This window comes from Delphinus delphis, chromosome 3 (assembly GCF_949987515.2).
Source record: "Delphinus delphis chromosome 3, mDelDel1.2, whole genome shotgun sequence".
NCBI classification, from domain to species: domain Eukaryota; kingdom Metazoa; phylum Chordata; class Mammalia; order Artiodactyla; family Delphinidae; genus Delphinus; species Delphinus delphis.
The window spans coordinates 160,185,453-160,329,631 of record NC_082685.1 but is presented as its reverse complement, the minus strand read 5'-3'; positions in this window follow the sequence as shown (position 1 = coordinate 160,329,631).

Below are 144,179 nucleotides of genomic sequence, written 5' to 3'. Positions count from 1 at the left end.
TTTGGAATTAAAAGAGATAAAAGTGGTAGATATTTCTTTCCTTGATTGCAGTGATCTCTTGAGCTGAATATTTGGCGTCAGGGGAAAATTAATTCCTCAGAGAGCGCATTTTGGCTTGAAGGTACAAAGAAGCGAAGCACCTGGTGTAATATCCTGACACAGGGACCCTAATGCTCAGCTTTTCCCAGCATCTCAGTGGATAGTTGAAGGGATTTCGTCTAGCTGAAAATCCTACCTCCTATGGTTACAGACCTAGGGGACCTAGAGCCATGGAGTGTGTTTCCTTCATTTTTCATGGAAAACTAACCTATCAAATCAAATCAAATCAAGTGTACTTTTCATCTTAGACATATTTCTGGGTTATCTTTTCACTTCTCAGCGTATAGGATGGCTCTGCAGGTTTGAAACTGTGACCTTAGCTTGGTTCAAATGTAACTCTCTGAATTCATTATCCCGCTTTTATTTAACAAGTAGGATTTGAGAAGAATGTCACTTGATGTATTTTTGTTCTATGTTTTTAAGTCTATTAAGCACCAAACAAAAATAAAAATAAACGGAAGACAAAAAACCCTGAGGTCTATTTGATAGTACACATCAAAATCCTTGTATTCATAGAATGCTTTCCTCCAAATTTCATTGTCTCAGGAGAACTGCTTGATCTCCAGATATTCACAGAGACAGGAGTTAAAGGATTACCCGACTTCCAATCCCAAACCTGACAGCTACTTACATATGTCACGTTAAATATAGTTTGATTTCTTTACCTTACTCACCGCTGTGACATTTATCAAAGCCTCACACAAAGGTGTAGGTGGTGGAGAATGACAAGATCATATTATTTAATAGACTTCTAAATTCAACTAAAAATAATGAAGTTTCACTTTAGATATCATTCTTTTTTTTCTGTTTAGGGTTCAAATGAGTGTTGGCCAATATGCATATAAGCCACTTGGGCTGGGCCTACATTTCAGGAAAGGGGCTAATTATCTGAAGTGACTTGTACTTTGAAATATTGGTACGAGAGGGAATTGTGTAGATGCTCAACTTTTTCATAGAGATGACAAGATATCCTGTTTAATCAACTGTAAATGATATACCTGAAGAGAAACATTATAGCCTTAAAAACACATGCATTAGACCCTACAGTTATAGCGTATAATGCATTGTTCAGAATTCTCATTTTCACCAGTCCTGTCTTATTTTACGGTGTCATGCATCAAATGAATAAAAAGCTATATCAGGATCCTGGAACCAAGAAGGGACTTCTTCGGGAAAATGTCTCAGGTGTCTTTGATTATTCTTGCTGCCCCTACTGTTAGCTTTCATCTGATGTCATACAAAGCATATCTGCTATTTCCAGAGTTGTTTAACTTTTCATCTCTCCTTCGGTAGTTTTTTCTTCCAAAAGTCAAAACTTCCCTTTTACTTAAACGCTGGCTGACTTTAAGGTACACAGGCTTGAACGTGATCTTACATCTCCAAAGCAAGGCTTTCTGTCCCACTCAAAGGCAAGGATTGTACCTTTGTAAAAGCACAGCTGTCATTAGAGCTGTTTTTTTTCTATTGTTGTTTATGATTAGAGATATATGACTTAAGTCGTGGGATTGGTTTTAAACAGTCATAACAATAAATGCATCCATCCTCAAAGTGGGCGAAATTGTATTTGCTCAAATAATGGAACATTTTTAGAATTCCCTTGAGAGGGTTTATCGCCCACATAAGGGAATGAGTCATTACTTCACATTGAAGGTTCAGTCTCTGGTTGTCTCACCCTCTTTCCCGTGTCACTCACCTGACCTTCACCCAGGCTTACCCTGCTTTCTCAGCCACATTAGTTGACTGTTCATGAGTCTGTGAGCAAACCTAGCCTCTCTCTGGACCCCGCTAGAATCTACAAACAAAAACTGCCTGAGAACTAAAGCAAACTTTCCCTACAACTCAGCCCAAATCAAAGATCCAACAGAATGATTCTTCTCCATCAGTCAAATTATCTTCTGAACTCAGTTTGTCTAAATGTCTCCCGGTTTCCTAAATATCACAGGTTTCTTTCCAGCAGCTTCCTTTCCCATGGTTCACCCACCCAGAGAGGTGATATAGAGTCATGCCTCTATTTACACCTCTTCTTGTCTTCTTCAGGAAAATAGGAGAGTTTCTAAATCTCAATTATCATTACTTGATTAACAGCCAAACTAAGAGTACTTACACTTTATACTGGACTGCTTTTCTGCTGTAGGTTGAGTTTTCATTGCCATCCTTAAATATTATATAGTAGTTACCATTAATATATAGTAACGTTAAATAATAATAATAATTGCGATTCTTGGAGTGATCCTTCCCCATCCCAAATCCCTTATATACAGAGTTAATGAGTTTTTTTTAAAACTAAAAGTATTTGAAGGGCTTTGACATAGTTAAACTTCAGGGGGAACTTCTGCTTAGCTTGCACGTTTAAAGATTGTCCTAGAGTGTCATTTCGTTGAAGTTGACAGCTGTGTCTACTTTTGTACACCATTGCATTTCCCATGCTTAGAACAGTGTTCGGCACACAGTTTCTCAAGGACTGTGCAGTCTGCCCTTTAGCTACTTTGAGAAGTTTGAAGACCAGCAGCGCTGGTTTGTGAATCCAAGCAGGGGACAGTAGGCGTTCCATACCTGGTCCTGAGTAACTTGGAACTTAGAATTATGTCAGCTACATCACGCTCCAGATGATGAAGATTGGAAGCTGTCTAACACGTTCATACAGTGAGAAGTAAACAGGGAGATTTTGATTTCTAGAACACGTTAATTGGATGCAGGTTTAAAATTTTGCCCAGAACAACTTTAAATGCCTCTGATTGGCAATCACATCCTGGCCAAACATTTGGGAAAATAGAAGTAAAATTTTTCTTCCTGTTTATGACCATCTAGCTGGTTAGAGTAAAAGCATTTGGGAAAATAGAAGTAAAATTTTTCTTCCTGTTTATGACCATCTAGCTGGTTAGAGTAAAAGAATGATGCTGGGTTTTGGCTCCATTTTAAGAATTATTTTTGTTACAGTGCAACTGTTGTAGTCCCTGATATGTGAAAAGCAAGGGCTTAAACAGCAAAATCGCCAGGTTGAGGCTCAGCACAGGGAGTGTAACCTTAGGTTCTCAGGATGCAAGTTCCTGGCTGGGAATGGATGAAAAATGGCTGCCTTACAAAATGCCCAGTGAATATTCCAGTATGTGTAATAAAGCACTGGCATATGTGCCACATCTTCTTTATCCATTCATCTGTTGATGGACTTAGGTTGCTTCCATGTCCTGGCTATTGTAAACAGAGCTGCAACGAACATTGTGGTACATATCTCTTTTTGAATTATGGTTTTCTCAGGGTATATGCTCAGTAGTGAGATTGCTTAGTCATATGGTAGTTCTGTTTTTAGTTTTTTAAGGAACCTCCATACTGTTCTCCATAGTGGCTGTATCAATTTACATTCCCACCAGCAGTGCAAGAGGGTTCCCTTTTCTCCACACCCTCTCCAGCATTTATCGTTTCTAGATTTTTTAATATTACTCAGCCATAAAAATGAACGAAATTGAGTTATTCATAATGAGGTGGATGGACCTAGAATCTGTCGTACAGAGTGAAGTAAGTCAGACAGAGAAAAACGAATACCGTATGCTAACGCATATATATGGAATTTTAAAAAGCTGTACTGATGAACCTAGTGGCAGGGTAGGAATAAAGATGCAGACGTAGAGAACGGACTTGAGGGCACGGGGAGAGGAAGGGGAAGCTGGGACGAAGTGAGAAAGTAGCACTGATCTATATACACTAGCAAATGTAAAATGGGTGGCTAGTGGGAAGCTGCTGCATAGCACAGGGAGATCAGCTCGGTGCTTTGTGAGGACCTAGAGCGGTGGGATAGGGAGGGTGCGAGGGAGGCTCTAGAGGGAGGGGATATGGGAATATATGTATACGTATAGCTGATTCACTTTGTTGTACAGCAGAAACCAACACAACATTGTAAAGCATTTGTACTCCAATAAAGATGTTTAATAAAAAAAAAAAGCACTAGCCTATGCCAACCAGTGGAGGGCACCAGGACTGAGTTGAGCAGTAGAGCCACAGTACCAAGACAGGCTCTGTTTTGCTTTTTAACCACTTTAAAAGGTTCATCAGAGTATCAGTGTTCACACTTTGAAGGGGCGTAGTAACCATCCATTCATATACAGTATCCATTTTGCAAAGACATTAAATGCTGATAAGTTCCATGAGCTGGCTAGCACCAAACAGCTCATTAGAAACAGAGCCAGAGTTTAAATTCAGCAGCGTTTTCCCACTTTACTATTACCTATTTCTTTCTTTACTCTCTCCTCTGTGAACATTATTCATCCAGACTCTAACAGGAAGAACTTATTGCTGCAGTGCAATCGACATAAGTTCTGTTGGAACAACCAGGGTGAGGCAAAATTCTTCCTGTTGAGGGATTCTGCCCTGGAAGCCTTGCCCTTTACAATGCCACAATGAGCCTTTGTGGCATTCCTCAGGGAAATGGTCAGGATGCTCGTTTCCATTTCTGGGCTGTTGTGGTGCTTTGGGCGGCACTGATACAGTGAGGGAGAGATTTGGGTTTAAGAGTTTAATTTTTTTTCTCAAGCCTTGACGTGGTATCAATAGTCCAGGAACAAACAGGCACAATTTGTTGACTGTATTATGAAGATTTCTTTAGGGCATTCAGAAAATGGATAGGAAAAAAATGGAATGAGACATAAAGCAACAAAAGGTCATTTCAATGTGCAAGGAAATTGTATAATGCTTTTGGAAGTAATTTTTTTGAGCTTCTGTGTGGTCCTCTAGCCTTGTAAAGCTTCCAATTCAAATTCCAGGCAGAATCAATCCCTTACACAATGCTACACCTATATATTTTTTAAGAAATAAATGTCCCCCAATCCAAAAACAACGGTCGTGTTGTTTACATACAATAGTAAATGTATATTTTTTGTACCTTATAAAATAAACTTTTTTTATTGAAGTATAGTTGATTTACAGTGTTTCAGCTGTACAGCAAAGTGATTCAGTTATATATATATATATATACACATATATATATGCACACACACACATATATATTCAGTTATATATATATATATTCTTTTTCAGATTCTTTCCCATTATAGGTTATTACAAGATATTGAATATAGTTCCCTGCACTATACAGTAGGTCCCTCTTGTTTATCTACTTTGTATATAGTAGTGTGTACCTGTTAATCCCAACTTTCCAATTTATCCCTCCCACCTTTCCAAAACATAAACTTTTAGGTAAAGAATTACAAAAATAGAAAAAGATATTAATTTTCATAAAGGGAACAGAAGTTATAAATGCCATCCGAGCCAAGATACAGAACATTACTGATAACTCAGAAGCCCTCCTCAAGACTCACCCCAAAAGGTAACCAATATCCTTATTTTAATCACTGATTGTTGGTTTTGCAAGTTTTTGAACTTTCTGTAAATGAAATCGTATGGTAGGTATAACTTACCTTTAGTGTCATTTCTTTCACTCAACATTTGCCTGTGAGATTCATTTTTTGTTACCTGTAGCCAGTTTGTTCATTCTCATTGCCAAGAGTACTCCACTACTGAATATATCGCCATCCATTCACTGTTGATGGACTTTTGAGTCGTTTCCGGTTTCCGGTTACTAAGCCGAGTCCTCTATGAGCATGTGTGCGTCTTTCAGTACACAAATGTCCTCATTTTCTTTGGGGGGATAAACTTAGGAGTAGAATCGCCTGGTCATAGGGGAAGCCTATGTTCAGCTTTAGTGGGTATGGCCAAACTGCTTTCAATTGGTTGTGCTAATTTACATTAGCAATAAGCCTTCTGTTGGCGAATCCTTTTTTTTTTTTTTTTTTTTTGGCAGTACGCGGGCCTCTCACTGCTGTGGCCCCTCCCATCCCATTGCGGAGCACAGGCTCCGGACGCGCAGGCTCAGCGGCCATGGCTCAGGGGCCCAGCTGCTGCGCGGCATGTGGGATCTTCCTGGACCGGGGCACGAACCCATGTCCCCTGCATCGGCAGGCAGACTCTGAACCACTGCGCCACCAGGCAGGGAAGCTGCCGTTGGTGAATCCTTTTGCTTCATATCCGCACCTGAAGCTGTGTTCTGGTGGATGCATACTGGCATTTCATTGTGGTTTTGATTTGCATTTTCCTGATGCCTAAAAATGAGCGCCTTTTCTTTGTTTCATGGCCATTTGGATGTTCTTTCTGCAAAGTACCTGTCCAAATCTATTGCTTGTTTTCCTACTGGATGGCCTTTTGGTTTTTTTCATTGACTTGAGAGAACTTACGTATTCTGGATGTGAGTCCTTCATTGGCTATTTGTATTGCAAATAGTTTCTCCCAGTTTGTTGTTTGCCTTTTCACTTTCTTAATGGTGTCTTTAGATGAACTGAAATACTTTTAAATTTAGTCAAATTTATCTGTCATTTTATTTATGGTTATTGCTGTTGTGTCTTCTTAAAAATTATATATTTTTTACCTACCCTACAGTCATAAAGATATTCTCCTTTCCCCCCCCCCCCCGAATCTTTATTTTATTTCCACCTCCTTTTACAGCTGCAATCCACCTGGAATTCATTATTATGTATGGTGTGAGGTAGGAGTTTAAGATTTTTTCTTTTTATATAAGTTTCCAGTTGCTTCAACGCAATTGATTAAAAAGTCCATTCTTTCCTCCTGGACTGAAGTGTCGCCTTTATTAAAAATCAAGTGACAGTATTTTCACTCTCTGTTCTGTGACATAGGTCTATTGGTTTATCCTTGAACCTTCTAGATTGTCTTGGCTGTTCTTGGACCTTTGCATTTCCACATAAATTTTAAGTCAGATTATAATTTTCATAAAAATTCCTGCTGGGATATAGATTTGTTTGGGAATCACTGACACCTTTACAACATTGAGCTGAGTTTTTCAATCCATGGTCATGGTATAGTTTTCCACTAAATTAGATTTTAAAAGATTTCTCTCAATTTTTGTAATTTTTGGAGTAGAAATCTTATAAATCTTTTTCAGATTTATTCCTTTTTTTCCCTTTAGTATTCTAGCTGAAACTTCCTGTTGTTTGAATAGAAGTGATCATAGTGGCATAGTTATTTTATTCTCTACCTCAGAGGAAGATCTTTTCATATTTCACCATTAAATATGCTGTTTGCTGTATAGTTTTTGTAGATACACCACATCAGGATAAAGAAAACTTTTTTCTGTGTTTGCTGAAAGTTTTCATTTTTGTTAACATAAGTGTTGAATTTTACCAAATGCATTTTGTGCATTTATTGATGTGATTATATGACATTTCTTTCTTTTTTCCTGTTACAGGATGAATTACATCAATTGATTTTTTTAAATGTTAAACTAATATTGCATTCCATTCCTGGAATCAAGCCAATTGGTTGTGTGTATTGTTATTTTTAATATAGTGTTGGATTTGATATGTGAACGTTTGATGAGTGATTTCCATCTGTCAATACCCTCCAGCCAAAGACCACCAGGAACACACATGAAGTTGAACAATTTGGGTTTATTGCTCACTGGAACAAGGGAAACTGCACACGGTGGGAATCATGGTATCCCAGTAAGGGGGAGTTAAGAAGAATTTATTATAAGATTTGGTGTTTTTAGGGAGGGTTTTAGGAAGTAGAACTTTGCTCCAATCATGCTGTCAAGAAGCTGGGGCTATTCTATAATTGCAGGGGGGGTCTTTATAAATCTTATCTATTAGGCAGGAGGAATGTGTGGAGGCTATAAGCCAGGACAGAGGTGGGGTAGTATTTAGTCATTTTTATGGTTTGAACAATGAACTTGGTTTAGTTGCGTTCAGACACGATAATCTCAGTTTGTCTTGATGCATTCATGATTGGAGAGGGAGCTTAGCTGATGCTGGTGTTTTGTGGAATGGTTTATATTCAACAGGATAACACAAGGCCTGGCTGATAGTAGCAGTCAGCTCCCAGCCAGATGTCAGGGTCTGCTTTTCTCTTTCTCACATCTATGCTTATAAGGGAGATTGGTGTAAGGTTTTTCTTGTCTGTAATATTCTTTTCAGATTTTGGTATCAAGTGTATGCTAGCTTCATAATAGGAGTCAGGAAATGTGATCTCTTTTGCTATTCTGTAGAAAAGTATGTTTAATATTGGTATTAATTATTCTGTAAACATCTGGAGAAACTCCACTGGTGAAGTTGCCTGAGCCTTGACAAATACCCTCTCCTTGAGCAAACTGTCGTCAGGCTCCACTGAGCCCTTTCTCAACCAGGCCTTCACTTTGGTGACCAGCTTTGCTTTCCTGCATGGCCCAGTTATAGCAAGAATCCTGCTAAGTTAGAGGGACTCTCCCCCCCCATTGATATCTGCTCACTCTGGCGTGATGTCAGCAAGAATCTTGTTAAGCTGGTTTAGCAGGAATCTCTGCCTTCCCCCCACTTTCCATCCACTGAATCCTACATGCTATTTGTTGGCTAAAATCCCCTGCTGTCTTTACTGTATTAGGAATTGAGCCCAGTTCTAAACTGAGGTGTCTAAACTGCTGTGTGACTCTTATTTTCTCCAACAGCCTGGAGATATCTTCATAGAGTTAATATCATGATTACACTTTCAATTTCTTTATTAGGTATCTCACTATTCAGATTTTCTATTTATTTTAGTGTCACTTTCAGGGATTTTAAAAAAGGAATCTGTCCTTTCATCTGCATTTTCAAAATATAGTTTTGGAATACATTTTATAAGATCTCCTTAACATCTTTTATATACCTGTAGGATTGGCGATGATATCCCCCTTTCTACTCCTTATCTTTATATTTTGCAGAATTTCTTTTTCTTTTAATCAGTCTTGTTAGATGTTTGACTCTGCTGATAGTATAATGTTTAAATCTCCACAAGACATTAATATTTTATTACTGTTTTGTATAATGAATACTTATTTAGATTTACATAAATATACATTGCTCATTATTCCTACATATTGTTGTGCTGTAGTCTTCTGCCTGCCCTACTGGGGAAAACCACTGCAGAGTGTTGTATTCATTCTTGGTGTTCTCCTCCTTTTTGCTACCTTGGGCTCTCAAGGCCTCTTCTGCAGCCTCAAAGCCCACTGTGTCTTCCTGGCTCTTTGTAAAACTGCTTAAAGCTCAGTTCACTTGTCTGCCTCACCAAGCCCAGCCTGCTGTGGATGCCAGAAATCCCTCAATAAGGAACAGATTCTGTAGGTAGAGGCCGTTTAAACTTTTCAAAACTCTGAGAGCATGGGATAACATGCTGACTCTGGTGAATGACAGACAGCAGATTCTCCCTTCAGAGCAGGACTCAGGCATGGGAGAGACACGTTATGACAGAGAGAAAGAGGCAGAAGAGAGGAAGACAGTGTGCCAACATTTTGATCATGTGTCCGACAGTGTCTGGACAGAGGCAAGTGGTCCTTGCATTGTCATAATAACCAGAGGGGCCCGGAGGCTTGATCGTCTTAGTCTCCCACTGGGACGCATAGCTCTTTGGTAGATGGGTAACAGAGGGTTTACCTTTACCCCTGTGCCGCTGCCTCCCAGGTTGCAGTTGTGGCCCAGGAGAACTCAGGTGGCAGGAAAAATGACCCCATTGTATGTTCTTCCGCTCTCTGGGATTTTATTTTGTTCATAATCTGTTGGGGGTACAGCCCTTCTGAGAAATTGATTATCGCGGAAGTGTGGTGTGCTTCTCGTGTATAAATATTCTCTCCTCATCTGTTGTCTGTTTGCACATGGGGTTCTATAAATACATTAGTTGGTGCCACTTTTCATTTAACTGTCACTGCTGTCTCTTTCTTTGACAAGCTTATATTAAACTCTCTTATGATGGAACAAAATAAAACCACCCAGCCGTAGGGGTCTATTTTGGCAGAAGAGGAATGTAATGGGAAGAAAATTTGTAGTCTTTTGTGGTGGGGAAAGGACTGTTAAACTCATCAGTGATAGTTGGCATGAAAAATTCAGAATACAATTCTTTCTTAGATGTGGATTAAAGAAAAAAAAAACCAAAAACAAACAAAAAAAACAAAGCTGCAGGAAACTACTGAAATAAGGCAGGTATAGTGGAATTATCAGAACAGCTGCAACTTAGAAAATGGGCTGAAACCAATTTCAACTTCATTTTGACATTCATCAAGTCATACTTATTTTAGATGACTTTGGTTGTGGTAGTGTTTCCGAAACATATTCCATATATGTTCCTTTCTGCCTTGAAATGCTGTAGCTATTTAACAATGAAAACCCAACTAGCATAAATGTCAATTTCTTTTTTTAATATGTGTTTTTAATTTATTATTATTATTTTTGGGCGCGCCATGCAGCATGCGGGATCTTAGTTCCCCAGCCAGGGATCGAACCAGTGTCCCCTGCAGTGGAGGCATAGAGTCCTAACCACTGGACCACCAGGGAATTCCACAAACATCAATTTTTTAAATTTTTTTATTTTTTACATCTTTATTGGAGTATAATTGCTTTACAATGGTGTATTTCTGCTTTATAACAAAGTGAATCAGTTATACATATACATATGTTCCCATATCTCTTCCCTCTTGCGTCTCCCTCCCTCCCACCTTCCCTATCCCACCCTTCTAGGTGAATTTTTTTTTTTAACATCTTTATTGGAGTATAATTGCTTTGCAGTGGTGTGTTAGTTTCTGCTGTATAACAAAATGAATCAGCTATACGTATACATATATCCCCATATCCCCTCCATCTTGCGTCTCCCTCCCACCCTCCCTATCCCACCCCTCTAGGTGAATTTTTTCTTTTAACATCTTTATTGGAGTATAATTGCTTCACAATGGTGTGTTAGTTTCTGCTGTATAACAAAGTGAATCAGCTATACATATACATACATCCCCATATCCCCTCCCTCTTGCGTCTCCCTCCCACCCTCCCTATCCCACCCCTCGAGGTGGTCACAAAGCACTGAGCTGATCTCCCTGTGCTATGCGGCTGCTTCCCACTAGCTATCTATTTTACATTTGATAGTGTATATATGTCCATGCCACTCTCTCACTTCATCCCAGCTTATACTTCCCCCTCCCTGTGTCCTCAAGTCCATTCTCTACGTCTGCATCTTTATTCCTGTCCTGCCCCTATGTTCTTCAGAACCTCTTTTTTTTTTTTAGATTCCATATATATGTGTTGGCATACATATATATGTGTTGGCATGTGTTGGTATTTGTTTTTCTCTTTCTGACTTACTTCACTCTGTATGACAGTCTCTAGGTCCATCCACCTCATTACAAATAACTCAATTTCATTTCTTTTTATGGCTGAGTAATATTCCATTGTATATATGTGCCACATCTTCTTTATCCATTCATCTGTCGATGGACACTTATGTTGCTTCCATGTCCTGGCAATTGTAAATAGTGCTGCAGTGAACATTGTGGTACATGACTCTTTTAGAATTATGGTTTTCTCAGGGTATATGCCCAGTAGTGGGATTGTGGGGTCATACGGTAACTCTATCTTTAGTTTTTTAAGAAACCTCCATAGTGTTCTCCATAGTGGCGCTATCAGTTTACATTCCCACTAACAGTGGAGGAGGGTTCCCTTTTCTCCACACCTTCTCCAGCATTTACTGTTTGTAGATTTTTTTGATGATGGCTATTCTGACTGGTGTGAGGTAATACCTCATTGTGGTTTTGATTTGCATTTCTCTAATGATTAGTGAAGTTGAGCATCCTTTCATGTGTTTGTTGGCAATCTGTATATCTTCTCTGGAGATATGTCTATTTAGGTCTTCTGCCCATTTTGGAATTGGGTTGTTTGTTGTTTTGATATTGAGCTGCATGAGCTGCTTGTATATTTTGGAGATTAACCCTTTGTCCGTTGATTCATTTGCAAATATCTTCTCCCATTCTGAGCGTTGTCTTTTGGTCTTATTTATGTTTCCTTTGCTGTGCAAAAGCTTTTAAGTTTCATTAGGCCCCACTGGTTTATTTTTGTTTTTATTTCCATTTCTGTAGGAGGTGGGTCAAAAAGGATCTTGCTGTGTTTTATGTCACAGAGTGTTCTGCCTATGTTTTCCCCTAAGAACAAACATCAGTTTCAAGTGTCTTTTCAGCTTGATGGAAATTGGGATTGTACAATAGAGTATATTCTTACTAACTCCCATCTACACAACATTTAAGGACACAGTAGCAAATCATTTTAAAGGTCTGCTACTCTGTGTTCTAAAGATTACAAAACCAGTGTTTTGGGATTTGTCAACTGACTAAAATTTAGGATATAACGGGGGCCTTTATTTCCCGATGAACTTAGATTGATGCCATCCCAGACCAGTTGACTGGTATATCAGTCAGGGTTCTACCAGACAAACAGAACCAGTAACTAGGGGAGCTGGCAAGTCTGGCATCACTAGGGCAGGCATCAGGAAGAACTGTCTGGAAACTCTCAGGCAGGAACTAATGTTTCAATCTGCAGGTGAAATTTCTTTTTCCACCAAGAAACCTCAGTTTTCCACTTAAGGCCTTCAATGGATTGAATGAGGTCCAATCACATGATCAAGGATAATCTCCTTTCTTTAAACTTAATTGATTATAGATGTTAATCACATCTACAAAATACTTTCACTTAGACTAGTGTTTGAGCAGCTGGGTACCGTAGCCTTGCCATGTTGACATGTGAGACTAACCATCACAACTGGTCATGAAAAACTCTCCTCTGTTTTGAAAGGAATTATCTGGAACTGCCATGCAGTGTAGTCATTAGAAGCAGCATCAACTGTGAGAGGCCTGCTCTGCGTGGTCTGCTTTCCAGCTCCTAAGGGAGTCCTTCTTGTGGTGTGAGAGAAAGCCCAGATCATGCTGTCCTGCTCTCAGGGTTCCTAATATTTTGACAGGGGATGTGTGCTCAGGACACTAGACTTGAAGGCAAAACTTTCTTATTTTTCATGACATAGGCACAGAATGAATAGCCACACTCAGTCACCATCTCTTTGCCTCTTCCCCTTTGCTTCTGGAGAATGGCGTAAAGGGAAAGGCCTTTGAGAATTTGTAATCAGTGTTTAGTTCTGAAGGATGCTTCACTGGAAAGATATAAAAATGAATACATTTCTGTAGGTATGGATTCTGTACATATGGATAATGTTTCCTTTTGGGAAAAAACATGCGCTTGGGGCTTCCCTGGTGGCGCAGTGGTTGAGAGTCCGCCTGCCGATGCAGGGGACGTGGGGACGTGGGTTCGTGCCCCGGTCCGGGAAGATCCCACGTGCCACGGAGCGGCTGGGCCCGTGAGCCATGGCCGCTGAGCCTGCGCATCCGGAGCCTGTGTGAGAGGCCCGCATACCGCAAAAACAACAACAACCAAAAAAAAAACCCCAAAAAACAAAAAAAAAAACCATGCACTTGGTCAATCAGTATTCATTCATAGTAACTTTCATTGTGGCTTCATATTTTTAGTAGCTGGAGTAATGTTTATTGTGGCTTATATAATTTCTTTAGTTTGTTCAGTCTTTTATACTTTTCAGTACGTGTTGCGCTGGATCGTACAAAATGAATGCTCTGAGAATGAATGTAACACGCATCCAATGAGAAAGAAAAATGACTTTGAACTTAGGTCTAGATTCTATTCATTGGTCACTAACTACTGACCCAGCAAAAGTGGTGTACAAAGGGGAATAATTCCTCAACTTATTTGTTAAGTGTAGTTTGTCATGGGATTGTAGAAATTCTCCTTCCACCGAAAGCTCTTTTGATCCTCTTATTTCTTGGGTAGCCTGCATTTCATCAAATGTAACTTTAAAATTCAAGTTCTGTTGATAAGAATATATTAAACACATACTAAGATGCTTTGATGTTTCTGGAGCATGACAGATATTCCTTATGAAAACTTGGCTTTTTAGTTTTTAAGACCTCCAAATTCTATTACTATACATGAAGAGGAAAAGGGAAGTTTAGATATTTTGATTTTGATTTTCACAATTATCTCAAGAATTCTAAGGGGAACAAAAACCCCAAGCAACACTGCACTATTATTTATTGCCTGAATAAAAAGCAACATTGTCCTCATTTTGTGCAAATGGGAGGTGACTCCAGGTGTCCCCAGCAGACAGCCAGCCAGCCAACAAGAGCAGGACCCACAGGGAAGCCATCTGGGCTCAGTGAGGGCGGTCAAGCTGGTGGCCCAGGGCATCCTTTCAACTTGTGGTGGTGAAACTCAGGGGTTGAAACCTGCTGCATGGAAAGGAAAATTTTTATCACAATCCTTTTCATCTAGATTGAAGCAAAAATATAAATGGGAGTGTTCGTGTTAGAGGCTCTTGCAACAGATTTCTTGGAAAGTGTTTCTTCTTAAGTGTTTTCTTAAATCTTTGAAATTGAAAATGCAGACTGTGGGATTCACTGGTTTGTCCATGGATGGTCTTCAAAGTCTGGACCAAGACTCGGTGTTTGCCCATGTGGGGTGAGTGAGGTGTGGGTAGGCCTGGGCACATTATTTCTGAGAAATCTTGAGAATAAGCCACATGAGTTTTCTGCTTTCCCCATCCTGCAGCCCCAGAACACTGGTCCCACGGTATCCCAGCGAGGCCATGCTTCAGAGATTCACAGAGCTGGAAGGACCCTGTTCAGTTTGGAGGGGCCTCCTCTCGCCTCTGAACACTGCTTGGGAAAATGTTTTGCTGATGTGCTAAGCCCATAAGAGCAGTTCTTTATTTATAGGTGAAAACCCAGCAATCACTGGGATTTAGGTAGAGAAGTCCCATTTCTATTATACTAGTGCACAAACTTTTTGATTATGAAAGATACATCTTACATTGTGACTTAGAACACAACTGCATTTGTGTATGTGCACACACACGTACATACAAAACTTAAACAGAAGTTTCACAGACCAGTTCCCAACCTTGTTACCTATGATTGGTTCTGATATTTTCTATGCTAACCTATCTATCCTATCTTATCCATCCTATTCTATCCTATCCCATCCATCTTATCTTATCCCATCCCATCCCATCCTATCCCATCCCATCCCATCCACTCCATTCCACCCCATCCTATCCTGTCTATATCCAAAATGCTAGTCATGACTCATTAAATTGATTTTATGACACGTTAATGCCAGGTAGAAAACACTGGATCTACTCCTAGAAAATAAAATCAGTGGTGGTGCAGTTTTGTGAGCAATGAGAATGAAAGAAGCTCTTTTGGACTGGACAGTCTGGGTCCCACAGATACACTGATTCCTGCCCAGCCCTGTTCTTCCTCAAGGTGAGAAGGAAAAAGAGGAGAAAAGGTAAAGGTGTGCTCTTTCAGTGTGATACAGATACACACCGGGATGTGCTACTCTTTACCATTCACAGTCCCCAAACTTGACTTTCCTTTCCCTGAAGTGGCATGGGGAAGAAGAAAATCAGTGTCGGTTGAAACTGAACTGGGCATGGTTTAGTGCTTAGAACGGGAACTCTCTTTTCAACTCTCAAACCTCATCCAAGCTAGTAGTAAACAGAAGTTACTACCAGACAGGATTTCAAGTAGACCAGTTGGTAATCTGGATTAATGTCTTGATGTGGCATTGGTTTGCTCTCTGTGGTCAATTCTGGCAGACATTCTCAAAGCCCCTGAAAGGGGAAATTAATTACCTACATTTTCTGTGATGTTAATGGTGCTGCCTTTGGTTTTCAAAAGCAAATATCAAAGGAGAATGCGACTTGGCCCATAGTTGTGTTTATGTTTTGGTTTTTCCAGTGTCTGGACTTCTTTATTAAAGGCTGTCAACCTAGGGTTTTAACCACAAAGATTTAGCACCATGTTTTTAAGAAAAAGGGGTTAATGAAAGTTAAAAATCTTTGAATCTCTTGTTAGGTCTCCTTTACCGACACTTGTTTTGCCACCGTCTCTTGTCTGGGTACGCCAGGTCACTGCAGACCAGCAGGACCAGAGGAATAACAAAGCAAACATTACCAATGGTAGCTGTCAGCCTCCTTTTCATTTCCCTACCAGACAAACCTCTTTTTTTGTTTTCCCTTTAAAATTTTGTCTGTATTTGACATTTTGAATCACCTCAGAAGGTGGAATATTGTGTTTTCTCGTTTTTTGTGGGTTTTTTTGGAAGCCACTGAGTGAGCAGCTCCTACCTACTTTGTCTGGAAAAAGCCCCAGACATCCCTTTTCATTTGCCTCTGGCCTAGGAAAATACTCCTCCTCCCGGCCTCGCTGGATCTGACTCTCAGACTGTGGCTCATGTGGCTTCAAGCATGGAGGAGATCCAGTGTGGAGACAAATACCAGAGCCAGGGTGCCTGAGCACCACGGAATTCAGCTCCCACGTTACACGTGGCCCTGAGCCCTAGTCTAGGAGGATCATTAACCCGCAGTGGGCCTGCCGCTCAGATGGAGTGAAATGCTTCCACCCCTCAACATGCTGGTGACACAGGGAGTGAAAATACTGAGGTTCTTAGAGGAGGCATTGGTTGAAGCAATAGAAGCAGGATTATCATAGCAAAAATATCTGTCGTCACTTTGCCTAATGGACAGATGGGTCCTGACACTGGGATATAATTTCTCAGGCTTAGTCTCTGTCTCTGTATCTCAAAATAGTCACCATCTACTTTCTTGTTCTCCCAAGAGCCAGCTCCAACCCAGATCTTCTATTTCCCTATCTAGCCAGTCCCTTCTTTTAAAATGTGAGTTCTTTTTCCCATAGCAGGCAAATACGTTAAAAATCTCTCCCATTTTGAAAAACAAAGTCCTCCCTTGACCGTCCTCCTCTACCTTCCACCAATGGTTTCTTCTCCTTCTCTCCAGGTGTAAGCTTCTCTAGGTCTGGCATCTCAAACGTTGGCATGCACCAGGATTGTCTAGAGAGCTTATTAAAGCATCAGTGACTGGGCTTCATCCCCAGGGTTTCTGATTCAGTAGGTTTGAGGTAGGGTCCCAAATATGCATTTCTAACAAGTTCCCAGGTGATGCTGACACCTGGGGACCCAGTGTGGGACCCGCCCCTCCAAAGAACACTCTACATTTGCTGGCTGCATATGAGCTTTTTTCATTCGCTCCCCAACATGCTGCAACCTGACCTCTGCTCCAACACCTCTGACATCCACATGCTGCATTCCATGGACACTTTGTGTCTTATTGAGCCCCCTGTGACATCAGTCACCCAACCATGTCTCTCTCTTTCCTCATTTGGCTTCCATGACATCACTCTCTCCCCAGTCATCTCCTTCCTTTCCACTTGCGCTGTCTGAGATGCTCTTTCTGAGATGCCTTTTCAGGAGGCTCTTCCGCTCACGGTGTTTCACTCTTCTCAGAGCACTGTCCTTGGCCGCGGCTCTTCTCACTTCATATTCTTCCTGAGATGCCTCACCCATGCCTGGAGCTTCGAGTGGCATGTCAGTAATCCCAATAGACTCATCTATCACAGGCCTCTCTTCCAGCACCACATCTGTATATCCAGATTCTTGACGTTTAGCGTATTCCCAAACAGGCTTACGGTATCTACCCCAAGTCTTCTCCTCTTGTTTTTCTTTTCTCCTTAACTGAAACCCATTTTTCCTGAACCAGAAATCTGCGTGCCATTCTTTTTTTTTTTCTCCCTCATTCTTAATCCTGAAGTCCAATTCATCATCAAGATCTCTCTTAAGTTTGCCCTTCTTTCATTTCCCATCGCTAATGCTTTAGTTTACTACTGTTTGCCGATATTACTGAAGCAGCCTCTTAACTGTTGCCTCTGTTTCCAGGCTGGGAGGAATATAGGGGTAGCTCATGGGATCAAAGGAGCAAAGGCAAGGATATTAGCTTTATGGTGTCTCTGGGAGCATTTTTTTTTAAGTCTTTATTGAATTTGTTACAATACTGCTTTTGCTTTTTTTAATGTTGTTTTTGGGGTTTGGTCTGCGAGGCACGTGGGATCTTAGTTCCCTGACCAGGGATCGAACCCGCAGCCCCTGCCTTGGGAGCGCAGAGTCTTAACCACTGGACTGCCAGGGAAGTCCCTGTCATTCTTGATCTGGCTGTTGCCATCTTTTCTTTTTCTCTTCATGAAAGACCACGGCTGAGGCCTCCCTCGATTTGGATTCAGTGCTAGGAAAGAACTCTAAATACAACAATGCAGGTGGTCTGTATTCTCAGCTCCATTTCACAGATGACACAGAGGCTCTGAGAGGGTAACAGCGTTAGAAACCAGTGGAGCTAGAGACACAAACCGGGTCTACAACCAAGCGCACTGTAGCAAATGAGAAACGCCTAGCTCTTTCTGGGCAGAATCTGTAGCATATAGATTCATCCTTTTGTTGAAGTGCTGTAAATTTTAATAAACTCAGGCATCCTTATAAAAAAGCACAAGTGAGAAAAGTACTAAAGCCAAATATAATCTGGTGACCGTTTTCTATATATAATTTTGTTCTTTTGTGTGTGTGTGTGTGTGTGTGTGTGTGTGTAGTTCTATGACAATTTAAAACTTTTTATTTGGAAATACTTATAGATCCTCAGGAACTTGCAAAGATTGTACAGAGATTCTGGGCACCTTTCATCCGGTTTCCCCCAGCATCTTACATAACTATACATCTTACATAACAATAATGTGATATCAAAAAGCCAGCAAATTGACCTTGGTACAATGTGTGTGTGTATATATATATTTTTGGCATTTTGTCTCATGTGCAGATCCACATTAGCACCTCTGCAATAAAGTTACTGAACTATCCCATCACCAAGGAGATGGCCCTCGTGCTCCCTTTATAATCACCTCGCCTTCCCACACCATTGCTAACCCCTGGCAACCACCAGTGTTCTCCATCTTTATAAATTTGTCATATTGGGAGTGAGCAAGTGTGGAAATCCTGACTGCTGCTTGGCCTTTGGTGATGGAAGGGAGGGTGGAGCCATGTGTTTTTCCATGGTGTTTGGCTGGGGTAGGGTGGTTATTGTTGAAAGTGTTTCTGTCTTGCTAGGTTCTCTCTTTCCTGGTCCTGCAGATGGAGGGAGCCGCCTTTTCTTGGGGCTTTTTGTCTGTTCCTGTTGTGGTTTTTGCATTGCTGGACTCTCTGGCCCCCTGTATGGGATTCATGAGGCAAAAGGAAAACCAGGGAACTTAGCAGAGCGCTGTCCTGGGGTCTCGAGGCCCCTAGTAGGTTGGCCTTTCCTCTCCACCTTCCAGACTCTTCTTGTGTTTGTTTTGTACACAATGTCCAGGGTTTTTAGCTGTACTTCAACTTCATTTCTTTAAATAAGCTGTGGTTGTGCTTTCTTAGGAATGTTTCCCAAACGCGTACTAATGATCAGTGCGTGCTAAAATTGATGACCTCTTCTCCAGGCTTGCGACCTTCCTAAGCATCGATTCCTGAATGTCCTCCAGGCACTTAATCTCCACAGGTTGCCCTCAAATTCCTTCTTCTGTTTTCACTATTTCAAATGGTGATACTACCATCAGCTCAGTCATCTGAGGCCAAAATTTGGAAGTCCGTTTAGACCCCTTCTTTACATAGGCAATCATTCATCATGTCTGACTGATTCTACTTCTTAAATATCTTCTGAACTTAACGGCTGCTGTCCATTCCCTTGTCTTTATACAAGACTTCATCATCTCTTGCCTGGACTGTTGTTGCTATAAATTTCTAACCTATCTATCTCTTTGCCTCCACTTTGTTCCCTCTGACCCATTCCCCCACTCTTCTGAAATGCAACTTTCCAAAATGAGCATTTGGTTCCTACTTCCCGTTCAAGTCCTTCCGCGGATTACCCAAGCCTGTTAGCCGGTGGGCTGGGCTCTTGTGATTGGGTCTCGATCTCCAGTCTCACCCTATTCATGCCCTTGTGGGATGTTCCATCGCTGTACCACTTGACCCTCCTCTAACCTGCCAAGCTACCTCATGTCTCTGTACTTTCCCCTGGGTCGTTGCACACCCTTTTTCTTCTTTTGGGAATGGTTCTCCCACACTTTCCTCCCTTGTCTATCAATCAGATCCTCAAAATTTAGCAAATGAATCACTGTCTTCGTGAAGCTCTCCTGGATACTTAATTCTATAACTGTACTTAGTACAAGGTATTGCAGTTATTCTAGTTTATACCTCTGCCTCTCCTAGAGACTATAAATACCTTTCTGGGATAGGATCTTATCTGACCACATGGCAGCATAAGAGAGTGCTTAAAAACAAGGACTCTGGAATCCTGAGTTTCAATCCAGACCTCTGTGAATTAGTTCTGGGATCTCAGGTATGTTTCTTTACATCTTTGATAAGACGTTTGTCATATGTAAAAATTTGTCGAATGTGAAGTAAGGATTATTAGGGAAGATTGGCCAAGATAACCTGACTTGAACAACATAGTGCCAGGAGCAAAGTAAGCTCTCAAAGTTGTTAGTTATTATGATTATTCTTACTGTAATTTACTAAACCATCCTCCTCATTGTTGAATACTTGAGTTGCTTCCATTTTTTCCCTCTTATTGCAAATCAGCCCCAAAGCCTCAAAATCAGCATGAATAGGCACTTTCCAACTGTATGTACATCCTGGGTGGGTTATCTTTCCTTGTCCATGAATTACACTGGGAAAAGTTCTAGCTGTTTCCCAGAGCAAAGACCCCGAGATAAGAGCATTCATCTGGGGTTCAGGAACAGTGAGTGGGGAGGTAGTGCACCTGGGGCAGACAAGGATCACCTTGATAAAAGCAGTCAATATGGTTAGTATATAAGTGTAAGTCACCAAACTCCAAAATGTGGGGTATATTTGATATCATTTACACGTGGACTGTGTTTTTACTCCTTGTTAATTCTTTTTTTTTTTTTTTTTTTTTTTTTTTTTTTGCGGTACGCGGGCCTCTCACTGTTGTGGCCTCTCCCGTCGCGGAGCACAGGCTCTGGAGGCGCAGGCTCAGCGGCCATGGCTCACGGGCCCAGCCGCTCCGCGGAATGTGGGATCTTCCCGGACTGGAGCACGAACCCGCGTCCCCTGCATCGGCAGGCAGACTCTCAACCACTGCGCCACCAGGGAAGCCCCACTCCTTGTTAATTCTTAATTACGGTTTAGCTCATCTATCGAAAACCCAAAATCTTTATTCACTTTTGTTTTTGGCAAATGGTTAACTCAGCCTATAATTCTCCCCTTGACTGTGGTCTTCGTTATATAACATCTATTGCCTCACTTAAAAACAAACATGGGAAATGATTCCTGATGACTTCATGTTTAGATCATATGCTAATGCTTTTCAGAATTCCATACCTTAGTATGAGGAGAAATGGATAAAAATCCATTGATTTAAACAACGTGAGTGAAGTGCTAATTTGTTTCTATAAAACCTCTCAACACTTCAAGCAGATTTCACAGCTCTATGACAGAGTGACTTTCCTTGCTAAGTGCCTATGGCCAAGGCACTCCCAGACTCCTTTGCAGTTAAATATAGTCATGTGACTGAGTTCTAATCAATAGAACATGAGTGGAGGTGAAGGGTGCCATTTCCAAGCCTGAGCCGTAAAATCTCCGAGCTGTTTCCCTTTCAAAGTCAACCTTGGAGGGAAAATGTGGAATATAGTGGAACCACAAGAGAGAAGGAGCATGGATCCCTGAATAATTGCTTGAAGGAGAATCTTGATTAGAAACATCCATTTCAGAATTTTCATGAGCAAAAATAAAGCTCAGCTATATTAATCTGCTGAGGTTTGGGTGTTTATCCATTTTATTTTGAAAACTTCTTAATTTTTCTACAATTTTTAGAGATTACTTTCCACTTACAGTTACTACAAAATACTGGCCATGTTCCCCATGCTTTACAATACATCCTTGAGCTTACATTACACCCAATAGTTTATATCTCCCACTCCCTTACCCCTGTATTCCCCCTCACTCTCCCTACTGGTAACCACTGCTTTGTGCTCTATATCTGTGAGTCTGCTTCTTTTATGTTATATTCACTAGTTTGTTGTATGTTTTAGATTCCACATATAAGATTTCATACATTATTTGTCTTTCTCTGTCTTATTTCACTTAGCATAATGCCTTCCAAGTCCATCCACATTGCTTCAAATGTCAAAATTTCATTCTTTTTTATGGCTGAGTAGTATTCCAATGCATATGTATACCATAGCTTTTTATTTTTTTTTTTTTTTGCGGTACGCGGGCCTCTCACTGCTGTGGCCTCTCCCGTTGCAGAGCACAGGCTCCGGACGCGCAGGCTCAGCGGCCATGGCTCAGGGGCCCAGCCGCTCGGCGGCATGTGGGATCTTCCCGGACCGGGGCACGAACTCGTGTCCCCTGCATCAGCAGGCGGACTCTCAACCACTACGCCACCAGGGAAGCCCAGCTTTTTTTTTTTTTAACATCTTTATTGGAGTATAATTGCTTTACAGTGGTGTGTTAGTTTCTGCTTTATAACGAAGTGAATCAGTTATACATATACATATATCTCCATATCTCTTCCCTCTTGCATCTCCCTCCCTCCCACCCTCTACCACAGCTTCTTTATCCATTCATATGTTGGTGGACACAGGTTGTATCAATGTCTTGGCTCTAGTGAATAATGCTGCTATGAACATTGGGGTGTGCATATCTTTCCACATTAGTGTTATTGTTTTTTTCAGATATATACCTAGGAGTTGTTTATCTGTTTATCAGCTGGCAATTCCTTAACCAATATGATAAGCCTAGGTTTTGGGTTCAAATCTAGTTCTCATTTTTCAGTTTTTAGAATAATACTGTTGTTAAGACCGTGAGATCTGGAATCATGGATGGAATGATTCCATCCAGCTGGGATGGAATTCCCTTACTAGCTCTGCAGATATTTTAACTTTTCAGAACTTCACTGTTTCCCCATCAGGTCGTGGACAGGATTTTGTGGTTGTGTCAATGAACAGAATGTGGCAAAGTTGATGCTGTGTGACTTCTGAGGCTAGGTCATAGGTCATGTGGCTCCCGCTGACTAGCTCTCTCCCTTTTCCAGGAAATTCACCCTTCCAACCAGCCACCATGTTGTAAGGGAGCCCAGGTAACATGGAGTTGCTGCATATAGGTGTTCTAGCGCATAGGACCAGGTAAGGCCCCAGGGAAGAGTCAGCATCCGTCTCCAGAAATGTGAATGAATGAGCTTTCAAGCAGCCTCAGCTGACCCTGAGTGAAGCAGAGATGCGCTGTCCCCACTGAGTCCTGAGCAAATCGCAGATTCAAAAGGAAAATAAATGTCATCGTTGTTTTAAGCTTCTAAATTCCGGGATAGTTTGTTAAACAACAATAAATAGCAGAAGCGCCTCCTCTGTGAAGCCACCCTTACAACCTCTTGGTTTTCTCTCTTGCCCGGAACTAATTGCTTTTTTCTGTGTTTCCTTAGTATTTAATTTATCTTACTAACACTTAACAGTTTGCTAAAATTTATAAAATCTTTGAGGGCAAGGATCAAAGCTTATCCTTTTTTTTTTTTTGTACTCCTTGTAACATCTAATACAGTACATAGTATAGTGTAGGTACAGAGCAAGTGTTTATTAAATGACGGTTGAGTTTATGTTGCCTTGCTTTGTCAGAGCTATTATGCCCCATATAGGAATTTCCACTCTATATTAACTTCTGGGGTCAAATGCATCAAGCAAGTTGCATGAAGTTCAAGGATGGTGATGACTATCCCAGATTTGGTAATGAGAGTAGATGGGAAAAACCACCAGAATGACATGAGAGGATGTCCAGTAGTTATTAAGCAATACTTGCTATCTTCTCTGGTACTCTGTATAGCAATTTTAGCATGTGCTGTCAGGTGATTTAAACATTATGGAACCTTGATTACTCTTACCAGAATATCTTTTGTATAAAGAAATATTAAAAATGTTACAAGTTCACTGTGACTCTCAGTGATGCTCTCTTCAACTAGATCGCAAAACTGTGTCACAAAACGTTCTGATGTACTTAGGAAGCACAATTCTCACTTTCTATATCCATTTTCCACATTCTATCATTAGCAACTTTGGTACAAGGAGATACATGTTAATTCCAAGAGCTTCAAGGTCACTTATTTCTCAGAAATGGAAAGAGCTTTCAGCTGAAAATCTAGGGACCTGATTTTTCATCCTTGCTCTGCAATCGGCTGGGTGTGTGATCCTTGGGAAAATCCTTTCTTTTCTTCAGGTTTCCATTTCCTCACTTATGAGATGGGATGAAGATTGATGGTCTCTGGGGCCATGTCAAAGTCTAGCTCTAACCATTCAATGAGCAAAGAGATAGCACAACGTTTTTACAGAGATACGGATGGAAACTCCGTGTCCTTAGAACTTCCTGACCCATAAAAAAAATTGAGGGTGTAGGGAGCATTAGGATTTTGAAATTATGACTAGCTTCTCAGTGGCTGCACAAAACTAGCCTGTTCATCAGCTCTTCTTTTTTGCAGATTGGAGCAATACATTTTAACCACTAAGCAATGATTATAGAGAGACACTGTTCTGAAGATAGAATCACAACAGTGCTAGTGGAGGCAAGTCTTTGCTCTGCCCTATCAGATTCCTCTAACTGTGTACATTCACTGTGCTGTAAGATTAAAGAAGTTTCTATGACCCCTTTAAAGCTAAATCCATTTGAGGTTTGCCCTGAGGAGAGACTGAGCAAAGGTTAAAAAAAATCACCCTAGGGTTGCATTTTGAGACAATCAGAATATCCACCAATATGATATAGATAACAACTGGCAAGCAGGGCTACATATTTTCCCCTGGTCTGTTCTTTGAAGGTATTCTCTAATAAAACAGAATGGAACTTGTCTCTCTACAGCATTTTCCAATTTTTCTGGGTAGTCAATAAAAGATAACATCACCACCATCATTTTTTCTCACCTGATCTAGGAGATTTTTCTTTTTGTTATTTTTAATGCTTTATCCTAAATTATAAAAGTGTTTCCAGCTCTTGCATTGTGCCATAACTACTAATAGGAAATGAAAAGACAATTTGTTTACAAGCCTTATAATAACAGGAAACTAAGTGATTAAATAGATGGCAGGTTGCATGGCATCTATTTTGTGACGTGAGAGCATTTCAGGTTTCATCTCATACCTTCAAAATCAGGTCATCTTTGCCCCATTTGTATTTCCTCATTGCTCCATGCTCATATATGTTTACGGAACGTTTGTGGGTATTGTAGCAGTGACAAAGATTCAAATAGTTCAGGCTCCAAGAGCAAAGTTGAAACGATGTTTCCCAGGGGGCAGAACACACACCTAGTGTGACAATAGCTCTGCAACCACAATGGGCTTTTGGTGCTGGGAATCAGGGCCAGGCTTATTCTGCTACTTCTCCCCATTTTATGATCTTGTTGAGGTTGGCCTCTACCTATCTGGTGGTATTTTTTCTACAAAAATAAAATTCTTAGTTGGGCTCATTTTCATGAGTGACTGTAAAATTTTTACTTTCAACCCCACCTGTTAACAGAAGGAAACAGCCCTTCCTTCTCGTCTATACTTGGAACAAATGGAATAAAAACAACAAACAGAATAGCTACTAGAAATATTGGACTAACTGAAAAAACGGTATTGAGTTTAGACTTAAATGGTGTAAGATTCTCTAATAGTCCTCAAATGTAGTCTTTCATTTAATTTAAAAATGCCGTGTTACTCTAAAACACGTCTCCCTCTTCCTCGCCCCCTCTACCACTACTCCAGAAATTCTTTTACAACGGAGAGCTTTCCATGGTAGAATTGTCACAGTATTCATTTTAGATATGGGTTATTTCTGGGACGATGGCAGATTAATTGACAGGAAGCCGGGGCAATCTTTATTATCGAGTATTGCTGTCCTTAAATACTTAATAGATAATTTTCTTGATTAAATTTGTTAAACACAGTGGCTTTGATAAACATTGCATGAGGATACAGTAATGCAACCTTTCTTATAGTACTATAATATTTTATTTGAGTGGGTTTTTTAATCAATAGAGATTTATTTGGTCCTCAGAGATGCATGGGCAATTCCCATTTTGTGTGTGTGTGTGTGTGTGTGTGTGTGTGTGTGTGTGTGTGTGTGTGTGAGAGAGAGAGAGAGAGAGAGAGAGAGAGAGAAAGAGAGAGGTGGGGGGAGAGGCAATGTGGACCCCTGGATCCAGCTGTACCTAAAGCCATATATACCTCCAAGGTTTTCAATTTCAGGAACGAATACCTTCCTTTTTTAACCTGAACTAGTTTGAATTGGGTTTCTGTTACTACTATGAAAAAAGAAAAGAATATAAGCTTAAAAGAATTATACTTAGAGGGCTGAAGAAAAGTTAAAGAGTAGGTAATAAAAGCCTACAGAGACAGATCCAAGAAGGGGGGAGACTAACAAAGAGGAGGGGGGCATAACATGTCATGTGGTCACACGTCAGGGAGCAAGGGCTGTGTCAGGAAAGACCCCGAGGGAGCGCTCTCGGCAGCAGAGGGGCAGAGAGGAAGGGGCGCTGCCGGGTGCTGGGGAAAGAGTGGGCGGTCTCCTTTGTCCATAAGGGGGCTCCCTGTCACTTGGGCTTGAAGCCTCGGCATCAGCTCTGCCACCTCTCCTGCTACAGCCCGCACTTCCAAACAGTCATCTTGTCCTGTAAACTCTCCCTCCGCAATTCCTCTTGGACTCATACCTTCCTTTGCCTTCCTACTGCCAGCAGCTGGGTCCAGGTGCCCAGTAGTCCTTTCCTGGAACCTGTAAAGGCCTCTGTGCAGCTCTCATGCCCACAGTCTTCACCCCTGTCATCTGTTTTTTATTTTGCTGCCAGATTATTAGCCCTAAGTCTCGGTTGTGATTATAAAACGGCCACACATGGTGAGGGGGCCTTGGATCGGGAGCCCTGAGCCAGCTCTGACTTGCTATGGGACCTTGGGAAAGACTTGGAACCTCTCTAGGTAATGGGGCTCTAATCTTTGAGGAGAGGGGTGAGACCAGGTGCTCTGACATCCATTGCCTCCACCTTGTCTGTAAAAAAAATCCTAGGGCTTCCCTGGTGGCGCAGTGGTTGAGAGTCCGCTTGCCGATGCAGGGGACACGGGTTCGTGCCCCGGTCCGGGAAGATCCCACGTGCCACGGAGCGGCTGGGCCCGTGAGCCATGGCCGCTGAGCCTGCGCGTCCGGAGCCTGTGCTCCGCAACGGGAGAGGCCACAACAGTGAGAGGCCCGCGTACCGAAAAAAAAGTATCCTAGCCCTAATCTAACTCTTTCAGCTGTTAACTCCTTTAACATACGTATACCTTTGCCATCAATGAAATACTTGTTGTCCCTTACTGGCCTCCACCCCCCCCCCCCCCCCCCCCCCCCCGCAACTTGTACATTCCTGCCCTTGTTCATTTCACCTGCAAACCTTTGTCTGTCCATATGGAAATCCTATCCACCCTCCCAGGCCAAGTTCAAGTGTTGTCTGTGAAGCTCTCCTGACCCAGCTGAGAGCCAAGTCACCGCATCTTGTCTGTCAGGATGCTTTGCCATGTCCTATTGTTGTCTGAGCACACATCACACTTCCTGCCAAATTATTAACAACTTGAGGATAGAGCCTTGGGGCTATTCATCATTTTAGCTGTCAAGGCATCCAGTGCAGCAATTAATTCTCAGTAAATGGTCGAGTGAATGAAAACGCATCCTTTACTCCTGCGTGGCCAACTCAGTCACCTTGCAAAGCCCCCAGGAACAGTCTGATGTTATAGGTCTGCTTAATAGGATTGTGGAATAATGAGAAAAGGGCCTTTGAATTTCTTGGTGAGTGTCACTGGAGCAAGCGCTGACCTCATTCCAACCTGGGCTAGGCAGGTGTCAGGCCTGCTGAGTGTTGGATGAAAGTCTCATCCAGAATCCTTCTATAGCTCCACGTTGAGACCAGTTTAGCCAACCTTCTCCTTACTCTTTGCAAGATAAGGGTAAGCCTGTTCTGGGCAGAAAAGAGTGGTCTCCTTCTGGTACAACTCTTGACAATGGAGAGGAAGGTGGAAAGTCTAGTCCAGAAGAATAAAGAAGAGATAAAGGGAAGGAAGAAAAGTCCAGGGGAAAAGGGCAGGTAAAGAGTACTATGGAGTATGGAGATGACAACGGTCCCATAATCCTTTTCCTAGCAAGATGACCGACTCCAGATCTGTCCACTTGTTGACATGCTGTGGTGAGACTGAGGATTGACAAAACCAGTACCCAGAGCCAGGAGCTAGAATTATGTGGCTCTCTCCCACCTTACGCAATGAACCTGGAGACCTTCCTCTGGAATGCCGGCTTTTCTGCAGGGCTGAGGGGAAACGGGCAGCTGGAATTGCGTCAACCTTTGCTCCTTCCTTATTGGCTTCCCCTCTCTACCCACAACAACTTAAATCATTAAAGTCCTGTATAATTAAGATTTCATCCAAGTTCCAGCAGTTATGTTTGCTGGTCACAGTGAAGCATATAAATATCTTAGAAAGACATAAAGACAGAGGCTGCTTCCTGCCCGCGGTTTGCCCCTCACACAGGATGCTGTCTGCTACTGTCTGCTATCGACAGCCCGGGGAAGCCTGAACTCCCTGCTCCCACTAGCCCTGCTCTCACCCGGCCTTTGTTCCCTAGGTTTATTTACAAAGCCCGGGTCTAAGGGCCCTTGTCTGGGGTGGCTGGCTTTACAGGACGTGGGCTCTCGTTCTCTCTCTCTCTCTCTCTCTATCAATTTCTCTCTCTCCATCTCTTTCTCTCTCCTCTCCTCTCTCTCTCCATTTAGATTTTGATCTCTTGCTTTTGCATATATTTACATTAAAATATCTAAATAAATGCTTCTTTCTTTCATTTAACTGGAAAACTGGAGTTTATCTCCTTTCTTCCCCATCCTCTATATCAATATCAGATTACTTTCTCTGGTATTGGTGTTTCATTGCTCAAAACCCCACAGTGGTTTTGCATTACTTACAAGATGATGTTGAAAGTTTACTGCGTGTTCATTCACTGAATAACTAGTTATGAGCACACATCTCATGCCAGACACTGTCACGGGCTCTCTTGTCATAGATTTCCCAGCAGCTCCAGAAGGTTGTGAAAGGATTAGCCTGCAGATTGGTCCCTAGTGTGGGGTTCTGGAGACCTTGCGTTGTGGGCAATGTGTGTATCTCTAAGTCCGTGGTGTGGGGTATCATTGAACTGGTGATGACTCTGCTGTGCCATCACCTTAACTGAGATGCCTGTGACACCTCTGTAATCAGAGTGTGTCTTGGTTTGGGTTCCCACGCAGCTGACCTTGAGATAGGGATTTGAGTGCAAGTAGTTTATCTGAGAGATGGTCCCACGCACGTGAGACAAGAAGGGGACGAAGCCACTAAATACGGCATAATTAGATCAGTGACCTGTAGGCACCTGGAGCCCAGCTCCTCCGGGGAAATCTGGGAAGCAGTGCAGAGCAGGCCTTGGACTTATCCCAGCTGAGGCTCCAGGAGGCTGGGTGTCATCTGACCCGTGTCCCCAGACATAATCGTTGATATGACAGCAGTTCCAGGGTCCTGGATGTGATTGAACGTCTTGCTTACCTGCACGTCCTGTGGTCAGTAAGACGGGGTTGGGGTCGCCAGCCTTGCTCTAGACAGAGGGACAAGGGCTGTGGGGATACAGCAGATTGGCGGATGGATTCGCTGTAGCAGGGAAACCCCTGTTTCTGCTTGTAGAGCTCCTTGTACCGTTGATTCTCATTATTTGCAGTAATGTTTGATAAAGTCACTGTGGATACCAAAGGATAGAACACAACCATTGCTCCAGGAAGAAAACACAGGGTTACGTACCTGCCAGCCATTAGTCAACAGATCAACACATAACCTTGTTTTATGTTTCTGTTTAAAGACACCTTATTTAATATACACAGTTCACTAACATTGGACTCAAGACCAACTGCACTTTGGTTCACACCTGATGAAGCTTGTCTAACACACGTTTTCTCACATAAGGCCCATCACAGCCTTTTTGCTCTGTGGCACTAGACACTAGACAGCACTATGCTTGGGGGCAATTTTAAACAACAAAATCACCAAAAATAAGCACAAAAAAATGTGAAAACTGTGGCACTAAATAGACCACAGAAAGGATGCTTGTGTACAGCGTGAGAGCTAAAACAAGAAGGCAGCGTGTTGCCTTGTTAGACCTCGTGGGGAATGTGTACATTGAGCAGCTCGAATTTTTTGCTGTTCTGCCTGTGTCCGTGAAAGATCATGAAAGTGCCTGGAGTTTCACTGATTTGGGGGTTACAAATTAATTTTATAGAGTAGGTGAATTCACAAATACGGAATCCGTGAATAATGAGGATTGACTGTCTTTCACCTTAAGATAAATATGGTAAAAGCCTACCATAAGATATGAGTATATATGTATATGTATAGCTGATCCACTTTGTTATACAGCAGAAACTAACACACCATTGTAAAGCAATTATACTCCAATAAAGATATTAAAAAAAAAAAAGGCTTAGTGGGGGTCTATCCAGCTCCATCCTGGTGTTATTGGGAGGCTAGAGAAGTGACTAGGGCAGGCCTGTGCAACCGGTCGAAGTCTGTTAAATAGCTATCTGCCCTTAAACAGTCATTTAAAAACACCAGGAGGTTATGCTCCTTAATAAAGAAATCTCTTTGAATCAGAACAATATGTCTCTGGCAAATTTGGATTTTCTTGGAGACACCAGTATCTTTATTTGTAGTGATACAGAGAGGTCAGTACCTGAATTAGATGAATATCCCTAGAATTATTACATGAGTACGTTTCAGGTCACCTTTTAAATGTATTGTACATGAAGGAAGGGGCTTAGAAGTATGAACTGGTTTGGGAATAAGAAAGGGAAGCAAGGCATATTAATTTGTATAAGTAAGAGAGGAAATAAGATAACATTTGCGTGTGTGTGTGCATATATTATATATAAAAATACAATTTTTATATAAAATATATATTAGAAAATATATATTTTAAATGAAAGACAAACCAGTTAGGGCTGATGCTATATTTTCTGGAAGCAATGGAAAGCGCTGGGCAAAAGGAATTAGATTTTGTGACTGATCTTGGCCATTTCTAAATGGCATATAGTTGGGTAAAGTTGGTTAGAAAATTAGAGAAATGAAAGTGCTAAAAATGTTTCCGTTTTCTTCTGAAGGATTTTTGTGTTGCTTTTGTCTGCTGTCTCTGGGTTTAATTATGGCCAGTGCTTGGTTATGGCATGGAAAAAATTTGAAGAATTATTTCTGGATAAATTTTGAGGATAGCATGATAATGTGTGATAATGAACATCGTCTGTGAGTTTCTGTTCATTAAATCCCACTAAGATGCAGTCTTTCACAGTATTTCAAAATGAATGCTTGCCTTCATTCATTCGTTCATTCACTTGTAGGTCATACACTGAGTGTTCACTCTGCCAGACACCCTTCCGGGTATGGTGGATACAGTAGTGAACTAAACTTAATTCCTTCCCTCATGGAGCTTCCTCAGTAGCTGGGAGAGACAATCACTGAATAAATATATACGTGAAACAGAACTTCAGATGCCGGTAAGAGCAACGAAGGAACACAGAGCAGGGAAGGGAATGGGGCTCCTCTTGTGGGCTGCTTCATGGTCCTCCCTTTGACCCCAACTTCTGCCACCAAGACCAGTCTTGGCAGACTTTGGCCACCTGTGCCGGAGCTGCACAGAGCTCTGGGGCTTCCCTGCTGCTGAGCCTGGGACACTCCATGGAAACCAGCTTTACATTCAGATGTGCGTGACCCCAAAGTGCAGGCAGGAGGGGGTCAATAAATGCTTCTTGTTTTTGTCCCCCAGAGGCGTAGTTCTGATGTGCATTTCCTAAGCTTCCTTCCAAGGCACCAGAAGGATCAGTCGCCACAGGGAGACTGCCAGCTGGATTGCACATCCTTGGGAGCCCTTCCCTCCTTGCCTCTTTCACTCACCTGGCCCTGCCCTTCTGCTCCCTGGGGATTGAATTCTCAAATAAGTCCCTGCATGTAAGCCTTGGTCTGGGCTCTGTTTTGGGGGATCCCAGGTCGAGATGGAGAACACAGCGATTGGGATGGTGTTGCAAGTATAAATGGGGTTTCCAGGGAAGGTATCACTGAGACAGTGTATTTAAGAAAAGAGCTGAAGAAGAGAGGTAGTAATCACGCAGATAATTGGGGTGAGAGTCTTCCAGATACAGGAGATGATAGCAGAGACAGAGGCCCTTTACCAGTGTGGTTGCAGTGGAGAGAGAGGGGAGGAGTGAAAGGAGATGCAGACAGAGAGATGAGGGAGACCCAGACCCCATCCCGTGGCGCCATTATTAGGACCTGGGTTTCATTTCAAGTGAATTAATCAATTTATTCTCAGAAATTCTGCCTGCCCACTTTATATTTTACTTCATTATTTTATGTTTACATGACATACTTGGATCCCCACTTAATAAGCGGGTAAGTTCAGTCTTTAATAAATATTGTTTACTTGGTGAGAGCTGTGTATTCTTATTCTCAGCTTTCTTGGGTTGCTAACTAAGTGGTCACTTCTTTGAGGAATGCACTACAGATATGATTGTACTATATTGGTGCATGTTGATCCTGGAGTCCCATTTCTAACTTCATTTATTGAGCAAATATTGACTGAGTGCTACTATGTGCAGAACACTGTGAAGCAACAGAAAGACACAAGACCCCAAGTGCCTGAGAATGTGGTAATGCACGATGGCTTCTAAACCAGCCAGAACACAATTCCTGGAAGTTTTCTAATTAAACGTGCCGTATTCAATTTGTCTCTTATACACTATTTTCTTTCCTTTGGCTTCTATTTCTCCCCATTTGCGTTTATGGGAAGAAATTTCATACATCAAACCACATTCCTGCTTACTTCAAATTTCATAAATCCTATCGCTGTTTTTAGCTGCCTTATACCTCTTCTCTAATTTGTCCCTACTAACTGCAAATGTAACTCTTCTTGGGAATATTTTGAGAGAGAAAGAGAGAGGACTAACTACATAGGGTGCATATATATTTATAATTGTTATTTTTTTTTCTTTGATTGACAGAGAGGACTAACCACAGAGTGGGAATTCTTCAGTGGAAATAAATGAATGACCTGAGATAGCTTGAAGAATTTGGAAGTTAAAGGAATAATGTAGATTAATGCTCAACTCTTCTACTTCCTGTGTTCCTTCAACGTGATGGGAGTTCTCTAAGGGGTGGACATGTCCCATGAATGTCTCCTTCTTGCTCCAAAGAGAGTTTCCTTCGTAGCTTTAGATGTTTTCTTTGGCTTCACCTTGTCTTGGCTTTGGCACCTCTGGCTCTATGTTTACAGGTCTTTTTAGTATCGTGCCCTTTATTGTGCAGAGATCGTTTGTGACTGTTGCATGATTTTCTTATTCATGGGCTTCCCTTCCTTCTTGAACCATCTCAGTGTGCGGGATCCTACCTCTATTTCCCTGGAAACTGTTAGGATCGGCAGCAGGACTCCTAAGCATGCGTTGGATTTCACATCTCCTGGAAGTTCCTCATAATTAAGGAGAATCACATGCAAAGTAGTAGTTCCTTTGTCACTTCCTTTACTTTCTGAGAAGTGAAATTGTAAGTGAGGCAGGTTAAATCCAGACATTTATCAGATGACCTGATTTTCAGATGGAAAGTTCCAAAATTTCTAGGTCACTGAAGTCTCTCCTTACTTCCATAACTTGCCAATATGCCAATTTTTTGATCAGTGTCAAGATTAACCAATTTCTTCAGCATACTTCCATTACAGTACCTCCTTGGTTCTTCTCTCTCTCTATTATACACAACTATATGTGTATCTACGTGTGTATATATTCTACCATTACCTAGATTTCTCTACTAAAATTTTATTCTTGTATTTATAGATTTCCCCAAAGGTTAGAGTGACCATATGTCCCAGTCTGCCTGAGACAGTCCTAGTTTACCTGTTCTTCCTGGGGGAACTAATAATTAGTACCTCCCCTTTTGTTTTCAAAAGTGTGCTAGTTTGCACTCTAAATTAGATGAGTACTCTGTCAAGGTTTGGTTTTTTTTTCTCCTCTCACATTCTGTATCCTCTCTCAAAGGCTGAATCCTAAGCTGGAAATAAAGATAAAAAGCAACACCTGTGCTTCCTGGACCTTTAATTTCCTGACCAGAACTTCTAGCCTTTGGGCATTTTTCCAGTCACATGCTCCTGGCTATGTCAAGTCCACATCTGGCTGGACTGTGCCACCCACCCTGATGGGTTATTTTCCTCTTGGGTCTCTGACCCTTTAGTTTCAATGTGCCGTTTCCTCTGATTCTTTCCTGCAGGATGTGTCGTTTTGACCAATCCTCATCAGGTCATCGTTCAGAGTCTGTGGGAAGATGGGCTCCCCCTTTTGTACAGGTGAACAGGTTCTGAGTCTCTTCTTTTCCTCTTCCTCTTCTTTTGCACCAACCCATAGCCTGAGAATCTTTGATATCTGGAATTGTTATTTTCCTCCGGGACCACTTTGCTGTGTGTAACCAGCAGGCACGTAGATGGGAGTTGGTTCCACCTTCTCTACCTGTTCTTCAAGCAGGGAGACCAGCTTGGACAAAGGTGGTCTCCAGCAGAAAAAAAAAACCCTAGCAAGTTCCCACAGGCCATAGAAGCAATCTACTCTGTTTCTCTACTTCTTGGAAAATAAGGTTTATGGAGTGTCAATCCCTTTGCTTCTCCCCTAACGCCTCCTGGAGACAGCTCCTCTTTGACCTGTTCCAGTTGGAGGGAAGCATCCTGTCTCAGCGGTCAAGATCATAACCTTGGAGTCAGACAGCTTTGGGTTTCGTCCTTCACGCTGTGACCTCAGGCAAGTTACTTTATTTCTAAGTTTCCTCATTTGTAAAATGAGAATATCAATTCTTACGTTATTGGATTTAGGAGAGAGTTAAAGGAGGTCATGTACAGAGCATGCTGACCATTGTGCCTGCCAATTAGGACACACTTAGTAAAGAGTTGTTATTCTTATAATCTCAGCTATTAGTATTAGTTTTAGTGTCAGAATTATACTGAATGATCAATTCATCAGATTCCATCTTACGAAGGTGACAGCAACCCCTAACACAATGACAACAATCACTGAGCCAACAGTGAGGTTCTGAAGGCAGCCCTGTCCTGTTCTCTAGGGTGGCTATTGATGGCTAAGAATGCCAGAGCCAATGAACCAGGCTGGAGATCATGTGATGGAATAAAAATGATTCTCTCTGTGTGAGTAATTGGGTGACTCTGATTTTTCGTTTTGCAGATTCCTCCCTTTTTAACTCAATATGGGATAACATCCGCTGTAGCTTTTCTTCTTGGAGAAGGATAATGTGGTGTGAATGAAGGGTAGAGAGAAACCAAGATCTCAAGTAGATCTTGAATTTATAGCCTGACCAGATGGGAGTTCCGGAGAAGAGTCATTAGTGTGTCAAAGAGTGTGACCCTCAAGTGAAATTTGAGTGCCTCTGTTGAGTTACTTTTTCCTTCTGGAGGCCAGGGGTAAATTCCTGACACCCTCTCCTATAGGTTCTTGGTTCTTTGATTATTTTTGTCCTTCATAAATTGCTTTCCAGATACTATCTCAGTTGATACTAATACCCAGCTGAACCAACGCTTCCCGGAGAGTTTTTGATAACTCCTTTCAGCTGGTAGAGTTAATTAGAGGATCCTGTTTTTCTTCTAGAGCCAATATTACCCATTTCACGAAGCCTTGTATTCAGACGGTATTATTTCTTTTTAGAGCCAAACTTATTTCTTATTTCACATTGTCAGATGATCTGATTATTTCTGAGCACCATCTTTAGGTGGGAAAAGAGTGGATAAACTGAAGCTCATGATGTTTAAGTGACTCTCCTAAGATCTTATGATGAGTCAGGGGATAAGACAAGAATAGAAACCACGACTCTAGTCTCCTAAACTGTTTTTCTGACCACTAGACCACACTTCCTCCCCAGACTATGAAACACTGGAAAATGGGAGTCAGGCAGAGAGTAAATATGGAGGCGAACCCACAGAAACACAATTTTCCTTGTACCCAAATCACGTCATTTAGCAAAGGAAAACAGAAAAACACCCTAGTCTCTTTGCTGTCATCAAAATTATAACCTAAACCCATAAGGGATATAGAATAGGAAATGAGTCTGCCCTGAATTGACATACTTTTTTCATTTAAAATGAACTTGAAAAAAGTGTCCACTTTTCAGTCCTGATATCTTTTTCCCTTATACAAAAGGAGAACATAACCATTCAGTTTTATTTAGATTTAAGGGTATTGTGTTACTCTCATCCTTCACACAATAAAGACCAACTAATAATTATTTATTGTGCGTTTAAGGCTTTGTGGGAACAATAGGTTTATTAGACATAGTCTCTGTCGTTAAACTTAACATTTAGCTGGGCAGAGACTACATACACCCATGAAGAACTGAAGGCAATTGATGATGAATATCAGATGAGCAGGAGTGATTAAGAAACAGTGTCTGATGTATAAAGACTTGGGTTTGAGTCCCAGCTGTACCACTAGCTAACTTTCAATCTTGGACAAATCAGATTCTATGCGTCAACAGGAGGCAATAGCAATTGCTTACTTATCTTCCAACAGCCTTGGTGCAGAGACCAACGTGAGAAAATGCATGTAAAATGGGCTATGAGCTGGAAGATAAAATGTGGGAGGGATTCAAATCCTGGAAGGTATCAGAATCAGGCTAGGGTTGCACAGGCAAGCCTTTCTCCTTTGTATCTAGAATCCCCCATGATCCAGCTTTCGAGAGTTATTCAGCATGCCCAGATGGAAACTAAAACAAGAAATTAAAAGCAGGCTCCCTTTGAAATTATTTTTGGTCGTGAGAACAGAAAATAGCATGATATTTTCCATTTGGCAAATAGCTCCTTGCCTTATCCTTTGGAATAAGGGTGAGCGAGAGAGAGCTGAACACCTTGTGTGAAATCTGCTGATAAGGGGTGTGAAGGGAAGACTTTTCCATTGGTGCTCAGAAATAATCAGGCATGCAACTCAGGGAAGCCGGGTTCTCTGTTGACTGGGACACAGAACACCCAAAGCCCTGCCCACCTGTGGTTCCCAGGAAGCAACAGCAGGAGCATTTCATCACCCAGGCGATGTGGCAACCAACGGGAATCCTTGAATGACCCTTTCATGGAAACAAGCCTGAAACTGTGTTCAGGGTTTCCATCTGTGGGTGAAACTGGGTACTGTTGATACGGGAAACCTGAGAAAAGGCAGGAATTTACTTTTAAAATTAGGCAGGGAAAATTTACCATAATTACTGTTCAGTTAGAGTCTGTGAGGGACATTTTAATTCCAGGAGGTCATGTGATTTTTCTTAGTCGAGGAAACAACTAACTGGAACACTTTTGTCCAAGATGCTTTCATTCATCTCTGTATCAAGTCACTCTTTCACTGCAATAATTCATTACATTTAGCAAAAAGTGTAGATTCTTGCATTGACTGGGTGACCCTGATTGTGATATCAAAAGGAAACTATTTAAAGTTGTCCTCTATCTAAAGTAAAGCAATTGGAATACAATCCCTGTCTTTTTCTCGGGGTAGTGCATGGCCTAATGTAAGTAGCACTGTGGAGTCTTTGTGCCGGACATAGAATAATAGGTCACATTTAGAAAATAGTACTCTGGCGCCTGCCAGCCCTCAAGCATTTTTTTTTTTTTTTTTTTTTTTTTTTGCGGTACGCGGGCCTCTCACTGTTGTGGCCTCTCCCGTTGCGGAGCACAGGCTCCGGACACGCAGGCTCAGTGGCCATGGCCCACGGGCCCAGCCGCTCCACGGCACGTGGGATCCTCCCGGACCGGGGCACGAACCCGCGTCCCCCGCATCAGCAGGCGGACTCCCAACCACTGCGCCACCAGGGAAGCCCTCAAGCGTATTTTTGATTGTGAAACGTATATGAAAAGCATTGTGGGTGGTTGTCACATATTAGCACCACCTAGTGGTGCTGGGCAAAGCTGCCTTTCTTCACTCCCACGACCCTAATCCAACAAATTACCGCCAAAGCACAGCTGATTGAACTCTATTTATAGTCTTTTATCTAAATTTGTTGCCACTTTCCACTTTGAAAGTTAAAGGTACTGCGCAATTGGGGTAAAAAGATGGAGAAGCGTGCAAACCATTGTAATAAGAGCAATACTAATCATCGCTAATATTTCTTGAGCACTAACATGATAGACTTTGCACTAACTGCTTTTTATCATCTGAGATTGATATTATTCTTATTTTTCCTATTTTGCAGGTGAGGAAACTGAGGCCCAGAGTGCTCAGATAACTGGCCTGGGTTACACATGTGGTATTTAGAGGACAAAAACCTTCCTTGTCTTACTGACATTAAATCTTCAGGCCTTTTCATGTTGGTACCATCAGGAGCACCTCTGCTAGGATATTATGAGTGGGTGGGGCTAAGGATTTGTCCCAAACTGATAAAGGACCTGCAGCTAGGGAAGCAGTGGGGAGTACTGATTGAGAATGGAAACTCCAGGGTCAGACTAGAACTGGATTCAAGTCACAGCCAGTCAGGTATTCCCCCTGTATCCTTGGACAAATTATGGTATCTACTTAGAACCTCTTTTTCTTCTGTAAAATGGAAATAATACTACCCTACTCATGGAGGAGTTGGCAGTCTTGGGTGAGATAGGTGTGCTTAGATTCTGCCTCATAGGGAATATTGAAGGGCTATTACTAGATTACGATTTAAAAATCTTTTTAAACATTCTGTGGATTTCTATTTTAATTTCTTTGAATGCTGAAATCATACAATGCTTGGAGTTCTCTACCTCTGCCCAAGCTATCAAAAGACTCATTTTGTAGATGGAAAATAATGAGACAAGAAGCCTTTGTTTTAGGGTTCAACAACAAATCTGGAGTAGAACAGAAAGTAGTGTAACCCCGTTTCTAATTTGTCACCTATCGTGGAAGGAAGGAGTGGCTCGTTCACATCGCAGCGTTGCTGTTGTTGGCAAGTTTGCTCACACGAGGCGTCCAGAGAAGGTCCACACGGTGGCCCATGGCTCTTCCTGCCTGGATAGCGCTGTGGGGGGTGGAGATTTGGGAACAGGCCTCTGCCCTCTCAAGGGCACACCCTCCAGCCCTGGCAGAAGGCACTTGGCTTTCTTTCTCGATTCTCAGGGCACTGTGGGGATCACCATGGGTGAGCAGAGAAAACTCCTGCCTCAGGGCTCTTTCTTCTCTATGACTTTGTCTCCGCTCATGCAGCACGGTCTGGGGTGGCTGCCGGAGGGGTTGAGAGTATGGAATGAGTGAAGAATTTAAGTCTAGAGGATGGAAGACAGAGGACAGTGTATGGGAGGGAGTTGGACCCGATGTGGCTTATATAAAAGAAAATCAGACACTTCCCGTTGCCCAGGATCAGCTCAGAGAACACGACTCTTTTCTCCTTTGCTTTGACACGACCATGACCCCGTTCCTCCTCTCTCTACAGCTCTGATCTACTTGAACATAGAGAGAGTCTTGGTTCATATCATGATGTCATATCACCTCTAATACACTCTCTGCCCAGCAGCCAGAGATGCCTTTTATAAACACAAGCCTGATGATTTCACTTCCTTGTCTACAGCCGTACAGTGGATTCTATTGTTCTTACTAAAAAGTGTGAAACTGTAGCTTAACTTATCAAGGCCATATGTGATCTAGCTCCTGCCAGCTTCTGCATACTCATCCTCAGAATCATCTCCTGACCCTCTAGGCCTCCTCCTAACACTCCAGATGCTGTTTCCAGATGTGCTGAGCTCCTTCAGACTGCAGGGCCTTTGTACATGCTGTTCCCTCCACTAGGACCATCTTCACTGGACTCACTCTTACTTATCCTTAGACTTGTGGTCCCAAACTTTGCTGCACATTAGAATTGCTTAGGGAGTTTTAAAAATTCTGATGCCCAGACTTCACCCCATACCAGTTTAATCAGAATCTCTGGAGGTGAGACCCACGATAAAGTGTTTTTTCAAAACGACAATGAGATATCATCTCACACCAGTCAGAATGGCCATCATCAAAAAATCTAGAAACAACAAATGCTGGAGAGGGTGTGGAGAAAAGGGAACCCTCTTACACTGTTGGTGGGAATGTAAATTGATACAGCCACTGTGGAGAACAGTATGGAGGTTCCTTAAAAAGCTACAAATAGAACTACCATATGACCCAGCAATCCCACTACTGGGCACATACCCTGAGAAAACCATAATTCAAAAAGAGTCATGTACCAAAATGTTCATTGCAGCTCTATTTACAATAGCCCAGAGATGGAAACAACCTAAGTGTCCATCATCGGATGAATGGATAAAGAAGATGTGGCACATATATACAATGGAATATTACTCAGCCATAAAAATGAACGAAATTGAGTTATTCATAATGAGGTGGATGGACCTAGAGTCTGTCATACAGAGTGAAGTAAGTCAGAAAGAGAGAGACAAATACCGTATGCTAACACATATATATGGAATTTAAGAAAAAAAATGTCATGAAAAACCTAGGGGTGAAACAGGAATAAAGACACAGACTTACTAGAGAATGGACTTGAGGCTATGGGGAGGGGGAAGGGTAAACGGTGACAAAGCGATAAAGAGGCATGGACATATATACACTACTAAACGTAAGGTAGATAGCTAGTGGGAAGCAGCCGCATAGCACAGGGAGATCAGCTCGGTGCTTTGTGACCGCCTGGAGGGGTGGGATAGGGAGGGTGGGAGGGAGGGAGACGCAAGCGGGGAAAAAAAAAAAAAAAAAAAAGCTCCCCAGGTGATTACAGTCTGCAGCCAAGTTTGAGAAAAATTACTTAGATTAAATATTTTCTCCACAAAGATGCCTAATTTCCTAATTTCCCAGTCTACTTTGATTCTTTCATTACCTGTTCTTATAGCTCTCTGTACATTTCAGCATTGGTTGATCACCTCTCCCGCTAGACTGTGTCTGTTATATCCACCTCTCTACTCCAAGAGTGTAGCACAGAGCCTGACACTTAGGAGGGAAGAATGAAAGCCAGAATGTGGATTTGTTAGTTTTCCCGCCACCTGGAGCTGGCACTCTCCAAAGGAGGGGCTGCTGCAGCTTGATGTGGCTTAGATAACTGCACCTACATGGTGAGTCAATGGAACAACTGCTAAGAAGAGGACGACTCCCTGCTGGGATACAGACACAAGTCCATCATCTGGGGAGAAGTGTTTCCCTGCCCTTGGGAATGCATCGATTGCTGGGTCTTGGCAAGAACCAGAATTACCAAGGATTACATTTGATCACTGGGCAGCCCTCCCACAAAGCATTGGCCTATTAACTTATTTTTAATTAATTGTCTTCAGCAGTGAACATTTACCAAGAAAAACTGTCTCAATACTCGATAGACAGAGGATATTTCCACTTGACTGTTACTCATTTTTATTTTAATTGAGGTGTAGTTGATTTACAATATTATATTAGTTTCAGGTGTACAACATGGTGATACAAAATTTTCATAGATTATGCTCCATTTATAGTTGTTATAAAATATTGGCTATATTCCCCAGGCTGTATAATATATTCTTATTTAGCATATTTATTTTATTAATAGTAGTTTGTACCTCTTAATCCCCTACCCCTGTCTTGCCCCTCTCCCTTCCATCTCCCCACTGGCAACCGCTAGTTTGTTCTCTATATCTGTGAGTCTGTTTCTTTTGTTTTATATTCATTAGTTTGTTTTATTTTTTAGATTCCACATATAAGTGATAACATACAGTAGTTGTCTTCCTCTGTCTGACTTATTTCACTAAGCATGATGTCCTCCAGGTCAATTCATGTTGTTGCAGATGGCAAAATTTCATTCTTTTCTATTGCTGAGCAGTATTTCATTATATGTGTGTGTGTGTGTGTGTGTGTGTGTGTGCGCGCGTGTGTGTGTGTGTGTATATATATATATGTTGCTTAGGCTGCAACTTACTTGGCTTTTGTAAATAACGCTGCTATGAACATCAGGGTGCAAACTGCTTTATTGACAGTGTATTTCTCAGTAAATATTCACTGGTATGGACTATTAATTAAAAATAAGTTAATAGAGCAATAGATTTACATGAAAGCAGCCTAACACTATCAAGATAGCTTTAGAATGTACTTTATGGAGACCAGAAATAGGCTTGTTTATGGCCCCCAATATGCTATCTTGAGGGGTAGCATAAATATGATATCAGAAGGATAAAAAAATTAAAGGCATGCTGTTCATGTATCATGCACTGTATAATCAAAGCTCAGTAACAGGAAAATCCTGGCATCAGTCTCAATAGTTTGCCTTTTTTTTTTCCCCTGCATTCACTTCTACAGATTTGTTGTATTATACCACAAACATGGAAAAATATCTTATGGAAGGGAAATGTAAGAAGTAGTTACAGCTAATGAATAGATATCTGAACTAGTATCTACCAATAGATTTTGCATCTAACTCTTTCTGCAACTGAGGATGATTCATTTTAGTCTTTCTGTTTCTCCACCCTTAGAATGAGTGTAATAAAATTTGCCTTTAATTAAAGTCTCTATTTTTTAAAAAAACTCTTGGAAAGTTGGGGCCAATGTAAAAACGAAATACTCAAGGATATGACTTAGCCTGTACTAGAAATTTTATAGGCAGTTTACCAAGGATTTTGTTTTTTCAAGTGATTTGCACAATATGCAAAATGTATTTTAAGCTGAATGTCTTGGACTGAGAGCCGCGCACAATAACCTGTCCCAAAAGGAATGATCACATCAGGACACACCCGTTGGGATTCAATGCTCCTATTTAAAGTCTGTCCAAACACCACAGCCCACGTGTATAATGGCTTTGGCAGGAGGGTGAGAACCAGCATCTGCGAGAGCCTTATTTAACTGAGCAGGAAATGGATGTTTTCCGAACCAAAGTTTTGAAAGTCGAGAAATACCTATTTTGTGAACAGCATTTATGGTTTCATTCCTCCAAGAAGGAGAAGTAAAAGCAAATGGACAAAATTTAATTCTATAAGGAAATCACAGCCCTGGAGCCCATTTTGCAAGGGGAATTGAGGGTGTTTGTGGAACAAGTTGGCTTGAGAGTTAATCTCCTTGAAACACAGGGACTTTCCTGAGCGTGAAAAAATATTTTGATCTCTGTAGATCTTTGACGTTTCAAGTATAGCATTCAGTGCAGACATTGCCTTTTCCAGGAGGTCTTTGCTTCCTCCACCTGTTCTCTGAGTTAGAAGCTCCTTTCATTTATTTATTTTTTTATGCTGCATGTCCCTCACTGGATTTCCATATTGTTTTGGAATTGTCCTCTTCTCCGTTAGATTGTGAGTTATTGATGGATGACCATGGTTGCCGCTTCATTCAACTTTGTTCCTGCTGTAACTAGCATGGTTTGAACAAGAATCAATCTTGGGAGATTGGGATTGACATATATACACTATTGACACTATGTATAAAATAGATAACTAATGAGAACCTACTGTATAGCACAAGGAACTCTACTCAGTGCTCTGTGGTGACCTAAATGGGAAGGAAATCCAAAAAAAGAGGGGATATATGCATATGTATAGCTGATTCACTTTGCTGTATGGTAGAAACTAACACAGCACTGTAAAGCAACTATACTCTGATAAAAATTTTAAAAAGATATTTACTAAGAGATAAACCAAAAAAAAAAAAAGAATCAATCTTGTTGAAGAGATGATTGCTGTATCAATGGAGAAAGGAATTAGTACTATCGTTACTGTTATAGGCTTGCTACAGTGTAGGTGGTGATACTTGGAATCCAAGCCACTAAAGCTAGTCAAGGGCTACTCTTGTTTGCACATGACGAACGGTACCAGTATCTTGCATCATCCAAAGGCTGAGGGACCAGCATGTCAGGAAGCACTGTGGTTCCATTCAGCCAGTGTATTTTGGCAGTACTGGGTTCTTGGAGTTGCCTGCCACAGTGATACAGGGAGCAGGGAGGAAGGCGGTGGGAAGCCAAAAGTAATCTCTCAACAGTAAAAGCCTGTCTTCTTCAAGGGCCTCTCTTTCCTTAACTCTAAGAGAAAGTACTACCTTAACACATCATTCCTTAAATCACCTTCGAAGAGGAGAGAGACATAGAAAATCACTTAACAAAGAGGGTCAAGAATTATTCTGCTTCATGGTACTTGGTGACCACCTAGAGGGGTTGGATAGGGAGGGTGGGAGGGAGATGCAAGAGGGAGGGGATATGGGGATATATGTATACATATAACTAATGCACTTTGTTATACAGCAGAAACTAACACACCATTGGAAGGCAATTATACTCCAATAAAGATGTTAAAAAAATTATTATTCTACTTCAGTGTGATTCCAGGGGAAAAGCTGCTTTGGCTCAAGGCCCAGGTGGCCTTTGGTTTTCTGTGGAAGATGCTTTTAGGAAGTCTCAGAACTATGGGTGGAATGTTTAGACCAACCAGGCATATTGGCAGGTAGGTCAGGGGATTCTGGGTCAGAGCTAGGCACTTGATGTGATAATTAAAGGTGTTTGCTGAGGGGCAGAAGAAAGGGGCGGAATCCTGCACAACCATGGTGTGAACTTGAGAAAAGATATCCAAGTTAAAATAAAAAAGCAACAAAGATGACTTGGTTTTTTGAGCAAAGGACGTGTGATATGTAGTTTTTTTCCTCAAGGAAAGCTCAAATTAACTAAGAAGTATGGCTGATTTACACTGCAGTGGTGCATAAAATTCTTCCAATTCTTTAAATACTAAGGTAAAATTTTGTGAGAGAAAAGTGCCTGTATTTAAAACTGTCCCCCCCCCCCAATTATACAGAAATAAGTGACTTTACATACTTGTGGTAAGAATGCCCACTCTGGGGGACTGAACCAAGATGGTGGAAAAGAAGGTCGTGCTCTCACTCCCACTTGTGAGAACACTACAATCACAACTAGCTGCTGGACAATCATCAACAGGAAGACACTGGAACTCACCGAAAAAGATACCCCACATCCAAAGACAAAGGTGAAGCCACAATGAGACAGTAGGAGGGGCGCAATCACAGCAAAATCAAATCCCATAACTGCTGGGAGGGTGACTCACAGACTGGAGAACACTTATACCACAGAAGTCCACCCACTGAAGTGAAGGTTCTGAGCCCCACAGCAGGCTTCCCAACCTGGGGTTCTGGCAACGGGAGGAGGAAATCCTAGAGAATCAGACTTTGAAGGCTAGTGGGATTTGATTGCAGGACTTCGACAGGACTGAGGGAAACAGAGACTCCACTCATGGAGGGCCCACATAAAGTAGTGTGTGCATCAGGACCCAGGGGAAGGAGCAGTGACCACAGGGGAGACTGAACCAGACCTACCTGCTAGTGTTGGAGGGTCTCCTGCAGAGGCAGGGTGTGGCTGTGGCCCACCGTGAGGACAAGGACACTGGCAGCAGAAGTTCTGGGAAGTACTGCTTGGCGTGAGCCCTCCCAGAGTCTGCCATTAGCCCCACCAAAGAGCCTAGGTAGGCTCCAGTGTTGGGTTGCCTCAGGCCAAACAACCAACAGGGAGGGAACCCAGGCCCACCCATCAGCAGTCAAACAGATTAAAGTTTTACTGAGCTCTGCCCACCAGAGCAACAGCCAGCTCTACCCACCACCAATCTCTCCCATCAGGAAACTTGCACAAGCCTCTTAGATAGCCTCATCCACCAGAGGGCAGACAGCAGAAGCAAGAAGAACTACAATCCTGCAGCCTGTAGAACAAAACCACATTCACAGAAAGACAGACAAGATGAAAAGTCAGAGGGCTATGTACCAGATGAAGGAACAAGATAAAACCCCAGAAAAACAACTAAATGAAGTGGAGATAGGCAACTTTCCAGGAAAAGAATTCAGAATAATGATAGTGAAGATGATCCAGGACCTTGGAAAAAGAATGGAGGCAAAGATCAAGAAGATGCAAGAAATGTTTAACAAAGAAAGACCTAGAAGATTTAAAGAACAAACAAACAGAGATGAACAATACAATAACTGAAATGAAAAATACACTAGAAAGAATCAATAGCAGAATAACTGAGGCAGAAGAATGGATAAGTGAACTGGAAAACAGAATGGTGGAAATCACAGCTGCAGAACAGACTAAAGAAAAAAGAATGAAAAGAAATGAAGACAGCCTAAGAGACCTCTGGGACAACATTAAATGCACCAGCATTCACATTATAGGGGTCCCAGAAGGTGAAGAGAGAGAGAGGACAGGAGAAAATATTTGAAGAGATTATAGTCGAAAACTTCCCTAACATGGGAAAGGAAATAGCCACCCAAGTACAGGAAGCGCAGCGAGTCCTATACAGGATAAACCCAAGGAGAAACATGCTGAGACACCTAGTAATCAAATTGGCCAAAATTAAAGACAAAGAAAAATTATTGAAAGTAGCAAGGGAAAAATGACAAATAACATAGAAGAGAACCCCCATAGGGTTACGAGCTGATTTCTCAGCAGAAACTCTACAAGCCAGAAGGTAGTGGCATGATATACTTAAAGTGATGAAAGGGAAGAACCTACAACCAAAATTACTCTACCCAGAAAGGATCTCATTCAGATTCAATGGAGAAATCAAAAGTTTTACAGACAAGCAAAAGCTAAGAGAATTCAGCACCACCAAACCAGTTCTACAACAAATGCTAAAGGAACTTCTCTAAGTGGGAAACAGAAGAAAAGAAAAGAACCTACAAAAACAAACTGAAAACAATTAAGAAAATGGTCATAGGAACATACATATCAATAATTACCTTAAACGTGAATGGATTAAAAGCTCCAACCAAAAGACACAGGATTGCTGAATGGATACAAAAACAAGACCCATATATATGCTGTCTACAAGAGACCCACTTCAGACCTAGGAAACATACAGACTGAAAGTGAGGGGATGGAAAAAGATATTCCATGCAAATGGAAATCAAAAGAAAGCTGGAGTAGCAATACTCATATCAGATAAAACAGACTTTAAAATAAAAAATGTTACAAGAGACAAGGAAGAACACTACATAATGATCAAGGGATCAATCCAAGAAGAAGATATAACAATTATAAATATATATGCACCCAACATAGGAGCACCTCAATACATAAGGCAACTACTAACAGCTGTAAAAGAGGAAATTGACAGTAACACAATAATAGTGGGGGACTTTAACACCTCACTTACACCAATGGACAGATCATCCAAAATGAAAATAAATAAGGAAACAGAAGCTTTAAATGACACAATAGACCAGATAGATTTAATTGATATTTATAGGATATTCCATCCAAAAACTGCAGATTACACTTTCTTTTCAAGTGTGCAAGGAACATTCTCCAGGATAGATCACATCTTTGGCCACAAATCAAACCTCAGTAAATTTACGAAAATTGAAATCACATCAAGCATCTTTTCTGACCACAATGCTATGAGATTAGAAATCAATTACAGGGAAAAAAACACAAACACATGGAGGCTAAACAATACGTTACTAAATAACCAAGATACCACTGAAGAAATCAAAGAGGAAATCAAAAAATACCTAGAGACAAATGACAATGAATACACAACAATCCAAAACCTATGGGATACAGCAAAAGCAGTTCTAAGAGGGAGTTTATAGCCATATGAGCCTACCTCAAGAAACAAGAAAAATCTCTAATAAATAATCTAACCTTACACCTAAAGGAACTAGAGAGAGAAGTACAAACAAAACCCAAAGTTAGCAGAGGGAAAGAAATCATAAAGATCAGAGCAGAAGTAAATGAAATAGAAACAAAGAAAACAGTAGCAAAGATCAATAACACTAAAAGCTGGTTCTTTCAGAAGATAAACAAAATTGATAAACTATTAGCCAGACTCATCAAGAAAAAGAGGGAAGAAAACAAGGGAGAAGACTCAAATTAATAGAATTAGAAATGAAAAAGGAGAAGTAACAACTGACACTGCAGAAATACAAAGGATCATGAGAGATTACTACAAGCAACTCTATGCCAATAAAATGGACAACCTGGAAGAAATGGACAAATTCTTAGAAATGCACAACGTTCCAAGACTGAACCAGGAAGAAATAGAAAATATGAACAGACCAATCACAAGCACTGAAATTGAAACTGTGATTAAAAATCTTCCAACAAACAAAAGCCCAGGACCAGATGGCTTCACAGGTGAATTCTATCAAACATTTAGAGAAGAGCCAACACCCATTCTTCTCAAACTCTTCCAAAATATAACAGAGGGAGGAACACTCCCAAACTCATTCTACGAGGCCACCATCACCCTGATACCAAAACAGGAGGAATGAGGGAAAGGGAGGAGACTAGAATGTATTCAGTGACATTTATCTAATCAAGATTTATTAAACTCCCACTGCATGACAGATATGGTGCCAGACTGTTGAGTACATGATGGTGGGGACAATAAAGCAGGTTCCTGCTCTTCCTAAACTCAAGTCAGGTGAAGATGGAAAACAACTAAACACATATTTAGAGTGAAGTGAGATAAGCATGAGTATGGGGGAATGTCTTTCAGATTGCTATCTTGGTGTTTGCTAGTACTTCCTACCGACCAAGTCTGAAAGTCCAGAAGACAGAAAAGATAATGAATCTGGTTTTGGACATGTTGAGTTTAAGGTGGAATATACAAAAAATAAGACATTATTTCCTAGTGCCATCGAAAAATAGGAATATTTTTTCTAAAAGTGCGTCTCCTTCATATATATATATATATATATATGTACACACATACATATATACACATGAATATTATATATATACACATATATACACATATATATTATATGGTAGTCACTATTCTAATCCTGGTTTAGTAAAAGAGTGAATTTTCCTAGTTTAGTATGAAGTGAATGAAGCAGACAAAGTTACTGGCATGCGTGGAGCATATTTCCTACCAGAAAAAAATAGTTTATAAGAAAAGCAAGAAGATAGGCAAAAACAATATAATGTATGGAGGAGAAATATGGATTGTGGATGTAATTTTTACCAGAGTGACGAGGGAAGGTCTTTAAAAAAAAAAAAGGTGATTTTCATAAAGAGCTGAAGGAATGTCTGAACACACGAGAGGATGTGGGAAGTGAGAGATGACTAGAGGGTTTGGCCATTGCTAGGAACTGAGGCTGGAAAAAGTGACTGTAGAAAACAATATGGAGTTTCCTCAAAAAATTAAACATTGAATCATATGATCCAGTGATTCCCCCTTCTGGGTACCTTCCCAAAAGAATTAAAATCAGAATCTCAAAGAGATATCTGTATTCCCATGTTCACTGCTGCATTATTCACCATAGACAAGGCGTGGAAACAGTCTAAATGTCCAATGATGGATGAATGGATAAAGAAAATGTGGTGTATACATACAGGGAAATATTTCTCAGGCTTAAAAAAAGAGAAATTCTGCCATTTGAGACGACATGGATGCACCTGGAGGACATTATACTAGTAAAAGAAGCCCATCACAGCAAATGTTGCCTGATTCCACTTACAGGAGGTATGGAGAACAGTCAACTCATAGAAACAGAGAGTAAAACGGTGACTGAGGTTGAGGGGCTGGTAGGGGAGGGAAATGGGAGTTTTGTTCAACAGATATAAAGTTTCAGTTGCACAGGGTGAGCAGGTTCTAGAGATCTGCTGTACAACATAGACTGTACAGCTAGCAAAACTGTATCGTACACTTGGAAACTTGTTTAGAGCGTAGACCTCGTGCTAAGTGTTCTTGACACAGAAAATGAGGGGGCTGTGAGGGGGAGGGCAGGAGGGAGCTTTTGGAGGTGATAGTCTCATGGGTATATGCATACCTCCGAAGTCATCAAATTGAATATATTGAAAGGGAGTCTTCTTAAAGGGAAGACAAAAATATTAAGGAATTTTATACATCCCTAGTTTTTCCTTTGTGTATATATTTGAGGAACAATGTTGCCCTCTAGTGTTCAAGCTCGTTTCTTTTTATTTCATGCTGGGAGGGGTGGCGGACGGTCCAAGCGTGACTGCAAAGACAAAGCCATCTTGTTATTTCAGGTCTCTGTGGCATTTGGGGTTAAGGTTTTCAATTTGAACAAAGCTGAAAATGTCACTCGTGCTTTCTTTTGCTTACTAGAAATAGTCCATTAAAAAAGACCAGTTTGAATAGTGGTGTAAAGGTTGTGAAGTACGTAGCAGACCCTGATATGGAGTCTTAATGCATCTAAGATTCAATGGCAGCCAAACAGTTTACATTGTTTTCAGGTGTTTGTAAAATGTTCAGGGTTTCCCTTAGCGTGACATGGTAGGTATACGATACATACACGTGTGTGCACGTAGGTACACATACACATACACGTGGCAAAATTTTATACTCGGTGTGTATAGTTTGGATTTTTATTAAAACCATTTTTTCAAAACAAATCTCTTGAAATAAAATAAATTTTAACCTTCCCCCCCCAACTTGCTCTGAGTATAATCAAATAAATTTTTATTTTGAACTCACCGGGATGCTGTCTTTTGAGAAACCAAAGTCAAGAGAATGATCAGGATAGTGATGTTATTTTCCATTTATCAATGGAGAAAAAAAAAAGCATGTGAATTAAAAAATGACAACGTGCAGGTAAGCTTGGTCTGCAGTGTGTAGCTCCCGTCCCCTCTTAAAATTTTTCTCTAGAAGCTGTGAACATCCAGGGCCTCTCTAGCTTGTGAGAAACTGTAACACAACATTGACACCACGGGCAGGCAGACACACCTGAGTGAGTCCAGACTTGCTAGATTTCCCTGAGATGCAAATGACCTTTGAATAGCAATTTCTGTAAAATGGGAAGAGTAATCTAATTTATCTCTTAGAGACATAAAATTAAATGGACTAAAGCATGTGAAGGCATGTAGCACAGTGCCAAGGACAGTATACATTAGCAGTAACAAAGGAGACCATGACATAAAAAACACATCACAGATTCTTTGCAATAGTGAGTTTTGCTATCAAATAAAAAAGGTACTCTGGAACCAAATAAGAATAGATTTTTGCCTTTGGAATTATTTTCAGCGATGATGTATCAATATACAGTCTAAATACCAAAGCAAATGTTATAACCCAAACTGTAAAGCCCTCTCTCAAACTCTTGCAGGAAAAGCAGTCATAATTTTTGTTCTCTGGACTGAGCAACTTACTCTTTTCTGTTGTTTCCAAAATTGCCTTGACACTATTGCCAACAATTGTGAATCATTTATAAAATTCAAAGAAAGAGTGAACCCTTTCATAAGAGTAGATCTCCTCTTCTCATAAATATTATCACTAAAAGGACGATTTAGAAACTCCTTTTGCCTCTAATTTCTGGTTAATCAATTGTTTAAGATTATCTTCCTTTCAGAATTGGCCTCCTGTCTTGTCTATTTTTATTATTCTTAATGGACTTTGGAACAAACTTTCCGTTAACTTAAAGTTTTCTTTGAGGATGGTCTTCAGTCAATGTGGGACAGGATTCCAGGGTATCAGCGTGATCTGATGTGATGGGCATATCCCGTACCAAGCCCCATTCCAGCATGTGAGGAATGAGATTGGAAATCACCCTTCCCAGCAACCACCAACCTCAGAACTCTGTACAGCTCAGGACTCTTTCAATTGAAAGTTACAGGAGCCCGACTCAAATTTGTTTAAGCAACAAAGAGAATTTATTGGTTTGAGAGACTTAAGCATCTAGAGTAGATATCCTCTTGGGGAGACCTCAGAAATACTATCAGGATTTTATCTTGGGCTTGGCAGTTTGTTTTACGAGTGTTGTATGGAGGACAAAGTCAGAATTTTGTCTTAATTAGGATGTTTCAAGATTCAGTCTCAGGGAGAGCAGTGAATCTACTATTGGGTCCCTTCCAGCTTTGTGCATGGACAGTTCATCTCCCAGAAATACCTTGAACACTGATCACTGTCTATGGGGGACCTTTAGCTTTCGAATATTCTAGGCAAGGCTGGCTACATAATCGGCTGGGCTCAGCGCTAAATGAAAATGCAGAATCCCCTTTACAAAAAGAAGGAAAAAGTGCCATTAAAATACTAAAATATAAACCTCTTCATTTCTTCTGTGGTCTCTCTCCACTGTTCACAGTGTTTTTTATTTTCTGTTTAACAGCATGCTCCATTGGGCATGGGGATACTGGCCAGGGGAGGCTGGACATTCAAAGACACTGGCACCCCTAGTGCATTCTGTAAGGCAAGTGGGAAATGAAATACATTTATCAACCATTTTGACATTCTCTTTTTATTGGCATTCCATTTTGTTTCTTAACAGGGGTTTCGTGCATGTTTTCTAAGCCATGTTGATGAGTCATTTGATTTGTATTTTCTAAGTCATACCGGTAAGTTTTTGAAAATGTCATGTCTTGTTTCCCTCGCTTCTCCTTTGACCTTATTTGACCTGACCTGTTGAAAGGCATTTTTATTACTGTTTAGTTCAACATCTTCCTACTCATCGTTCTTGAGTCAGGACTTTGGGAATGAAGGGCATGAGAGGGAAATTATTTCTGTGTTTTGTGCCAATGTTGCCATCTCTTGGCAACACTGAGCTCAAGACAAATGATGTGGTGACCCAGTAACATTCCCATTTTTGAGCCCGGTGCCTTGTGTTTGATGTCTTACTATATCTAACTTTTGAGATTTCAAGCGTGAGTATTTGTGGCTCTGCTCTGAGTTCCCAACCTGTGAAGAGAGCAATAAATATAGTAAAAACTCAAAGCATCTTTTCTTCCACTCACTTGAAAGGCAATGTGATAATTTGAGCATTTTTTCTTTATGGGTGGAATCATTCCCAGACCTATACGGTGGAGCTGAAGGGATCAGGCAAGTTAGATCTCTATCTACTATGCGCCTGGTGTCAGAATGACTCAAATAGCCCATATTCTTACTCAGAAAGAATTCCACTCCCTCTTGAGCCTTTGTGTAGATTCCTACTATTCAGTTCACTGCTGATTGCATGCACACATTTATATCTCTGTAGGTTCCTCGTGTACCAATAAATGCTCTCACAAAAGCCAGACCTATCTGATGGGCTATAAAGTAGGACAGTTTTAACCCACTTTTGTCCTAAGCTCCCAAATAATCTTCCACTGAAGACCAATTTTCCTTAGATAGATTTTACAAGGGCTTCACGGAAAAATTACATTTATATTTCACCACTTTTCCCTCTTGTAATCACATATTTTAACTTAACGGTCATCTATTTATTTAACTTATTGGATAGCAGACAAGGTCATTTGTAGTTTTAGTTTTTATCTATTAAACCTTTTATATTTCTTTTAGATAAAGATTTACAACGATGAACGTTTTTTATCTTTGTCAAAGAATAATCCTTGAAGTCTTGTTTCCAGTGTATGCCCTTCATTTTGAAAATACAGCCATTCAGAAAACACATGTGATGGTTAATAATGGTGTTATCACAACATTGAGAGTGACAGATTGTATGAATCACATGAGGAGAACCCTGGGCGAAGAAGTTTGGAGAACTGAGATACAGTTAGACTTACACCCTCGATAGAGACCTTTAAAAAGTTTCCTTTCTTGTAAAACAGAAAAATTAACAGCAATGTCAACTTCCCCACATTGGACCATGCTATAGAAAGGGCACAGAAAAGAAAGGTAAACATGAGTTTGATTTTTAAAAAGCCATAGCAGCAGAGTAATCTTCAGATGAGTTTAATGGAATGAGCTCAGTAGCTTTTTTAGCAAAAGGTCTTGAAAAATATATCTAATACATGTATTGTTGCTTTATTTTCTAGATTACTAGGTACAAGCCATTTTCGTGGGAAAAAGCCTGATGAATGTGAAGATGTACAGGAAGGTCCCTTTAGTGGAGTGAGGCTCTGACACTTCTTCTGCCATACGCTATCCCTCAGTTTTTCCTTTCATATTCATTAGGCAGATTCCTTCGTTTCCCCAAGGAAAAGTGGGCTTCCTCAAGGTTGAAGCAGAAGCAAAACTTAAAAACAGAAGCAGAATGTAAAGGAACCCAGGGACCAAGTGCACCATGCCAGAGCTGCACACATTCTTGGCAATGAAAAAGATATATGCAGATTTTCTAGGTGGAAGTAATTTCCATGGAGTGGGCAGAGGTTCTTTGGCAGCTGTCCTCACAAATGGATTTTAGTTTTACTTTTGGACTTTTGGGTCACAGATATTTTCAACAATAGATCCAGTTGGAATTAAATTTAATAAACTCTTGATACACAAAGAGGTCAGCCCTTGAAGTTCAGGTGAACAATTAGCATTCCCTTAGGTCAGCTCTCGTCTCGCTAAAGAGGAGTTTCAGATGCCACCTAAGATGCCAAGCATGTCAGCACTTCCAGCCAATGTTGTGAAAGCCAGGAAAATGATTCTCAACTCAGAGATGACTGCAGATAAGGCTGCTGTTTGAGGCATTTTGAAAGTAATAGTGTGAAAAAGGCCTTATCTACTATAATTTCTGGCATGTGGGGAAGAAAAATGGAAGCGCTCTTCCAAGTGCCTTAAGGAATGGAATTTAGATTCAAATCCAAGAATATTAAGAGGCTCCAGAAAAAGCAGATTTTCCCACACCTTTGCTTCGTTTCAGTTAAAAACAACTCTTGCAACGTTGAGGATGGGTTCCATTTTATTGCTGGCAATCGCTCTACAGCAGAATTTATTCTCTTTTTGAAATGACAGAAGGGTCAAACTAGAATATTTATCTACTTTTAAAAGACATTAGCTTCTGGGTCTCCTGTCTTCTGTGTTCTATTGTCTCTACTATGATGGTTTTATCCCCCAGGGGACATTTGGCCATGTCTGGAGACACTTTTGGCTGTGTCGGGGTAGGAGGTACTGCTGGCATCTAGTGGGTAGAGGCCAGGGAGGCTGCTAGATATCCTATGTTGCACAGGACAGTCTCCACCACAAAGAATCCACCCCAAATGTCAGTAGTGCTGCTGTTGAGAAACCCTGGTCTCTTGGACACATCTTCTTCCATCCCCTACATTCTCCTCCAGCAGCCAACTCTGTACCCATGTATGGAAATGGATGATGCCAACTGTGTTTTGTCACTGCTAGTGGGCTTACTACTTATTATCAGTTTGCCTAAAATTAATGTTAGGCAATAATATATGTTTTAACAGCTTATCCTTTCTTTTTGAATAGTCTTTAAAAAACATAATCAGAAATAACAAAACATAATTTCAGATCTTGTTTAAAATCCAAATGATCCTCACAAACATATGTACCAAAGCCTAATTAAAATAAGATCTGAGATGCTATCCAGAATTCTAGAGAGCACTAGAGATGATTATGTCGTGTTGATCATTATTGCAGATAATGACACGGAGAGTAATTTGGCGGCCAGTGGCATCCCTGGTTGTGTATGGTTGCCTTGTTTGTGGGTGAAGGGCAGGGCTGGAGCATGGGGGTGGGATGAAACATAGCCATAGTGGGACATTTTATTTCTGGTCTCATGTTACTTAAAATATTCAGGTGACTGTTGCATTTTATTTCCCAATGTAAAGATAACACTTTAAATTGCTTATCGTTGGAAAAAAATGATGCTCAAGGAAGGTGAATCCTGTTTGTGTCAGGGTTTAGAGTACCCGAGCATATTCACATGTACTCCTGAGGGTAAACTCATCTCAGTTTGAGAAGCACAATTATAAGGGGTGGGGGGAACGATACAAGAAAAGACAGAAGACTTGGATTCCAGTCTCAGCTTCCACATTTACTCGCTCTAGGACTGTAAGGAAGATTCATCCATTCATTTATCTATTCATTCAACAAATACTTGTTGCCTGTCTATGAGGCACCAGGTACTGTGAATCAGAGGTGAACAGGGTCCCCACTTTTTGTGGTGATCTCCCAGGGAGGACAAAGCAGTAACAACAATGGAAACACCAATGATTGAGCATTTGCTGTGATTTGATTGTTATAAGGGCTTTATGTATATTATTAGTTCACTTAATTTTTACACCAACTTTTTACCATTGTTGGTACAATTTACCAGAGGTCACAAAGCTGGTAAAAGGCAGAGCTGAGATTCAAATCCAGGCTGGCAGACTCAGAACCCAGACTCTTAAAACTCTATACTTCACTACCTCTCAATAAATAATTAAGTGAGGAATTGCAGGAAAGGATGGTAATAGTGATAATATGAAAAACAGAGGGCGCTATGGGGCCATTACAATGAGGGAAGGTTTAGGAAAGGTCTTCTGGAAAAAGTGAAATCCGTTCTGAGACTTGAGGACAAAGAGAAGCGAGCTAAAGGGGTTAGGTGGAGAGAGGGTTCCAGTCTGGGGGGAAATGCGTGGCGAGGCCTCCAGGGTGGAGTGCGGTGTGGTCTGAGGAACAGAAGGAAGTTTAGTATGCCTGGAGTCTGGAGGTGCTCTAAATTGAGGAGGGGAGGGAATCAGTGGGGGTGGGATGTATCACAAAGTGCATATGAAGCTTTTTCCATGAAGGGTAAAGGGGAGTTAGGGGAGCCTTTATAAAGAAGAGTGACACATTCAGGTTTTATTCAAGGAACGTCATTTCTGTTGCAATGTGGAGAATAAGTGGGAGAATAAACATGAGATCAGTTAGTAGTGGTTGCTGTGTCCATGTGGGATTTGATGGTGACCTGCATAGGGTAGTGCGAACAGAGAGAAGTAAACTTCATGTGCAAGTGACTGTGATAAATGTGAAGAAGAAAGGAAATCATTCAGGATAAGGAATCAGAGGATGAAGGGATAAGGCTGAGAAGGTGACATGTGAACAGAAATATGAATGACTGTGCATCTGAGGAAGGGGACTGACTGACCCCCACAGAGCAAGTCATTTTGTCCACCTGCTTATTGAGTCTCCTCTGCAGTGGATGCCCTTTGGTGGACATTGACCTGAGGCAAAAATATCTCAGTCCGAGAGGTTCACACACATACCTTTCCCCCAGATTTCCTTGCCACCCATCTTCCAAACTTGGAAGTTCCCAGAACTTTCAACTTCCAAGTCCCAGACCATCCAGCCAAACCATTTGTGACACCCGTGAATCAGTGTAGAGCCACGCCTCCGGCCATCTTTCACTCAGCACAGTGGACATGTGCTGCTCAGTCAGCTGCCCACTGGAGGATTTTCGTTCACCTTGAACTTCAGTGTTGTCCCTGGGTGGCGCTGTAGCGCTGCAGCTTTCCACTTCCTGGTGGCACCAGCACGTCATCCTGAAGTTCTTCTTCCTCAGTCAGTTGGCCATAGGAACATCCCAGGAGGCCACTGGCATAGGTCGAGGGACAGGAGACAATTCCGAGAGTCAGCTGCTCATCGTCGGCAAGTAACTTATTTGTACCCTCTGGATTTCCTTGAGCTCTTCTGATGCTTATGCAATGTGGGGCTGGCTAAGCAATCTGTGTAAGGCTGTTGTCCCTGCAGATCCACAGAGCGTGTAGTCAGGAAGGGCAGATCGTAAGTAGACTGAAACCTGGTGAGCATGAGCTGGGGCCCCATGAGGACAAACCAAAACCTCTGACTTTGATGACCCCTTATCGTGGAAGGAAAACACACACATACCTGGCCCAGAACTCAGGAAATCTAAAGGAAGATATAGTATAAGAGAGTATTTGCAGGCCTAGATGCTGCTTCATGTTAACAAGGTGGGTCAACAGAGGAGCAACAACTGTAAGTGCATGACACACAGCTGCTGCTTCTTTCCAGCCTTCTAAATGTCTCAAGAATCTCCCTTGGGACCCATCATAACCGGAAACATATGAGAAAGGGAATTCTGGGAAGTGTTCAGCCTAGTCCAGTTGACACATTATAAAGCTATCATAATACCATTTATATTTGACGATAGATCACTGCACACCCAATCTAATGGCTGGGTGGGTCAGACCACACTTGGTTCATGATGGGAAACCCAGGATCCATGGTCACGTGATGACGCAAGATTAGGTAGGTCTTCAGTCTTTTCCAAGGTGCACTATCAAGCCAGAAGCTGTTTCTCAAAAGAAGAGTTTGCATCTCTGATTTATCACATTAACATTTCGAATGAAGTCTATCTCAATGTAGGCTTTCTATTTTTTTAATATTTATCCATGTTTGTTCATGTATTAAGACCAATACAACATCACCATATTGTATTAGCTGATAGAACTTTATAGCTTTTTTCAGCATTTGGTAGGTCAAGTTCCTATCATTGTTCTTTTTTATTCAACATTTTCTCTCTCATTTTATAATTAACTTGTCAGTTTCGATAAAAGGTCTGTTGGAATTTTCATTTACATCTCACTGAATTTTTCTAATTGGATTTAAAATTTTTTCTAACTGGACTTTTGAACTCTCACAAGTAGGCTTCATATTTTAGACTTTATTTCATGCCTTCTTTTCATCCTCCTGTACAGAATTTTGAAAGAATTTTTCGGGTCCATCCTCCCACTTAGTAATTTATTCCTCAGGGGTGCCTATTTTGATATTGGTATATTTGAGACTTTTATTTTAATAATCATATTCTTTTATTTCCAAGATATCTCATTGGCTGTTTGTCAAAATAACTCATTTTAATTTCATAAATGGGATAGCCTCTCTTGTAACTCTGAGGTTATTAATTATACATCGATTAAAGTCCCCTCTTTTTTGTTCTATTGTGCATGTTTTTCTACTTGTGGCCTTTGTGCCTCTCTGTCAAAGTATTAGTTTTCCTTAAATATTTTCTGCTTCTTGCTCACATACTCATTTAAAAAATCTGAGATTCCCTGTTGACTCACGTGACCATGTTTCTGTTTGCAGCAGCCCGCCTCGAGTGATTTTGGAGGAGATTGGAAGTTCTCCCTGGTGGAGCATTTGATTACTCTGTCTTTTGGGCTTGGGGGCTTCCTTTTTCTCCTATTTGTCAGAAGTTACTGTTGGTGCCAACTGTACCACCTTGAGCATTCAAACTAACTGGCACAGTCTAGGAGAAACTGCTCTCTTCTGATTGAAGTGGAGGTGGAGAGTGAAGGGTCAGTGTAGGCAGGAAGGACCTGCCAGGATGCTCTATACGCTCCAGATGTGATCCCATAACCTGAAGGCTCGCCAGCTCCCTGTAAGAGCCAGTCCACACTTAGAGCACACCCAGCTCTGCTTTGATTTTTCATGGCTTCCCTCTTGTGGGCTGAGTTTTGGGCTCCTGTTTACTCCATCAAACCAACCTCATTTGCCTTCTATCTTTTGGGAATCAGCCACATTTCTGGCATACTGATAGATCTTTCTTTCTAATGGTTCCCTTGTACACACACATGCACACACACCTTTTTCCCAGTTTCCCATATTTACGGGGATTTGGAATCGAGAGGAGGTAGTCTATCTTGATCTTATTTGATCTGATGTTCTTCATGTGATCTAGGTTGTTGCCTTTTGTGATTCTATAATGCCTCAAACCCCCAGTTATCCCAGGCCTGTTCATGTCAGGTGAAATATTCAGTCTTGCAGCTTGAAAGCACTAGAGATAAAGCTACTGGAACATAATGACTCATAGTAATGAGGTTTCATTTGAGGGTAATATGAACAACTGGGGACTCTGGTCTCTGCTGTCTGAATTTTGGAATGCTTTCACATTGGGAAACAGGAGGCAATGGCTATTTCCTTGGCTTTTGTTCACAGCCTCTCTAGCACACTGTCTGCTTGATGGATGTATTTTTTCATTGCTGGTGATAATTCTATAGGGGGTGATTCGCTAGCAAACGGAGGCTAAAGCAGTGCATTTCCCTCCTTCTACACACTCAGGCTCATTGACTTTGCTATTGGTTCCCAATGTCCATTTCCTCTACTCAATAAATCACCTTTTGATGAGAAAAAAGTACAAAATATTATACACACGAGGATTTGGATCATGTTTAATTTAGCACCAATGAAAGTTTTTTCCTTAATCCAGTAGCTGTCTGGAGCCAGCGCCTGCGATTGCCAATGGTTCTGTGCATGCCCCATCTGAAGCCCAGACAGCTAGTGCCCAGACCAGCCCGGGGCTCAAGGGATTCGTGCAAAATTCCTGTTATGGTCTGAGACACTAAGCCCGGGGGTTAAACTGTAAATTAGGAATGACTCTAAGTGACAACTTTGCTAAATCCAATCTTACTCTTCTTTCTATGGAGATTTCTATTCTTTCCCTTTTCTATTCTTCTATTACTGTGCCGGCCACCTTGGGTTCCACTTTACCCTCATACCTCAGATTAAGAGGCACAGGGGAACTGCGAGAGTACCCAGCTGCACCACCATCTCCATGGAGAAGAGATGGACGGACACTGCTCTGGGTATAAATTCGATCCTTGCATATCAGTAACCAAGTAGCAGACTATGGGCTCATCTCTGTCTTAGGTCTGACCTACATACACAATTAGAGAGCAGGTTGATCACAATGGTTCGATTGGTGTGTGTGTGCGTGTGTGTGTGTGTATGTGTGTTTACTCCCAGACTTAAGTTAAGGATGTGAGAAGTGAAGCTGTGAACTGAGACTGTATCCATACTTATGTTGACCAGTCTGTCATCTGTAGGGAAAACACCCTGGGGCCAATAGGCAGACTCTGAGATTCAGTCACATTCTCCAGAAGCGGTAGCTGACACGCAGCTTGGGGTGCAAGATTTTATTAGGAATCAGCAGCTGCAAAAGTAAGGGGGAAAACTGTGCAGAGGAAAGAGTGAGATAGTACTGTCAGCCTGAGAAATCTTGGCCAAACTTGTGGGGACCTCTAAGGGGAGCACCCCCATCAATGTTGTCCTCATGGGCCAAAATGGCGGCATCTTCATACCCCTGCTTTGCTCAGTTGCGGGGCAAGGGCTGACCCCAAAAGGGTAGGACCTGGGGTATGGAGGCTCTGAGCAGCTGAGTCAGAACCCGAAAGAGCTGACAGCGGAGGCTGTCTGCTGACTGTACTTCCTTGAAGGGCCATCTGGCCAGCACATCTCTGTGTCTGCCTCAAGTACAGTAGCTAAAGAGAAGAACATTTACCTTGGAAAGAGAGAAAGTATAGGTCCCCAAACTTCTTCTGGGGGCAGTGGAAGGGGGTCACAGGGGTGGGACAACTATGAGTTCTTGATATTTATTTCTTAGTCCTCTTTTCTGATAAGGTTACAAGAAAGAAAAAAGTTATACTAGGAAGCAAGTCACAGGAAAGAATTGCATTGTTCTAAGCCTCATTAAAAAAACAGATAAGAGGCAGCTCTGATTTTGGCCTAAGAGCAGAATTCAGAAGAGGGGTAAGAGACTGAATATACAAATGGACTATGGCCATATTATACATACATGTAAAAATAGAACTCTGACCCGACCAACCCAGGAAACCAACCCATTATCGATGGGTACCCAGTCCAGGAAGCCAGCGTGCTATCTATGTCAGACTTGTAGCGAGTCAAACCACTATCTTTAGCACCAGCTCAGGAAGCCAAACAATAACTCCTGTAACAATCAACCCTAAATGGCCAGGACTTGATTAATAAGTGATAGCTTTCCTAATTTTGGTCCCTGCTTCCAACTTAGGACTAACCAGAGAAAGTCAAATGTGTACCCCTAAGCAGTCACATAGGGTGTCCTGCTTTTCCCTAGACCTCTTCCAGCTTCTCCAGGACAACAGCCTCCAATCAGGACACCCCTGAAGTCTGTTTTCCACTAGGAAGCTTTCCCACTCCTCTATCTGCCTTTGAGTCTCTGCCAATGTGCTAACAGAGTGTCAGGGGATGAGGGGAGGTCTGAGAAGCAGTGGGACCAGCATCTACCTGTAGGAGTCAGGGTTCGGAGGGAGGGTCCTTGGGAACCATGTGGGAAGCACCTTTGAACCAGAGCAGAGGGCTTAGGGACGGTCAGTCTAGCAATTATTGTATAGGAACTGAGTCCAAGAATCTACTCTTATTTTAAATCTCCTGTTGACCCCCAAAAGGCTTCCATCTGGGAAAAAGTGGACATACCTAGCAACTAATTGAACACTGAATACATGCCAGGCTCAGTGCTAAGTACAGGGGACAAAATAATGAATGAAAGAGAAATCTCACAGGCTTTATGTTCTCCACATACAGCACTCAGCACTAGTAAGCATTTAATACTATTTTTATAATGTAAAAAATCGAATTAATAGGAATGTGCATTAGTGTGGCTTTGAGAAGAAGTTTCCTGACTGACAATCCTAAATAATATGAGTAGATGCCCAAGGGAAGGAATACTTTCAGAATCTAGTCCTAACTCTGTTGCGTGTGTGTGTGTGTGTGTGTGTGTGTGTGTGTGTGTGTGAAGACACACTTGGATGTTGCCTTGGGCTATTTAGCGTCTCTAAACCTCAATGTCTTCATATAAAAATGTGATTGATAATAGGTCTCTTTTCCCTCAAAGATTTGAATAAAATGATAAAATAAATATAGATGTGCAAAAGAATTTGCAGGTACTGTTACTTCCCTCCCTCCCATCACCAACCGTAGAGCTTGGAAAGAGTGTATACACATAAATCTTTCCAGGGTGGTCAATTCTCCTCAGATTTCAGTGGATGACATTCATCACCCTATGATGGGGTCCAGTTCAGGTCTATCTCTGCCATGAAGGTTTCTCACCTTATTGGCCTCTTTCTTTGCTGAATTCTTATTACTCTTAGGTTCAATGCCCAGTGGTCAGGAGGGTGATATGATTGAGACAGGATCACTGGACTGGTGTGGTTGGCTGGCTGGGTTCTGCTTCCCCTCTAATTCCATGTGTCTCCCTCCACAGATTGGCCCTGAGTGGAGAAAGGCAGAGATTCCCAGGGAGGAGGGTTATTCTTGGGTCAAGGGTAGAGAAGTTGATGCAACCAACCCCCAGCTTGAATCACAAAGCAATCTCTTGCCCGCAAGACTGCAAGGGCTTTGAACTCTGAATCCCCTCTGCATTCTTCTAACTCATTTTGCCCAGAGTTGCCAGAGTAATACTTTGAAAATATAAAACTGTTCATATCACAGCCCTGCTCAAAGTTGTTTAATGACTTCTTGCTGCTCTTGTCAGACAAAGACATGAGGACATTCCAAAATTCAATCTGATGTTATTTTAATATCAGTTAAAAATTGTGGTTCTAAAAAACAGGAAGAATAGGACAAGAATTGAGGACAGACTGAAGCAGTATATAGATTTGTTAAATGCGATCAAGGGGAGAAAGCCACTTGGATGGGGATTAGAGATTAAACTGACATGCAAATTCAATGACAATTCCTAGCTATAGAAAGGACTACTAACCAGGACTTGGCTTGGTAGTCAGAGTGGGAAGTAGAATTGCCCTGGATGTCTGCAGCGCTGGATATCCTAATGTCCAAGATTTGGTCTGGTTATTAAGCAGTCTCCTAACTATTCCCTGGGGAAAACGAGCTCAAAATTATTTGTAGTGGCAGGATTTCCTTCTTCTTTATGGCTGAATACATTTGTGACAACATGGATGAAGCTGGAGGACATTGTGCTAAGTGAAATAAGCCAGAAGAGAAAGGTAAGTACTGTACGATCTCACTCAGACGTGGAATCTAAACAAAAAAAATTCAAACTCATGGAATCAGAGAGTAGAATGGTGGTCACCAGGGGCTTGGGGATGGGGGAAATAGGAAGATGTACCCAAACTTCCAGTTGTAAGATGAATGAGTTCTGGGGATCAAATGTTCAGACTGGTGACTATAGTTAACAACCGTGTAATGTATTGAACTTTGCTAAGAGAGTAGATCTCAAGCATTCTCACCACACATACAAAAAGCTAACTATATAAGATGATGGATAGGTATACTATCTTGTTTGTGGTGATCATTCCACAACGTATACCAAATCATTACATACATTTTAAGTATATACAGTTTTATTTGCCAATAATATCTCAGTCAAGCTGGCAAAAAATTGTTTGAAGTGACATAGTTTTCCTTTAGTGGATAAGCCCCTTTAACTCCAGGAAGGCTTAGAATGAAGTATAGATATGAAGAAAATAAAAGTTCATAGTAGGGCTTCCCTGGTGGCACAGTGGTTGAGAGTCTGCCTGCTAATGCAGGGGACACGGGTTTGAGCCCTGGTCTGGGCAGATCCCACATGCCGCGGAGCAACTGGGCCCGTGAGCCACAACTACTGAGCCTGCGCATCTGGAGCCTGTGCTCCGCAACGGGAGAGGCCGCGATAGTGAGAGGCCCGTGCACGGCGATGAAGAGTGGCCCCCGCTCGCCGCAACCAGAGAAAGCCCTCGCACAGAAACAAAGACCCAACACAGCCAAAAATAAATAAATAAACAAATGTGGGTTTAAAAAAAAAAAGTTCATAGTAGTTAGTACATTTGTTAGACTAAGTATCTGTAATATTTAAGAATAGTTGACATATTAGAGGGTCAATAGTTTAACCCTGTGATTTCAGTTTAAAGATATAAAAATGAATAGTTATTTTAGATTTGTGATTAATTTGAAATCATACTAAGCTTATACATATTATAGGGACATTTAAGAGAGTTTAAGAATCATTGTATTTCAATGTACCTATACTAATTACTTAATTGCTTAAGTACTTAGGAAAATTTGTCAGACAAATGTAAAATTAGAAAAAAATCAAATATTAAATTTGCTTTTATAATTCTCCCTGAGTAGAATGTACTCACCGTGAGAGTGGGAGGTTTATCTTTTTTACAGCTGACTTTGGCAGTTAGTAGGTGCTAAATAAAATTTTTTTCAATAAATGATTGAAGTGTATATTTATGCTTAAAGCAAATATGGGGTCACACTACCCTGTCTCTTCAGGAACTACTTTTTTTTCGTCTAACAATGACTGAATAATTTTTTCCAAGTTAAATATATCTCTGTTCCTCATAATTACTAAAGACATAATATACCATCATAAATGGCTACACTGTAGTTGGAAGAACGAAGAGCACAAGATTTAAATTTTAATGTTTTACCATTTAAAAAATAGAGAAATAGAGGGAAAAAATCATATATTTAAAATAATTGATCCTCAAGAAGAAATACCTGAAAATTACTTATTTTAAGAATCAGAAAAAAATTGTTAGAAAATCCTTTAACAATAGAGGAACTCATTGTTATGTAACAGAGACAGTAATTGTAAGGGAAAAAAACAGGTTAAGTTTAAGACACAAACAGGATAATATGAAAGCAGATATAAAAGAGATATGGAAATTTTAATGAAAAATTAAATTAAATCTATAATACCAGAGTTAAAATTCAAATTGACATAAACTAGGCACTACAGAAGATAAACTTCAGAAACCCTTAAGGAAAAAGATCAAGCTGAGAAAATAATGACATAGAAAATTACAAATAGAGACATCCAACATAAAATCTGTAGATGTAAATCAAAATAACTGGAGCATAGCTTCCATATAAGAGAGAGAACACAGAATTGATTATTTCCCTTAAATGTTTTCACACTATTTCAGATTAAATAACCAAAGAGAAACACATACCCAGAGAAATCCTAGTTAAAATTTTGAACTGGGATGACAGAGAAGAAAATTACCCAAAATTCCAACAGAAATGTAATACTCTTCTGCAGAATCTAAAGACCATGAACCATGGAGAGAAATCTAAAGAGGTTATAGGGAAAACTGTGTGATCAAATGATCTTATGTATGGAGAAGTTGTCTTTTATAGGAAAAGTATCAGAAATAACTATCAGGTATGCAAATTTTCAAAATATAAATGAAGAACTCAAGAATGTGGATGTTGTATATTCTTTTTTTTCAATTGAAATATAATCGATGTATAATATTATGTTAGCTTCAGGTGTACTACACAGTGATTGAACATTTGCATACATTATGAAATGATCACCACGGTAAGTCTAGTAACCATCTGTCCCCATACAAAGTCATTACAGTATTACTGACTATATTCCTTATGCTGTATGTCACATCCCTGTGGCTTATTTATTTTATAAGTGGAGGTTTTTACCTCTTAACCCCCTTCACCTATTTCGTATATTCTTGTGTTGAAAGTTGGAATGTTAAATCACGAACCCTTTGTATCACTTGCTGTCCTTTTAATTCAGGAGCTCACTGTGAAACTTGATACTTCCTTGCTTTCCTCTTAGCTCTTCTTTGCCTTCTTTTTCTACATCAGGAAACGTGTTTTATGTACCTCTCTTTCAACACAGTGTTCAGATTGACTTCTTGACATATTTGATAACCATGTAAAAAAAATTACTGTGCTTTTCAATTTCCAGCACTTGCTAAGAATACCCCAACTAATAATACAGCAGGACATAGTGTAAGGAGAATTGTTAAACAAAAAACCTTTTTTTTTGCTCTCACAAAAGCAGAATTGCAGAGAATTCCACAATGGCCATTTAGTTTCCAAGGAATTTAACCATTTTGAACATATTATAGTAAATGAACTGAGCCATTTTCTTAAACTATTCAAATAGCAGATATTTTTAGTCCCTAAACTCTTGTTCAAATGATACTCAATCCTGCATCTGTGTGTATTACTGAGTTAACTATCTTTAAATATCTCTGTATATATTCCTTGAGCTATAATCTCAACCATGTAAAAACGGCATAGAAAGCACTTTAAGGCAATTCACTGAACAAGTTATCTTGGCAGAAGGAGGTATAAAAAATTAACAAAAAATTTTTGTACACCATTCCAGCAATTTTCCCTCTCTCTTAATATATTTCTTGGTGCTGTCTTGATCATTCCCATCAACATCTAAGGATGCTGCTGGAGTTCCTCCTGTCTGAAAAGCCTTGTCCTGACCTTACTTCCTACCTAGCTGTCACCTCATTTCTCTGCTTCCTTTTGCAGCAAAACCTTGAGAGAGTTGTCTAGATACTTGTAGTCTCTGATTTCTTCAGTTCGGCCTTAAATCCACCCTAATCAGGTTTTGCTTCACTGAATTTTTCTTGTCGAGGTCTCCCACAACCTCCAGGTCGCCAAGTCCACCAATCAGCTCTCCTCATCCTACTTGACCATAGAGCAGCATTTGACACATTAGCCAACACTCCTTCTTCACATACTTCCAGAACCACCCTCCATAGCTTCCTCCTGCATCACTGTCCTTTTCTAGATTCTCCTTCTCCTCAGCCTTTTGCAGTAAAAGAGCCTTCAAGCTTAGTCCTACATCCTCTTCTCTATCAATATCTACTCTCTTGGTGGTTGCATACAGTATCCATGTTTTAAAAGATACTGTGTTCTTAAATTCCATATATATGTGTTAGCATATGGTATTTGTCTTTCTCTTTCTGACTTACTTCACTCTGTATGACAGACTCTAGGTCTATCCACCTCATTACAAATAGCTCAATTTCGTTTCTTTTTATGGCTGAGTAATATTCCATTGTATATATGGGCCACATCTTCTTTATCCATTCATCTGATGATGGACACTTAGGTTGTTTCCATCTCCGGGTTATTGTAAATAGAGCTGCAATGAACATTTTGGTGCATGACTCTTTTTGAATTTTGATTTTCTCAGGGTATATGCCCAGTAGTGGGATTGCTGGGTCATATGGTAGTTCTATTTGTAGTTTTTTAAGGAACCTCCATACTGTTCTCCATAGTGGCTGTACCAATTCACATTCCCACCAGCAGTGCAAAAAGGGTAAGCTGTGACAAAGCGAGAGAGAGGCATGGACATATATACACTACCAAACCTAAGGTAGGTAGCTAGTGAGAAGGAGCCGCATAGCACAGGGAGATCAGCTTGGTGCTTTGTGACCACCTGGAGGGGTGGGATAGGGAGGGTGGGAGGGAGGGAGACGCAAGAGGGAAGAGATATGGGAACATATGTATATGTATAACTGATTCACTTTGTTATAAAGCAGAAACTAACACACCATTGTAAAGCAATTATACTCCAATAAAGATGTAAAAATAAAAAAAGATACTGTGTTACTTGTAGCAAATTATCACAAACTTAAAACCATTATTTTCTCTCAGTTCCGGAGGCTAGAAGTCCAAAATCCAGCAGAACTGGAGATAATAACTCTCTAGAGGAAAACACTTTTAGCTAATGATCAGGAAGAAATAAAATCCTCTTCTGAGGAACCCTCCCACTGTTGGTAGGAATGTAAATTGATGTAGCCATTATGGAAAACAGTATGGAGGTTCCTTAAAAAACTATAAATAGAGCTACCATATGATCCAGCAATCCCACCCCTTGGCATAAATCCAGAAAGGATAAAAATTCTAATTCTAAAAGATACATGCACTCCAATGTTCACAGGGCCCTACATGCAATAGCTGAGACATGGAAGCAACCTAAGTGCCCATCAACAGACGATTGCTTTAAGATGTGGTGTGTGTATAGAATGGAATATTAGCCACAAAGAATGAATATTGCCATTTGCAGCAACACAGATGGACCTAGAGAATATCTCAGTGAAGTAAGTCGGACAGAGAAAGACAAATATTATATGTTATCACTCACATGTGGAATCTAAAAAATAATACAGATGAGTCCATATATAAAATGGAAACAGATTTACAGACATGGAAACAAACTTATGGTTACCAAAGGGGAAAGGGGGTCAGCAGAGGGAGAAATTAGGAGTTTGAGATTCATAGGTACAAAATACTGTACATACAATAGGTAAACAACAGGATTTGCTATGTAGCACAGGGAACTATATTCAATATCTTGTAATAACCTATAATGGAAAAGAATCTGAGGGAGAAAAAAATATATAACAGAATCACTTTGCTGTACACCTGACACTAACACAATATTGTAAATCAACTCTACTTCAAAAAAAGATCCCCCTTTGAGAGCAACTCTAAACTCTGATTCCAAGGGTCTTCCGAAAAGTACACGTCATCAAGAGCAATTGGCTCCCATTTTTTCCCCCTTGCTTTGGCAAGAACAGAAGAAACCGGAGTGTGAGCTATGCAGTCAGGACGAGTTTATCTGCTGGGAGAGATTCTTAGACTCTGTTGCCCCCAGCACCTAATTCTCTCAGAGGTTTCCCACCAGATAATCCATTAGTATTTTCACTATGTTTACTGTTTAAAACTTTCATTTGCATTATTTTCTTTGAGTCTTATGACAGCTTTACCTTGCAGTTGGTAAGACTGAGGACTTCTATGGCATTTTCCAGATGGAAAATCTGAACTTCAGAGAGGTTAAGACCTGTCCAGTACGATGCTAACAGGTAGAGCAGGGCCTCAAGTCCTGACACAAGCCTTCTGATCTGCCCTCTCGTACGATGCTTATTTGTTTTATGTTGAACCTGAACTCCGTGAGTACTATTTCTGTGTTTGAATTGAGTTTATAGTAAATGTTTGCAAAAGGTTGGGGGAATTTTCTTCTTTCTTCACCCGTCAATATTTAAAGTTGGCAAAAATGCATCGATGACACATTTTACTCTTTATTTTCTGCTTAAATCAAAATAAGAGTTCATCAAGTGGGTCTACAATAAGCATGTGGTAAATAAACAGTTGTAAAATGAAGATGTATTGAGTTGAGAACAATGGGGAATTTGTCTATTTTTTATGAATTCTATTAAAATTTTCAGCGTGGATCACAGAAGTGATTTGCAATTTCTTACACATCGGTATAGAATAAGTCATTGAAGCAGGTTATTTCCTTGGATTTGCAAAAGGGTAATATTTCACTCCCTCGAGGGCTCAGAAACTAGGGACATCATGATTAAATTTTCTAGTGGTGAACGGCATGGACTTTGGAGTAAGACAACTGAACTTGAAGCTCAGCTGTACGATGAACAAACTATGACTCTTAAATACTTTACTTAATCCTCAGTTTCTCCATCTGTAAGAGGAGGATAATACCAGTACTTATAGGATTTTGTTAGTATATACAAAGAGAGTTTTTGGTGCAGTTAAATGGTATTGTGGCCATGGACCTAGGATGCTGAATTCTGTCCTGGTTGGGATCCTTCCTTGCCCACATGTTCCCAAGAGGTTTGTAAACACCTAGAACAGCAGCAGACTGGTGATTTTTTTATGTTTGGCCAATTTTTGTTTTGTTTTCATTAAGGTAATTAGTCCAAATAACTTAGCCTGCAATTAGCTGAACTGTGCCTTAGTTGTGGTAGTTGCTTTGTTGTTGTTTTTAATTATACTACCTTTTTCTGAAGATGGAGAGTAAAGCCAGTGAGGCCCACGTGTATCAGCCTGCAGCTTTATTTTTTTGGGGGGCTGCGTTGGGTCTTCGTTGCTGTTCGAGGGCTTTCTCTAGTTGTGGCGAGCAGGGGCTACTCTTCGTTGCAGTGTGCAGGCTTCTCATTGTGGTATCTTCTCTTGTTGTGGAGCACGGGCTCTAGGTGTGTGAGCTTCGGTAGTTGCAGCACGTGGGCTCAGTAGTTGTGGCACGCGGGCTTAGTTGCTCCGTGGGATGTGAGATCTTCCCGGACCAGGGATCGAACCCGTGTCCTCTGCATTGGCGGGTGCATTCTTAACCACTGTGTCACTAGGGAAGTCCCCAGCCTGCAGCTTTATTTCCTTAGCTTTGAGATGAATTCCTTGGCCAGAGACAACGTTGTGTGGAATACCACATGATGGACGAAGCCTCAGTAAGCCCTCAGAGGATGATACCAAGACATAGGAGATAAGAAAGGCCAATCCAAGTGGTTCTCCCCTCCATGGCCTTCCATTATTTGATCTGCCACAAGGACTTGACACTTTGAGGTATAGTGCCTTATTCCAGGACTGAGTAGGTCAGTGGTGCTGGAAAATCAGGAACTTAATAGTCATTGTAGCCAGGTTGGCATTTGAGAGGAGTCTTTGTTATTATCAAGGCCATGCAAAGTCCACTCTGCCATCATAGTTGCTTTGTTCATAAGTCCGTTGAGGAAGGAAAATGACCAACATTTATGGAGTTGTTCACCTTGGCAAATGATGGCAGGTCTCTTTGCAGTAGACTAATGGGGTAAAGGGTTATCACAGCCTTGCTCAAAGATTTCTTAAACCTTCCTATTTAAGAGGTTCCAGTTAATAATATGACTCACTGTGAAAAATATCAACTCTTCAGTTTTGGAAACTGGGAAGAATATCTCTCTTTGGTTTGAGTCCAGCTTCTGTCCTTCAGGCCTGGGGTTCTGTTGACATAAATTATGGCAGGTTTCACTATGGGTTCCTGTGGTTCATCCTTCCCTGCATCCCTCGTTCGTCATGGTGGGGTGTATCTCCTTCCCTCTTGGCTTTCAGCCTGCCCACATCATTTTCTCTGGCCAATGGTATATGGGTGGAAATGAAAGTGTGCCAGTCTGAGCCTAGGCTTCAAGAGGCCTCATGCCTTTCCACTTTCCCTCCTGCACCTCCGCCATGTTTTGGGGAGAGCATGCTCTGGCTAGTCTGCTGGTGTGGAGAGCAGAGCCATTCTAGCCGTGGGATCCTGACACAGAGCCACCCGACCGAGCCCAGCTTCTGTCAGTAGACCCCCAACCGGCAGGGCGATGGTTGAGTGATACTACGTGATTGTTTTAAGTTGCTGACTTTTGCAGAAATAGCAAAGTAATAAAAAATTAAGCAGACTTTTAGTGGGCTGCCTGTATTTCATTCTCACAAACCTCATGTGCTTGGGTGGGGTTCCTTTAGGCATCATAGGGATTCCCGTCCCACCTGACTGCCTTCACAAAGGAGCACATGTATGTATGTATGTGTTTCCTTTTGACCGAAGTCTTATTTTCAACTCTCTTTTGCTTTTAATCATTGGGATTAGTCAGCTCTGGCACCATCTCCATTGCTATTAATAATCTCATTTTGATTACTTTCTGTTGTTGTCATGTCCAAGTCGTGTCCAGAGGGGGTGCCCACGACCCACAGTCGCTTAACAACTGGGAAGATGAATGGGTGGCAGGGTTGGGTGGCATCCTGTCTTCCACAGGCTTTGCTTTCTGTCTTCCACATGGCATCAGTGTCAGCCACCATCAACCAGGGTTTGATTCAGCCCCCAGTTGCTAAATAGGTAAGCTCGCCCCACTGCAATGAATTTGGCTTGGTCTAAAATTGTACTTGGTTCTTTTTGGATGAGCTCCTGTAAATTGCTTAGTAACATGTTCTCTCTCTGGTCTTCAACAATCTTCCCTATGCAATGCCTGTGATTTCTTTTGAGTATAATTCTTCTCTGTTCAATTTTTTAGAATGGCTAAGCCTCATGCTGTGTTCCTATCCTCTTGAGCATGTAGGAGCCACAATAAAGCAGACTGATCCACTTGCTGATTCATTGGAAATGTCTGGGCAATCCCATGATTTGGGGTTCTCCCATTCTGAGACTATAGGTTTTGCAAGTTTCGTTTCAAGTGAAACACTGGCCGTGTGCGAATCCAAAAGGCCGTGATCTTCAGTAGCGCTTGACGATTGTCATCAGTCTTCGGCCCTGGTTTGCTTCCCAACTGAAGCAACCTTTTCCTGCAGAAACCTTTTCCTGCAGCAGAGTTCCTCAGTGGCCAGCTCTGGGTCCTTTTATGCCTCTGCTGGGCAACCTGGGACCAGTTTTCTTTTTTGCAAACAGTCTGATGCTGTGGGAAGGTGTGTTCTAGCTCTTTTGGCTTGTGTTTCTTATTCCTTTTGAGTTGCCCCTTAATACAAGGGATCGGAGGCAACAGCCGTGAATTGCTTTGTGTAGTAAGGCATGGACTGTCTGCTTTGCAAGTAGCTGCGGGGAGAACCTCACAGCCCTCTCCCATTTCAGGTGCTAATTTTCATTCTATATCCTCTTTGAAAAGTTGTTTAGAGTCTGCATCTCATCAGTTTCTTCTGTGTCTCAAGGAACTGAAAATGACATACATAAGCTACTTTCAGAAAAAGCTGTTTACTTTAAGGATCTAAGCAGCATAAAGCTGGAATAGGAAATTCATCGGGAACCGTAACCCTCTTGGGCCCCTGCCGGTCTTCTTCATCTCTCTTGTGGTCCACACGATCTCTTTTTCTTGTGGCATCTCTATTTTATGCTGTGAATTTGCTATGTTTTCCATCTGCTACCAGCTAACCAATCTTCTCCTTAATCTCTAATGAAAGTACAGTTGACTTGGTTAATTACTGTTGTAATTGTTCCCTTATACGACGCCTTGGTCTCTGGCCTGCCTTGTGTCAGATGCTCATACCTGCTCCAAGCAGTGTCTCCCAAGCAGGGGCCAATGTAACCTGGAATAGGACAGGAGGAGTGGGGAAGCTTGGTGGGCATCACAGGGACATGACCAGGACCTCTATGTCCCAACATGTTCCCAGGGCCCTTATATTCCCCAAATGAAGAATACGAGTGAAGAATACTTTTCACATGTGTGCGTGGCCTGAACAGTCTCCTCTGAGCATGTCTACTGAGGCAGTTGGGTCCATCCTTCACTGGCCTAGTGGTCAGCAGGGCACTCTGACCACTTTTCCTGGGCACTTCAAGGCCATCACTTCTGACGTTGCCCTGCTTTTTCTGACTTGATCGGACCATTGATTCTAGCATCCTTAATCCTCTTAGCTAGTGATCTGACAACACTTATCAATCTGAGACTTTTTCTTATCTACCTTTATTGCCCAAGGCTGAGAGTCAAATCTGTCATCAGGGTGGATCCTGTGAGTAATCAAAGTAGACGGTTCATTCATTCCCTTTCACTCAGTGCATATTTAAAGAACACTTTGAAAGGCATTGAGGGTTTACAGCAGTGAATGGAAGCCACCGTAATCTATCAGAGAATAAAAATGCTAAGTAATTAGAAGGGCTATGAGTGTTGTAAAGGGAAAATACTGGGTCCTCTTATGAGAGGGAGAAGCGTTTGAATGCTGGAGCTCATTCATTCACTCATTTGTGCATTTATGAAAACCTATTCACTGAACAACTACTCTGTGCTGGGCACTGATCTGGCTACTGGCCTATAGCAATGAACAAGATAAAATCTTTGTCTCAGTGGATTTATATTAAAACATGAAAAACAATAACATTTTAAGGTTTGGATAAGTCCCACTAGGAAAGCAAGGTGAAGGGCAGGAAAGTGATGGAAGGGAGGTGCTACTTTTCACATGTGCTTACAACAGGCTTCTCTGAAGAGGGGACAATCGACCTGAGCCCTGGTTGAAGTGAGGAAGGAAACCCTGTGAATATCTGGGGGGAAGTATTCCAGCCAGAGGGACCAGCAAGTACACAATCCTGAGTCAGGAGTGTGCTCAGCACATTCAAAGAACAGCAAGGAGTCAGGTGCAGACAGGGGGAGGATCAGAGGCAAGGTGTTCACCTGGAGACATCGTCTGGGACCAGGTCCTGCAGGGCTTCCGAAGCATGGAAAGGATGCGATTCTAGTGAGGTGGCTTTGAGCTAGGGAGTGGGGAGTGACATGATCTGAGGTCTGTTTAAAAAGATAATCACAGCTACCCTGTGGACAACAAGATTATATTCTTGAGCCAACTTATGGCTGTTTGCTTGAAGAAACTCTATGAATGTTCTGGTTGGCTTGCAAATACTAATTATGATCTGTGGAGTGTAGAGTAGGCTTAGTTCCACTTTTCTCTTAACCAGAAATTTTCTGAATTGCTATGCCGAGGTGAAGGCAGATTTATTAGTGTGAAATAACGAAATCATGATAATTCCATTAGGAGGACATGATAGTATTTTTATAATGGCTGGGACTTTCTAAACATAGAAGAACAATATGCTATTACCCTCCTTTTTATAATATCTCATATCTGTTTGGCTCCCACTATTAACAATTTATTGGTTCCCTTGCTTATGAGGGTATCAAAGCAAGTCAAGTTCAGTCCTCATTGTTCGTCATAGCCATATTCCATCCAGCAGGTCATGAAAAAATGAGACAATGGACCCGGAGAAAGGAAAACTTCTACTGCCTCTGCCCAAAGAGCTTATGATCTAGTGCAATGTGAAAAGTGGCTGGGGTTAAGGGTCAAGAGTCTAGAGTGGGTCTTGACCACGTACTAGGTGAAGAATTAGCAAAATAAAAAGAGCATTTTGTTCACTGAGCAAATATTTTGTCAAAACAAAAGTGCCTTATGAAAAGCAGCTATGTTTTTTGAAAGAGCTGCAAATGATGTTTTGGGCAGAAGCCTAAACTTCTTTTTAATAAGTCACTAAGGGAAGAGTCTTACTGCCCTCAGCAGAGTGGCAAGTTAATGAAATTACGAGCAGCAAAGCCATGAACAACTAAGACCTATGGTTCTATAATTGTTGTTGATTTAACAGCTCCTTAGGTTTGGTACTTTCTTTGGGTTCGGTAGTATCCTGGAGGCATGGTTAAGTTCTAATGACGTTTTCTAGCATGGGCTAGCCTGCATTTTGGTAGAGTTCTTGAAGGGACAATGGCAAACATGGGAAGGATGATTGGATCAGATGACTTCTGAGGTCGATTTCAACCCTGAGATTCAATGATTATAGGATAGAATCTTTGAAGTCCAGAGGTCTTGAGCTCTGCTTTCTATAATCTAATCTCCTGTGGTTCAGAATTGATCTGTGGACACGTAGGTGTCCATCATCGGATGAATGGATAAAGAAGATGTGGCACATATATACAATGGAATATTACTCAGCCATAAAAAGAAACGAAATTGAGCTATTTGTAATGAGGTGGATAGACCTAGAGTCTGTCATACAGAGTGAAGTAAGTCAGAAAGAGAGAGACAAATACCATATGCTAACACATATATATGGAATTTAAGAAAAAAAAATGTCATGAAAAACCTAGGGGTGAAACAGAAGTAAAGACACAGACTTACTAGAGAATGGACTTGAGGCTATGGGGAGGGGGAAGGGTAAACGGTGACAAAGCGAGAGAGAGGCATGGACATATATACACTACCAAACGTAAGGTAGATAGCTAGTGGGAAGCAGCCGCATAGCACAGAGAGATCAGCTCGGTGCTTTGTGACCACCTGGAGGGGTGGAATAGGGAGGCTGGGAGGGAGGGAGACGCAAGCGGGAAGAGATATGGGAACATATGTATATATATAACTGATTCATTTTGTTGTGAAGCTGAAACTAACATACCATTGTAAAGCAATTATACTCCAATAAAGATGTTAAAAAAAAAATTGATCTGTGGAACATCTTTTGAGTTTCTGCCTGAGTTTGAGAAAAGCAATTTTCCTTCTGAGAAAAGAACGCTTCAGCCCTTGAACGTCCATTTAAACCTTTTTTTTTAATGATAGAAAAATATGTGTGTGAAAAAATTGCAAGACAGCCGCTGTCCAAGAGAACTGCAGCGACAAATGTTCTATATGTCTGCTGTCGCATTCAGTTGCCACTAGACTCCTAGAGATATTGAGCATTTGAAATGTAGCTTGTGCAACTGAGAAGCTGAATTTTAATTTTATATAATTTAGTTCATTTAAATGTACATAGGCACATGTAGTTGGTGGCCAACCTATTGGCCAGTAGAATTCCAAGATAACCTGATGAATTATTCAATACTAAATAACAAGGAAGATTGAATATTCAAATATTTCTATTTTACCCTAAGTCAAGTAAGCATGGTTATTTACCCGCATTTTATCTCCAGTCCTGGTATATATGTGTGCATGTACATATACATTACTCTCTGTCTCTCTCATCTCTCTCTTTCTCTGTCTCAATCATCTATCTATCTATCTATCTATCTATCTATCTATCTATCTATCTATCTATCTATCATCTCTCTATCTATGTATCTATCTATTCCTCTGTCTCTCTATCTATCTAATGTCTTCAATAGCACACTTTTCAACATGTGGAGGGAAATATGAGGGACTGGAGAACAGAAAGAATATGATGAAGTTTCTCTGCATGCATTCCAAAGATAAAATTAACATTTTTTAAAAGGAGAATAGAAAAACAAACAAACAAACAAAATGGGCACAGAGAAGTGTAAGCAACCTATCTGTTTAGTTTTTAACACTTCATTAGGGCAAGTCAGTTTCAATGGTGCCTGGAAATTCATTTGGGGGATTAAAATCTTATACTTCCTGGAAGGAATTCAAGATTTCAAAAGAATACTTTCTAAGTCGTTTGAACTTTGTAACACTTTGTGCTTTACAACATATAGACAAAGGTCAGGAAAAAAAGGGTTAGGACCACTGAGTCCTGTGTTTACTTTTCATAACTTTGATGCTTTTTTGTAATGACTTTGAAGAATGAGAACTTTTAAATAGAGGGTAGTAGGAAAGGGTGGAGTGGAGTTTGATAAGAGCTTGTACGAAAGTATTAGCTTAGTGGGCATAGAGTAGAAATAAGATGATTAGAAATTTTAATAACCTATAATGGAAAAGAATCTAAAAAAGGTTATATGTAAATGTATAACTGAAGCAGTTTGTTGTACACCTGAAACTAACACAACATTGTAAATCAACTAGACATCAATAAAAATGATAAAAAATAAATTTTAATAAATAAGTTCTTCCTTTATCTCTGCTGAACATGCAGTTATGCAAGGAATATTAATCTTAAAGCCCAATCATTGCAGATCCAGTATTTTTCGTCTCCAGTTGATTCTCCTCTTAGTTGATAAAATTCATCTACTTTGAACTTGAAATGGCTTCTCGTTGCTTGCAGAATCAGGACACATTCTATAAATATCTGCTTCTCTCAATTTTTCACTGACGTATATCTAATGGGAAGGACCAGAACTTGAACCCTGGGAAATCTGGGGAGTGGCTTGAAGCCACTGCAAATGGAACACTCTTTAGAAGTTTCATGTTTAACCTTAAAAATTCATGTGTGTTTGTCACATCCAAACAGTTCTGTATTTCTCTGGTTATAAAAATAATATTTTAAAATACTTATCTCAGGAAAAAAAAATATGGACAAAAAGGTGAACTTCCTGAAACCCTATTTCACTGGGTGGTTGGTTTACGAGTAAAATATTATTGTATTGAATTTATCAGTTGTAGAAACTTGAAGAGCAATGAACTAATACCTTAGATTTGAATTTCTTCTTGGTGTCACAATATTTCAATAACTCAGACTAAAAGAAATATGTAAATATATGTAAATATATATTGTATTTTTTCCCCTTCATTCTTATAGGAATTTTGTCTGTAATCTCTGGAGAGAGAGGTCCAAAAGTTGCCAGAAAGGTGAAGAGTGACAATTTCAGGCTGCTGAAACTGGTGGACCTTTTGATGAGTCCCTCTTCAAGAGGCAAGAGAGTTGAATAACATGCACACTGGAAGCATTTCTGATTCATGGGTCGTATCTCTTCTATTGCCTCAAGAAAACACTCCTCAGAAGAGATTTTTTCAGAAGAAATTCGATGTTTTGATTTTTTTTATCACTGATCATTTTAATCAGATTAAAATGAACCAACAGTTGGTTTTTTTATTATTAATTTATTTATCTTTGGCTGTGTTGTGTCTTCGTTTCTGTGCGAGGACTTTCTCTAGTTGCGGCGAGCCGGGGCCACTCTTCATCGCGGTGTGCGGGTCTCTCACTGTCGTGGCCTCTCTTGTTGCGGACCACAAGTTCCAGACGCGCAGGCTCAGTAGTTGTGGCTCACAGGCCCAGTTGCTCTGCGGCATGTGGGATCCTCCCAGACCAGGGCTCAAACCCGTGTCCACTGCATTGGCAGGAAGATTCTCAACCACTGCCCCACCAGGGAAGCCCCAGAACCAACAGTTTTAATTCTTATTCCCATGACCTACTTTTTTATCTCTCACATTTAATTTTTTTTACATTTAAAATTTTTATATTAAATTTTATAACATTTATTGGAACAATACATGCACATGGTTAAAACATCCATGCCACGTACAGTCATTGGCTGGGAGCAGCCCATGGGAAAAGTGACTTGATGTGAATGTGTGGGTGAATTTCAGAGTGCTGGGGCTGTACCGTCAGTCAAATGCTCTTCCTCTCCTCGACAGAAACACTGCTATTTGTTTGCCCTGCCTTGAGGACTTGCTCCTTTGAAGTGTAGTCTCATACTTCAGGCCTGGGTAGGTCACTGTTGCTGGAATATCAGGAACTTGCTGTGGTCATAGTCACGTTGGCCTTAAAGAGGAGATACTCGCTATCAAGACCATGCAAAGTCCACTGGGCCATCATAGCTGCTTTGTTCATGAGTCCCTTGGACAGAAAGAGGCTAAACGTGGAAGGAAGGTGACTGATATTCACAGGGCAGTCATCCTGATCTCTTAGTGGTGCGCTAAGAGGAGGGTGTTCCTTAAAGGTCTCTCAAAGATTTCTCAAACCTCTTAATATAAGGGCTCCCAGTTGGTGAAATGAATCACATCTGGAAACTGTAAAGAATAGCTGATACTGATAGTATCAAGTATTTCAAATGTCTGGAATATCCCCTTTCCCTGGATACTATCTTCTGGAGCTCTCCATCCTTTGGCTCCCTTCTAGACTAGATGCAGGGAGGGAAGAGAGGGAATGCTTATCCCGTGTAATTACGTCAGTGAAACTCCTTGATTTCAGGCCCTCTTTTTACTCCTGTCCTCCATCATTCTTCCCCCTCCAAGACTGGAGTCTTAAATCACCTCCTTTCTCTCTTTCCTGCCACCTGCTTTATATGTTTTCTTGGCTTCGACTTCCTCAGCCCCTATGAATCAGTTGACACTTCTTAATCCATTTTCTGTCTTGCAGAGTAAGTTTTCAAAATATCTTCCCGTTTCATCGAAGATGTCTCTACACACTCATTTTTTAGTCTTGTTTGTTTTACCCAATTGCCTGTTTTTACCACGCCATTGAACACAATGAGAAAATCAAGAGGCAAGCACTTTATTCTTAGTGAATGATGAAGTGAATGCTAGTGCATTTGCTGTTCTTAATGGCCTGGGGCCTGACACCAGCCACCCCAGCAGTTTCATTTTGTCTGCATTGATTTGGCTCCACATTTGCTTTTCTTCTCAATTTTTCCAGTTGACCCAATAGCCACTAAAACATTCACATCTTTTTTTTTTCCTCACTGGCTATTTTCCATCAAGTATTTGCAAACTGACATGTTTTCACAGAAGACTGCCATTAAAATGACAAAGTATTGAATATTTATTCTTTCAGGCAGCTGTACAGAGAGAACCTCCGTTTCTCAATGAGCTTTTCCATATATCTTATGAGCATATTCAATTATGCCTTATGGAGATTTACTTTGATAAGGACACGGCTTACATTTGTTCTTTCTTTTTGACCTAAAAGAGATCTATATCAAAGGGCTTTATCAGATCTCTCCTATTATTGAGTTTCACCTTGATTATTATTATTGTTAATTTTTATTGAAGTATAATTGATTTACATATTGTGTTATTTTAGGTGTACAGCATAGTGCTTCTTTTCTGTTTTCAGAATATATTCCTTTATAGGTTATTACAAGATATTAGGTATAATCCCTTGTGTTATACAGGAATTCCTGTTGCCTATCTATTTTATGTATAGTAGTTTGTATCCCATACTCCTAATTTGTTCCTCTTCCCCTCCCTGTCCCCTTTGGTAACCATAACTTTGTTCTCTATGTCTATGAGTCTGTTTGTTTTGTACATAGATTCATTTGTATTATTTTTTAGATTCCACATATGATAACATATAGTATTTGTCTTTCTCTGTCTGACTTATTTCACTAAGCATAATATTCTCTAAGTCCATCCATGTTGCTGCAAATGGCAAGATTTCATTCTTTTTTTATGGATGAGTGATATTTCATTATATATATATAAATAATGGAATATCATATATATTATATGATTATATATGTGTGTGTGTGTGTGTATATATATATATATATATATATATATATATATACCACATCTTTTGAAACCAATTGTCAGTTGATGAGCATTTGGGTTGCTTCCCTGTCTCGGCTATTGTAAATAGTGCTGCTATGACAACATATAACTTGGGGTACATATAACTTTTCCAGTTATAGTTTTTATTTTTTATGGGTATATACCCAGGAGTGGGATTGCCGGGTGATATAGCAATTTACTTTTTAGTTTTTTTTTTTTTTTTTTTTTTGGCGGTATGCAGGCCTCTCACTGCCGTGGCCGCCTCCGTTGCGGAGCACAGGCTCCGGACGCGCAGGCTCAGCGGCCATGGCTCACGGGCCCAGCCACTCTGCGGCATGTGGGATCTTCCCGGGCCGGGGCACGAACCCGTGTCCCCTGCATCGGCAGGCGGAGTCTCAACAACTGCGCCACCAGGGAAGCCCTAATTTTTAGTTTTTTAAGGAACGTCCACGTTGTTCTCCATAGTGTCTGCACCAACTTACATTCCCACCAACAGCATATGAGGATTCCCTTTTCTCCACATCCTCTCCAGCATTTATTATGTGTAGAATTTTTGATGATAGCCATTCCGACTGTGAGTTTCATCTTTTAATGCATTGCTGACAGCAGCTGAAAGGTAGTGTAAAACAATATTTTTTGTTTGTTTAACTGTGCTTTTCTTTTGTGATTACACTCTAATGACTTTTCATATAGATTGAAGTATTGCTGCAAAAGTGATCTTTCATGTATTTATTGTTAACATGTTTCTTATGTGAGACATTAAAATTAAGTTCATTTGTTATTTATTTACCTATTGAAGGACATCTTGATTGCTTCCCATTTTGGGCGGTTATGAATAAGGCTGCTCTAGACATTTTATTTAAGTTCCTGTATGGACATAAGTTTTCAACTCATTTGGGTAAATACCAAAGAGCGTGATTGCTACATTGCACAGCAAACCTATGTTTAGTTTCGTAAGAAATTTCCAAAACTATACCTGCCTGTACCATTTTGCATTCCCACCTGTAATAAGTGAGAGTTCCTATTGCTCCACATCTTTGCCAGCTTTGGGTGTTCTTCAGAGAGAAGGCAAATGATAAAGGTTAGAAACTTGGGCATAAAGAAAAGACAAGCATTAGAGAGAGAATAGGTGAAGGTAAAATATAATCTTTCCTTTTTCTCATTCTTAGTTGATCTAATGGATAACTATTTGTTCAAGATAATAATAGCAACAATATATTGGTTGATGATCTCGTGAATCAATGAAATGAATGACAGCAGTTACAAGGGACAAGAGGGAGGATTTGGGAATACTCTGTTATAAGGCATCTGCACTGTCCATGAAGTGGTACAATGTTACTTGAATGTAAACGTAGATTAGCTGTAAATGTTCACTGCAAACTCAAGGGAGACAGCTAAACTTTTTTTTAAAAAGAAGTATGTTGATATACTAAAAGAAGAGAGAAAATGGAAGTCCCATCTTCCTTACCAAAAAATTGCTTAGCATGTTATCAAATTAAGTGACTATTTGTAGAGCAGATATATATTTGTAGTTGGTTTTATTTTTAAAACTTATTCTTAGCTTGTGAGGTGGCCACTTTATATATATCTATATCTATCTATATATAATATATGAGGAAAGTGATACTTAGATACTGAGAGAGGGCAACCCATGTCTTTTTTATGGCTGTATAATATTTTGTAGTATGCAATATCTTTATGTACCCAACTATTTTATATATCTTATTTTATATCCAATTATTTTATTATTGATGAATATTCAGCTTATTTCCAGTTTCTTCTGTGTAATAAAAACATAAATTTGTTTTAAAATTTATGATTCTAAAATCAACAATGGGCTTTCTAAGTACTGAGCTATTTAGATATGTTAGAAAAACAAGTATCTGGCTTGCTAAATAAAATTGGAAAACTTTCTCAGTTTCTCTGAGCATCTATTGTTGTTGGTTTTTCCACTAAAAACTGTGCATAATAATGTCAAAATCATAGTTTTTTGGTGAGAATTGAATGAGATAATAAATGTCAACACACTTTGTGTAATACCAAGGTACTATGCAAATTTATTAATTCATAGCATGACTCTCCTTATGAGATGAATTGTGTCTTTCCAAAATTCATGTGTTGAAATCCTATCCCTCAGTACCTCAGAACTGGATTGTATTTGGAGATAGGGCCTTTAAAAAGATGATTAAGGCAAAAAGAGTTTATACATGTGGGTCCTAATAGAATATGAGTGATGTCTTAGTCTTTTCAGGCTGCTTTAACAAAATATCACAGACGGGAGGACTTAAAAACAACAGGAATTTATTTTTCACAGTTCTGGAGGTTGGAAAGTCCGAGGGCAAGACACTGGCGGATTTGAGGTCTGGTGAGAGACCTCTTCCTGATTCATAGATGGTCTTTTCGCTGTGTGATGAAAGGGACTAGGGATCTCTCTGGATCCTCTTTCAAAGGCACTAATCCCATTCATGAGAACTCCACCCTCATGACCTAATCACCCAAAGGCTCCACCTTCAAATGTCATCACACTTGGGGTTAGGATTCAACATATGAATTTTGAAGAACATATTCAGAACATAGCAAATGAAGTCTTAATAAAAAGTGGAGATTAGGACACAGAGACTCACAGGAGGAAGACCGTGTGATGTCACTGGAGGAAGATGGTTATTTACAACACAAGGGGAGAGGCTTAAGAAGAAACTGACCCTGCAGATACTTAATCTCGAACCCGAAGCCTTAAAAACTATGAGAAAATAAATTTCTGTTGCTTAAGCTACCCAGTCTCTGGTACTTGTTATGGCATTCAGAGCAAACTAATACAACCTCTTAATTAGTTTGTCCCAGAAAACAGCTGGCTAAAGACAAAAGGCTTTTGAGCAAAATGACTATTATAGAAATATTCTGGGTAAAGTCTTTTCCCTCCTTAGGAGCACATTCTAGAAAGGAGTTCTGTTTACAAATACAAAGCAGCCAAGAAAACAAATATCCAGAATTTGGATATTTGAATATCCCTTCTTCACTCACTCAGACTCTCAAGATTTTCTGAATAGGTCTTACAAATTATTGTGTCACCAAGCACATTTTAATCCTCTTTTTGAGTATATTTTTATTGCTGGTTTGCACAAGTATTTTCTGATACTATTTGTCTCACTACCAGGATAGTTTTTTACACACGTGCAAGCTTAAACACAGAGTGAAGTAAGATGCTGAGCAGCGGTTACTCTTGTGACGTTTTTAGCAAGAAGCCAGACCATGGGAAATCAGAATCCTGAGGGTCCTGTTCCTGGGAGCCCTCCCACTGCATCCCTCCTGGGAATGAGTAATGCTATTTCCAGCTGACAACAGCTAAGATCAACCCCTCAGTGTCTGCTCTGATGGACCATTTCACCCAGGCAACTACTCTTGGGGATCCTCAACCTGGAGGTAGTCTTTTCCATTGCCCCTTTCTTCAACAGCCTGTGCTTCTTGAGAGAGCTAAGATTTCAAATATTCTCACACCAGAGTTAACAGATGTTGATACCTGAAAAACGGGGCAGGCTCTGGGGTTGGGAAGAGCTCTGATGCTGGGAAGAGCTTCCCTTAGAAAGAAGGCAGTGGAAGTTTTTGAGGCTTTTTAAAAATGGCAGGCACATGAAAAAATGCTTGGCATTAGCCATGAGGGCAAGACAGTTATAAGATGAATGAGGTCTTAGGATCTAATTATACCATGGTGACTATAGTTGATAACACTATCGTATGATTGAAATTTTCAACTTCAGTTTGTTTTTTTTTTTCAGCTTCAGTTTTGAATGTTGCTTCCATTCCTATGGATTTTGCAACTAGTTGGCATTTCAACCATGTTAACCCATAACCTTATTTATTATATTCTCCAAGCCAATATTTGATTTCTGTGACCTCCTTTCATCCCCTTCTTGAAGATCTTATCTACTGCATGCTTTCTATGAACTCCAGGGACTTTCTGAAATAGGTCTTGATCCGTTTGACATTTAAATACCCAGAGTGCAGAGATAGAGCCTCATGTCTGCATGAATACTGTTTGATTCTTTGTTGAAATTCCATATTCTTTAATTACAAGGATTATCTCCAAGGTATATAAAGAAGCCTCTGTTCTAGAAAGTCTAAGACACGCTAAAATATGAAAAACGGAGAAATGGTCACTGAGGCTTTGTTGACTGAATGATTAACTGAGAAATGGGAATCAACTAACGGGAAACAATTTCCAGAGAGAAACTCAATCAGGTGATGTAAAATAAGAAAATTGGTCTCCTTTGTAAGAGACTCCCCACACCTCACTTTTGAGATACGGCAATGAAATGCTGAGGACACAGGTGAAAACTGATTTTCCCTGAAGTGCACATTGGACATTCAAAGCCAAAATTCTTTCAACAAGATTAATAAGTGCTATTCACGACGTTCGTTCCCTGGGCAGATCAACAGTGTGAAAAGCATGGGTAGAGGCTACAAAATCCTCTGCCGTCTTCAGATGTATTTGAGCTTCAGCCCACCATCAGAGGAACTCTGATCATCTTTTGGTGGAGGGGGGCACGCTCTGGAGGGCCAAGTTACAAAACACAAGTCATTTTTAGCCAAACCTGGTGGTTAATTAAATGATTAACTTGTAAGCTAAAGATCTTTACTTGAGACTATGGAATTTTCCTAACTTCTAACTTGCAACCCTCAGGAATATAAAAGGTGAGAAATCCTCCCTAAGGCTACAAACATAGGGTAAGTCAAGATGGACCCAGGCCAGATGGAGGGGTCAAAAATTAGAAACACAAGGAAAGAACATAACAGCATATGCTTCTTTCCATTCTGATTAGTGATTAATAATTAAAAGTCAATTCATACCTTTATTTATTTAAAATAACAATTGGAATTAATTTCTAATTCCAGTAATAATGTATTTGGAAAAATAAGGGCGTTGGGACTAAGAAGACCTGGGTTTGGACCTGCCTGCCTTCAACTTCTGTGACTGTAGGCTATTCTTTTCTCCTCTCTAAGATTCATTTTCCCTATCCATATAAGGATAGGGCTTAAAAATTCAGAGATGCCTTCGACTTCATGATTTTATGATTTATGAATCTTGGGTTTCAGAGCTGGCTGACTCCCTGATGGTTTATCTGAGAAAAATAATATTATTGACTTGCCAATGAGAGACTAATATTTCCTGTGGGTGAAAAATTAATTTTTAGCTATCACTGATGCCAAACCAAAGAAAATATCCTGACTCCAATAAGAAATTTAAAGAGTCTGTCCAAAGATAGATGGCTAGGAACTAGCAGTGTGTGAGTTCCCATAATTAATTAAAACTCCACATAGTAATCCTTCTTAATTTATGAAAAAATTCTGTGGTTCCTTTTCTTTTCCAAACTAAATATTCTCCAAGAAATGAAAATATGCCTAAGGAACATACTTAGCTGGGAGCAGCTATATTGTATTTTCTTATGAATAGTGTCTAACTCTTTAAATGATGAAACTAATATTACCAAGTGCTAATCCACCATTTTTAATTTTTATTTAATCTCTAAGAAGAAAATGAACCATCAGACACTTGGAATATAGACTGAAAATTGAGTGCTATGAAATTTGGATGAACTAAACAGATTTTCCCAAGACCATTTTCATAACCAAAAGTGACCACTTAGTCATAGTTGTTTTGATCAATGATTAAATATGTATACTATACTGTCATACAGAGGGAAGTAAGTTAGAAAGAGAAAAACAAATATCATATGCTAACTAATGCATATATGTGGAATCCAAAAAAATGGTATAGATGATCTTATTTGCAAAGGATAAATAGAGACATAGACGTAGAGAATAAACATATGGATACCAAGGGGGAGGGGGTGTGGGATGAATTGGGAGATAGGGATTGACATATATACACTATTGATACTATGTGTAAAATCGATAACTAATGAGAACCTACTGTATAGCACAGGGAACTCTACTCAATACTCTGTGGTGAACTAAATGGGAAGGAAATCCAAAAAAAGAGGGGTTATATGTATACATAAAGTTGATTCACTTTGCTGTACAGTAGAAACTAACACAACATTGTAAAGCAACTATACTCCAATAAAAAAAAAAGCAACAATAGGAATGAAGTGAAAAATTGTTGAAAAGATAAATGGTATTTTTTCCCAGTGGGAAAAAATATATAGATGTCATAAGATTTTCCACACACACAAAAAGTACGTTATACTATGACAGTAGATGTTTGAGGATTTACCAGTGAGGATGCTTTTGGATGTAAACATTGACAACAACCAAAACTTTGAACTGACTTAAACAATGAGGCAAGAAGGAGGGCCGGATTTGGGATGGACGTGACACAGACCTCTGTCTTTGCTTCCTGATAGTCTCTCGTCTCCCTGACACGTTGGTCCATCCTCAGTTTGGATGCTGGCTCCAGAGTCAGGCTGTCATAATTTCTACTCTGTCTCTGTCTCTTTTTGACAGATCATGGTGCCTGGAACACAGTGAACACACCATGAATAATAAAAATTGTGATAAGTGCTCGCGTTTATCGAGCTCTCATTACATGATCTAAGTGTTTTGCGTGTATTGATTCATTTACTCTTGACCACAATCCTGTCAGGCATCGTGGTACTTAAAACAAATGTCCTCACATTCTTTGAGATGCCGCCCTCAAGAAGTGAGGTCTAATTTCCCTCCTCTTGAATGTGGGCTGGACTGAATGTCTTGTTCTAATGAGTAGGATAAAGCTAAAGGAATGACGTGTGACTCTGGAGACTAGGTCATAAAAGGGCTGTGGCCTCCATCTCGGTTGCTCTCTCTCTCTGTCTGTCTTGGTCTCTCTCTCTCTCTCACGTCTTGGGGACACCCAGACAGGCCTGTGAAGAGGCCCATGTGCTGAGGAGCTGAAATCCTCAGCGCATAACCATGAGGCCTGCCCACAGCTACATGAGTGATCCTGGAGGCAGGTTCCCCGGTGGAGGCCCCAGATAACTGCAGCCCATCGGCAGCTTGACTGCAACCTCACAAGGGACCCTGAGCCAAACCACCAGCTAAGCCACTCCAGGATTCCTGATTCTCAGAACCTGTGTGAGACAGTAAATATTTGTTGTTTTCAGCTACTAAATTCTGGGTAATTTGTTACATAGCAATAGGCAAGTACTACGATTATCCCATTACAGATGCACAAATTGAAGCACAGGAAGGTAATGTAACTTGTCCCAAGTCACACAGCCAGGAAGCTGCAGAGGCAAGATGCAGATCCACACAGTCTGATTTCTGAGTTCACATCCTTAGCCTCTGTTATACATATCTGTGCTCTGTCTTGTTTATTTTGAAATCCTTGATCTTTCCTTTTAAATTGCCCCAACTTTCAATGTTAGTGGATAATTTCAAGGGGGTTGAGATGAGTGATTAAAAGAGAGTGTAAAGCCTTCTTAAAAATTATTTTATTTGTAGTTAAAAATAATGTTATGTCTTAAAAGCCAACTAGCATTTATATGTCTTAGAACCTTATATCACAGAATACAGATGTCAGAGGCAGCTCATAGCTTTTGGAAAGGGGTAAGGAATTTGCTGAATTTCCACATAAAGGGAGAGATTTGAATTTACATTCTATGTAAAATCAGATTTTACTCATTAAAAGTATGGCGATGAGATAGTCACACATTAGAAGTATTTAATTTTATAAATTCTGGTAAGCGTAATTCTAGTTCTGTCAGGTGTTGGGTGGTTTCTTTAGACATCAAGACAAAACTTGATTAAGTTACTTTGTTCTGAATTCATGTGACCATCGATCTGAAAGTCAAGAAAGCCTAGGGTTTAATTTTTTTTTTTTTTTTTTTTGTGGCACGCGGGCCTCTCACTGCCGTGGCCTCTCCCATTGTGGAGCACAGGCTCTGGACGCGCAGGCTCAGCGGCCATGGCCCATGGGCCCAGCCGCTCCGTGGCATGTGGGATCCTCCCGGACCGGAGCACGAACCCACGTCCCCTGCATTGGCAGGCGGACTCCCAACCACTATGCCACCAGGGAAGCCCCTAGGGTTTAATTCTTGTATTGCTGCTGAGTTATCCTGGTGAAGTTCCCACATTGTATTTCTCCTTATCATTTGCAATTCTCTGTGTCCTACTTCTCAGATGGAGAGAGAAAGAGGCCTGGAGCTGGGTTCCTCCCAAGTTCCTCAGTTCTCCTTACTTTATTGCTTCTGACCCCTCAGTTGGGTGAGGGCTGTGTGGACTGGCTGTGAGCTTCAGGAACCACAAATGACTACTCCTGTTTTACATGGAGAGTTCCCTCTGCTTTCTAAAGAACCAGAGCTAGAGAGGGGAAGTTGCCTGCCCTAAGTCACTTGGAGAATGAATGATAGGACCTCTTTCTACTGCGGTATTTAGAATTTGCTTCCAACTCTTAACTTGAGGGTAGGATGATTCTTTACTCAGCCTTGGGAGGCAACCTATACAACATCCATCTTGTATTCCTTGTGCCCTGATTACTCGGGTCTCTCTTACCTCCCTAATATATTAGAAACTCTTAGAGGCAGAAAAATGGGAATAGTGCCTCACCTTGAGCAGAGCTCAATATATACTAATGCTATTGATCAGTGGGAGTGAGAGTGGAAGGATGGATGGATGGATGGATGAATTTTCCTACAAAAGTTACATTCTTAGATGTGCATTGAAATAAGAAAACAAAATCTTATGTATATCTTGAACTTACAAAATAGGTAAATTTAAAACAGATATTTTACTTTAAATAAAAATTACATTAAGAATAAAGTTCACCTCAAAAATTCATTTTACAGTAAACTTTTTAGTACTTAATCTATTGATGAGTTTTACAGTAAACAATAACATATTGGTTTACTCAAAAAACTTATAGCAGACTACTTTCTAGCTTGATAGTGGTTCCATTTTAACAAATCTCTCGTATTTTGTCTATTTCCACATGCATAAATCAGTTTCCTTTTGACTGGGAGTGGCAAGTTAATTGATGATTGATTTCTATTCTGCCTTTCCCCAGGAGGATTGTTTACTGCTAAATCATAGTGCAAAACCTCAGTCTACATGTCTCATAAACACGAGGTGTTTGTTTGGCATTTGTTCCCCAGCACCACAGACCAAGTTACAATGCATCAGATTAAAGATGCACAAATGAATGGCTTCAGAGTAGGAAGAAGCAGAAAGGAAAGTTTTCTATAGCCAAAGAAATGAGATGGAGTTGGGATGGGGTGATGAATATTGATGCTCAGTGATCACATAGAGAGTGGAGAGTTAGACTTTGGCTGGTCCATCTAGGTGCTGGCCACTGAGTGGGGAAACATGGCTATGAAACTCAGATGTTGATAGTAATGTTTGCAAGTAATTTTATATTATAAAAGTGTCTTTCTCATTAAGATTTAATTGACATCAAAATTTACTAGTTACTAAATGCCTAGGACACTGTGTGACATATGCTAGGCACCCAATAAGCCAGTAGCAGGTTTATTCATGGATAAAAATATATAAATGAATTTATATCTATCTATCTATCTATCTATCTATCTATCTATCTATCTATCTATCTATCCACCTACCTACCTATCTATTCATAGGTTAAAATAAGAAAAACATATTAGAAAATAGTTCTGCATCCTCAATGGAATATGAATAATTTTTGATGCTATGAAACTAACCAAAATATAATCTGAAATAAATAAACCAAAATATTGAGTTCAAAAGGGTAACTGTTGGACAAATTACTGAAACTTTCTGTGCTTCAGAACGCTCATCTGAAAAATGGAGCTGATAATAACACTACTCACTTTATAGGGCTGTTGTGATGAGTGAATATGGTAAAGCACATGATACAATTCCTAGTGCACAGTAAGTGCTCAAGCAGTACTGGTTATTATCCACACAGACGTGCCCTTTACTTTATCATAACGTTTACAGTACCTTTTCTAACTGCTTGTTTAGTTACGTCTTTCTTTCTTGACCATAAGCCTCATAAGAGCAGAAGTCACATCTTTTCTCATTGTAGTAATTCTAGCATCTGGTACTGAGCTTGGCATGTCTGAGGGTAGTCAGTAAATATTTGCTGAATATGTGAATGAATAATTTTGGACAAAATCTCTCAATTATTTTTAACATGGTATGTATCAAATAAAACACATATGAGGGCTACATTTGGCCTATGGGCATCCAATTTGTGATTTCTGCAGAGTACGGCCATGATAATTTAGCATAGACATTTTTCAGACATGTGTTATCAATCTTCTCTATAACTCTAGAAGACTCAACAAACATCCACAGTTTGTCTAATTTTGAACAATAAAGATGCTGTTGAAACCGTGATATTTCATTAGCTCAGATGATTTCAAATGTTTCTCTCTCAAAGTGAAAGAATGACAAAGTTTTTATTCTGTCTCCCTTTAAATTAAAAACAATTCTCCCTGTTTTACAAAATGGCATGTGTCTTGACCACTCCCTGCTTATGGCTTATGGCACTTTGCTCTTTCTTAGGGATGTGGTTCATCTGTTATTTCTTTTTTTTTTTTAACATCTTTTTTTTTTTTTTCCTGAGGCACGCGGGCCTCTCACTGCTGTGGCCTCTCCCATTGCGGAGCACAGGCTCCGGACGTGCAGGCTCAGCGGCCATGGCTCACGGGCCCAGCTGCTCTGCAGCATGTGGGATCTTCCCGGACCGGGGCACGAACCCGCGTCGCCTGCATCAGCAGGCGGACTCTCAACCACTGCGCCACCAGGGAAGCCCTATTTCTTTTTTTTTGAATTTTATTTTATTTATTATTTTATACAGCAGGTTCTTATTAGTTATCCATTTTATACATATTAGTGTATACATGTCAATCCCAATCTCCCAATTCATCCCACCACCACCCCCCTCCACTTTCCCCCCTTGGTGTCCATGTTTGTTCTCTGCATCTGTGTTTCAATTTTTGCTCTGCAAACTGGTTCATCTGTACCATTTTTCGAGGTTCCACATATATGTGTTAACTTACTATATTTGTTTTTCTTTTTCTGACTTACTTCACTCTGTATGACAGTCTCTAGATCCATCCACGTCTCTACAAATGACCCAACTGCGTTCCTTTTTATGGCTGAGTAATGTTCCATTGTGTATATGAACCACATCTTCTTTACCCATTTGTCTGATGATGGACATTTAGGTTGCTTCCATGTCCTGGCTATTGTAAATAGTACTGCAATGAACATTGGGGTGCATGTGTCTTTTTGAATTATGGTTTTCTCAGGGTATATGCTGAGTAGTGGGATTGCTGGGTCATATGGTAGTTCTATTTTTAGTTTTTTAAGGAACCTCCATACTGTTCTCCATAGTGGCTGTATCAATTTACATTCCCACCAACAGTGCAAGAGGGTTCCCTTTTCTCCACACCCTCTCCAGCATTTTTTGTTTGTAGATTTTCTGATGATGCCCATTCTAACTGGTGTGAGGTGACACCTCATTGTAGTTTTGATTTGCATTTCTCTGTTAATTAGTGATGTTGAGCAGCTTTTCATGTGCTTCTTGGCCGTCTGTATGTCTTCTTTGGAGAAATGTCTGTTTAGGTCTTCTGCCCATTTTTGGATTGGGTTGTTTGTTTTTTTAATATTGAGCTGTTTATATATTTTGGAGATTAACCCTTTGTCCATTGATTCGTTTGCAAATATTTTCTCCAATTCTGAGGGTTGTCTTTTCGTCTTGTTCGTAGTTTCCTTTGCTGTGCAAAAACTTTTAAATTTCAATAGGTCCCATTTGTTTATTTTTGTTTTCATTTCCATTACTCTAGGAGGTGGATCAAAAAAGATCTTGCTGTGATTTATGTCAAAGAGTGTTCTTCCTATGTTTTCCTCTAAGAGTTTTACAGTATCCGGTCTTACATTTAGGTCTTTAATCCATTTTGAGTTTATTTTTGTGTATGGTGTTAGGGAGTTATCTAATTTCATTCTTTTACATGTAGCTGTCCAGTTCTCCCAGCACCAATTATTGAAGAGGCTGCCTTTTCTCCATTGTATATCCTTGCCTCCTTTGTCATAGATTACTTGACCATAGGTGCTTGGGTTTATCTCTGAGCTTTCTATCCTGTTCCATTAATCTATATTTCTGTTTTTGTGCCAGTAACATATGGTCTTGATTACTGTAGCTTTATAGTGTAGTCTGAAGTCAGGGAGCCTGATTCCTCCAGCTCTGTTTTTTCCCCTCAAGACCGCTTTGGCTATTCGGGGTCTTTTGTGTCTCCATACAAATTTTAAGATTTTTTTGTTCTAGTTCCGTAAAAAATACCATTGGTAATTTGATAGGGATTGCATTGAATCTGTAGATTGCTTTGGGTAGTATAATCATTTTAACAATATTGATTCTTCCAATCCAAGAACATGGTATATTTCTCCATCTGTTTGTATCATCTTTAATTTCTTTCATCAGTGTCAGAGTTTTCTGCATACAGGTCTTTTGTCTCCCTTGGTAGGTTTATTCCTAGGTATTTTATTATTTTTGCTGTAATGGTAAATGGGAGCGTTTCCTTAATTTCTCTTTCAGATTTTTCATCATTAGTGTATAGGAATGCAAGAGATTTCTGTGCATTAATTTTGTTTTGTATCCTTCAACTTTACCAAATTCACTGATTAGCTCTAGTAGTTTTCTGGTGGTATCTTTAGGATTCTCTATGTATAGTATCATGTCATCTGCAAACAGTGACAGTTTTACTTCTTCTTTCCCAATTTGTATTCCTTTTATTTTTTTTCTTCTTTGATTGCCATGGCTATTACTTCCAAAACTCTGTTGAATAATAGTGGCGAGAGTGGACATCCTTGTCTTTTTCCTGATCTTAGAGGAAATGTTTTCAGTTTTTCACCTTTGAGAATGATGTTTGCTGTGGGGTTTGTCCTATATGGCTTTTATTATGTTGAGGTAGGTTCCCTCTTTGCTCACTTTCTGGAGAGTTTTTATCATAAATAGGTGTTGGATTTTGTCAAAAGCTTTTTCTGCATCTATTGATATGGTCATATGGTTTTTATTCTTCAGTTTGTTAATATGGTGTATCACATTGATTCATCTGTGTATATTGAAGAATCCTTGCATCCCTGGGATAAATCCCAGTGGATCATGGTTTATGAACCTTTTAATGTGCTGTTGGATTCTGTTTGCTAGTATTTTGTTGAGGATTTTTGCATCTATATTCATCAGTGATATTGGTCTGTAATTTTCTTTTTTTGTAGTATCTTTGGTTTTAGTATCAGCGTGATGGTGGCATCATAGAATGAGTTTGGGAGGGTTCCTTCCTTTGCAATTTTTTGGAAGAGTTTGAGAAGGATGGGTGTTAGCTCTTCTCTAAATGTATGACAGAATTCACCTGTGAAGCCATCTGGTCCTGGACTTTTGTTTGTTGGAAGATTTTTAATCACAGTTTAAATTTCATTACTTGTGATTGCTCTGATCATATTTTCTATTTTTTCCTCGTTCAGTCTTGGAAGGTTATACCTTTCTAAGAATTTGTCCATTTCTTCCAGGTTGTCCATTTTATTTGTATAGAGTTGCTTGTAGTAATCTCTTAGGATGCTTTGTATTTCTGCAGTGTCTTTTGTAACTTCTCCGTTTTCATTTCTAATTGTAATGATTTGAGTCCTCTCCCTCTTTTTCTTGATGCGTCTGGCTAATGGTTTATCAATTTTGTTTATCTTCTCAAAGAACCAGCTTTTAGTTTTATTGATCTTTGCTATTGTTTTCTTTGTTTCTATTTCATTTATTTCTGCCTTGATCTTTATGATTTCTTTCCTTCTACTAACTTTGGGTTTTGTTTGTTCTTCTGTCTCCAGCTCTTTTAGGTGTAAATTTAGATTGTTTATTTGAGATGTTTGTTGTTTCTTGAGGTAGGATTGTATTGCTATAAACTTCCCTCTTAGAACTGCTTTTGCTGCATCCCATAGGTTTTGGATTGTCGTGTTTTCATTGTCATTTGTCTCTAGGTTTTTTTTGATTTCCTCTTTGATTTCTTCAGTGATCTCTTGTTATTTAGTAACGTATTGTTTAGCCTCCATGTGTTTGTGTTTTTTACATTTTTTTTTCCTGTAGTTCATTTCTAATCTCATAGTGTTGTGGTCAGAAAATATGCTGGATATGATTACAATTTTCTTAAATTTACTGAGGCTTGATTTGTGACCCAAGATGTGATCTCTCCCGGAGAATGTTCTGTGCACACTTGAGAAGAAAGTGTAATCTGCTGTTTTTGGATGGAATGTTCTATAAATATAAATTAAATCTATCTGGTCTATTGTGTCATTTAAAGCTTGTGTTTCCTTATTAATATTCTGTTTGGTTGATCTGTCCATTGGTGTAAGTGAGGTGTTAAAGTCCCCCACTCTTATTTTGTTGCTGTCAATTTCCTCTTTTATAGATATTATCAGTTGCCTTATGTATTCATGTGCTCCTATGTTGGGTGCATAAATATTTACAATTGTTATATCTTCTTCTTGGATTGATCCCTTGATCATTATGTAGTGTCCTTCCTTGTCTCTTGTAACATTCTTTATTTTAAAGTCTATTTTATCTGATATGAATATTGGTACTCCAACTTTCTTTTGATTTCCATTTGCATGGAATATCTTTTTCCATCCCCTCACTTTCAGTCTGCATGTGTCCCTAGGTCTGAAGTGGGTCTCTTGTAGACAGCATATGTATGGGTCTTGTTTTTGTATCCATTCAGTGAGCTTGTGTCTTTTGGTTGGAGCATTTAATCCATTCACATTTAAGGTAATTATCTCTATGTATGTTCCTATTACCATTTTCTTAATTGTTTTTGGTTTGTTTTTGTAGGTCCTTTTCTTTTCTTCTGTTTCCCACTTAGAGAAGTTGCTTTAGCATATGTTGTAGAGCTGATTTTGTGGTCTTGAATTCTCTCAGCTTTTGCTTGTCCATAAAACTATTGATTTCTCCATCAAATCTGAATCAAATCTTTGTCAGGTAGAATAATCTTGGTTATAGGTTCTTCCCTTTCATCACTTTAAATATGTCATGCCACTCCCTTCTGTCTTGTAGAGTTTCTGCTGAGAAATCAGCTGTTAACCTTATAGGAGTTCCCTTGTATGTTATTTATCATTTTTCCCTTGCTGCTTTCAATAATTTTTCTTTGTCTTTAATTTTTGCCAATTTGATTACACTGTGTCTCGGTGTGTTTCTCCTTGGGTTTATCCTGTATGGGACTCACTGGGTTTCCTGGACTTGGGTGGCTATTTCCTTTCCATGTTAGGGAAGTTTCAACTATAATCTCTTTAAATATTTTCTAGGGTCCTTTCTCTCTTCTGCTTCTGGGACCCTTATAATGCGAATGTTGTTGCATTTAATGTTGTCCCAGAGGTCTCGTAGGCTGTCTTCATTTCTTTTCATTCTTTTTTCTTTATTCTGTTCCACAGAAGTGAATTCCACTATTCTGTCTTCCAGGTCACTTATCCATTCTTCTTCCTCAGTTATTCTGCTATTGATTCCTTCTTGTGTAGTTTTCATTTCAGTTATTGTATTGTTCATCTCTGTTTGTTTGTTCTTTAATTCTTCTAGGTCTTTGTTAAACATTTCTTGCATCTTCTCGATCTCTGCCTCCATTCTTTTTCGAGATCCTGCATTATCTTCATTATCATTATTCTGAATTCTTTTTCTGGAAAGTTGCCTATCTCCACTTCATTTAGTTGTTTTTCTGGGGTTTTATCTTGTTCTTTCATCTGGTATATAGCCCTCTGCCTTTTCATCTTGTCTATCTTTCTGTGAATGTGGCTTTTGTTCCACAGGCTGTAGGATTGTCATTCTTCTTGTGTCTGCTGTCTGTCCTCTGGTGGATTAGGCTATCTAAGAGGATTGTGCAAGTTTCCTGATGGGAGGGTCTGGTGGTGGGTGTTGCTCTGGTGGGCAGAGCTCAGTAAAGCTTTAATCTGCTTATCTGCTGATGGGTGGCACTGGGTTCCCTCCCTGTTTGTTGTTTGTCCTGAGGTGACCCAACACTGGAGCCTACCCAGTCTCTTTGGTGGGGCAAATGGCAGACTCTGGGAGGGCTCACGCCAAGGAGTACTTCTCAGACTTCTGCTGCCAGTGTCCTCGTACTCACGGTGAGACACAGCCACCCCCCCGCCTCTGCAGGAGACCCTCCAACACTAGCAGGTAGGTCTGGTTCAGTCTCCTATGGGGTCACTACTCCTTCCCCTGGCTCCCGATGTGCACACTACTTTGTGTGTGCCCTCCAAGAGTGGAGTCTCTGTTTCTCCCAGTCCTGTCAATGTCCTGTAATCAAATCCCGCTAGCCTTCAAAGTCTGATTCTCTAGGCATTCCAACTCCTGTTGCCCAACCCCCAGGTTGGGAAGCCAGATGTGGGGCTTAGAACCTTCACTTTAGTGGGTGGACTTCTGTGGTATAAGTGTTCTCCAGTTTGTGAGTCACCCACCTAGCAGTATGGGATTTGATTTTATTGTGATTGCGCCCCTCCTACCGCCATTGTGGCTTCTCCTTTGTCTTTGGATGTGGGGTATCTTTTTTGGTGAGTTCCAGTGTCTTCCTATTTATGATTGTTCTGCAGCTAGTTGTGATTCTGGTGCTCTCTCAAGAGGGAGTGAGAGCATGTCCTTCTACTCTGCCATCTTGAACCAATATCTCTTTCTTAAAATTTATTTATTTCTTGCTGCACTGGGTCTTCGTTGCTGTGTGTGGGCTTTCTCTAGCTCTGGCGTTGGGAGCTACTCTTCTTTGCAGTGCACAGGCTTCTGATTGCGGTGGCTTCCTATGTTGTGGAGCACGGGCTCTAGGTCTGTGGGCTTCAGTAGTTGTGGCACATGGGCTCAGTAGTGGTAGCTTGCAGGCTCGAATGCAGGCTCAGTAGTTGTGGCACACTGGCTTAGTTGCTCTGCGGCATGTGGGATCTTCCTGGACCAGGGCTTAAACCCATGTCCTCTTCATTGGCAGGAGGATTCTTAACCACTGCGCCACCAGGGAAGCCCCTGTTATTTCTTTATAACCCAAAGTTGCTGCCCTTGGAGGAGGATCAGAAGCTATATAGAGGGAGTCTCCTCAAATAAGTCCTTGATGTCCTTGTTCTGTGCTCCCTACTGGTCCTTAAAATGCAACCTTTCCATCCAGTATTTCACTTCATGTCATTTGGTACTTTGATACTATTTGAAAAGAAAAGAAAAAAAGAAAACTTCAGTCAATGTAGCACTAAAAAGATTCCTTGGATTAAGAACTAGTAAAGAAATAGTGAGACACATTTCCCAAGGCATCATTTAGGGTTCACTATGAACAAGTGTTAATTGTAAAAAATTTACATAATTAAATACTGCAGTTTCAATAACCTTAAAACGTTCCTTATATAATTATGTGCACAACTATTTTAATCAATATTATTGGCTGCCTAGACAGACTGGTAGAGTATCTTGATCTGGAATTTAATTAAATAGAGATTAAAAAACTTTAAGAGGAAAAATGCAGGATGGCTTTGGTGTCTTTTTTTTTTTTTGAAGATGTGGTTTGGAGATGAATAAACATATAAAGAGGGAAAGAGAGAATGCTGGTTTTAGAAATGAGATATTGGGTAAAAAAGAGTGAGAGAAAGAAAAGGGTTAGAAGGGTTAAAAGCTGTTATATTTGTGAAACCACTATTAGGGATTATTCTGTAATTCACTGGAACTGGTCCATAATAGATTTCATGTGTTTGGTGGTAAATAACATCAATGTTTGAAAAAATGCCTTTTCCCTTTCCTGTTCATTGTCTCATGATTTCTGTGTTGTCTTTTCTGCTGTTCTTCCAAGAAGGAGGTCTCTGCAATTATGCCTTATCATTCAGTTTTTACTCTATTAGTATGTTTCTAACCCCAAATTTTACATTTTAGAATGTGGTTTAAATAATGGACCCAGTAAGAAAACAATCCCAGCTTCAACCTGGGGTCTGGAAGAATCAGACATGGTTAAGTAGTCTGCAGAGAGAAACTGGGGAAAAACCCTAATCAAAGTGTAAAGTTTTACAGTTTATGATGGAAGGAAAGGTTTGTAACTTCTGACATGAGGCCATGAGAACATTTTCACTTCTGTCTGAATCTTCTGGAACACATTTTCTGGAGGAAACCAGCTGTCATGGAAGGAGACTACCCTGAGTCTGCCATGCTGGGAGGAAGACCAAGTGGTCCCATTCTTCCCCATTGCTTCACCTATTGTGACAACTTCCAAATATATACATATGCCCCCTCTCTCTGAGCCTCAGAGTCATGTACCCACAGGTCTACTGCCCGTCTCTGCTTGGAAGTCCCATTCCACAAGCATCACAGTGTTAATTTTGGAGACTGAATACTTGATTTCTAGTCCCCTCAAATCTCTCCCTTCTCTAATTTCTCACCTTGGAAATTGGTTCCAACATCTACCCAGTGCTCTATTCAAAATCTGAGTCAGCCTTCATTTCACCTTCTTTCAAACCTCACAACAAATCTATCCACAAGTACTAGTGATTCTCCATCCACCAGCGTACCTTGAATTGTTTTCAAGTTTTCTGCATCTCCACTGTCTGCATCATCATGTCTTTCAGTAACTCCTTAGCTGACTCCTGCCTCCTTTCCTGCTACCCTTCTATCCATTCTATCCTCACCAACTACAATCACGTTTAAAAACGTTAGGTGGATCTTCCTGGGCCCCTGCATCAACACTTGAATGCTTTGCTAAGGCATTTGAGTACAATCCCAGTCACAGAATGTGACATATGTGGCCCTACATGGTCTTCTACTTCGTCTTGTGTCCCTCTCCCCTCACTCAGTTATTCCAGCCCATAAGCCCTTTCTGACCTAAGGACCTTGGTAATGATTGTCCTTTGCCTGGACCATGCCATAATTTGTCACATTCTCAGCTTAAATGTCAGGGAGGCCTCTCATGATGGCCCCATCTAAAGTGGGTTCCCCCAGTATCTTCTATCATGGCATCCTATTTATTTACCATAATGTTTGTACCCACTCTAATTATTATTATTTTTATTGAAGTATAGTTGATGTATTATATAAGTTACAGGTGTACAGTATAGTGATTCACAATTTTTAAAGGTTATACTCCATTTATAGTTATCATAAAACATATATCATAAAAGCTATATTCCCTGTGTTGTACAATATATCCTTGCACTTTATTTTATACATAATATTTTGTACCTCTTAATCCCTAATCCCTATAGTGCCCTTCCCCCTTTCCCTCTTCCCACAGTAACTATTTTGTGTTTTTACATTTAATATCTATTGTCTAGCTCTTTATAGTGTCCTTTAAGCACCACACACTCGTGGCCCATATCTATTTTCTATACACCAGTTTGTCCTTTGTACTCAGCATAATGCCTGGCACATATGAGGTGCTCAATTAACTATTCTGTTGAATAAATTAACAAATACCAAAGGCTTGGGAAATCTCAAGACAACCATGTACTTGGTTTAGGGGAGAGATTGTGAGAAAGTATGCACTTCTACAGTGAGAAAGAGTGGAGAACTAGAAACAGAAGACCTGCTTTGAAGCGTATCACCTCAGCATTATACCAGGGAGACCTAGTCCCTACACATCTCCTGTTATACCTCTTGGACTAGTTGCCCAGTCTTTTATCACTCAGGTTCCCATCTTTCCCCTCATCCTAGAGATCCAGCTCCCAGGTCTCACTCTCAGCAGCCCTGCCCTCTTCTCTCTCATCTCCACCTGTGACTCCACCCTACCTAAGACCCGTCCCCACGCCAAAAATGCCCCTACCAGCAGCTTGAAACCACAAGTCTCCAGTTCCACAACTCAGTGAATGGGGGAGGTCTGGGAGGGGGCCCATAATCCTCCATTCCTAGGTCCTACAACTGTGCTCCCAGCTCCCAAATTGACTGAGGTAGAGATGACTGTGGAACTTTCAAGCAAAGATGCCAAGTAAACAAGAGAGTACATGACTCTGAGGCTCAGAGGAGAGTTTTAGGCCAGATGTATACTTCTGTGAGTCATCACAATAGATAACACCTTGGGAAAAGATAAGACCCATAGGAAAAGGCATTTGAAGGATGAGGAAAGGATGGTTGATGGAAATAAGAAAAAAATAACTGGATAACTGCTGTTACTGAACACCAAGTTCGTGTGCCTGATGCACAGTGAGGCCAAACAAATTGAAATGTCAGAGTTTGGAGCAGAGAAAGACTTATTGCAGGGCCATGCAAGAAGAACGGGTGGCTCATGCTCCCAAATCCCTGACGTCCCTGAAGGGTTTCAGCAAAGCATTTTTAAAGGCCAGGTGAGGGAGCGGCATGGTTGGTTGTTGAAAACTTCTTAGTGTCAGAATCCTTTGTTCTTGCAGCTGTCCATGTAGGTCAGGTCACGATGCTCTTGTAAACCTGCAACAAGACAAATGTTATTCTGTGTTCTGCAACTTTTTATCTCTATATGAATGGAAAAGTGTTATACCCTTAAAGGTCAGAGCCTTGAGAATGGACTATCCTATATACTTCAGACTCTAGGCAATATTTTTTTTTTAAATTTATTTATTTTTGGCTGCATTGGGTCTTCGTTGCCACTCCGGGGCTTTCTCTAGTTGAGGTGAGTGGGGGCTACTCTTTGTTGTGGTGCGCAGGCTTCTCATCGTGGTGGCTTCTCTTGTTGCAGAGCACGGGCTCTAGGGCATGCGGGCTTCAGTAGTTGTGGCACACAGGCTCAGTAGTTGTGGCTCATGGGCTCTAGAGCACAGGCTCAGTAGCTGGGGCACATGGGCTTAGTTGCTCTGCGGCATGTGGGATCTTCCCAGACCAGGGCTCGAACCCTTGTCTCCTGCATTGGCAGGCGGATTCTTAATCCCTGAGCCACCAGGGAAGTCCCTCTAGGCAATATTTTTAACTCAAAGCAAAAGCAGTAGAAAAACAAAGGTTAAAGTAAAAGAAACAAATCTAATATGGAGTCAGATTTGTTCTTCCCTGTTACACTGGGAGGAAAATAAAGCTCTTCTTCTCCCCCTTACACGTGGTCAGGATGGGAAGAGACTGTCTACAAAACATATCAGCTCCTGATATAATCTCTGCTTCTCAGACATCAACCTGGAGAAGCAAGGTGAAGGGACATTAATGTATTTTTCTGGCTTTTGCTCCTAATATTACAATATCCCCAGTCTCCTACAATTTTACCCATTTCTTCCATGAAACCCATGAAGGTTTTGAGAAGTGCTTGGGAACTGGTCCTTTTTGCTACCATGTGGAGCTCACCGTTTCTCTATGCCCTCACTTGGCTGCCTGGGCTTCCGTAGCCAGAGTGAAAATAGAGTTACTCCCCAGCCACAGGCAACCTTCTGCCAGCTCCAGGCCTGGGAGCAAACCCCTGGGCCTTCCTGTGATGCCCCAGACTATCAAAAGGTTTTCATACCCTTTTCCTCATGGGTATGGATTGTTGTGTCTATAGAAAGGAATGGAATGGGAACAACCAGAAGAAAATGTAATCTTGGGCTAGGGTGAGCAATCTTATCTATAGAATTTTTGTGCCCCTTTTTTCATCCAGGCCTAAGGTGAGTACCAGTCCTCTTTCAAGATGTCCTAGACATTACAAAGCCAATAAAATCTCCTGAGATTCTGTGAGCCACGTTGATCCCTGTTGCCTCTTTATGATAGAGTGTCCCCAAAGGACCATGGTGACTGCATAAAAAAAGAGAATGGCATTAATGATGTAGTTTAACCTCAGTTTTGTGTTTTAGACCCTCTTGAAGGATACCACCACTGCCCATACTGATCCAGACATTTACTACTGTCAATTAACCAGTCTCCAGAAAATTACTTTTAAGTTATAGGAGAAAGCATAATATTTTCTCTTCTTTTGGTGAATTTTAGCTTGTCAAGAGTTAGCCAAGCTACTGAGGAAGAGGGAGTTGGATTAACTCACAAGACAATACATTACAGTGTAAAGAAAAATTAAAGAGGAAGAGACAAACATATAAGCATGTCATAAATCTTTTGCTAAGAATTATAAATCTAATTCATTTATCCATTAAAAAAGAACTGTCATTAGTAAAAATGGTGATATTAGCCTAGATGGTAACAAATAATGCAATGAATAATCTGCATAGCAATTAGGAACCAAATAATAATCTCTGAGGCATATATTATCAGGTTGCACTGGTTGCAAAATCGATATGACACTGGACTGCTGTGAAAAGCTGCAATGACTCTGGAATTAGGGAATTTGGGCGTTGTGAGTAGGAGTGGTATTTACTTGGTTTTCAGCTCTTGAAAGAGGCAGTTTGTTTGGGAGGTGGGTGGCTTTGTGTACAGCATATGTGGCATATTTAATTCTACACAACATGGATAGAATACAATTGTTATATTGACTACTTTGTATTCCAATGCGTCCTCTCTCATCATATTTCTGTTTTGACTCTTGTTGCTGCCTTTACCTTCTATCCTAAAAATTTTACACCCCTTGGAAGCATGAAGAACCCTGATTGTTAGACTTAATAAGAGGATGTGCCATGTGCTATGTCAAAGCAGGTCCTGATTTTATTAAGTTGCATTAAACTTGACAATTGTTTGCCCTGAGCACATTCAACCTCTGTCTCCCTGTGGTCAGGAATAATGTAGAAATTTTAATATGATTCTCTGCGGTGGCTGATTTGAATTTCTAGGACAGTAATTAGGGAAGAGGACACATTCTCCATTGAAGACTGCCTCTCCCACATGTTATCTCAAATGAAACAGCTTCAGGGTGTATTTAAAATGCCCACTGCTGTAGTCTGTGAGAGCCTACAAAGAGACAAGTTTATTAGACTTGGCATCCTTCTTTGCTAAGTCAAGAGCTGTGCAACATACTGGCTTGCCTTCAGAAGTTGAAGGAAATCTACCAGCCTGGCCTTACCCTCATGTAACACACAGTTACACCCCCATAGCTGTGGGGCTTGTTCTTCTAAAACCCAGCTGCCAGTCTTTGAAAAGAAACCTATTTGACTCGCAGTCGTGCAAATCTGCAATTTCCTGCACTATCCGGATCAGAAATTCAAGTGGAATGAGCAGAAATAGCCATCTTTTTTTTTTTTTTTTTTTGAGACTCAGTTAATGAGTGCCTATCAACTGCTTATATAGATGATAATTTGACATGGTGAAGAGACTTAGGACAGAAATGTATGGGCTGGTGATATTTAATAGTCAAAGCTTCTAGATTAGAATCTGGGCTATAAATATGCTATTATTTTGGTGTTTGTTTCAAAAATTGTATTTAGTTTCATTTGAAAGTTTAGTCTAAGTTCCAGTGACCTGATATATAATAAACTACATATGTATGTGTATCTATCCATATATACTTACATATATGATATATATACACATATATACATAAAAGGATATAGATGTTAAAAGAATATATAAAAATGATCCATATATGCCATTTTATATCTATATGCTTTCTCTCTCTTTCTCTCTCTGTAGACATATGTATGTATACATATATATTTTTTTCCTTCTTATATATTTTCTTTAGGGAGAAAACAATTTTTCCATTGGAAAGAAACATTGTTCACTTGTAAAGGCAACTGAAAAAGAAAAAGAAACATTGGACTGCATCAATTTGCTGAAATTTCAGTCTTCTCTCGGCAAATTTGACTCTTGTTGGCCTTGAAGAATATGTGCGTAAATACCAGACACCGAAGAATGTCAACTTGGCCTTTTTTATGAAGATAATGCCTTGTAACTGCTTTCAGTGCTGAGAAAGTAGCTTAAAAGGATAACAGAATTACACCTGGTGTTTCTTTTTCTTTCTACTATTTAAACAAAAAACTTCCTCTTTGGAGGAAGTTAAGGTTCCTGAGACCTATATTTACTGCTGATTTTTAACCATGACGTTTACTTCTTCATTCTCATGTTACATCTTGGTCATCAAAACAGTCTCATGTTGTACAGCCTCAAAAGGGCGCCCTTCATGCTCAGTGACCACTCTGTTCTCCCTCCCAGGATAAGATGCGTCCCTAGGGCCATCTGGGAAGAGATGGGCTATCAGTTTCCTCCTCAGCAGTGGAAAGATTTGGTCATTTTTCTAGTGTTCCACCATTCTGGTAACTTGGCCACTGTTTTTCAGTTTCTTCTGCTCCTACTGTAACAGTACAAACCTGACTCCATATTGGATCTTTTTCTTTAGCTCTAACCGTTGTGCTCTGTCGCCTGTGCTTAGTCATGCTGGCTCTGCGCATTTTGTAAAAGAATGTTGCCTCTAGCCTGAAATATACATGATAGCCCATTCTCAAGACTCTGACCTTTAAGGTATAACACTTTTCCTGTTCATAGAGAGACGAAAAGTTGCAGAACAGAAAATAACGATCGTCTTGGAGGTTTATAGGAACATTGTGACCAGAGCTGCTGGGACAGCTGCAAGAACAAAAGATTCCTGCACCAAGAAGTTTGCAACAAGGAGACACACCCCTTCCCCTTTTAGTATAAAAGAAGCCTGAATTCTAACTCGAATAAGATGGTTCTTTGGGACACTAGCCCACCATCTTCTCAGTCTTCTGGCTTTCCCAAAAAGTCATTATTCCTTGCCCCGACACCTTTCCTCTCAATTTATTGGCCTGTCTGCGGTGAGCAGTACAAGCTTGGACTCTGTACACTACTGCCACCTGCTGACCAACTCTGTCTCTCTCTCTCAATGTCTTAAGTTCACATTCCCCAAGGAAAACCTGATCCTGTCAGCCAGTCACTACCTGGCCTCTGCACACGTGCCTGTTGGCATTGGATGAGACCTCCATCCCTGGTCTAACCTAGATGGCATCAGAGCGGTGGGGTCACGTGGCAAAGCACAAAGTGACTTGTGCCTCCTGTATTGAGGGCAGGTTTCTCTCAGGAGGGGTTTGGACATTTCTCTGGACTGTATCTGACTCTGGCCCCATGTAGGAGATGATAACCCTGCCTCACAGGGTGACGGTCAGGCCTGAAAGAGATTGCCAAGTGCCCAGCATGGTGGAGGCTTAGCAAAGCAATAGGCTTTCCCTGTGAAATTTCTTGTTTGCTTTTGCCTTTTTTATTTGTGTGTCTCAAGAGTGATGCAGATGAGTCATATTTAGGATACAGCAGGAAAATAATATATTTTATTTTTGTATGACGATGATGATGATGATGTGATGATGATCAAGGCCACCCACACTGAATGCTGTCCATGTGCCAGGCACTGTGTTAAGTGCTTTGCATGAATTATCTTATTTCATCCTCATCTTAATACTACGGGATAGGTTCTGTTTTTGTCCCTATTATATTGAGGAGGCCACAGAGACACTCAGGAAGATTAGGTAACCTTCGCAAAGTCACATGCTTGTGGACTTGGTTTTGAACTCTACTAAAGGACTGAAACTTCAAACAGCAAGTAGGTTGAATTTTTAGTTTCTGGAAAGTTATTTTGGTGACTGTCTTGCTGTTAGAGAATCATTAGTACTTTGTTAATTTATAATATTATACATCCCCAAAGTGGCTGGAATATAATGGTGCACATGAAACTGACTTTTAAAAATTACTAGCCATCAGTTTAAATGTTAAGGATATCAGACAAATCAATGTTAAACTGAGACAAGAGAACTTTCTACAAGTGACTTCTGGGTATGTACATATAACAGATAAATTGATAAAGTTATATTTTAAGAAAGCAATCAAACATAAAATCTGTAAGCCATACTTTTCTCATGGTGGTTATAGAAACGGATGCTCCGAATTTACTGTTAATTTGGATTGATGTATATTCCACTAGCAGCTCATGAAAAAAATGTTCTCCATGTTTTATTTTAAAAAATATGATGTACAACCATTGCAACCAGCACATTTGATACCTTATGTTAAATATGGAGTAATTTTGAATAAACAACCTATTTTCATTATTTGATTCTGTCATCAACGGCATAAACACACCTTGTTTATTTCAATGTCTGGAGCTTCTGCTCTAAGGACATCTGTGAACAATTATATCACCCCACCATCTTGACCCACCTTTTTTTAAATAAAAAAAAAGAATAATTTGCTTTTTTTCTCTCCTCTCTACCTACTGTTAATGTACTTATATTTATTACTTCTAAGTGAGATGACAAACATATCAATAGCTCTTCTCTTTGAGAAGGTCAAAGGGTGTGACATTTGGATATTTTTTGAGGATATTTGAAATGCATCTTTTAATATATTGGGTAACAGCTTTCTCAGCTTTCATTGAAAGAAAACAATAAATCATTCTTTACATTTAGTAATTTAAGTAAATTTACAGCAAAGAAGTAAAAGAAGCATCAGTTTAGTAGTTTTGGAAATAGATGAAGAATGAAACTCTCTACTAAGGCTTAGTGTAGGTAATAAAAATCAAAAAGACAAGGGACAGAATTTTCATAATATTAAAATATGATCAGTGTGAAATATGCTGCTGTACCTTCTTATAATAACCTGCCATGGCAAGCGTTATAAATCAAACCCATAAAGTTGTATAAGTAGAATTTACATACCTGTGTATACAGGCTTAAGTGATAAGTGCATGTGGAGTGAATGAATGAATCTTAGAGATGGTACAGGATAGTGTTTAATTGCACAGACTTCACTACTTGGATTCAAATCCTAGCTTTATCACTTCCCAGCTATGTGCTCTTGAGCAAACTGCTTAATTTCTCAGGTTTTTTTCTTATATGTATAATATAAATAGTAGTGGTACCTACCTCATAGTACTGTTACGTGGATTAAATGATTTAACATATAAAGGATTTAGACTTTCTCTGGCACATGTGTGCTTATATGTGTTAGCTCTTGTTATGCGATTGTTTTTCATTCTCCTTCTTCTAGAAAGAATAGAGTCGAAGCTAATAATAATAGGACTAATCCATACTGAGATGATGAAAAACACTCAAACATCACAAGGATAGACTACTGAAGTGGGTCCAATCCTAATGAGTTAATGAAAATCTCCGATACCCAGAACAAGAGTGACCTACAAGCAGAAAACAGAACGTCAACTTGTCTGCTCCTCCCATCAGTTGATGGTGAGGGCTTGAAATGATGAATTGAGAAGTTGACGAGGTCAGTGTGAACGCAGGGGAGGAGCAAGGTGTGACTGAGTGAGGTTGCCAAGTGCCCTGGAGCTGGGAGTGCCTAACATGCACCGCATATTTGCCTTCCTCCACCTACTGCAATTTCAGGCACCCAGACCTGCTGATTCAGCCAAACCACTTCTGGAAGAATTCAGAGTGAGAGAGACAGTTTATCTCTGTCATTTTAGCCAGGACATAGGTCTCCATGCTTCTATCAGCTGAGGCCAAATGTTCAGCCAAGCACAGACAGGAAATCCTGCAGCTGCTGGCCAAATAGTCCTTTATCATGTGAGGTGGAACCACTTTGCTAAAATTTCCTCTTCCTTGGAAAAGGCCTCTGTTAAATCCTCCTGGACAATATATTTGTGATGCCCTTTATTATGGGCTTTTAATTTTTTATCACAAAGTAAAAATTTTTATCATCTATGAAGAATTTCTGCACCGCTACCTTGAAATTCCCAAAGGATCTTGTCTAATTCTATTATTTATTCTCCTTAGCAGTAACTCACTAGTCAGTTAAATCTGCAAGTCTTATGAATCATCTTAGCAATTGCTGATGCACATTGAAATCAGCATATCAAGCATGTTGGGTTGTATGAAGAAGCCTGAAAAATAAAGCATTTTATATACATTATCTCATTAAGATTTATAAGCATCCTAGAGGGTACCTATTATCAGTATTCCTATTTTACAGATGAGAAAACTGAAACAGAGAAATAAGTACCTTTTCCAAAATTAACCACCTAGAGGTTGATTTAGCTGGAATTTCAGGTAGATTGGACTCCAGAATCAGAGCTCCTCAGGTTATTTGTTGTTTGTTTGTTTGTGTTTTTTCTGATTAGTCTGTAGGCACTCTTCCTCTTGGTGTAGGAGAAGGGTTTTGTGGCCTTGTGAAATTTAGTTCCATGAAAAAGAGACAAAATCAGAATGGCCAGGTTATAATTATCTGGTATTCAAACGTTACATAGGAATTGACTAAGCACCAAGGGTAGGAAAGATCAACTCTTGGCCTGAGTCACACCACTGGACAGGTCGGTCTTACTACTCAAGGTATAAGCAGAGTGTCCCTTGGGCCAGCACAGCCTTCTTCCCAGATCAGGTATCAGATTTTGGTTGGAGTCATCAAGAAGGACTGGGCGATGGAGTATTAGAAATGGAACATCATTTGGGAGTAGGAGGAACCAGATAGGGTTGGGGGTATATGGTCTCTTGATATTGAAAAATTCTATGTTATGTGCTCATAAAATAACTGAAGAAACCTACTAAGTTCTCATTTAATGTAAGACTGCAAATAATTATGCAAGTGAGCACAAAGCACAACCTGAAAGGAGTCCCTCTGGATGCACTGGTTACCTGGATGATGGCAGATGCATGGTTTAACAGTGATGGGAAATACACCATATTCTGCTGTAAAGAACTCACCCTTTCAGATGTAAATAATCACGATGGAGAGGGTGGGAAAGGATATAAGACAGGATGGGATAATTTTTGAAATTTGATAACTTCAATCTATTTTTGCATGCTTTGACCATATTAATGCTGTTTTCTTTCAAGACAAGTTTTGATCAAAATATCTGTGAACATGGGATTGAAAATAAGAGGATAGAGCCCAATTCCGCTCATGCCCATGGCAGCCCCCGATGGCCTGGCCATGGCTGCTGCTCCTGCTGCTGCTCGAGAATCTTTCTAGCCTCCTGTGTACCCACAGAGTTTCTACCCACTGCCGTGTGGCTGACAGGATCTTGGTGCTCAGACCGGGTGGCAGGCCTGTGCCTCTGAGGTGGAAGAGCCAAGTTCAGGACACTGGTCCACCAGAGACCTCCCTGTTCCATGTAATATCAAACAGCGAAAGCTCTCCCAGAGATCTCCATCTCAATGCTAAGACCCAGCTCCACTCAATGACCAGTATGCTACAGTGCTGGCCACCCTATGCCAAACAACTAGCAAGACAGGAACACAACCCCACCCATTAGCAGAGAGGCTGCCTAAAGAGACACCCCAAAACACACTACCAGACGTGGTTCTGCAAACCGGAAAGACAAGATCCAGCTTCGTCCACCAGAAAACAGGCACTAGTCCCCTCGAGGCACCAGGAAGCCTACACAACCCACTGAACCAACCTTACTAACTGGGGGCAGACACCAAAAACAATGGAAACTACGATACTGCAGCCTGCAAAATGGAGACCCCAAACACAGTAAGATAAGGAAAAGACAAGACAGAAAAACACACATCAGAAGAAGGAGCAAGGTAAAAACCCACCAGACCAAACAAATGAAGAGGAAATAGGCAGTCTACCTGAAAAAGAATTCAGAGTAATGAGAGTAAAGATGATCTAAAATCTTGGAAATAGAATGGGGAAAATACAAGAAACGTTTAACAAGGACCTAGAAGAACTAAAGAGCAAACAAACAATGATGAACAACAAAATAAATGAAATGAAAAATTCTCTAGAAGGAATCAGTAGCAGAATAACTGAGGCAGAAGAAGGGACAAGTGACCTGGAAGATAAAATAATGGAAATAACTACTGCAGAGCAGAATAAAGGAAAAAGAATGAAAACAATTTTGACAGTTTCAGAGACCTCTGGGACAACATTAAATGCACCAACATTCAAATTATAGGGGTCCCTGAAGAAGAAGAGAAAAAGAAGGGAATGAGAAAATATTTGAAGAGATTATAGTTGAAAACTTCCCTAATATGGGAAAGGAAATAGTTAATCAAGTCCAGGAAGCACAAGAGTCCCATACAGGATAAATGCAAGGAGAAACATGCCAAGACAGATATTAATCAAACTATCAAATACTAAATACAAAGAAAAATATTAAAAGCAGCAAGAGAAAAACAAGAAATAATATACAATGGAATCCCCATAAGGTTAACAGCTGATCTTTCAGCAAAAACTCTGAAAGCCAGAAGGGAATGGCAGGACATATTTAAAGTGATGAAAGGGAAAAACGTACAACCAAGATTACTCTAACCAGCAAGGATCTCATTCAGATTCGACAGAGAAATTAAAACCTTTACAGACAAGCAAAAGCTGAGAGAATTCAACACCACCAAACCAGCTTTACAACAAATGCTAAAGGAACTTCTCTAGGCAGGAAACACAGAGGAGGAAAAGACCTACAATAACAACACCAAAACAATTAAGAAAATGGTAATAGGAACATACATATCGATAACTACCTTAAACATAAACAGATTAAATGCTCCAACCAAAAGACATAGACTGGCTGAATGGATACAAAAACAAGACCAATATATATGCTGTCTACAAGAGACCCACTTCAGACCTAGGGGTCACTTTCAAACCTCACTGAAAGTGAGGGGATGGAAAAAGATGTTACATGCAAATGGAAATCAAAAGAAAGCTGGAGTAGCAATTCTCATATCAGAAAAAATAGACTTTAAAGTAAAGACTCTTACAAGAGACAAAGAAGGACACTACATAATGATCAAGGGACCAATCCAAGAAGAATATATAACAATTGTAAATATTTATGCACCCAACATAGGAGCACCTCAATACATAAGGAAAATGCTAACAGCCATAAAAGGGGAAATCAACAGTAACACAATCATAGTAGGGGACTTTAAGAGCCCACTTTCACCAATGGATAGATCATCCGAAATGAAAATAAATAAGGAAACACAAGCTTTAAATGATACATTAATCAAGATGGACTTAATTGATACTTATAGGACACTCCATCCAAAAACAACAGAATACACTTTCTTCTCAAGTGCTCATGGAACATCCTCCAGGACGGATCATATCCTGGGTCACAAATCAAGCCTTGGTAAATTTAAGAATTTTGAAATTGTATCAAGTTTCATTTCTGACCACAACACTATAAGACTAGATATCAATTACAGAAAAAAATCTGTAAAAAATACCAACACATGGAGGCTAAAGAATACAGTATTTAATAACTAAGAGATCACTGAAGAAATCAAAGAGGAAATAAAAAATACTGAGAAACAAATGACAATGAAAACACGATGACCCCAAACCTATGGGATGCAGAAAAAGCAGCTCTAAGAGGGAAGTTTATAGCAATACAACCCTACCAAGAAACAAGAAACATCTCAAATAAACAACCTAACCTTAAACCTAAAGCAATTAGAGAAACAAGAACAAAAAACCCCCAAAGTTAGCAGAAGGAAAGAAATCATAAAGATCAGATCAGAAATAAATGAAAAAGAAATAAAGGAAACAATAGCACAGCTCAATAAAACTAAAAGCTCATTCTTTGAGAAGATAAACAAAATTGATAAACCATTAGCCAGAGTCATGAAGAGAAAAAGGCAGAAGACTCAAATCAATAGAATAGGAAATGTAAAAGGAGAAGTAACAACTGACACTGCAGAAATAAAAAGGATCATGAGAGATTACTACAAGCAACTATATGCCAATAAAATGGACAACCTGGAAGAAATGGACAAATTCTTGGAAAAGCACAACCTTCTGAGACAGAACCAGGAAGAAACAGAAAATATAAACAGACCACTCACAAGAACTGAAATTAAGACTGTGATTAATAATCTTCAACAAAAAAAAAGCCCAGGACAAAATGGCTTCATAGGTGAATTCTATCAAACATTTAGAGAAGAGCTAACACCTACCTTTCTCAAACTCCTCCAAAATATAGCAGAGGGAGGAACACTCCCAAACTCATTCTACGAGCGCAACATCACCCTGATACCAAAACCAGAAGAAGTTGTCACAAAGAAAGAAAACTACAGGCCAATATCACTGATGAACATAGATGCAAAAATCCTCAACAAAATACTAGCAAACAGATTCCAACAGCATATTAAAAGGATCATATGCCATGATCAAGTGGGGTTTATCCTAGAAATGCAAGGATTCTTCAATATATGCAAATCAATCAATGTAATACACTATATTAACAACTTGAAGGACGAAAACCATATGATCATCTCAATAGATGCAGAAAAAACTTTTGACAAAATCCAACACAGCTTTATGATATAAACTCTCCAGAAAGTAGGCATAGAGGGTACTTACCTCAACATAATAAAGGCCATATATGACAAACACACAGTCAACATTGTTCTCAATGGTGAAAAACTGAAACCATTTCCACTAAAATCAGGAAAAAGACAAGGTTTCTCACTATCACCACTATTATTCAACATAGTTTTGGAAGTTTTAGCCACAGCAATCAGAGAAGAAAAAGAAATAAAAGGAATCCAAATTAGAAAGGAAGAAGTGAAACTGTCACTGTTGGCAGATGGCATGATACTATACATAGAGAATCCTAAAGATACTACCAGAAAACTACTAGAGCTAATCAATGAATTTGGTAGAGTAGAAGGATACAAAATTAGTGCACAGAAATCTCTTGCATTCCTATACACTAATAATGAAAAATATGAAAGAGAAATTAAGGAAACACCCCCATTTACCATTGCCACAAAAAGAATAAAATACCTAGGAATAAACCTACTTAAGGAGACAAAAGACCTGCATACAGAAAACTATAAGACACTGATGAAAGAAATTAAAGATGATACAACAGGTGGAGAGATATACCATGTTCTTGGATTGGAAGAGTCAACATGGTGAAAATGACTATACTACCCAAAGCAATCTAAAAATTCAATGCAATCCCTATCAAACTACCAATGGCATTTTTCACAGAATTAGAATAAAAAATATCACAATTTGTATGGAAACATAAAAGACCCATAGTAGCCAAAACAATCTTGAAAAAGAAAAGTGGAGCTGGAGAACTCAGGGTCCTTGACTTTAGACTATACTACAAAGCTACAATAATCAAGGCAGTATGGTACTGGCACAAAAAGAGAAACATAGATCAATGGAACAGGATACAAAGCCCAGAGATAAACCCACACACATTCGGTCACCTTATTTTAGATAAAGGAGGCAAGAATGTACAATGGAGAAAAGACAGCCTCTTCAATAAGTGATGCTGGGAAAACTGGATAGCTACATGTAAAAGAATGAAATTAGAACACTCCCTAACACCATACAGAAAAATAAACTCCAAATGGATGAAAGACCTAAATATAAGGCCAGACACTATAAAACCCTTAGAAGAACACATAGGCAGAACACTCTATGACATAAATCACAGCAAGATCCTTTTTGACCTACCTCCTAGAGAAATGGAAATAAAAACAAAAATAAACAAATGGGACCTAATGAGACTTAAAAGCTTTTGCACAGCAAAGAAAACCATAAACAAGATGAAAAGGCAACCCTCAGAATGGCAGAAAATATTTGCAAATGAAGCAACTGACAAAGCATTAATCTCCAAAATACACAGGCAGTTCATGCAGCTCAATATCAAAGAAAAAACAACCCAATCCAAAATGGGCAGAAGACCTAAATAGACTTCTCTCCAAAGAAGATATACAGATTGCCTACAAACACATGAAAGAATGCTCAACATCACTAATCATTAGAGAAATGCAAGTCCAAACTACAATGTGGTATCACCTCACATCAGTCAGAATGGCCATCATCAAAAATCTACAAACAATAAGGCTGTAGAGGGTGTGGAGAAAGGGAACCCTCTTGCACTGTTGGTAGGAATTTAAATTGATACAGCCACTATGGAGAACAGTATCGAAGTTCCTTAAAAAACTAAAAATAGAACTACAATATGACCCAGCAATCCCACTACTCAGCATATACCCTGAGAAAACTATAATTCAAAAAGAAGCATGTACCACAGTGTTCATTGCAGCACTATTTACAATAGCCAGGACATGGAAGCAACCTAAGTGTCCATCCACAGATGAATGGAAAAGAAGATGTGCACATATATGCAATGGAATATTATTCAGCCATAAAAAGAAATGAAATTGAGTTATTTGTAGTGAGCTGGAGGGACCTAGAATCTGTCATACAGAGTGAAGTAAGTCAGAAAGAGAAAAACAAATACCGTATGCTAACACATATATATAGAGTCTAAGAAAAAAAAAAGGGTTCTGATGAACCTAGGGGCAGGAAAGGAATAAAGACACAGACGTAGAGAATGGACTTGAGGACACGAGGAGGGAGAAGGGTAAGCTGGGACGAAGTTAGAGAGTGGCATGGACATATATACACTATCAAATGTAAAATAGCTAGTGGGAAGCAGCCGCATAGCACCGGGAGATCAGCTCGGTGCTTTGTGATCACCTAGAAGGGTGGGATAGGGAGGGTGGGAGGGAGACCCAAGAGGGAGGAGATATGGGGATATATGTATATGTATAGCTGATTCACTTTGTTATAAAGCAGAAAGTAACACACCATTGTAAAGCAATTATGCTCCAATAAAGATGTTAAAAAAAAAGAAGAAGAGGATAAGCTTTTAATTTCTGCTTGTGTAGATGTGGCAGAAGAGAATAGAGCCTCTGAGAGTAACTGCCACTCAGCAGAAATGTTCTCCACTGCCCCACTCACTCTGAAAACCCCAGGACTCTGAAAACCCCAGGACCCATTGAGATTTGACAAAGACAGGCAAGTTGTTTAATATCTCTTGGTTCCTCCCAGAGGGACTCCAGTGCCCATCCTAGCAACGCACAGAAAAAAATTGTTTCCTCTTTAATGAAAATGAGAGAGGTAAGAGAGGGTGACATCAGTGAACATTGTCCTCTGAAGTCAAAATATATGAAGAAATTCAGAATGTTGAAAACAATATAGAAAACTGTTTGCGCTCTCCAGACACTTCAATGTCATAAACGACAAAAATGGTGATGGTAGGGCTTCCCTGGTGGTGCAGTGGTTGAGAGTCCGCCTGCCAATGCAGGGGACGCAGGTTCGTGCCCCAGTCTGGGAAGATCCCACATGCTGCGGAGCGGCTGGGCCCGTGAGCCGTGGCCGCTGAGCCTGCACGTCCGGAGCCTGTGCTCCGCAACGGGAGAGCCCACAGCAGTGAGAGCCCCGCATGCTGCAAAAACAAACAAACAAACAAACAAAAAATGGTGATGGTGAGAAGCGATCCTAGATGGAAAGAGGCTGAAGAGACAGAATAATCAAATATAACATGTGAATCTTGAATGGATCTTAGATGAGGAAAAAAAAGGTGTGAAAGATGTTTTGGGGAACAACTGAAAATAATTGAAATATGGACTCTGTATTACATAATGTTATTGATTTGAGGTTAATCTTCTTAAGTGTGGCATTGATATCTTCGTTATAGAGAAGACCCTTATTCTTGGAACATAAATGGTAAAAATTTCAGACTGAGGTCTAATGATGACTTCAATTTGCTGTCCAATCATTCAGAAGAAAACAAGTAGGTTGAAGTAGATAAAACAGCCAAATATTAACAGCTGGTGAATCTATGGGACAGGAATACAGGTGTTTCATGATATGTATTGAGGTTTTTTGAGGATTTGAAAATTTTCCATATAAAATGCTGGGGGAACATGGTCCCTAATACAGTCCCTTTTTTCTGGAATGCCATGTACAAAGTTCATCTCACAAATCGGTAGTCCTCCTCTGAGTGTCCTCTGTGTGCAGGGGTCTTCTTGAGACATATTTTACTGTTTCTTTTTCTCAATAACTGCAGAAAAAAATTTGGGGGCAGTGCTGACATTGCTCAAATTATTTTATTTTTCTTTAACTGTTTCTTTCTTTGATTCTATTTTGTTTTTCCCAGAATGGTGCCTTGGCTGTGTATACAGCACTCTGGAAATAACTGTTATAATTGTTTAAAGTTAATTCTATTTTAAATAACTGTCACTTGTACAATGAATCACCTTGGGTATTCTACTTCACATTTTGGGGGGTGTTATCTTCCCCATCCCCAAAATGCCCTTTTTTGAACACTCAGTCTCCCAGATTTCCTCTCTCGGGTGACGGGTGTCTGAGGTGCCCAGGGCTCATGCTCTCTCTGGGAGTGGCCACAAGATGGCAGTGTTTCAGACATTGTTCTACTAGGATGGAAGACCTGAGAGTGTGGCTGAGGGCTGAAGAGGGCATCCACGGCAGAAGGTTGGCAGATCTGATGCTGTGCTCATCATCCAAAAGGTTTGAAACAAAGACTTGGATGGTGTATTGGGGAAAAGACAATATGAACTGTCTTTGTTATATTCTTTGCCTAGAGCTCAAGCAGTTTATATAGCAATAATCCCATGAAACTCCAGGAAGTATTTTCTTGTCTGTACCAATGTTAAGTTTGCCATTTCCTCTAGCTATTTATGTGGCAATGTACTATTGCAAGGGTGCCACCTAGCAGTTCTCTCTGTTAGCACATGACCTATTCAGTTTACTACTTAAGAACTGTAAATTATGTTCAACTCTCTTTTTGTGGCATGAATTCTAAACACAATTAGAATGTTCTTCCCTCCTAGGGGTATCCATAGAATTATGGATGAATGAGTGTTTCCATTACACTTCCATTAACCTAAAAATCAAAGAAGAAAATGTTTCTCAATTAGATCCTTTATATAAGATATAAGTTTTAGTAAGTTCAGTCTTTAAAATATTGGGCTTTCATATAATAGCCCATGAGGAGCTAATGATTGAAATATATGATTCCTATGTTCCTGTGACAAAGAAAAACAAGGTCATTTTTGTCCAAAGTCCAGTGCAGACTCAGTAAATTCCAGAGGAGGCTCATAGACATAAAACTTGATGGCTCCGCAGTTATCTTTGGATGAGTTTTAAACTGAGGCTCTAGATCACTATAAATGTGTAGGAGAGTTTGGGGTTGGTGAAGCCAAACCCAAAACTTATGAAGAAGTGAGGAGGCTGCCATGGGACCCTCTCAGCGAGTGTGGTCTCCCTGCTCCATAAATCTGCTTGTAGGCTCATCGTGTGGCTCTTTGGCAGGGTCCCTTCTCAAATCTGCAGAGTGAGCTCAACGTCTGGAGAGGCATCATTTGGGTTCTTTTCCTCTGACAGCCTCTTGACGAATTCTTCCCCCAAATGGACACTTGACCAGCTATGCTTAATGGATTCTTTTGTTAGAGCAGTATAACCTTAGGGTTATCCAAGGCTGAATGAAGTATTTCGAAATTATGGATTACCTTTTGTTTCTGGTTTCTAAAAAGTCCAGGGATTAATTGTGGGGTCTGTTATTTTGCTTATAAATACCCTAAGTCAGTATTTTACCTCCGATGACAGGACACACTATTGTTATCAAGACTTGATTCCTAAGATCTGCATTGATTGTAGGTTAGTATCTCCTCCCGATTGGAACTCACTTTATCACCCTGTAAAATAACGGCTAGAGCTCAAGTTTTCATAACAGATCTTGTCTTTTCCAGTTGCTGGTAGAACTTTAACATCAGGAAAGGACCAGAGTAATTTACAAATGCATTCAGGCAGATATTTCTCGATTAGTTGCATGAAGTTACCACAGCTTCTAACATTTGTTCATGTCAATATGTTAGCAAATTGCACTGTGGTAGATCGTTAGGACAGAAACTGTCCAGGGCATCCCATTTTGTTTTTTCTGTTTTTTCTTAACATCTTTATTGGAGTATAATTGCTTTACAATATTGTGTTAGTTGCTGATGTATAGCAACGTGAATCAGCTATATGGCTATCCATATACATATATACCCATATCCCATCCCTCTCGCATCTCCCTCAAAACCTCCTTATCCCACCCTCTAGGTGGTCCTGGAGCACCAGGTTGATTTCCCTGTGCTATGCAGCTGCTTCTCACTAGCTATCTATTTTACATTTGGTAGTGTAAATATCTCCATGCCAAAAACAAAACAAAACAAAACAAAACAAAACAAATATCTCCATGCCACTCTCTCATTAAGTCCCAGCTTACCCTTCCCCCTCACTGTGTCCTCAAGTCCATTCTCTACGCTTGTGCCTTATTCCTGTCTTGCCCCTAGGTTTGTCAGAACCTTTTTCTTTTTTTAGATTCCATATATATGTGTTAGCATACAGTATTTGTTTTTCTCTTTCTGACATACTTCACTCTATATGACAGTCTCTAGGTCCATCCACCTCACTACAATTAACTCAATTTCATTTCTTTTTATGGCTGAGTGATATTCTATTGTATGTATGTGCCACATCTTTATCCATTCATCTGTCGGTGGACACTTAGGTTGCTTCCACGTCCTGGCTACTGTAAATAGAGTTGCAATGAACATTGTGGTACATGACTCTTTTGAATTATGGTTTTCTCAGGGTATATGCCGAATAGTGCTGGGTCATATGGTAGTTCTATTTTTAGGTTTTTAAGGACCCTCCATACTGTTCTCCATAGTGGCTGTATCAATTTACATTCCCACCAACAGTGCAAGAGGGTTCCCTTTTCTCCACACCCTCTCCAGCACTTATTGTTTGTAGATTTTTTGATGATGACCATTCTGACTGGTGTGAGGTGATACCGCACCGTAGTTTCAATTTGCATTTCTCTAAATGATTAGTGATGTTGAGCATTCTTTCATGTGTTTGTTGGCAATCTGTATATCTTCTTTGCAGAAATGTCTGTTTAGGTCTTCTGCCCATTTTTGGATTGGGTTGTTTGTTTTTTTGATATTGAGCTGATTAAGCTGCCTGTAAATTTTGGAGATGAATCCTTTGTCTTTTGCTTCATTTGCAAATATTTTCTGCCATTCTGAGGGTTGCCTTTTCATCTTGTTTATGGATTCCTTTGCTGTGCAAAAGCTTTTAGGTCTCATTAGGTCCCATTTGTTTATTTTTGTTTTTATTTCCATTTCTCTAGAAGGTGGGTCAAAAAGGATCTTGCTGTGGTTTAGGTCATAGAGTGTCCTGCCTATGTTTTCCTCTAAGGGTTTTATAGTGCCTGGCCTTACATTTAGGTTCTTAACCCATTTTGAATTTATTTTTTGTGTATTGTGTTAGGGAGTGTTCTAATTTCATTCTTTTACATGTAGCTGTCCAGTTTTCCCAGCACCACTTATTGAAGAGGCTGTCTTTTCTCATTGTATATTCTTGCCTCCTTTACCAAAGAGAAGGTGACCATATGTGCATGGGTTTATCTCTGGGCTTTCTATCCTGCTCCATTGATTGATATTTCTGTTTTTGTGCCAGTACCATATCATCTTGATTACTGTAGCTTTTTAGTATAGTCTGAAGTCGGGGAGCCTGATTCCTGCAGCTCCATTTTTCTTTCTCAAGATTGCTTTGGCTATTCAGGGTCTTTTGTGTTTCCATACAAATTGTGAATTTTTTTGTTCTAGTTTTGTGAAAAATGCCATTGGTAGTTTAATAGGGATTGCATTGAATCTGTAGATTGCTTTGGGTAGTATAGTCACTTTCACAATGTTGATTCTTCCAATCCAATAACATGGTATATCTTTCCATCTGTATATATCATCTTTGATCTCTTTCATCAGTGTCTTATAGTTTTCTGCATACAGGTCTTTTGTCTCCTTAGGTAGGTTTATTCCTAGGTATTTTATACTTTTTGTTGCAGTGGTGAATGAGAGTGTTTCCTCAATTTCTCTTTCAGATTTTTCATTATTAGTGTATAGGAATGCAAGAGATTTCTGTGCATTAATTTTGTACCCTGTTACTTTAGCAAATTCATTGATTAGCTCTAGTAGTTTTCTGGTAGCATATTTAGGATTCTCTATGTATAGTATCATGTCATCTGCAAACAGTGACAGTTTCACTTCTTCTTTTCTGATTTGGATTACTTTTATTTCTTTTTCTTCTCTGATTGCTGTGGCTCAAACATCCAGAACTATGCTGAATAATAGTGGTGAGAGTCGGCAACCTTGTCTTGTTCCTGATCTTAGTGCAAATGGTTTCAGTTTTTCACCACTGAGAACGATGTTGGCCATGGGTTTGTCATATATGGCTTTTATTATGTTGAGGTAAGTTCTCTCTATGCCTACTTTTTGGAGAGTTTGTATCATAAAGCTGTGTTGGATTTTGTCGAAAGCTTTTTCTGCATCTATTGAGATTAACATATAGTTTTTCTCCTTCCATTTGTTAACATGGTGTATCATTGATTGATTTGCATATATTGAAGAATCCTTGCATTCCTGGGATAAACCCCACTTGAACATGGTGTATGATCCTTTTAATGTGCTGTTGGGTTCTGTTTGCTAGTATTTTGTTAAGGATTTTTGCATCTATATTCATCAGTGATATTGGCCTGTAGTTATCTCTTTTGGTGACATCTTTGTCTAGTTTTGGTATCAGGGTGATGGTGCCCTTGTAGAATGAGTTTGGGAGTGTTCCTCCCTCTCTATGTTTTGGAAGAGTTTGAGAAGGATAGGTGTTAGCTCTTCTCTAAATATTTTAAAGAATTCATGACTGAAGCCATCTGGTCCTGAGCTTTTGTTTGTTGGAAGATTTTAAAACAGTTTCAATTTCAGTGCTTGTGATTGGTCTGTTTATATTTTCTGTTTCTTCCTGGTTCAGTTCCAGAAAGTTGTGCTTTTCCAAGAATTTGTCCATTTCTTCCAGGTTGTCCATTTTTTGGAAACATAGTTCCTTGTAGTAAGTGTTCCTTATCCATTGTATTTCTGCAGTGATAGTTGTTACTTCTCCTTTTTCAATTCTAATTCTATTAGTTTGAGTCTTCTCCCATTTTTTCTTGATGAGTCTGGCTAATGGTTTATCAATTTTTTTAATGTTCTCAAAGAACAAGCTTTTAGTTTTATTGATCTTTGCTATTATTTCCTTCATTTCTTTTTCATTTATTTCTGATCTGATCTTTATGATTTCTTTCCTTCTTCTAAGTTTGGGTTTTTTTTGTTCTTCTTTCTCTAATTGCTTTAGGTTTAAGGTTAGGCTGTTTATTTGAGATGTTTCTTGAGGTAGGATTGTATTGCTATAAACTTCCCTCTTAGAGCTGCTTTTTCTGCATCCCATAGGTTTGGGGTCATCGTGTTTTCATTGCCATTTGTTTCTAGGTATTATTTTATTTCCTCTTTGATTTCTTCAGTGATCTCTTGGTTATTAAGTAGTGTATTGTTTAGTTTCCATGTATTTGTATTTTTTACAGTTTTTTTCCTGTTATTGATATCTAGTCTCATAGCTTTGTGGTCGGAAAAGATACTGGACAAAATTTCAAATTTCTTAAATTTACCAAGGCTTGATTTGTGACCCAAGATATGATCTGTCCTGGAGGATGTTCCATGAGCACTTGAGAAGAAAGTGTATTCTGTTGTTTTTGGATGGAATGTCCTATAAATATCAATTAAGTCCATCTTTTTTAATATATCATTTAAAGCTTGTGTTTCCTAATTTATTTTCATTTGGGTTTGTCTGTCCCTTGGTGAAAGTAGGGTGTTAAAATTCCCGTACTATGATTGTGTTACTGTCGATTTCCCTTTTATGACTGTTAGCATTTGCCTTATGTATTGAGGTGCTCCTATGTTGGGTGCATAAATATTTACAATTGTTATATCATCTTCTTGGATTGATCCCTTGATCATTATGCAGTGTCCTTCTTTGTCTCTTGTAATAGTCTTTATTTTAAAGTCCATTTCATCTAATATGAGAGTTGCTACTTCAGCTTTCTTTTGATTTCCATTTGCATGTAATATCTTTTTCCATCCCATCACTTTCAGTCTGTATGTGTCCCTAGGTCTGAAGTGGGTCTCTTGTAGACAGCATATATATGGGTCTTGTTTTTATATCCATTCAGTCAGTCTATGTGTTTTGGTTGGAATATTTAATCCATTTACATTTAAGGTAATTATCAATATGTATGTTTCTATTACCATTTTCTTAATTGTTTTGTGTTTATTATTGTAGGTCTTTTCCTTCTCTTGTGTTTCCTGCCTAGAGAAGTTCCTTTAGTATTTGTTGTAAAGCTGGTTTGGTGGTGCTGAATTCTTCAGCTTTTGCTTGTCTGTAAAGGTTTTAATATCTCTGTCATATCTGAATGAGATCCTTGTTGGTTAGAGTAATCTTGGTTGTAGGTTTGTCCCTTGCAACACTCTAAATATGTCCTACCATTTCCTTCTGGCTTTGAGAGTTTTTGCTGAAAGATCAGCTGTTAATCTTATGAGGATTCCCTTGTATGTTAATTGTTGGTTTTCCCTTGCTGCTTTTAATATTTTTCTTTGTATTTAATTTTTGATAGTTTGATTAATATGTGTCTTGGAGTGTTTCTCCTTGGATTTATCCTGTATGGGACTGTCTCGCTTCTTGGACTTGATTGACTATTTCCTTTCCCATATTTGGGAAATTTTCAACTATAATATCTTCAAATATTTTCTCAGACCCTTCATTTTTCTCTTCTTCTTCAGGGACCCCTATAATTCGAATGTTGGTGCATTTAATGTTGTCCCAGAGGTCTCTGAAATTGTCCAAAATTCTTTTCATTCTTTTTTCTTTATTCTGCCCTGAGGTAGTTATTTCCACTATTTTATCTTCCAGGTCATTTGTCCATTCTTCTGCCTCAGTTATTCTGCTATTGTTTCCTTCTAGAGAATTTTAAATATCTTTTACTGTGCTGTTCATCATTGTTTTCTTGCTCTTTAGTTTGTCTAGGTCCTTGTTAAACGTTGCCTGTATTTTCTCCTTCTGTTCCGAGATTTTGGATCATCTTTACTATCATTACTCTGAATTCTTTTTCAGATAGACTGCCTATCTCCTCTTTATTTGTTTGGTCTGGTGGGTTTTTACCTTGCTCCTTCATCTCCTGTGTATTTCTCTGTCTTCTCTTTGTGTTTAATTTACTGTGTTTGGGATCTCCTTTTCATAGGCTGCAGGTTCATATTTTGCTTTTGTTTTGGTGTCTGCCCCCAGTGGCTAAGGTTGGTTCAGTGGGTTGTGTAGGTTTCCTGGTGGAGAGGGCTGGTGCCTGTGATTTGGTGGATGAGACTGGATCTTGTCTTTCTGGTGGCAGGACTGCATCTTGTGGTGTGTTTTGGGGTGTCTGTGACCTTATTATAATTTTAGGCAGCCTCTCTGGTAATGAGTGGGGTTGTGTTCCTGTCTTGCTAGTTGTCTATCACTGTAGCCTGCTGGTTGTTAAGTGGAACTGGGTCCTAGCATTGACATGGAGATGTCTGGGAGAGCTTTCAGTGTCTGATATTACGTTGGGCTGGGAGGTCTCTCGTGGACCAATATTCTGAACTCGGCTTTCCGACCTCAGAGGCTCTGGCCTGACACCCAGCCAGAGCACCAAGACCCTGTCAGCCACACGGCCCAGAAGAAAAGGGAGAAAAAAAGAAGAAAGAATGTTATTAAAATAAAAATAAAAAAATTATTAAAAGAAAAAGAAAGAAAGAAAGAAGAGAGAGGCTGAACCAGAGCACAAATCCACCAATGACAACAAGTGCTAAAAACTGTACTAAAAAAAAAAAACAAAGAAAAATGGACAGACAGAACCCTAAGACAAATGTCAAAAGCAAAGCTATAGAGACAAAATCACGAAAAGAAGCATACACATACACACTCACAAAAAGAGAGAAAGGAAAAACAATATATACGTATAAATAAAAGGAAGAGAACAATTAAATCAGTAAACAAATCTACCAATGAAAATAAACTCTAAATACTAAACTAAGATGAATATAAAACCAGAAACAAATTAGATGCAGAAAGGAAACCCCAAGTCTACAGTTTCTCCCAAAGTCCACCTCAGTTTTGGGATGATTCGTTGTCTATTCGTGTATTCCACAGATGCAGGTACATCAAGTTGATTGTGGAGATTTAATCCGCTGCTCCTGAGGCTGCTAGGAGAGATTTCCCTTTCTCTTCTTTGTTCACACAGCTCCTGGGGTTCAGCTTTGGATGTGGCCCCGCTTCTGCGTGTAGGTCGCCTGAGGGCATCTGTTCTTTGCTCAGACAGAATGGGGTTAAAGGAGCAGCTGATTCGGGGGCTCTGGCTCACTCAGGCCGGGAGGAGGGAGGGGTACAGAATGTCGGGCAAGCCTGTGGTGGCAGAGGCCGGCATGATGTTACAACAGCCTGAGATGTGCCGTGTGTTCTCCTGGGGAAGTTGTCCCTGCATCACGGGACCCTGGCAGTGGCAGGCTGCACAGGGTTCCGGGAGTGGAGGTGTGGATAGTGGCCTGTGCTTGCACACAGGGTTCTTGGTGGCTGCAGCAGTAGCCTTAGCGTCTCATGTCTGCCTCTGGGGTCTGCGCTGAGAGCCGCGGCTCGTGCCCATCTCTGGAGCTGGTTTAGGCGGTGCTCTGAATCCCCTCTCCTCACGCCCCTGAAACAATGGTCTCTTGCCTCTTAGGCAGGTCCAGACTTTTTCCCATACTACCTCCTGGCTAGCTGTGGCGCACAAGCTCCCTTCAGGCTGTGTTCACGCACCCAACCCCAGTCCTCTCCCTGGGGTCTGACCTCCAAAGCCCGAGCTTCAGCTTCCAGACCCCACCCGCCCCAGCGGGTGAGCAGACAAGCCTCTCGGGCTGGTGAGGGCTGGTTGGCACCAATCCTCTGTGAGGGAGTCTGTCTGCTTTGCCCTCCGCACCCCTGTTGCTGCGCTCTCCTCCTTGGCTCCAAAGCTTCCCCGCATCCACCCACCGTCTCCGTCAGTGAAGGGGCTTCCTAGTGTGTGGCAACTTTTCCTCCTTCACAGCTCCCTCCCAGAAGTGCAGGTCCCATCCCTATTCTTTTGTCTCTGTTTATTCTTTTTTCTTTTGCCCTACCCAGGTACGTGGGGAGTTTCTTGCCTTTTGGGAGGTCTAAGGTCTTCTGCCAGTGTTCAGTAGGTGTTCTGTAGGAGCTGTTCCACAGGTATATGTATTTCTGATATACCTGTGGGGAGGAAGGTGATTTCCACGTCTTACTCCTCCACCACCTTGAAGGACCCCTCCCCATTTTGTTTTTAAAGGGATTCCAGTATCCTGCAAGATTTAAAGATTCCAACGTTTAATAAAAGCTGGTGATTACCTAGACTTTCAGAAACAAAGATTTCAAGACAACAGTTTAAGTGAGAAGACGTCCTCTCTTATGGTTCAAAAAATGTAAATTCTAAGATGGTTTAAATGCCAAATGCATCAGAGTTGCCCTCATCTGAGTGGAAATTCAGCACTAAATCCCTCAACAGAAATTAGTGTTGGAGATTTGATTTCGCTCCAATTGCTATGTCTTTCAAGGCACGGGTCTCCACTGCTGTTAGATGTGTTACCATCTTCTCTCCATAGAATGTTAACTATCTCCGATCTTAGAAGACAGTACAGCTCCATGGGTCATCTTCTGTTTCCTTCTGTTACTTCTGATATTTAAAGAGAAAACTCCTTGGCATGTTCCCCCTTTAAGAGCAGAAACATCACAGAGTGGGATCTGGGGCAATTTTGGCCACTCACCTCTGTACTCCTAAGCCCTCTCTCCCCATCCTCCCCAACTCTGAGAATATAAGTGAATGTGACGATGTCTGTAATAAAGTGACAGAGAGCCAGAAAAACATAGTGGATGAGATAATTTTTCCAAATGGGCTTACCAGGACTCTAATTCTGGATTACAGGCCATTTGATCCAGGCCTTGAAGGGTATGCAGTAGTTTAAAAGGCACTTTGGGGAAAGTGGACCTTTAGTCAGCTGTGTCAGTAAGAACAGATATGAAGAATGTTTGGCAAATTTGATGAATGCCAGGTAGCCTGATACACCTGGACAAGAGTGTGCATGTGCCTGAAGCATAGAATACAAGGGAAACCTGGAACGTTAGGTTAGTTCTAGAGCAAGGATGACCCAGAATGTCATGCTGAGTGGCTTGATTTCCAGTCTTGAAGCAATATGAGCCACTGGCAGTATTTGAAAAAAGGAGTGACTTGAAACCTACTCAGATAGTCAGTAATAAGGCACGTCCCCTGTGCAGGCCCTGTTCCAGCGCTTCCCATATACTAATGCATTGCATTCTCTCAACAATCCCACGGAATAAATACAATTGCCCTCACTTAGATGGAAGCACAGGGAATTTGAGCAATTTGCTCAAGGTCACATAGCAAGAAGTGGCAGAGCCAGAACTGTACCTGTAGCCTGGTTCCTGAGTCTGGACTCTAAACCTTCACATTGTTTGGGGACAGGATCAGCCTGGAGAACAGCCAGAGGGAAGGAGAAGGTGTTGCAATAACAGCAAGAGACAAGAGGGGCTCAAACTAGGGAGTTCAAGGGGCAGAGTGGAGATGACAAAAGAGACAGATGCAAATGATCTTGCAGAGGAAACAGTAACTTTGGCCTTGGTAGAAAAGTAAATCGGGACTTCCCTAGCAGTCCTGGCCCAGTGGTTAAGACTTTGTGTTTCAAATTCAGTGGGTGCTGGTTTGATCCCTCATCAGGGATGTTGCACAGTGTGGCAAAAAAGAAAACACAGTCAGAAGGCACAAGATATGAAGTCCCAGAATACAAGAACATAGAGAAACCCTCAAAAGAGTGAGAACAAATAAAATATAATCTCATTGAAAAAAAAGAAAAGAAAAGTAAAAGTCAACTGTTCACATGTCACGGTTTCAAATCCACCCACTGTTCTCTTAACCACTCCTCCCATACGACTCACCTTGCAGTTACCTACTTCCTTCCATTCTCCAGGTAAGGTCTCACCTGGGCAGAGTCAAGGAAGGTCACTACTTAGTTCATTCTAAACACTCAACATTTGTGTTGATGTATCACTTTTCTGGAAGCTACATCACCTTGTTTGGTGAAACTTGTAAGTCTGTTCCCCATGATAACTGTGATGTGTCTAGAGATGTGTCTAGAGAGATGTACTTGTCTTTTTTTTTTTTTAATCCAAAGGAAAGACCTTATATTTAACCCAGACCTTAAGTGATTTTAGAAAATACCTGAACAGAATAGAATGAAAATGTCATCTTATTCAGTTTTGCAACTCTCTACTCTCAACTTTGGACCACTCATTTGCCGTATGTGGTTTATTAATCACTTAGAAAAACCTCTCTGGTTTCCTTACCGCATCTTGTTTTCATGAGAAACCTTGGCTGGAAAAGGCCTCTCTCAAGCTAGGAATTCTTATGACAGAGGTTCTTGTTGAAAACATTGAATTGTGATATTAGTGTGGTATCTTAATTTATTAAATTTACCTTAGTAAGGGAATTGATATCCTTGTAACAATATTGATGATGGCATGTCTTGGGTTTATAAAGAAACTTTTTACCTAACTGACTGGGAACCATCAGGGGAAGACAGGAAACCCAATACTGTAAATAAATTTGACATTAATAATTTCTATACATTTCTTGAGTCAGCCATGTAAAAAAGTAGAAAGTGCCATGATATTAGTGCAGGTATTGCACAATGAGCTAAAAAAAGACTGTGTTCAGCACGCTTGGAGAAGCAATAGTCTAGGAAGAGCTATAAAGGATGTCTGGATGGGCACCAGTCCTGGGAAGTTGAGAAGAAACCATAGAATTGGGGTTTGTGGCATGTGGTGCTAGACGGGTCTCCATGGGGCTGATTCTAGCAGGATGAAAAGTTACATTTATTGAGTGTCTATCGACAACTGTGCCTATTCCAATGGTGTTAAGCCTAACCATTTTCTGGGTATTTTTTGTCCCAGAGAAGGCTATTTTCCATAGTCCTATACAAGTAGTAAGTGATGGAGTGAAGCTTATGATCCCGGTCTGCCTGACTCTGTGACCAAGCCTTCTGCCTCAAGTGACTGAAGGTAGCAGTCATCCTTAGTAGCTCAACAGTGTCTTTAGCTGTGGAAGAGACTCTATCAATCATTTTAACATCACTGCCCATCAGCAATACAGAAACTTTCTCTCCTTAGGGATATTTATGTAAAAACATAATCATAAATAATAAAACATAAGTAAAAAAACCCCGTAATCTTTGTTTCTTAACAAAGTTACAGGAGCATCTGTGTTTGACTTGATTTCTCCCTTAATCCTGAAATGGTGCTGGTGGAATCTAGAGATAGGTAGAATTTATGATCAATGGTAATTGTGAGCAATGTAATAATCATGACTTAGACTTAGTGACTTAGACTTCCATGTACCTTCCTATCCAATAACTCAAAGGGAAATTCATGTAACCCATGATTTACAGAAATGTGATGTCAACATATTCAATACTTTTCTTGGGTTGGTAATATAAAAATAATTGTAGGGCTTCCCTGGTAGCGCAGTGGTTGAGAGTCCGCCTGCCGATGCAGGGGACACGGGTTCGTGCCCCGGTCCGGTAAGATCCCGCATGCCGCGGAGAGGCTATGGCCGCTGAGCCTGCGCATCCGGAGCCTGTGCTCCGCAATGGGAGAGGCCACAACAGTGAGAGGCCCGCGTACCGCAAAAAAAAAAAAAAAAAAAAAAAAAACTGTATAGGGGCAGGGAAATTCAAAATGGGCCATGGAATCATAGATTTCAGATTCTTGCCAAGTAGCTGATTATCTAGAATGGCTAAAGTATTGGTTCATGAGTATCATGTAATGCACTGCCCCATGTATTACCATATACTACCATGTTGAGTGCCATCCAAACTCCATGGCAGTGCTTTCTCATCTGGTCAGTCAAAAAAATTCACGTGCTTTTCTCTAGAGAGGGAGAGGTTGGCCAGAGAGGAGAAAATTCCTATAAGCAAAAGGCAAGCAATTTTCAACACTTCTTGGTTTGTTTACCTTCATGATGCCTTCTGTTTGGCTTACCCAAGCTTTCATATTCCTCCAAGAGTAGGATGAAGTTTAAGTCGATATTGCTAATTTTTGTGGCTTTACTGAGAAAGAGAGAAATTGCTCGTCCAAGTGCATCGCATGGAACTACTGTCCTGCCAAGAAGAGAATGGTGATATCCAGCAACTTCCACCTTCCTGGCTGTGCTTACATAACCCACTAATTATGCAGAATAAACCTGTTCCATGTCATCTCCCTGTACCTTTGATGCCCCCCATTTTTCTTTCTCTCCTTAAGGATATTTACACGAAAACATCTTTGTTTCTAGAGAGTTTGTTTTTCCTTCTCTTTTTGAGGGCTACCCTCCCTTTGAAAATACTGACTTTTGTCTCCCACCTCAGAAGGATGGGTTTGTACTGCTCTGCTTTTAACAACACAGGTCAGTTGCTAGGGAAACATGTAACTTCAATGGAAGGCTCTGAGTTAAAATAGACAATCTTTTAGTGTAATTGGAACCAACGATATGCATGAACAGTAACGTTTGCTGATAAATTCTGTATTAATGAATTGGACTTAGCTTCTTCCCAAAGGGCTACTGTTAGCCTTCTAGCAGGTGATGGTTTTGAAAACATCTTGTAAAAACACTTCTTAAAAAAAGACTTCTTGCATCCTGACAAATTATAAAAGATCTTTTGAAAGACCTCTTTAAAGAATCTTGCACCCTTACAAATTATTTAAGGATTCTTAATAATATTAACCATATTATAGCTAAATTTTGAGCCCTTGCTTTAAGTTAGACACTGTGCTGAGCACTTAGCAAGCATTAACAGGCTGAAGGTGAATTATTAGTTACTATGGTAGTTTCAGGTAGGGGTTTTTTGTTTGTTTGTTTTTGTTTTTCCAGTTTATGTTTTTTAAAAAGTCCATTGTTTTAAAATGTTTGAAAACTACAGATCTGCTTTAAAACTGTTGGAAGTATGCCTGGCTTGGACGCTGTCAGTTTTTTTTTTTTTTTAACTTTTTAATTTTATGTAATTTAGTTTTTTATACAGCAGTTTCTTATTAATTATCTGTTTTATACATATTAGTGTATATATGTCGATCCCAATCTCCCACCATCCCCCTCCACCGCTTTCCCCCCTTGGTGTCCATACGTTTGTTCTCTACATCTGTGTCTCTATTTCTGCCCTGCAAACCGGTTCATCTGTGCCATTTTTCTAGGTTCCACGTATATGCATTAATATACGATATTTGTTTTTCTCTTTCTGACTTACTTCACTCTGTATGACAGTCTCTAGATCCATCCACGTCTCTACAAATGACCCAATTTCGTTCCTTTTTATGGCTGAGTAATGTTCCATTGTATATATGTGCCACATCTTCTTTATCCATTCGTCTGTCGATGAGCATTTAGGTTGTTTCCATTTACTATTGTAAATAGTGCTGCAATGAACATTGGGGAGCATGTGTCTTTTTGAATTATGGTTTTCTTTGCATATATGCCCAGGAGTGGGATTGCTGGGTCATATGGTAATTCTATTTTTAGTCCTTTAAGGAACCTTCATACTGTTCTCCATAGTGGCTGTATCAATTTACATTCCCACCAACAGTGCAAGAGGGTTGCCTTTTCTCCACACCCTCTCCAGCATTTGTTGTTTGTAGATTTTCTGATGATGCCCATTCTAACTGGTGTGTGGTGACACCTCATTGTAGTTTTGATTTGCATTTCTCTAATAATTAGTGATGTTGAGCAGCTTTTCACGTGCTTCTTGCCCATCTGTATGTCTTCTTTGGAGAAATGTCTGTTTAGGTCTTCTGCCCATTTTTGGATTGGGTTGTTTGTTTTTTTAATATTGAGCTGCATGAGCTGTTTATGTATTTTGGAGATTAATCCTTTGTCCATTGATTCGTTTGCAAATATTTTCTCCCATTCTGAGGGTTGTCTTTTCGTCTTGTTTACGGTTTTCTTTGCTGTGCAAAAGCTTTGAAGTTTCATTAGGTCCCAGTTGTTTATTTTTGTTTTTATTTCTATTACTCTAGGAGGTGGATCAAAAAAGATCTTGCTGTGATTTATGTCAAAGACTGTTCTTCCTATGTTTTCCTCTAAAAGTTTTATAGTGTCTGGTCTTACATTTATGTCTCTAATCCATTTTGAGTTTATTTTTGTGTACGGTGTGAAGGAGTGTTCTAATTTCATTCTTTTACATGTAGCTGTCCAGTTTTCCCAGCACCACTTATTGAAGAGACTGTCTTTTCTCCATTGTATATCCTTGCCGAGACTTTTTTTTTTAAACATATTTATTGGGGTATAATTGCTTTACAGTGGTGTGTTAGCTTCTGCTCCACAACAAAGTGAATCAGTTATACATATACATATGTTCCCATATCTCTTCCCTCTTGCGTCTCCCTCCCTCCCACCCTCCCTATCCCACCCCTCCAGGCTGTCACAAAGCACCGAGCCGATATCCCTGTGCCATGCGGCTGCTTCCCACTAGCTATCTACCTTACGTTTGTTAGTGTGTATATGTCCATGACTCTCTCTCGCCCTGTCACAGCTCACCCTTCCCCCTCCCCATATCCTCAAGTCCGTTCTCCAGTAGGTCTGTGTCTTTATTCCTGTCTTAGCCCTGGGTTCTTCATGACATTTTTTTGTCTTCTTAAATTCCATATATATGTGTTAGCATACGGTATTTGTCTTTTTCTTTCTGACTCACTTCACTCTGTATGACAGACTCTAGGTCTGTCCACCTCATTACAAATAGCTCAATTTCGTTTCTTTTTATGGTTGAGTAATATTCCATTGTATATATGTGCCACATCTTCTTTATCCATTCATCCGATGATGGGCACTTAGGTTGTTTCCATCTCCGGGCTATTGTAAATAGAGCTGCAATGAACATTTTGGTACATGACTCTTTTTGAATTATGGTTTTCTCAGGGTTTATGCTCAGTAGTGGGATTGCTGGGTCATATGGTAGTTCTATTTGTAGTTTTTTAAGGAAGGTAGGGGTTTTTATTTCTGCATTTTACAGATGAAGAACTCGAGTAACAGAGAGGCTAAATAGCTCAGCAAAGCACATCTGGGCAGTAAAGTGGGGGAGTGGTGATCTGAACTCAGGGCACCTGACATTATGGTGGTAGATGTCCTTAGCTGTTAAATTATCCTACCACCCAATCACGATCACGTTGGTTGTTCATACATAAAGTCAAATTTTAAAAATTGATAGTTAAAGAACCAGAAAGTAAGAATTCCATAAGATAATCAAAATTTTCCCACAATGGACTTTTTTTTCTTACTTTGTCAATTGTAAAGTAAATAAGAGTCTGGGTTATACAGTAGGTCTTTGTTGGTTATCTATTTTAAATATAGCAGTGTGCAGGGAACTCTGCTTGGTATTCTGTAATAACCTAAATGAGAAAAGAATTTGATAAAGAATAGATACACATATATGTATAACAGAATCACTTTGCTGTACACCTGAAACTAACACAACACTGAATCAACCACACTCCAATATAAAATAAAAATTTTATTAAAAAGAGTCTGGGTTTTTTTTTTGCGGGGGGAGAAGGGGTGGTTTCTTCTTCATGCACAGACAGAGGGCTAACCTCCAGAACATCATTTATTTTTAAGGTAACCTCAATCATATCAATCTTTAGCAAAATGGCAGTTGTAGGGCTGGAGGCGACATGGCTCAGCCCACAGGAAACAGATCTGCTCTCACTTGTTTCTTACCGTCTCCTTTGCACTGAATTATTTCTTAAGCTATTTATTGGACAAGGCTCATTCAACGATGAGACAGAATCAAGATCTGGTGGGTGACGAATAGCCACCTAGAAGAGGTGTGTGTATGGGATTAAACAGAGAGATAAGCTGTTCTTCCTCGGATGTGCTCTTAAGGAACAGCATCCTTTTCTCTGCAAAAGAAATAGTCTTTCCTCAGAGAGCTGCTACAACGAGTAAGTGTTCTTGAGATCAAGTGGGCTGTCTCCTTAGGGGTGCTTTTCTGTATATACATAGAGTGATGTAGGAGTCCTTTCAAAACGGAAAAGTAACTTGAACTTGCAATGAACTGAAATAATAAATTAAACTAATATAAACAACAAGGAACATTTTCGACTTTTCAAACTTTTTAAATTAGGAAAAATTTTTAGGAAGAACAGAATGGTGCTCTCCCGTAGTACCTGTTTTCCACTGAAAAAGTCTCAGAATTAATCACAGGCTTATCACCAAGGTCTTTACAAACACAGTTCTCAGTTTGGCTGGATTAGATTTGGTCTTTTCCCTCATTGTCTCCACTATTTCAAAGAACATCATATATTTTAACTTTTGTGAAAACTCCCTTTAATGAAAACAAAACTAATAATTAATGGTCTCAGTAGCTTGGTTGCCAAGAGTCCCTGTGGCTCTTTCCTGCTTATATATCTGCAGGGATGGACACTGCATACCAACAAGCCTTTCAACACGTTTTCTGTTTCCTCTTCTCTGTGTACCTTGTAACCAGCTAATGTCCAATAGCAAGGTTAAAAAATATTTTTTATTATTATGATAGAAAATCGGTATCCCTTAAATGTAAAACATACTTTTGAGTAAGAGGCAAATCAGTGGGATGCTTTAGATCAGGAGTTTGTCATCACGTTGGCTTTGGGATGGTCTGGACCAGTGTGTGTGTGTGTGTGTGTGTGTGTGTGTGTGTGTCTGTGTGTGTGTGTGTGTGTGCACTTAAGTGGGCATGACTGTGCTGGCTCAGAAAGGACCTGAGCATATGGGGATATATGTATACATATAGCTGATTCACTTTGTTATGCAGCAGAAACTAACACACCATTGTAAAGCAATTATACTCCAATAAAGATGTTAAAATAATAAATAAATAGATAAATAAACAAAAGGACCTGAGCACACACAGTACAATATTTAAGGAGGGCCTCACTCTCTGGGTTGTACAAATGCAGAGTTCGTACCTGGGAGCCAGTGCCTCCTTAACTATTGGCTCTCTCTCTCTCTCTCTCTCTCTCTCTCTCTCTCTCTCTCTCTGTGTGTGTGTGTGTGTGGTAAGCTTAGTCCTTGCCCTGTAGTGGATTCTCTAATAAGAAGGGGTGAGGGATGGAGGAATTGCTGGCTTAGTTCTCTGTCCCCTTGTGGATAGTGAGGCCTGGGACACCACACTTGGGTAAGATCTGTGAACTGGGATAGATGTGGCCAGGCTCTCACCTCTCCCAAGGTAATTAAAGTGAAAAAAGCTAAAGCAGAGTTGCAAAATTTGTGGTGAGTTTAAAATGCTCGCAATTTAACTCACCAGTGCTTCGAATACACCCCAAACAAAATGTATTATAGTTGTGTTACTCGAAATTAATGTTACGATTGATAAAAATATGAATTCATGGTAGACTCTAGGTGGTATGGTTTATTAGAGGCATTCGTGTTTAAAGCTGTCAGATGAAAGTATTTTTTCAAACCTGCCAGTGTATCTTTCTGACTGCATGAATCCAGTCATTTGTGGATGAGGCCAGGAGTCTACATTTGAGACCCTCCATCTAAGTGGGGCTGGAGGCATGTGGCCCATTAGTCCCGTCCTCCTCTGTGTAGGTCCCATATTGGAGGATAAAACTGGCAAACAGCTGTGGGCAGTCAGTGTTGAGAAATAAACACCCAGTCCCGATAGCGTCTTGCTCAAAATGGCTCTGCAGAGAAGCAAAGCCATGGGTGATTTCTGAGAATAAGCAGTGGAAGGAAACTTCAAGATGAAAAGGAGAGGTGGACCAAGGCATTCACCCTGAGAAACAGAGACATTCGGATCAAGCAGTGACTCCGCACCAGCTCTGCATTAGAACTTTCTGGAAAGCTTTAAAAAAATACTAATGCCCGGGAACCTCCTTAGACCCATGAGATCAGGATCTCTGAGATGGGTTGGATGTTTCTATTTTTACGAAACTTTCTCGAATGTGCAGCTGTGTTGTCAGGTATCTTATGAGGAGCTAGTAGTGGTTGACCAAGTGCCTTTACCAGTTCTTTCTACTAGAAATTTGTGTGACCTCTGTTTGTTGGGGGCAGGGAGGGATAGCTCTAAAGGGCAAGGAGAATAGAGGATTCCTAGAAAAGGTGTCATTTCTTGGTTCCTACTGCCTGGGGAGATAAGAGCCATCATTTGGGGGTGAATGAGACATCCATTAATCCTGTCAATGAGAAATGGATAGAGAAATGAAACCATTCTCCCTAGTTTCATTTCAGACCCCCTAACTTCTCTCCTACAGCTGCAATCATTTCTGAACCTTGTGCCCCAAAGATGTGTGAGGACAGAGAACAGCTAAGGAAGTTCTTATTCTTGATAATCCAAGGCAGCTATAATGATTTCACTTCCATTCAAGGCCTAGTGGCCAAAGGGATGCTGGTTCTCAAATGAGAGAGATCAAGTTGACTGGAGATGAGGTTGCTTGTTTCCATGGTTTAAAACTTCAACCCATCTCTCTAGCTTGAGTGATGCAAAAAATAAAGACAAAAAACAAACCAGAGGATTGCATCACCTATTCTGGAAACCTATGAAGCATTTAGGTTGAACCTGAAAAATACAGTAAAATTTTCCATACATAACTGGAAACTTTCCCTGTTGGTTTTCTCAGGGGACTGAATTCAAATGTCTGTGGCAGATCTGTGGTTAATATAAATGTTAGGAGTGGGCTTGTCTTCAGATGCTAAGTTTCTGGAACTGTGACCAACGGTGGCAACCTAGGTGCTTTGCCTTTTAAAATACTGTATAAGCATATTTAAAACAGCTGAAGGAAACCCCTGCTCAGGCGTAAATGCCAACAAGTGGCTAGTTGGAACTCTCTTCTTTAGATGCATAGTCACATTTTCTCCTTCCAAAAAATTCTATATTAGGTTTTTTTTTTTTTTTTTTTCCAGGAAAGCATTGATCGGCATTGGCTTTTGTGCTGCAGAAAAATAATTCTTCATGTGTATATCATGGGTATATGCAGGAACCTAGTGGAAAGAACATAAACTTGATATATACTTAATTTCATGTCTGACTGGGCTGTGTACCAGCTGTGACTGTGGGTAAGTTACTGATTCTCTCACCTCTAAGATGCAGATAAGAAGATCTTCCTGGCACATGGTAGTCAATCTACACAAGCTATTTCTATTTTTCCTCTACCATTAAATGAGACATATGTAAAATGTTTAGCTCAGGACCCAGCACATAGTAGGTGCTCAATAAATTATTGTGTTCTGGTGTCAAAAGCATTGTCTAGCCTATAATATATGCTGAAAAATTCTTTCCACAAATGAATAAATATATGTACCCTAATGCCTAATTCTTACATCATGGTTCCTATGTGCTAGACCCTGTTCCAACTGCTCAACTTATGTTGACTAATTTGATCTTCTTACTAATCCTATGATATAGGTAATATGAATAAAACATTTTATAGTATTGGGACACTGGGGCAAAAAAGACTCAAGTAGAATTGCCCAAGGAAGGACCTCTGCTACTGTGTCTACATATACCAGGTATTTCTGTAGTATTTATCTTCTGGCGATAACAAACCCATACTCACTAACACAATGGAGAGAGTTTCACGGGGAGATTCAAACCAGAGTGTAGAAAAATGAGGCACCAGGATGGGTGGGTGGCATGTTTCATTCAAGGACCCAAAGTCGTAGATAGGGACTTGAACTACTGCGTCTGGAAGACTTTGTTCTAAGCATCTTGTAGACCTTCTACTGAGGTCTTTCCCCCACCCCCATACAAATATTTAAGACTTTCCACAATTCAAAGTCAAGTCAGCAAATAATGGAAGAACTATTTGCAGTGACTTGGAGGGTGTGGGTTTCCCCAGGTCAATGTACTTCTGTTGGCCCCTTGTCTCCATCCTGGCAGCCCCTTTTATCCTGACTTGGTGATAGGCTACTTCCTGGCTGCTTGGCCCGATCCAGAGGGACCTGGCCCTTCGCTAAATCTCTCTGAGGTCAGAATCCTCATTTTGTGAAAAGCAAGTGTCCTGTATAAGGACACTCACAGAATAAATGAAGTCCCGTGTCATGTACTGCCTTTGTAAAGTACCTTGAAGTGGTAGCAAGAGGGACTGTCTTTTTAATAAAGCTCATTCCTTACTGCTCCCATGACTTATCTATTTGGACTCTGTGCTTCTCATTATCAGTAAATGGAAATGTTATGGGTAGATTTTGGTCACTGTGGAAAAAAAATCATAACTGTCACTGCCTTCTGCAATCTAGTCTTTCATTATACAGATTTAAACCCTTATCTTTTTTCCTCCTCAGTAAAGTGCTTTGTGTATATGCGAGTGTGTGTTTATTTTAAGTCTCAGCCAATAAAGACAAAGTATGAGGAGGAAAATCCTATAATTTTAGAGTTCCAACTGTGAGAAAAGGAAAAAGGGTCACTTTGATTAGGACATCATGTGTGGCAAATGGAAACTTCTGAATTTTTCATAAATCCTCACTCATCAGCAGAAACACCATGGTCCTTTTGTTCCTTCCGGCCCTAATCCAGGGAATTACATTTTCTCAGTTTGATCACTTTTTTTTAATCAATGACAGATGCATTACCCCTCTTCCTTCAGTAAATAACATTTTAATTCAAAAGTCAGTTTTTTCAACTGCATTTTGCTAATGAAATGAGTCATCAGACAAGGGGAAGTGATGCGTTTTTAATTTTTTTTTTTCCAAAAGTAAACACATGGAGCAGCCTGTAGGGCATCTTTAGCTCACATGTAACTTGTTAAATGTTCATTAAGGGGCTGAAATTGAATTTGTTTGTGTAACCAGTGTTTATATTTCTCTAGTTGATGATTTATCACTTATGTTACAGTAGCACTCTCCCTAAGACGTAGGCAGCCTGTGGATTGTGACTCAGACTTGCCCATGTTTCTTTGTGTCCTAGTTTTCAGGTCACCTGGATGTGGACCATCCCATTTGCTTGGAAGTTTCCTGGCTGTCATTCTAGAAGGAAATGTCCTCATAAAGGCAGACTCTGTAATATAAAGCAGCTCAAAGCACAGAGATTTAAGAGCAAATTAGTGGCTTACTTTGTCTAAATAAGGAAACTAAAATGTCATGATATTATTTCATATGATGTGCTTAGCAGACTTGGGAAACCTGGGCAGTTTAGATGTTTGAAAACTGGAGAAATGCAACTTGCCTGGCACTATCGCAGTTTGTCAAGCGCTTGCATGCACAATATTTTTTGGACCCTCCAAACCACTCTGTGAGACGAGTAGCATGGGGACTATTATTTCTTTATGTAAATGTGCCAGCAACGTTCCCAGAGGTTGGAGGCTAGACTTTCATTCACTTAATAGTGGCAGACAGAGCTTCTGAATGGCTGAAACAAAGTCTGGAAAAAACTCTCTACTTCAACTCTTCTCTACTACTCTCTACTAGTTCTTTCTCCATTTTCTCATCTTTATCTAATAATTTCTGCTCCCTTGATTACAGATGCCAATTTTAGAATTGAAAATTCTACTAGTAAATGGTAGTCACCTGTGGGTGTGAAGGTGGCAACGCCTTTTCCCTTTACTTTGTTTCCATGTGAAGGGACTTCCATTAGAGCAAGGTTCCTGGCCTAATACTTTGACCTTCACTATAAAGGTGTTTCATGAATTTGGGGGAGGTCACTTGGTGTGCTCGTACTGGTTTTTGTTTTTTTTTGATCAGTATTAAAGCTGATATCTGTCTCCTGGACCTGGTGTTTATACTCCACAATTCTTAATTTAGTTAGGGAAGTTATGGTGCCTGATTTTTATTAGAACTCCCATCTCCATTCCTTAACCTTGACCCACAAAACTGTTAACAAAACAGTTTTTCCCCCTAAGCAAATTGCTGACTTGGTATCCATTTGCTTTTCAGATTTTGATGGTTGGGGGAGTGTGGTAGATCCTTATGATGCCTTTAAAATACGTCATTGATATGCTAGGTTGTAACCAACCCAGGGATTTTATTTTGGCAGGAGTAGCAACAATGTCTTATTCTTCTTTGTAGCTTCCTAGACATAGTTTAGTCCTCATTGTTGAGTAGGTTGAACTGGATTGAATAGGAGTTGTAGTTATTGCTATGACTGCCTCTCTTTGTCTGTAACTATTCGAACTGAAATTGATACTATCTGTCCTTTTCTATTGCTTAAATAAATTATATATATCATATTTTCGATTACCTAATTTAGAGCTGCTTGTTGCAACATGCAAAAGATTAAAGAGCGTGACAAAAGAAAATTATCAACAGACCTTAGAGCCAGGGCATGAATTGGATTCAGTTTGTCATTCTTCCCTCAAACTATGGATAGACTGGCTTTGGAAAGAAGAAATGGTTGAAGAAACCCTCACTGAAGTTTTAAAAATCACTTTCAGTGCTATTTTTAAATTTTTAAATTTTGTTTATCCATTCATCCACCAATAGATACTTTGGCTATTGTAAATAATACTGCTATGAACATGAAGGTACAAATATCTTTTAGAGCCTCTACTTTCAATTCTTTTGGGTATATGTCCAGAAGTGAAATTGTTAGATCATATGGTAAATTTATTTTTAGCTTTTTAAGAAACTGCCATACTGGGCTTCCCCGGTGGCGCAGTGGTTGAGAGTCTGCTTGCCGATGCAGGGGACGTGGGTTCGTGCCCCGGTCCGGGAAGATCCCACATGCTGCGGAGCGGCTGGACCCGTGAGCCATGGCTGCTGAGCCTGAGCGTCCGGAGCCTGTGCTCCGCAACGGGAGAGGCCGCAACAGTGAGAGGCCCGCGTACCGCAAAAAACCCCCCAAAACAACAAAAAAACCCTGCCATACTGGTTTCTACAGTGGCTGTACCATTTTGCAGTCCCACCAGCAGTGCACAAGGATCCCAGTTTCTCCACTTCCTCTCCAACGCTCGTTGTTCTTTTGTTTTGTTTTTTGATAGCAGTCATGCTAATGAGTGTGAGGTGGTATCTCATTGTGGTTTTGATTTCTATTTCCCTAATGATCAGTGATTTTGAGCATCTTTTCATATGCTTATTGGCCATTTGTATGTCTTTGGAGAAATATCTATTGAAGTCCTTTGCCATTTTTGAATTTTTGTTGTTATTGTTGATGAGTTGTAGAAGTTCTCTGTATATTCTGAATGTTAACGTCTTATCAAATATATGATTTGAATGGATTTTCTCCCATTTGGTGGTTGTTTTTTCACTCTGTTGATGCCAGCATCACACTGATTTGATTAACTTTGTAATAAATTTTGAAATCAAGAATTGTGAGTCCTCCAACTTTGTTCTTCTTTCCCAAGTTTTGGCTTAACTTTATTTTAAAATAAAATTTATACTAAATTTATATCAGAGTGGTTTTTATGCCTTACTTAACAGAAACAAGTTCCCACTGAAATGGCTTTTCCAGCAATAAATTACTACAAATCTGTTGGCTATTTTAGGTACATTGTTCCTTTGAAATTATTTCCTTGTCCTCATGGTTTATTGGAAGGAATGCTGCATTAAGAGTCGGGGACTGGGTTTTGAGGCCTCCGTCTGCTGCCAATAAGTGACTGTATCTTCAGACAGTTCACTTAACTTGATAAAGATCTTAGTTTCCCCTCCCAGTGAAACTTCAGGGAAATGTGAAGATTTGACAAGATGAGCCTTAGGTTCTCTTTCAGCTCTCAAAGTCCAAGTCTTTATACAGCAGACCAGCATTCTGATGTTTGCTGAAGGATTATTCCTTTCGATTTAATAGAAATGCTCTACACTTTTTTGAATCTTCCCACTTGTTTCTCATGGCATGTACACAATGATCTGCAAAACGCTTTCCTCTTACAAACTCAACTGAGAACCTCAAACATGGAACTAACTGGGCTCCTGAGGTGCAAAGACGAAACAACTTTATTCTTTCTCATCCAGCCCCATTGAATTTCAGCTATGAAAGAGCTCTTTCTCAACTTTGGATAAAATCTTGGGCATCTCAGTAAGTCTTATTTTTCCTGGGTAATTTAAAGTTCACTCCAGTTGAAAAATCACATGATGTCATCTTTTCAGTACTGCTTTAGATCTCCTCCTCTCTTCTGGCCCAGGTCAGCCTCTGATTCAGATGCCTCTGGTGGGTGTGGTGGAGGGAAAAGCTGACACGGACACTGGCTGGTTCTCTGTTTCCAGTCTCCACCCGCTTCCTCACCCACTAGCTGCTGTTTGGAGACATGGAGGAAGAGGGAAGGTAAGGAATGTTCTACTTTCCTGGTAGAATTGTAATCTGCCAGGATTACAGAATTGTGATCTGCTGTTGGTTCTGTCCAGTATGGTAGTGTGCAAATTCTCTTTTTTTTTTTGCATGCATCTTTGTCCCTGTAAACTCTGGAATTTCATTCAGTTCATTACCTCACAGCCTACCTTCTCATCTTTAGACAGGTGGGAATCAGGTTGCTATCTCCTTATCTCCCAAATGCTAGAGGATACGGTCAGTCTATCTATGGAAATCTCTTAAAACCTTTCTCAGTTGGCTTACAGGGAAGGAAAAAACAAACAAAGCAAATCAGAGCACTGTCTGCAAAGGAGGTCCTCATGAGTGGATTCATCAAAAACCCAGGGGCTTCCCTGGTGGCGCAGTGGTTAAGAGTCCTCCCGCCAATGCAGGCAACACAGGTTCAATCCCTGGTCCGGGAAGATCCCGCATGCCATGGAGCAGCTAAGCCTGTGCGCCACAACCACTGAGCCTGTGCTCTAGAACCCACGAGCCACAACTACTGAGCCTGAGTGCCACAACTACTGAAGCCTGCATGCCTAGAGCCCGTGCTCCAAAACAAGAGAAGCCACCACAATGAGAAGCCTGTGCACTGCAACAAAGAGTATTCCCTGCTCTCTGCAACTAGAGAAAGCCTGTGCACAGCAATGAAGACCCAATGTAGCCAGAAATAAAATAAATTTAAAAATTAAAAAAAAATCCAGGGAATGCTCTGTTTTCTGCTATGCAGACTGGAGGGAAGAAAAGGGGCCATACCTGCAAAGCTGTTTCATCTCTTGCTCCATCCTTCCTAGATGCTCTAGATTCTTGCTATTCAAAGTGTAGTCCTTGGACCACAGACACTGACTTCATCTGGGAGCTTGGTAAGTACGCAAACATTGAGCCCCAGTCCCACCCTTCAGAACCAGCATTGCAACAAGATTCCCAGGGGCTTTTACACTTATTAAAAATTGAGAGGTAACAACCAAGAACTTAGACTGGTTGGTGCTTATAAAAGTGCTTAGGAGCCCCTGCTGAGACCAGGAAATGTCACATTTTTATTTATTTATATTTTGCATTTTTGTTGCAGTACAATTGCTTTACAATGGTGTGTTAGTTTCTGCTGTACAGCAAAGTCAATCAGCTCTATGTATATATATGTCCCCATATCCCCTCCCTCCTGAGCCTCCCTCCCACCCTCCCTATCCCACCCCTCTAGGTCATCACAAAGCACGGAGCTGATCTCCCTGTGCTATGTGGCTGCTTCCCACTAGCTATCTATTTTACATTTGGTAGTGTATATATGTCCATGCCTCTCTCTCACTTTGCCCCAGCTTCCCCATCTCCCCCCATGTCCTCAAGTTGGTTCATAAGGTTCTAAATAATGAAATACTGAGACAGGAAATAAGTGAATTGAAAGAAAATATGAGGTGGTACATTTTTAACACTAATTAAGTCACATGGAATACGTTTTAGAGTTAGCAAGGGTTGCATCTGATGCCATCACATAAGCATGTGTAGAAGTTTTATTTTCAGCCGTGTCTCGGTTGCATGCTCTTTTCCCCATCTTTTCTTAATTGCTTTTTCCTACCATGTCTTAATCTTCACCCTCTTAAAGCCCTGGTGCTAAGTCAGCAGTTTGGGTTCTTTATTTGTTTAGTTCATATGAGTCAGGGATTTCTTTTTGTCAACTTGGTAAACTTTTCCATATTTCCAGTTATATTGTTAGTGGGTTTGGAGGATTTCTTCCATCTACAGAACCCTTGTTGAAGTTCTTGAGTCTTGGAATTGTTAACTATTCAGTTATGTGTCATAAAAATGCGGTGTGTGTGTGTGTGTTTAATGAGAGTCAGTTAAAATAATTACGAAGAAATTCCCTGAATTAGGATTTTTGTTCTTGAGGCTGAGTAAAACTGCAATTTGTTGTTTTGTCAGTAGGCCAGTGTGCACTGCTTACACATGAAAAGCATACACAGTTCAACGTTTTGTTTCCTTTAATTTTAACTGACTTCTCTGAAAAGCTTTGGGCTGGTCTTCATTTCTGTACACCATCTGTTACCACTGGATCTTAGACCATTCTGCTTGGTTCAGGCACATAGAGTACAGTTCATTTACCCATCACTAGTCTGAACGCAACTATTTATATTGCATTTTGTCATGTTAAACTTATTTTGATATTTCTCCCTCCCCCTCCCTCCCCCCACCCCACCTCCTCCTTATTTTGGCAAGTCAAACCTTTACCTTTGCTTGGAATTTTTAATATTTGAGGAATTTTAAGGTAAGCAAACAAGGACTTTTTTCTACCCTTCTTTCTATTTCCCTGTTTTACACCCACTTACGCACCCCTCCAATGTCTCTAACATTTAAATATCACGATTCTCACTTTATTTCTCTTATTGTCCCTTCTCCCATCCCAGGGCTAGCCTGAAGCGGTTTATATAGTTGGTCTTTGGTAATGCAGCCTTTTCGAAAGCTAAGCTTTTTATTTTGGAACAACTTGAGATTTACGAAAAAGTGGCAGAGAGTTCCCATACATGCCTCACCCAGTTTCTCCTATTGTTAACATTTGAGGTAACTGTGGTGTATTTATCACAACTAGGAAATTGACACTGGTACGTAACTATTAACTGAACTCTATACTTTACTTGTGATTTCACTAGTTTATCCACTAATGTCTGTTTTCTCTCTCGGGATCCCATTTGGATATTCTATTGCATTCAGTTGTCATTCCTCCTTAGTCTAAGGCAGTTTCGTAGTCTTCCCTTGTTTTTCATGACTTTGTTAGTTTAGGGATTTTGTCGAATGTCCTTTTACTTGGGTGTGTCTGATGTTTTTCACATGGTTGGACGGGAGTCATGAAGTTTTGAGAAGAATACTACAAAGGGCAGGTGAACTGCCCTTCTCACTGGCTTCACTCATCATTGGTGAAGTTAACCCTGACCACTTCCCTCAGGTCCTGTCTGACAGGCAGCCCTTATTTTTCATCTTAGTCCCTTGCATCCCACTGTCTACACCACGACCTCCTTCTTCTTACTCAGTGTGGATTCCCTTTCTCAATGTAGGTCTCTAGGAAAAATATTTGAACGAATTATATGCAACCAAGAAAGTATTTAAATATTGTTTCCTCTCCAGAGATGCTTAGAATCTCAGCTTTATCTCTAATGGTGAAATCAT